Genomic DNA, 121,896 nt, shown 5'->3' with positions numbered 1-121,896 from the left:
GTTACAAGGATGTATAATAAAGTAATAAGGTGGATAATAAATAAAATTGATTGGTCCATGTTTAAGTTGCATAAGTAATCAGACTATGATTTACAAAATAAAGCAATGTCATGATTTGGATATGTGCCCAATGAGTGTTGCCAGCACTATTATCTATTGATATCAATTGAGTTGAGTCACATAAAAGGGATTAGTTGCCCTCCCCCTTCAAATACGAGTTTAGCTAAATATTTTCCTCACTACTGTTCTGGATGCATGCAGTGTATCTTGTTTGAATGCAAGAAAATGAAGAAAGAAATAGAATGAAGCATTTCAAATATTGGGTGGTATTGAACTTGAAGGGCCCATCAGAGACCCTCTACAGACGTCTGATGACGTGTCTGACAGCATTTTGCCCCACGAGCGCAGTCAGTAGAGCGTGCACTGATACACAATCATCAGATAGATGCAGAATGAGACGCAATATTTGTAGAAAATACTATATCCAGTGCACGGCACGCTTTCCAGAAGGTTTCTCTCCGACAAGTAGCTATTTTTTATGAATTCATGACGGTTTGAAAGAGATGCTTTACTTGGAGGCGGTTAGAGGAAAAAGGTCGACATGACAAGCTATTAGCTAGACATAATTTGAAGAAAGACAGCATTCATGCTGTGTTGCTGTGGATCACCCTGACATAGAATTCTATCGTTTTCCGACGATCTACAGACAAAACACGGATAATTGCAACTGCATCAACAAAAATGGAGAGGAAAACATCCCTTGTTTTGGGGAGAGAACGAAGGACCAACACCGTTAACTGAGTAGCTTGCTAGCTGATACCGAGGCTTGGATGTTGTTGTTTTGTCAGGGTAGTTATCTAAAATATGAATACAGCATTGAAGCCATGGTTTGTTTTGAACTAGTTAACGTTAGCTAATTACGTTGTAAGTAGCTAGCTAGCTGGGACATTAGCCAGCCACCTTACTAGCTAGCTAGCTAAGTCATAACAAGCCAATTGCAAATTGTTATTTCAGCTGGCTAGCGAACTTGTTAGCCTGCTAGCTAGCTAGCTAGGTCGTTTATTATTGGACAGGAGCCTTTTCTTAGTACAGTAGTTAGGAGTTGACTGCTGAAGAGTGGCAGTCAATTAATCTGTCTGTTCATTGTGTCCAGTTATTCTCTAGTAATGAACCTTGTATTTACCTTAGGACCGTATCTTTAAATGGCACTGATACGGATGTAGTGAGCCATCCACTCCATGGTGCAATACAGGAGTTTATCAGACTTGACTGAATCTAGCTTGAAAGTGGTTGGCACTTAACCAGAAGGGTCATTACATGGTTTTAGAACAGAATTCTACAAATGTTTGTAGAGAACATTACATAAAACTTGATTGACAGCACTGAAGTCCACTGCTTCGTTATGCGTCTCTCCTCCTTCCTGGCCGTGTTCAGGCCTGCTCTTCCCCTTATCCTGGGGCTCTTTTTGGGATGCAGCCTGAGCCTGCTGATGGTCTCCTGGACCCAGGGAGACACAGATGACTCGTGTGGAGATGAACTGGGCGATAGGGGTCTCTTCCTGGGCAGCAATAGGGGAGACCTCCCAGGGGACCAGAGAGGTGGTCCTGGGAATGAGGACTTCCAGCCACGCGTAGTACCATACCACAAGGACCCCAACAAACCACACAAGAAGGTCCTCAGGTGAGCATTTTGGAATGGATGCACAAAGGAATACCACATCCTAGCCTAACACTAGGTTTCAGAGACAAGAGTTTGCAAATGGGCAATTCCATCGTAACGGAATTGCGCTGAGACTAAGATTTATCACTTAAAATATATACCAAACAAAAACCATTGATTTCATAGTTTAACAAACCATACAACTCTATGCACAAGGACTACTTTGAACAATTTACACTGAAAATTCAACAAAAACACATTTACTGGAAGAACTGTGCAGATGCTAAGTTGTGTAATATAATTTCGGTAAAATCTTCCTCAGTTTCTTATGTGACCATGTTTTCCAAAAACTCTTAAATATCTTCTCCAAATTAAGGTGCAAATATGTCTGCAGAAAGAATGGGGTGTCAGCTATGACATGACACCTTGAGTTTGAAACAATCTATTTTGGTTATTGAACTACAGTAAGTGAAGTGGATTTACACCCAGTAACAGAATTGTGGTAACGGAATTTCATCATAGGTCCCTGATCTGTACTACAGAGAAATGCATAATTATGGATATGAACGTCATTGTCTTCATGGTGATGTATCCTGAATAGGTACACAAAGGTAGAAATATGGAATATCCTCCTTTTGTATATTTGGGTATTATTCTACACACTGGCTATTATTCTAATGAGCTCTGCCCCCCCAAACAAGACCAAATTTGGTTGGTCCTGACTGGACCAAATCTGAACCAATCATAGACGTCTATGTTTCACAAGTTTGGACAGCAAAGTACAGCACAGTAGAGTTCAGTACAGTAGAGTCAAGTAGAGTATAGTTCAGGACAGTGTACTCAACTCTAGTGTGCTCTACTGTGTACTGTACTACACTCTACTCTACTGTACAGTACAATACTGTACTGAACTGTACAGAACTACAAAAAACAATGTCTGTGGACGTTGAAATCCAGGCCATGTCAGGCTGACCAAATTTCAACTACCTTTCAAAGTCCATGAGCTTACGTTGTCTGTCGGTGCTCAGTGGGTGAGGATGCTGGTTACGTTAAATGGAAAGAAAGGGGTCTCATAGGTAGGTTGTCAGTAAGATCCGGGAGAGGTGACATACATTGGAGAGAGAGAGAGAGAGAAAGAGAGAGAGAGGGAGGGAGGGGTTGTCCAGACTTTTCATACTCTTGCTTTGACCACAAGATGACAGAAAGAAAACAGTTATCAGCTGAACATAACAGTATGCCAGTGGAAGGGAGGACAGTAGCAGATAACCCAACTGTGGTTTGTGGCTACTGTGATTTCACATTGTAGCCAACTCAATTCCGTTACTGATTTTTCTGAAATTCTGTTACTGATTTGATAACAGAATTTCGAGTTTTAATCACTTAATAATTAATAAACAAAATTGATATCAGTTAAAACACTATAACTAATTGATAGGTCTACCTTGACTTGTTACTTCTGTGAACTTTCATTAACCTCCCTCCACATGAGGGAAAGAAATTAGACAATATCTTAAAGAACTGTGGGTTTTTGGTAACGGAATTTCAAGGCACAAGGGAATATTTCTTAAACTTACAGATGGCAGAAGAATATATCCTAAACTAAATATAAGTGTTGATATTAGTTGGGTGTTTACTTCAATATTATTGTTATTTAAATCACTTTTAAGACTTTTTCTGGCAGATGTTTCCTAAGACCCCTTTTATCTGTTTGACAAGAAATCAAAGCATTTGCTTATTGCAAATGTTTAGGATGGATAAAGAAAGAAGTATATATGCCTTAATAAAAATACAATAAAAAAAATAGATTCTTAGCTTTCATTAAACGCCCAATTTGACATGCTCCTATGAACTTGACATGTTAGTGCTCATAGATCCAAATGGAAATGACCAAATGGAAGACACTGCTTAAAATATGCAGAGCTATTGGATCTCTTTTATGAAATACTATTTTATAACTGTGTTAAAAAAATATGCACCCCAGTGCGAGGCATATGGGTGGTGTTTTCTGGGAACTAACGCTTATGCAACCCACTAACATTGCCAAATTCTTCATCGATATGTGAATGACGCAAATCATGACGTTCGCTGCAGATGCATCACACTTTGTTCGAAAATGAAGGCCTTTATAGGCCACTGTCTGTTTGATCCTCACAGATTTTCGTTGTTTGTTCACCCATTTTAAAAGGCTTAAGCTTTTCTCTTTATACTGGGTCTAAACAACCATATGGTTGATGTGACAGAATATGTACAGTTCAAGTCGGAAGTTTACATGCACTTAGGTTGTCGACATTAAAAATCGTTTTTCAACCACTCCACAAATTTCTTGTTAACAAACTATAGTTTTGGCAAGTCGGTTAGGACATCTACTTTGTGCATGACACAAGAAATTGTTCCAACAATTGTTTACAGTCAGATTATTTCACTTACAATTCACTGTATCACAATTCCAGTGGGTCAGAAGTTTAAATACACTAAGTTGACTGTGCCTTTAAACAGCTTGGAAAATTCCAGAAAATGAGTCAATTGGAGGTGTACCTGTGGATGTATTTCAAGGCCTACCTTCACACTCAGTGCCTCTTTGCTTGACATCATGGGAAAATCAAAAGAAATCAGCCAAGACCTCAGACATTTTTTTGTAGACCTCCACAAGTCTGGTTCATCCTTGGGAGCAATTTCCAAACGCCTGAAGGTACCACGTTCATCTGTACAAACAATAGTACGCAAGTATAAACACCATGGGACCACGCAGCCGTCATAACGCTCAGGAAGGAGACGCGTTCTGTCTCCTAGAGATGAACGTACTTTTGTGCAAAAAGTGCAAATCAATCCCAGAACAACAGCAAAGGACCTTGTGAAGATGCTGGAGGAAACGGGTACAGAGGTATCTATATCCACAGTAAAACGAGTCCTATATCGACATAACCTGAAAGGCCGCTCAGCAAGGAAGAAGCCACTGCTCCAAAACCACCATAAAAAAGCCAGACTACGGTTTGCAACTGCACATGGGGACAAAGATCGTACTTTTTGGAGAAATGTCCTCTGGTTTGATGAAACAAAAATAGAACTGTTTGGCCATAATGACCATCGTTATGTTTGGAGGAAAAAGGGGGTACCTTGCAAGCCGAAGAACACCTACCCAACCATGAAGCACGTGGGTGGCAGCATCATGCTGTGGGGGTGCTTTGATGCAGGAGGGACTGGTGCACTTCATAAAATAGATGGCATCATGAGGAAGGAAAATTATGTGGATATATTGAAGCAACATCTCAAGACATCAGTCAGGAAGTTAAAGCTTGGTCGCAAATGGGTCTTCCAAATGGACAATGACACAAAGCATACTTTCAAAGTTGTGGCAAAATGGCTTAAGGACAACAAAGTCAAGGTATTGGAGTGGCCATCACAAATCCCTGACCTCAATCCTATAGAAAATTTGTGGGCAGAACTGTGCCTCAACACAATCCTGTCTTGACGCTCTACGGACAATTCCTTCGACCTCATGGCTTGGTTTTTGCTCTGGCATGCACTGTCAACTGTGGGACGTTATATAGACAGGTGTGTGCCTTTCCAAATCATGTCCAATCAATTGAATGTACCACAGGTGGACTCCAATCAAGTTGTAGATCAATTGAAACAGGATGCACCTGAGCTCAATTTCGAGTCTCATAGTTAAGGGTCTGAATACTTATAAGGTATCTCAGTTTTATATTTTTTATACATTTGCAAACATTTCAAAAATCCTGTTTTCGCTTTGTCATTATGGGGTATTGTATGTAGATTGATGAGGAAAAATGTTTATTTAATGCATTCTAGAATAAGGCTGTAACATAACAAAATGTGGAAAAAGGGAGGGGGTCTGAATACTTTCCGAATGCGCTGTAACTAAAGCCTGCCTCTCCATGCCTCTTGGTCCTAGGCTTTGGGATAGTTAAATGGCCAGTGCCAGAGTACCTGAGGGACGTACTGGGTACATAACTCAAAAGCATGTCTGACATGTATTGGGGTGCACAATCGTGGATTGATTTAAAAACCAATAGAAGAATCTTAAAATGAATTCTAAATCTCACAGGCAGCCAGTGCAGAGACGTTAAAACCGGTGTAATGTGTGCTCTCCGTCTGGTCTTGGTCAGTACCCGTGCTGCAGCATTCAGTATGTTTTGCAGTTGGCCAGTGGCTTTCTTGGGTAGACCAGAAAGGAGAGCATTACAGTAGTCAAGCCTGCTTGTAATAAAAGCATGGATGAGTCTCTCTGTATCAGCCGGAGATAGAAACGGCCGCACCTTGGCAAAGTTCCTCAGGTGATTAAAAAGCTATTATGGTCACATTCCTAATGTGTGATTAGAAATTGAGTTCAGAATCAAAAATGACACCTAGGGTTTTTTACCTGGTGTTTTATCTTTATTGCCCGTGAATTAAAATGGGCAGCTAGATTCTCTCGCTGTGCTTTGGCTCCAATAATAATAATAAGTACATTGGTCTTGTCTTGATTTAGCTGGAGGAAGTTTTAAGCCATTTAAGTATTTAAATCACTAATACAGTCTAATTTATCTGAGGAGATAATATCCTCTGGTGACACAGAAATGTAAAGTTGTTTATCGTCTGTGTAGCAGTGAAAATCAATGCCGTGCTTTCTGATAACGCTGCCAAGGGGTAACATACAGTACCAATCATAAGTTTGAAAACACCTACTCATTCCAGGGTTTTTCTTTATTTTTCCTATTTTCTAGAATAATAGTGAAGACATTAAAACAATGAAATAACACACATGGAATCATGTAGTAACCAAAAATTGTTAAACAAATCAAAATATATTTTATATTCCATCACTCTCCTTCTTGGTCAAATAGCCCTTACACAGCCTGGAGGTGTGTTTTGGGTCATTGTGCTGTTGAAAAACAAATGATAGTCCCACTAAGCCCAAACCAGATGGGATGGCGTATCGCTGCAGAATGCTGTGGTAGCCATGCTGGTTAAGTGTGCCTTGAATTCTAAATAAATCACAGACAGTGTCACCAGCAAAGCACCCCCACACCATAACACCTCCTCCTCCATGCTTTACGGTGGGAAATACACATGCGGAGATCATCCGTTCACCCACACCGCATCTCACAAAGACACAGCGGTTGGAACCAAAAACCTCAAATTTGGACTCCAGACCAAAGGACAAATTTCCAAAGCTGTCATCAAGGCAAAGGGTGGCTACTTAATGTAAAATATATTTTGATTTGTTTAACACTTTTTTGGTTACTACATGATTCCATATGTGTTATTTCATAGTTTTGATGTCTTCACTATTATTCTATAATGTAGAAAATAGTAAAAATAAAGAAAAAACCATTAAGGTATGTCCAAACTTTTGACTGGGACTGTATATTTTATATTTGAGATTCTTCAAAGTAGCCACCCTAATCTAGATTACCTACATTCGTTAGGCCCTAATCTATGGATTTCACATGACTGGGCAGGGGCGCAGCGATGGGTGGGCCTGGGAGGGCATAGGCCCACCCACTGGGGAGCCAGGCCCAGCCAATCAGAATCTGTTTTTCCCCACAAAAGGGCTTTATTACAGACAGAAATACTCCTCAGTTTCATCAGCTGTCCGGGTGGCTGGTTCTGCGGGTGAAGAAGCCGGATGTGGAGGTCCTGGGCTGGCGTGGTTACACGTGGTCTGCGGTTGTGAGGCTGGTTGGACGTACTGCCAAATTCTCTAAAACAATGTTGGAGGTGGCTTATAGTAGAGAAATGAACATTCAATTATCTGGCAACAGCTCTGGTGGACATTCCTGCAGTCAGCATGTCAATTGCACGCTCCCTCAACTTGAGACATCTGTGGCATTGTGTTGTGTAACAAAACTGCACGTTTTAGTGTGGCCTTTTATTGTCCCCAGCACAAGGTGCACCTGTGTAATGATCATGCTGTTTAATCAGCTTCTTGATATGTCACACCTGTCAAGTGGATGGATTATCTTGTCAAAGGAGAAATACTCACTAACAGGGATGTAAACAAATTTGTGCACATCATTTGAGAGAAATAAGCTTTTTGTGTGTGTGGACAATTTCTGGGGTCTTTTATTTCAGCTCATGAAACATGGGACCAACACTTGTTGCGTTTTATATTTTTGTTCAGTATATATAAAGTGTAGTATTGGGATGCAAACTCAAAATTGTATACATTTCAACTCTATATCTGACATGGTACAGGTGTCTTCTTTTTTTAAAGTCCATAACCATGTGTGTGAGGTGGATTCTTTTGTTTCAAAGTAGATTTGTTTAAGACTACCAAGAATCACTTTCTGTGACCCTGATTTAGCCCACTGCAGTAAAAGGTTAATAATGTGTTCAGTTTTACCCTGCGCTATGGGCAACAAGGTAGTAAAAACTGCACAACGGCTACTCTTAAAAAAACAGAGGGAGTTTTTACCGTCATTCTGTTACCAAATTTTACATCTGCATTGTTTTTTGAGTAATGTATTTTTGTAAAATGTTCAGTGGAAATTGTTAAAAGTAGTCATTGTGCATAGAGTTGTATGGTTTGATTAACTTTGCAATCAATGGTTTTTGTTTGCCATACTTTTAAAGTGAAAAATCAGAGTCTCAGCGTCATTCTGTTACTGTGGCATTGCCCCCATACAGTTTGATAATCCTACTGTCTCGTCTCGCTTCTCTCCAAATCACCTCTTAAAGCTGATTATTGGCCTGGATAGTTATAATTAGTCAATTAACCTAGAGGGTCTGAAGAGACCACCATTTTAATGGTCTTAGAATGTTTTCATGGGACAGAATGAATCCATTTCATTGAAGTGTGTTCTTTTATGAAAGGCTAACCTTACAGAATAATTTTGATATGACTATGATCTCCTTTGGTCATAGCCTAAATCCTTACATTTAGCATATGGTGAGAGTTAAGTCTAGACTGTAGAGTTCAACAATGAACCCAATGACATCCTATCCCAGTACCTAGGCATCTAGACAAGAATGGACACTAGGCGCATTCAAGACTTACATTCACCATGACATAGTCATTTACCAGACGTTTTTAACCACCTTAACTTATAACAAGTGCATTTTAAGTAGAAATAACATTGTAGTTACAACATCGTATTAGCATATTGTTAAATAGTAGATTAGTAATTGCATAGTAAATCACTCCGTAAGATAGGGCCTGTTCCTTATTCCATCTATGTAATAAAATAAATTGTTCCGCTCTGCTCAGTAATGAGTGAGTTTGAATGTCCCTCTGAACGCCTCTCTCTGATCAGAACGCGCTACATCCACACAGAGCTGGGCATCCGAGAGCGCCTCCTGGTGGGCGTGTTGACCTCGCGGGCCAACCTCAACACGCTGGCCGTGGCGGTGAACCGCACCGTGGCCCACCACTTCCACCGCACCTTCTTCTTCACCGGCCTGCGCAGCCCCAAGGTCCCCCACGGCATGGCGGTGGTGGCCCACGGCGATGACCGGCCCGTGTGGCTGATGTACGAGACTGTGCGCCACCTGCACCAGCACTACGGCTTGGACTACGACTGGTTCTTCCTGGCCCAGGACGACACCTACATGCAGGCCGAGAGGCTGGCCGAGCTGGTGGGCCACCTCAGCGCGGGACAGGACCTCTACATGGGCCGGGCCGAGGAGTTCATTGGTGGGGAGGAGAGGGCCAGGTACTGCCACGGGGGTTACGGCTACCTGCTCTCCCGCAGCCTGCTGGCCCGCCTGCAGCCCCACCTGGACACCTGCCGCAACGACATCCTCAGCGTCAGGCCTGACGAGTGGCTGGGCCGCTGCATCATCGACTACCTGGGTCTCAGCTGTGTGGAGGTGCACCAGGTAAACTCACAGCTGAGACATCGTTATTATAAAACATGTTTATAGAGTTGTTCAATAGAGGTTGCAATGACGATTACCTGTCTATTTTATCAATGCTAATATGTCATCATGATTTACAGTACTTTGACTACACCCATCAGCGATTTGGCTAACATTTCCCTCTCCACTGTTTGCATGTTACCTACAGGAGATGACATATCGCTACTTTGAGCTGGGGAAGAATGCAGACCCAGAGCGAGAGGACAGAGCCCAGTTTAAGAATGCCTTCACAGTCCACCCTGTGTCAGAACCCAGCCTCATGTACCGCCTGCACAAACGCTTCAGCCAGATCGAACTGGACTGGACCTACCTACAGATACAGCAGCTGCAGGTTGGTTTTGTTTAATGGAATCAGATGGGCTTTCTCTATGGTTCTCGCTATTTGAGGAGTTGTCACTGGTGTTGGTTTGACTGGTTACGGGTCCAGTGTGCAAATGTTCAGTTTTCCTACATACCGCACCAATTTCTACATAATCTACGTCTGGGCAGAAATTCCTGTCTGACCCAATATTTAGACATGTAACAGTGAACTATTTTGTGAGGATGTGATGTGTGAAATTACAACATCACCTCATTCCAAATTTACCTGCCAATGTCATTTTGTGAACAATCCGTCAGTTTAAAAGTGTGAATTTTGTAATTCAATTCAATACAACTTTATTTATCCACTCAGGGGCAATTAAGAAAACCAAGTCAGTTTTGTTAGTATCAAATCACGCAAAGTCCTCCACAAAGAAAATAGCCTACAGTATACAACAGACATCACATGATTCCCTAATACAATACACCCCCCATACAATACATAAATACACAATATAATACGCTTATAATATTGCTTATAATAAGCTTTGAGAGACGCTGACCAAGGAGAAAATCAAACCATTACAGTTAAGTCTTGAATCGACTACCCTCAACGTTGTTGATAAACATCCTAGTATTGAATAAATAATTATTTTAATAGATGCTTTTGATACATGTAAACACTGAACAGTTGTCTCATGTTTGTCTTCTTGTCTTTTGTCCAGGTCCAGATCAACAACCTGAGTGAGTTGACCCCAGAGGGTAAGGTGGGGGCCATCTGGCCAATCGGGGTCAATCCTCCCTTCAGGCCCAAGACTCGTTTCGAGGTCATCAACTGGGAGTACTTCACCGACGAGCACATCTACTCATGCTCCGACAGCTCCCCCAAGTGTGAGCTGCGGGGCGCCGACCGGGCCGACGTGAGTGCCGTGCTGGAGACGGCCGTGGAGCGCCTCAACGAGCGCTACCAGCCCCAGCTGCGCTTCAGGAAACGCCACCTGCTCAACGGCTACCGGCGCTTTGACCCCACCCGGGGCATGGAGTACGTGCTGGACCTGGCCCTAGAAGCCTTCACCCAGAAAGGTCACAGCCAGATCATCACCAAGCGGGTCAGCCTGCTCCGCCCCCTCAGCGCTATCGAGATCATCCCCATGCCCTATGTGACGGAGGCCACCCGGGTGCAGGTCATCCTGCCCGTCACGGCCCGCGAGCAGGACTTTGTGAGCAACTTCCTGGATATGTATGTGATGAATACACTGGACATGCACGACAACGTCCTGCTCACCTTCCTGTTCATCTACGACCCCTTCGACGCCCAGCGGGTCAGCCAGTTGGACGTGTTCGCTAGGATCAAGGCCATGATCGGCGAGGTGGAGAAGCGCTACGGCGATGTGAAGATCCCCTGGATCAGCGTGAAGACGGAGGTGCCCTCGCAGGTCAAGCTGATGGACATCATCTCCAAGAAGCACCCGGTGGACACGCTCTTCTTCCTGGCCTCGGTGTGGACCGAGGTCAACGCCGACTTCCTTAACCGCTGCCGCATGAACGCCATCAGCAACTGGCAGGTGTTCTTCCCCGCCCACTTCCAGGAGTTCAGCCCAGCCATCGTGTACCGCGACCAGCATTCCTCGGTCTCATTCGCTGCAGAAGCGCCGCGCGACGGACACTTCGACCGCCACGTCTTCGAGGAAGCTTGCTTCTACAATGCCGACTACATGGCGTCACGCACCAAGATGGCCGCCGACATCCTGGACAATGACGAGCTGCTGGAGAGCATGGACGTGTACGAGATCTTTGTGCGCTACTCGGGCTTACATGTGTTCCGGGCGGTGGAGCCGGCGCTGGTGCAGAAGTATCTGCGGCGGGCGTGCAACCCGCGCTTCAGCGAGGACATCTACCACCGCTGTATGCTCAGTAACCTGGAGGGTCTGGCCTCGCGGTCCCACCTAGCCTTGGCCCTGTTTGAGCAGGAGCAGGCCAACAGCACCTAGGGGGTCTAGTGGTGCATTTCCACTGCAGGCTTTTTTTGGGGCCAGGCCTCAGAAGGCAACATCTTTGGGCCAAACACTGGTGCAAAGCCTGACAGTGGAAATGCACCATAGGTTTACCATCTACAATGACTTGATACCTTTGGCCTTCTTTATGAACCTCAACCACACTGCCTAGACTTTTGGACGAGGCATATTATGGGATGTTGAATCTCCAAACGGATCCCTAAGAACTAAGAACCCATGTGCAATCTTAGGCCTGCAAAGACTGAGGAGTGATGTTACAACGTGTATTCCTGTGTGCAGGCTGGCAGAACTCTGTGCTTTCACTCCAATGGTAGCCCAAGGGGAGGCTCTATCGGTAGGTGATGAATGAACAATGAGCAGCATTGATGTCTGATGTTTCCGTATGTGTTTTACCTTGAGAAAACCACCATGAGCCATATGTCTTTCTTCATGACTGTGCTGAATTATGATTCTAATACTGGATTTAAAGAGAAGCCATTGAGTGTATGTGTGTATTTTCTTTAAATTGACGCTTAGTTTTCTTAGTATGTCTAACCCTTAGAGAGTGTGATTTGTTTCATGTGGTCATGTGGTTTGTTTCATTCCCTAGACCGATACGGTCTGTTTTTTTATTTTTCTACGGATATTAAAGGCTGATGTCGCATTCTGACTCTTTTCTGATGTTATTGTGGAATCCCAGACCTAGCTATTTCCTTTGCTAGCTACAGTATCTTGTGTGCAGTTCAATGTTTGTTTGAAACACAGTCTCCTTACCGTGGGGTCTCAATTAGGGAAGACAAAACAGAACAACTTATCTTTGAGACCTACGGCCACATAACAACGGCAGCCATTTTTCACTAAGTGAGGAGTGATGCATTCTTTGCAAGTCAAGATGGAGGTTTGCGAGCCAAGGACAAGCTAATAGGGTAGGAGATTCTAGTGGTTGATATTCCTCCAATCATATTCAGAGCTCTGAACTGTATTCTTCCTGGCTTGCCTCAGAGCTCTATAGCTGCACCCTGAGGCAATGTACAGTTTGTACCAAAGCCTGAAGTCTGCCTCCTCACATTAAAGCAGTAATCCTCCACCCCTACCCGGGCCTCCCTGGATTTTAGCTGGAATTCTCCTACTCGTGTCCTAGGGGAGGGGAGGAGTGAGTGAGCTCAGTGCACATTCAGAATGCCTTAGCAGGGTGGGTCCTGTCCACTTGGCAGCGGTCTGAGAGGGAAGGGGGGAAGCTGTTTCTCCATAGTGGGGGGGGGGTTCAGAGAAATAAATGGGCCACTTCACATCCTCTGTCTTCTCCCTTCCTCTCTGGGCAGGAGCGAGGGGATTATACTGAAGGGCGAAAGGGACCCCTGGGTGAGGGATGTCAGGCCAGGGTTTGGTGGAGGGGAGGGGGGAGTGAAAGAGGTTCTTTCTGAGGTAGCTAGCAAGTGCTGAGGTTCTAGCCTAGCATTACAGCGTGCATTCCTCTGGAGATGCCTCCACCTGTTTCCCTGTGGTAGACTCAGTCAACAATAACTTGCCTGTGTGCCATCTGTCTCAAAGGAATGTCATGCTCATGCTAGAGGAGGATTGCTATAGTATTACTTACTACTGACTTTTATCAGTCAGTTTATTGCTTAAAAGTGAAGTGATTTACATTTCGTCATAGCCAAGGCCTATATGTGAATACAAATGTGACCCCGACTGTATAAGGGTGTTTCTGATCTGAGCTACACTACGCTTTGATAGATACAGCAGTCTTGCAACAAATAACCTTTCCAATTTGATGTTTCTAGAATAGATTATTTTCAGAGCATTGACCTACATGGAAAAACTTTTATGACTGACCTATTTAGGCCCATCCCCCTGCCATAGCAATAAACAACACATTGCAGACCTGATGGCATTTACAAACTTTGGCAAGCGCTTCTTTATTTACATCCAGGCGGTCTCTGTCACAACTGTAGTTTCATTATTATTTTAATTGTTTTGTTCTTTTTTTATTTTGAATGGGGGTAACCCAACACATTTGCACAAGTGAGACCTACACTCACCGGACAGTTTATTAGGTACACCCATCTAGTACCGGGACGGACCCCCTTTGCCTCCAGAACAGTCTGAATTCTTCGGGGCATTCTACAAGGTGTCAGAAACGCTCCACAGGGATGTTGGCATCACGCAGATTGGACGGTGGTACATTCATGCTGCGAACAGCCTGTTCCATCTCATCCCAAAGATGCTCTATTGGGTTGAGATCTGGGGACTGCACAGGCCACTCAAGTAAACTGAACTCGCTGTCATGTTCCAGGCAGTGTTTTTCCACTCCTCTTTTGTCTAGTGTTGGTGATGGCGTGCCCACTAGAGCCGCTTCTTCTTGTTTGTAGCTGATAGGAGTGGAACCCGGTGTGGTCGTCTGCTGCAATAGCCCATCCATGACTACAGATTGACAGGTTGTGCGTTCCAAGATGCCGTTCTGCACACCACTGTTGTACTGCTCAATTATTTGTCTGTTTGTGGCCCACCTGTTAGCTTGCATGATTCTTGTCATTCTCCTTCGACCTCTCTCATCAACAAGCTGTTTTCATTTACATTTTACATTTTAGTCATTTAGCAGACGCTCTTATCCAGAGCGACTTACAGTTTTCACCCACTGGACTGCCGCCGACTAGATGTTTTTTTGTTTGTCGCACCATTCTCTCTAAACTTTAGACACTTGTGTGTGTGAAAAGCCCAGGAGTTTGGTCGTTTCTGAGATACTGGATCCGGCATGCCTGGCTACGAAGATCAAAGTCGCTTAGGTCACTCACTCCTTTTGCCCATTCTAACGTACAATCAAACAGTAACTGAATGCCTCGATGCCTGTCTGCCTGCTTTATATAGCAAGCCATGGCCACGTGACTCACTGTCAGTAGGAGCGATCCATTTTTGTGAACGGGGTGGTGTACCTAATAAAGTGTGTCTATCGCCATTGTGGTTACCAACAGACAAAATGGTGCAGTAGAGAAAGAGAGCTGTGAGGAACATGAACTCTCCTCACAAAGTCATGCACAGAGACTGCGGTTACCACCTATCCATTTAGGTAGACCAATAGGAATGCTGTTTGTCAGAGAGCGAGGAGCACACAGTTTAAGTACAGTCTTTTTTATATTAGTCAGATGACAGGTTTCCATTGTCAGACAGACGGTGTCAGTGAGTTGTAGTTTCTAGAATGCCCAGCAAGGGGCGCCCTACAGTCAAAGATGCTCCATGACTGCCAAACATTCAAGAACCATCTGGGTCAAACACAAATATCGATTGACACAATTGAACACAACAACTAGTATGCTCCCTTGATTGGTGAAGTTGACATACATGGAACCTGTAGTAACAAAAACTCTTATATGCAGATAACATCTATGCTGGCTGGGTAGCGCACAGGTTTTTAGCAAATGTTCGAAAAAGGCCCCTTCACAACGGACATTGTGTCAAATCCAGTGCTCTTCAGATCCACTTCCATGCATTCGTGAGGGTATTTACATGTCCTGTTTGAAATGTGTAAAACCTGTCCATGCAGCATGCATAGGTCTTTGTTTATGCTGAGTATAGGAGCGCTCAGCCATGTTGGAAGAGAATCTTGACACAAAAGAAATGTAACAATGACACAAGTTTGAATGTTACAGAAGACAGAAGTGTCGACTTCAAATCAGAAACTGAGAAGGCTTCTCCCATGACACACACACAAAACTAGAAGGGCACAGAACTGAGTTGCTGTGGTAGTTAAAGAGATGGGCAAGCCTTGTAGGTGGCGAGACGGAGGCATCATCACACCCAGCATTCAATTCTATGGTTCAACAAGAAGGCCCTAAAATAACCCCCCACACACACCCCTCCCCCAAGTGTACATATAGGGACACTAGCGTCCCTGTCCTACAGCTTTAAACCTATGAAACCCAATCCTTCCCACCCCATATGTCCCGCCGTTCCCTAAATGAAACACACAGACACAAACAGACAGTCATAAGGGGAAAAAAAAGATATTTACGTTCACATATCCCTTTAAAATGTATTCATATTCACCCTTCAGTTTCAACTGGTAACGTAGCTTTATCGAGCTGAGACAAAATCACAGTAATCATTGCTCATTGTCTATTTTAACTAATATAATTATTTTTTTTTTTTACTCTTTATCGAGACCTTTGGTGACTCCGTCAAAATGTTCAAGGCCAAAATACTGTCAGGCAGATCCACTTGGGACAGGTAGTTCACAAAAGATAACAAAAAATACAATGAACAAAGACCCATTTCTTCATTAATTTCAAATAATTCGTTACTGGACAATATTTTTCATAGCAGGCAATGTACAGATGTTGTGGCTGAAGCTTCACTGCCCGCCCCATGATTCTTCAACATAGGAAATGGTGTTGGTTACATCATATTCCAAAATGTTTCTATCGTTAATATTAAAAACACTGGTTTGAGTATTGGGAGAGATCTGTAGCTAATACTGTTCCCAGACATTACTTTTGTAGAGTTATCATGGCAGGACAATGAAGCAGCACAAACAATTAACCACTAAAGCTATTCCATTTGCATGACAATTTGCTGCGGCAAGTCTGTCTGGGTGCTTTGTGTTACAGAGAGTTAGTCTGTGTAAAAACATACAGGGTGTACCGACTCCAAGGCTCCACGCTATGGCCTCCAAGTGTTACTACATGACTTCACCTTGTGCTTACTCATCATGTCACCATCTATCCTTTCTATAGCCAACAGATATTGATCTGAATCGTTGTAGTCCCTTTTAACATAATCTGCTGAAATACATATTCACTTATACAGAGATCTATTTATACTGTTAAATTGTTTAAGTAAATTACAGAGGAAAGGTGAAAGAAATTAAGCTAATCTTAGATTGCATCTTAGATTAGTTTATAATAAGGGAACATCTCATTCATGAAAGCTGCCTACCTTGAACAAATTCATGTTTTAAATGACAGACCTCAACATTTGGGCTTCAGAAGACAAATTAGCCCAGTCCCCTGACCCATTACTTCATACTGTAATCTTCATTCTGCTGGTGTTCATTTGGTTCCACACATACTCGGAGCATATTGCTCACATGAACTATACAGCTAATCATACACTAAAATCAATGGGCACAATCCAAACTGTGTGTGAGTTAAGACACTTGCAACATCAGGTTACAAACAACCACTTTGCGCTCATACGAATGAGATGCAGTGGACCATTATTACCTTTCTATTATTTACATTTGAGTCATTTAGCAGACGCTCTTATCCAGAGCGACTTACAGGAGCAATTAGGGTTAAGTGCCTTGCTCAAGGGCACATCGGCAGATTTTTCACCTAGTCAGCTCGGGGATTAGAACCAGCGACCTTTCGGTTACTGGCACAACGCTCTTACCCACTAAGCCACCTGCCGCCCAGGTATGTATAGTACTGATGGATTCAGTCCATCTGGTTGAGATGAGAAGGCTCCAAAACACAGTGATCATTCTGCAGGCAGCTGTTTACAATGACTTGTAGTCTCTATGGAAAGACAGTGACATGCTAGCGTGTTCTAAGTGGATGACATTAAAAGCAACCAACTGTGGACCTGGGGTCCCAGGAGTGTGGAGAGATGTCCGTTTATGTCCATCAGAGATGAAGAGATTAAGGTTTTTTAGATACATGCGATTGGGGATGGGTCAGAGGCCAAAGGTCACAGTACTACAGCGATTTTAAGAAAGAAAATAAAAAACACACACACACACGCACAGGTCTGGGGTCAGATGAAGAGTGCAGCGTGACGTCCGAGACAGGGCGTTTAGGTGTTCCTCACGGCCAAGGCCTGCTCCAGCTCCTGTCTCCTCTGCTGGATCTGTGAGAGGGAAGGGGGAATTGGCATCAGCATCACAAAGACAACCTGACCTCAATATACCTTAGTGGATACACAGTGTCAATCAATCAATTTGTAAAAAGTGATAAATCAAACAATTGATTGCTTGTGATTTGAAGACTTGTAAAACAGAGCAGCTTCAAAGCAGAATATGACTATTCCACGGGAATCCATGCTGATCACAACTCCTAGTTTGTGTTGCTACTTGGATGCTGTTGTGCGAGTTATTAAAAGGTTTTAGGGTGCAATGTTTGACGTGTCTCCTCACTTTGCAGTAGAAGTAGCGACTGACGGCCTCCTGGGACCAGGGCTCGTGGTAAAACTCTGCCCTCCTCTCCTCCTCTGGGTTTCCCACCACGTCTGTCATCAGCTGCAGCCAATCAGAGAGAACTGTTAGTCAGGTAGGTGTGTGTGTGTGTGTGTGTGTGTGTGTGCGTGTGTGTGTGTGTGTGTGTGTCCCTCACCTTCAGGTCTCTGCTCTGGGACTTGAGCCAGTCCTGGATATAGCCCTTAGGATCCCTGGAGAAGCTGAGCATAAAGTCCCTCTGGATCTTCAACTGGTTGATGGACTCAATGGTCTCATGGATCTAAAGGGGTCCATAATGATCACTGATGTCAGAGGACAGCTTACACAGATCTACTCTAAGCGTATGAAAATAACTTTCCAATTTCAATACACCAATTGATTTGAGTCACTGCGTTTCCTCAGAATTTGCATTCAAATAGTTATGTAAGAAATGGTGGTGACAGCGTAAAGAACAAGGTTTTTCCCACAAGAACATGAAGCCACAACACCTATGTAAAGGTAGATATCCCCATTGAAAAGCATTTCATTGTACTTCCAGAATTGTCTGTAATTTAAATTGAATTGTCTCCAACCCTGGCGACAAGATTCTCCGGGAGAATCAGATAGAAAACTATCGAACACGGTCAGACAGCTCTGAACTCTAATTCACATATAACTGACGGTACTTAGTCGTCACACATCTCTGCAATGTAAATCTACCTTTAAGGTCATCTTGGGTAATTGTGATTGGCTATCCTTCCTGTGTGGTTGTCCCACCTTGTTGTCCAGTGAGGCGATCTCCTGCTGGTTGGCGGTGGAGAGCAGGAAGCTGCTCATCTGGCTCTTCAGGGGGTCCTCCACCTCCACGTCAATGTCATAGCATGCCGTCTTCTTCTGGTCGTTAGGGTCCACACTGCAGGGAGAGGCAGGGAAGGATGGTGAGACTTTGAGGTTGTTGGCAGCATTTCAAATGTATTAAAAATGAAAAGCCTGGAAGGCAAGAATGCTGGTGGTCTGTCTGTATCTTACCAGCATTCTTGCCTCCCAGTCTTTACATTTGTATTGGATTATCTGCCCTTTGAGACAGTATTAACTGTGAAGCGCTGTGCCCACATTGTTATCTTATAGCTTTTCTAATGTATTCATCTGCTAGATTTTTATATTTTATAACATAACAAAACCAAAAAAAACGTTTTCGTGTTGCCTTTTATGACCAGACATTCACCCTTCAATTCAAACCAGGAAGTTGCCAGGTAGGTGTTAAGTGTGAGCTGCTCACCTGATGACGTGGTTGATGACGATGGGGTCAGGGGGCAGGAGGAGGTTGGTGAGACGCTGGGGGATCTCAGAGAACTTGAGCCGCGGGCAGTCAAAGATCTGAGAGGACGACAGTAACATCTCAGAATACAGACCTAGCAGCAGGGAAGCGCAAATGTGTCCCAAATGGCACCATATTCCCTATATCGTGCTATACTTTAGACCAGGGCCCATAGGGCTCTTGTCAAAATGAGTGAATTATATAGGGAATAGAGTGCAATTTAGGACGCACCCAATAACAAAGGGATACTCTCCCTACTGAAGGTAATATGGCAACAGCTAACAGGTAATACAGTACCAGAGGAGAACTAGAAGAGTGTAGTCTACCTGCTGAAAGTACTTGTCACAGTTGATGTACTCCTTGTCATGGGAGTCCTGCAGCTTGTTGGTCTTGACATACTGCCACAGGGCCTGGATGATACAGGAGCGGGTCTGGGTGTGGATACCCAGCAACCGAGCCAGACGAGGGTCCAGCTTAAACTGGGGGGGCTGGGGAGAGGTCAAAGTCAATACTAGCCGACTGACCTCAGGAACTATTACAACTGCCAGATGACAGCTGCTTTGGGGACACTTTTGTTCGAGTTTTGTAAGTCCTCTAAATAGATTTTAGCCTCATGCACTACTGATAATTAAAAGGACTGAAAACTTTATCTAGGAAAGCACATCAGCGGACAGTAATGTGAATAGTGTCTATGGCGCCATCACCTGGTAGTCCAGCATTAGCAGCAGTGTGCAGCGCACGCTCACGTCCCCTGGCCGCTTCACCTGGAAGCCGTCGGTCTCCTGGGTGGTGGGAGTGCGGTGCCACTAGCAGGAAACACAGAGACAGAAACCCCACCTTGAATACTACCTACAGGCACCGGCCACGGAATTCCAGAATATGTACATCCAAACGTGCACACAAAGACGATGAACGAATACATAACCAAATGTGTACACTTTCAACGAGCAGCCTTGCTCTCGACCCTTTGAGTATGTTGTCTTTTGGAAGGCTGAGTAGCTGTAAAAGAATAGATCATGCATAGTGTGGTAAGGAACTGAGTGAACTACCAAGACAGCAAAGGGTTGATCATTTGTTTTTCCAGAGGCGCTAACTCATATGTTGGCATTCAAAATAATAAAATAATCAGATTGAGAATCATTATATCAGAAGAGCATGGCTTATCAAGTTGAGACTGTACCCTACCCAAATAAAACCTCTATTTGGCATTATACTATCAATTTTCTCCTCTGATATCCAGATATGAAACCCTCCCTGGTATTTTATCTATGTGGAAATGTTATTTGAGTCTGCGTCTTACCTTCGCTTTACTGGTCAGCTGCTGAAAAGAAAAACACTTAAAGTTCCCTGCGTTCCAGTGAATTGTAGCCACGTAGCATGCAACACTGGGAGGGAACTGATGGAATGCTTTTCTACAGCTTCACCACTAACTCAATGTTGGGTTTACAACAATATGTTTTCATTGCTGGGTTGTGGTACATTCTGTTTGATGGACAGATTCATTCCAAGCAAATCTATATATGCCATCTATCCTTGCTAAAAGATTATAAGGTGGAAAACCTTGAGAAGTACTCTAACCTCAAAACAGTCAAGGAAGCATTTTGTCAAGTTAGAACACCTTGTGTTCATTCTCCGGTACAGTGGATTCCTCGATCTAAAACCCCATTTAATACTAAAATCAGTAACACGCTGTATAGGACTGGCTGGGTTTTACTGCCTCTTCAGTAACATATCTGTTCTCGGATGATGACATCAGCCAGATAAGTCAATAAGAGTGATGTCAGGTCTTCCAGTAGCCAACAACACCAAAATAGGCTAAATACAGTACATGAGAATACCCACTGGGCACACACTGGTTGAATCAATGTTGTTTCAATGTAATTTGTCAACGTATTGTGACGTGGAATCAATGTCGAAAATACATTGGATTTGAAAAAAGTCATCAACTTCAACCATGAAAACATACATGAAATGAGTTTGAATAGGAAATATAGCAAAATGAATAGGAAATGTAGTCATTGACAAGGTTAGAAATAATGATTTTTAATTGAAATAATAATTGTGTCCTTCAAACTTAGCTTTCGACAAAGAATCCTCCATTTGCAGCAATTACAGCCTTGCAGACCTTTGGCATTCTAGTTGTCAATTTGTTGAGGTAATCTGAAGAGATTTCACCCCATGCTTCCTGAAGCACCTCCCACAAGTTGGATTGGCTTGATGGGCACTTCTTAAGTACCATACGGTCAAGCTGCTCCCACAACAGCTCAATAGGGTTGAGATCCGGTGACTGTGCTGGCCACTCCATTATAGACAGAATACCAGCTGACTGCTTCTTCCCTAAATAGTTATTGCATAGTTTGGAGCTGTGCTTTGGGTCATTGTCCTGTTGTAGGAGGAAATTGGCTCCAATCAAGCGCCGTCCACAGGGTATGGCATGGCGTTGCAAAATGGAGTGATAGCCTTCCTTCGTCAAGATCCCTTTTACCTTGTACAAATCTCCCACTTTACCACCACCAAAGCACCCCCAGACCATAACATTGCATCCACCATGCTTGACAGATGGCATCAAGCACTCCTCCAGCATCTTTTCATTTGGTCTGCATCTCACAAATGTTCTTCTTTGTGATCCGAACACCTCAAACTTCGATTCGTCTGTCCATAACCCTTTTTTCCAATCTTCCTCTGTCCAGTGTCTGTGTTCTTTTGCCCATCTTAATATTTTATTTTTATTGGCCAGTCTGAGATATGGCTTTTTCTTTGCAACTCTGCCTAGAAGGTCAGCAACCCGGAGTCGCCTCTTCACTGTTGACGTTGAGACTGGTGTTTTGCGGGTACTATTTAATGAAGCTGCCAGTTGAGGACCTGTGAGGCGTCTGTTTCTCAAACTAGACACTCTAATGTATTTGTCCTCTTGCTCAGTTGTGCACCGGGGCCTCCCACTCCTCTTTCTATTCTGGTTAGAGCCAGTTTGTGCTGTTCTGTGAAGGGAGTAGTACACAGCGTTGTACGAGATCTTCAGTTTCTTGGCAATTTCTCGCATGGAATAGCCTTCATTTCTCCGAACAAGAATAGACTGACGAGTTGCTGATGCTTCAGATACTCAACTAGTCTCAAGAAGGCCAGTTTTATTGCTTCTTTAATCAGCACAACAGTTTTCAGCTGTGCTAATATAATTGCAAAAGGGTTTTCTAATGATCAATTATCCATTTAAAATGATAAACTTGGATTAGCAAACACAACGTGCCATTGGAACACAGGACTGATGGTTGCTGATAATGGGCCTCTGTACGCCTATGTAGATATTCCATAAAAAAATCAGCCGTTTCCAGCTACAATAGCCATTTACAATATTAACAATGTCTACACTGTATTTCTAATAAATGTGATGTTATTTTAATGGACAAAAAAATTGATTTTCTTTCGAAAACAAGGACATTTCTAAGTGACCCCAAACTTTTGAACGGTAGTGTACAGTCGTGGTCAAAAGTTGAGAATGACACAAGTATTGGTCTTCACAAAGTTTGCTGCTTCAGTGTTTTTAGATATTTTTGTCAGATGTTACTATGGTATACTGAAGTATAATTACAAGCATTCCATAAGTGTCAAAGGCTTGTATTGACAATTACATTAAGTTTATGCAAAGAGTCAATATTTGCAGTGTTGACCCTTCTTTCTCAAGACCTCTGCAATCCGCCCTGGCATGCTGTCAATTAACTTCTGGGCCACATCCTGACTGATGGCAGCCCATTCTTTCATAATCAATGCTTGGAGTTTGTCAGAATTTGTGGGGTTTTGTTTGTCCACCCGCCTCTTGAGGATTGATCACAAGTTCTCAATGGGATTAAGATCTGGGGAGTTTCCTGGCCATGGACCCAAAATGTCGATGTTTTGTTCCCCGAGCCACTTAGTTATCACTTTTGCCTTATGGCAAGGTGCTCCATCATGCTGTAAAAGGCATTGTTCGTCACCAAACTGTTCTTGGATTGTTGGGAGAAGTTGCTCTCGGAGGATGTGTTGGTACCATTCTTTATTCATGGCTGTGTTCTTAGGCAAAATTGTGAGTGAGCCCACTCCCTTGGCTGAGAAGCAACCCCACACATGAATGGTCTCAGGATGCTTTACTGTTGGCATGACACAGGACTGATGGTAGCACTCACCTTGTCTTCTCCGGACAAGCTTTTTTCCGGATGCCCCAAACAATCGGAATGGGGATTCATCAGAGAAAATGACTTTACCCCAGTCCTCAGCAGTCCAATCCCTGTACCTTTTGCAGAATATCAGTCTGTCACTGATGTTTTTCCTGGAGAGAAGTGGCTTCCTCGCTGCCCTTCTTGACACCAGGCCATCCTCCAAAAGTCTTCACCTCTCTGTGCGTGCAGATGCACTCACACCTGCCTGCTGCCATTCCTGAGCAAGCTCTGCACTGGTGGTGCCCCAATCCCGCAGCTGAATCAACTTTAGGAGACGGTCCTGGCGCTTGCTTGACTTTCTTGGGCGCCCTGAAGCCTTCTTTACAACAATTGAACCTCTCTCCTTGAAATTCTTGATGATCCGATAAATGGTTGATTTAGGTGCAATCTTCCTAGCAGCAATATCCTTGCCTGTGAAGGCCTTTTTGTGCAAAGCAATGATGACGGCACGTGTTTCCTTGCAGGTAACCATGGTTAACAGAGAAATAACAATGATTTCAAGCACCACCCTCCTTTTAAAGCTTCCAGTCTGTTATTCTAACTCAATCAGCATGACAGAGTGATCTCCAGCCTTGTCCTCGTCAACACTCTCACCTGTGTTAACGAGAGAATCACTGACATGTCAGCCGATCCTTTTGTGGCAGGGCTGAAATGCAGTGGAAATGTTTTTGGGGGATTAAGTTCATTTTCATGGCAAAGAGGGACTTTGCAATTCATCTGATCACTCTTCATAACATTCTGGAGTATATGCAAATTGCCATCATAAAAACTGAGGCAGCAGACTTTGTGAAAATTAATATTTGTGTCATTCTCAAAACTTTTGACCACGACTTTATATTGGGTGGTTGAAATTATATTGAATTTCACATTTGATTAGACATACACTACATGACCAAAAGTATGTGGACACCTGCTCGTCAAACATCTCATTCCAAAATCAAGGGCATTATTATGGGGTTGGTCCCCCCCTTTGCTGCTATAACAGCCGCTACTCTTCTGGGAAGGCTTTCCACTAGATGTTGGAACATTGCTGCGGGGCCTTGCTTCCATTCAGCCACGAGCATTAGTGAGGTTGGGCACTGATGTTGGCCGATTAGGCCTGGCTCTCAGTCGGGGTTCCAATTAATCCCATAAGTGTTCGATGGGGTTGAGGTCAGGGCTCTGTGCAGGCCAGTCAAGTTCTTCCACACCGATATCGTCAAACCATTTCTGTATGGACCCCGCTTTTGGCCTTCCCCAAACTGTTGCCACAAAGTTGGAAGCACAGAATCGTCTAGAATGTCATTGTATGCTGTAATGTCAAGATTTCCCTTCACTGGAACTAAGGGGCTTAGCCCGAACCATGAAAAACAGCCCTCCTCCACCAAACTTTACAGTTGGCACTATGCATTGGGGCAGGTAGCGTTCTCCTGGCATCCGCCAAACCCAGAGTCGTCCGACGGACTGCCAGATGGTGAAGCGTGATTAATCACTCCAGAGAACGCGTTTCCACTGCTGCAGAGTCCAATAGCGGCGAGCTTTACACCACTCCAGCTGACACTTGGCATCCCGAATGGTGATCTTAGGCTTGTGTGCGGCTGCTCGGCCATGGAAACCCATTTCATGAAGCTCCCGACGAACAGTTCTTGTGCTGACGTTGCTTCCGGAGTCAGTTTGGACCTCGGTAGAGAGTGTTGCAGACGATTTTTACGCACTACGAGCTTCCGCACTCGGCGGTCCCGTTCTGTGAGCTTGTGTGGTCTACCACTTCACGGCTGAGCCGTTGTTGCTCCTAGACGTTTCCACTTCACAATAACAGCACTTACAGTTGACCGGGGCTGCTCTACAGGGCAGAAATCTTACGAACTGACTTGTTGGAAAGGGGCATTCCTATGACGGTGCCATGTTGAAATTCAATGAGCTCTTCATTAAGGCCACACATGGCTATGTGCTCGATTTTATATACCTGTCAGCAACGGGTGTGGCTGAAATAGCCGAATCCACTAATTTGAATGGGTTTCCACATACTTTGTATATATAGTGTATGTTATTTGACCTTGTTTCAGATAATAGTAAAATGGTATGTTTGAATCAATATCATGCCATCAACCTAAATAAAGGAGGTACAGTATATATACCGTACCAGTCAAAGGTTTGGACACACCTACTCGTTCAAGGGTTTTTCTATATTTTTACTATTTTCTACATTGTAGAATAATAGTGAAGACATCAAAACTATGAAATAACACATATGGAATCATGTAGTAACCAAAAAAGTGTTAAACAAATCAAAACATATTTTAAATTTGAGATTCTTCAAAGTAGCCACCCTTTGCCTTGATGACAGCTTTGCACACTCTTGGCATTCTCTCAACCAGCTTCATGAGGTAGTCACCTGGAATGCATTTCAATTAACAGGTGTGCCTTGTTAAAAGTTAATTTGTGGAATTTCTTTCCTTCTTAATTCGTTTGAGCCAATCAGTTGTGTTGTGACAAGGTAGGGGTGGTATACAGAAGATAGCCCTATTTGGTAAAAGACCAAGTCCATATTATGGCAAAAACAGCTCAAATAAGCTAAGAGAAACGACAGTCCATCATTACTTTAAGACATGAATGTCAGTCAATACGGAACATTTTGAAAGTTTCTTCAAGTGCAGTCGCAAAAACCATCAAGCACTATGATGAAACTGGCTCTCATGAGAGCCGCCACAGGAAAGGAAGACCCAGAGTTACCTCTGCTGCAGAGGATAAGTTCATTAGAATTAACTGCACCTCGGATTGCAGCCCAAATAATTGCTTCACAGAGTTCAAGTTTGCTTTATCTTGGCCAGGTCGCAGTTGTAAATGAGAACTTGTTCTCAACTGGCTTACCTGGTTAAATAAAAGGTGCAAAAAAAACAGACATCTCAACATCAACTGTTCAGAGAAGACTTGAATCAGGCCTTCATGGTCGAATTGCTGCAAAGAAACCACTACTAAAGGACACCAATAAGAAGAAGAGACCTGCTTGGGCCAAGAAACACGAGCAATGGACATTAGACCGGTGGAAATCTGTCCTTTGGTCTGATGAGTCCAAATTGGAGATTTTTGGTTCCAACCGCCGTGTCTTTGTGAGACACAGAGTAGGTGAACAGATGATCTCTGCATGTGTGGTTCCCACCGTGACACATGGAGGAGGAGGTGTGATGGTGTGGGGGTGCTTTCCTGGTGACACTGTTAGTGATCTATTTAGAATTCAAGACACACTTAACCAGCATGGCTACCACAGCATTCTGCAACTATATGCCATCCCATCTGGTTTGCGCTTAGTGGGATTTGTTTTTCAACAGGACAATGACCCAAAACACACCTCTAGGCTGTGTAAGGGCTATTTGACCAAGAAGGAGAGTGATGGAGTGCTGCATCCGATGACCTGGCCTCAACAATCACCTGACCTCAACCCAATTGAGATGGTTTGGGATGAGTTGGACCGCAGAGTGAAGGAAAAGCAGCCAACAAGTGCTCAGCATATGTGGGAACTCCTTCAAAACTGTTGGAAAAGCATTCCTCATGAAGCTTTGAGAGAATGCCAAGAGTTTGCAAAGCTGTCATCAAGGCAAAGGGTGGCTATTTGAAGATTACTACATGATTCCATATGTGTTATTTCATAGTTTTGATGTCTTCACTATTATTCTACAATGTAGAAAATAGTAAAAATAAAGAAAAACCCTTGAATGAGTACGTGTGTCCACATTTTCGACTGGTACTGTATATAAAAAAACTGTATACACAGTGCCGTGAAAAAGTATTTGCCCCCTTTCTGATTTTCTCTATTTTTGCATATTTTTTATACTGAATTATCAGATCTTCAATGAAAACACAACAATAAACAATTACACTATGCATATCTATATACACATAAATTACACAATACATGAAAAGCAAACACAAAACATGAAAAGCAAAACACAATCCTTTGAAACAACCACATTCTTCAGTATAAGGCTAACATCCGCCTTCCCTAAAGGCACAAAATCCACCAACTTTAAGGACTTTTGGATAACATTGCACGAGAGGCGGCAAAAAACTAAAAGCAGATTTACTTAACTCGTGGCGATTTAAGGGATCTCCAGTGTTAGCCATCCCTGAGTACGGGTCTGGTAACTTATACGTCTGAAGGTTAACAATGAGGTAAGGTATGACGGAAGTTTATGCAAGAGGGCTTTATAGACAAAAAGAGCGCAATGCATGGATCTACGAGACTTCAAGGAGGGCCAGCCTACTTTCTGATACAAAATTAAATGATGTGTACTGAACCCATCACCGTTATAAAGCGCAATGCGCTATGATAAACTGTGTCCAATGGCTTCAATACAGTGGCAGCTGCATTCATATAGAAGATATCACCATAGTCAATAAACGGAATGAATGTTGACTGAATTTTCTGTTATTTAACAAAAGACAGGACCTGTTCCTATAGAAGAAGCCTATTTTAATTCTTAATTTCTTGAAAGATAGCTTATCGTCAAATCCAGACGCCCAGATTGTGGGGACACAATCAATGAGGGCACCATCCAAAATATGTATGCATAAATCATCAGATACATTTTTATGTAATTTGGAAAAGAACATACTTGGTTTTACCTGCATTAAGTACCAATTTCAGTTCAACAAAGGCTTTCTGCAGGGCAATAAAGGCAGATTGAAGCTCTGACAGAGTCTGGTCAGCTGTGGGGGCAATAGCATACACCACAGTGTCATCTACATACAGGTGAAAGTTATTTTGTTTTACAGATAAAACAATATTGTTCATGTAAATAGTGGAAAGAAACGGAACAAGAATCGATTCCTGTGGGAAACTCTTTGTTGTGTCCAGAAAACATGATTTAACACCATTAGTAAATACACACTGCGTTCTGTCCTTTAAATCATTTTCAAACCAGCTATACGCAGCCAGGTCGAGGCCAATTGATGAAAGCCTCAATAAGGAATGAGTGATCCACAGTGTCGAAGGCTTTAGACAGGTCAATAATAAGGGCCGCAGTGTTTCTTCTCATCCAAACAATTAAGAACATAATTTAAAACCAAAGCAGTAGCAGAGATGGTGCTAAGACCTGGTCTGAAACCTGACTGGTATACATTTAGAATACATTTTGTAGTTAAAAAGGACCTAAGTTGAGTATTTACCATGGATTCCAGAATTTTTGCTAGACATGAAAGTTTGGAAATGGGCGATAATTACATAGGTCACACGATTCACTACCTTTGTCAAGGGGGAGTATATGGGCCGCCTTCCAGACCCTGGGGAAGGTACCAGAAATAATTGTAAGGTAAAAAAAGATGTGTTCACGATTCTGGAAATCAGGAGCAGAAAGCTGCAGCAAGAAAGGATCAAGCGAATTAGCCCCAGTGGATTTATTTTACATCTATCTTGCGCAAGGGTTCTAGCACATCACAAGTAGAAAGTTCTTGAAACGAAAACAAAGATTCACTAGAAGCTGAGGGAACTTCCATCGAGTGGCTGGAGAGGGGCATGCAGTCGACTGGCTGACCAAGGTCAATTAAACCACCATTTATTTCAAATAAAAAGCCTGCTGAGATAAAATGCTGATTAAAAGTATCACTTCTCAATTTTCTCAATAATGATGCCAGAGACTGACAACTTGCTTAGGCAGGGAAGGAGAGGAATTTCTACGCTTCAGTGCATTAACTGTTTTCCAAAATGTAGACGGATCACCAGCAGAGTCTGAGATAGAACTTAGAAAGTAGCTAGATTTGTCACGGATCACCCCGGTACTGCTGCTCATTCCGTTCACCAGCTTCAGAGGTCTACGTCAACGGCCTTCTAGGCATCACTGACCTGGTTCATTACCACCAACCCCGGACTGTATTGTCTCATTACGCACACCTGGTTCCCATTCCCCATAATCAGTATGTGTATATATGTCCTTGTCGATTATTGTCCCATGTCCATTGGTCTCGTGAGTACATTGTATTACAGTTTACATGCCGAGTAATTGTGCTCTTGTTATTACGGGTCTCGTCCCGTGTATTATTTAGAGGTTTACACCTCGCTCTTTTGTTTGGGTTACATCCCTGTGTTATATATATACACACGTGTTTGTTTTGCAATAAGTTGGGTGAATTTTGGCCCATTCCTCCTGACAGAGCTGGTGTAACTGAGTCAGGTTTGTAGGCCTCCTTGCTCGCACACGCTTTTTCAGTTCTGCCCACACATTTTCTATAGGATTGAGGTCAGGGCTTTGTGATGGCCACTCCAATACCTTGACTTTGTTGTCCTTAAGCCATTTTGCCACAACTTTGGAAGTATGCTTGGGGTCATTGTCCATTTGGAAGACCCATTTGTGACCAAGCTTTAACTTCTTGACTGATGTCTTGAGATGTTGCTTCAATATATCAACGTAATTTCCTTCCTAATGATGCCATCTATTTTGTGAAGTGCACCAGTCCCTCCTGCAGCAAAGCACCCCCACAGCATGACGCTGCCACCCCCGTGCTTCACGATTGGGATGGTGTTCTTCGGCTTGTAAGCTTAACAGATCTATTTTTGTTTCATCAGACCATATGATCTTTGTCCCCATGTGCAGTTGCAAACCATAGTCTGGCTTTTTTATGGCGGTTTTGGAGCAGTGGCTTCTTCCTTGCTGAGTGGCCTTTCAGGTTATGTCGATATAGGACTTGTTTTACTGTGGATATAGATACTTTTGTACCTGTTTCCTCCAGCATCTTCACAGGGTCCTTTGCTGTTGTTCTGGGATTGATTTGCACTTTTCGCACCAAAGTACGTTCATCTCTAGGAGACAGAACGCATCTCCTTCCTAAGCGGTATGACGGCTGCGTGGTCCCATGGTGTTTATACTTGCGTACTATTGTTTGTACAGATGAACGTGGTACCTTCAGACATTTGGAAATTGCTCCCAAGGATGAACCAGACTTGTGGAGGTCTACAATTATTTTTCTGAGGTCTTGGTTGATTTCTTTTGATTTTCCCATGATGTCAAGCAAAGAGGCACTGAGTTTGAAGGTAGGCCTTGAAATACATCCACAGGTACACCTCCAATTGACTCAAATTATGTCAATTAGCCTATCAGAAGCTTCTAAAGCCATTACATCATTTTCTGGAATTTTCCAAGCTGTTTAAAGGCACAGTCAACTTAGTGTATGTAAACTTCTGACCACTGGAATTGTGATACAGTGAATTATAAGTGAAATAATCTGTAAACAATTGTTGGAAAAATTACTTGTGCCATGCACAAAGTAGATGTCCTAACCAACTTGCCAAAACTATAGTTTGTTATAAAGAAATTTGTGGAGTGGTTGAAAAATGAGTTTTAATGACTCCAACCTAAGTGTATGTAAACTTCCGACTTCAACTGTACCCTCTGTTCCCCATTGTCCTTGTCGATTATTGTCCCATGTCCATTGGTCTCGTGAGTACATTGTATTACAGTTTACATGCCGAGTAATTGTGCTCTTGTTATTACGGGTCTCGTCCCGTGTATTATTTAGAGGTTTACACCTCGCTCTTTTGTTTGGGTTACATCCCTGTGTTATATATATCCGTGTTTGTTTTAGGCTTCGTCCCCTTCGTTTTCCATGACATACCTTGTGTTGGGTGGAGTAATAAATTACATATTCCTGCGTCTGTCTTCTATCAGTATACAACGTGACAAGATTTCGCTTTCTTGATTGAGGAATTGCATCTATTTCTCAATTAGCTGAAATGCTTCCAAACAGCTACAGTCAGTTTTTCTAACCTTGGCCCAGGCCTGATTTTTCATTATAACAAGATCTGAAAGTTCTATAGTGAACCAAGGATTTGTTCAAAGGGAGCGTGTTTGTCTGCCAGAGTAAGAAAAATAGATGAGAACAATTGTAGAGCTAATTCAGGGTCAGGCATGCAGCTGATAGAGGAAAGGTCAGGGTAATACAAATCATGAAGAAAAGCTTGTGGGGAAAAATGTATCTTCATAATTATACGAGGAACAGTGCTAATCCGTTTGGTATCTCTAATACAGTGATAGGACAGTGATCACTGAGATCATTAGCAAAGACACCCCTAGACAAGTACTTGTGGGGGTTATTTGTTAGAATTAGGTCAGTCAGTGAGAAGTTTGCTGGATTTTTTATTACTCCGTGTGGGTTTTGCAATCAGTTGAGTCAGGTTAAAGTCAAGAAAAATATTCTTTAAATGGTCTGAGGCCGGGGTAAGTCAATCTAAGTTAAAATTCCCTAAAATGACTAATTCAGATGACAAAGGTTTTAAATACTCAGAAATAGTACCAACATGATGGTGTCCTTTGTTGGGCAAATCAGATGTCAATGTAACCTACATAAACCCAACCTCACTCCGAATTGACATTCACATACAGCCTGTGTATGAAAAGTTAGGAGTTACTTTCAACTATTCAATGTTATTTAGGTAGTCTACGCAAATGACTATGGATGCTGATCAATGTCTAAATGTGATAGCTCAGCTGTAACGTACACAGCTTGTTTCCAAAGCTAAGCAGAGTACCTAGAGCAGGGGTGTCAAACGTCCGGCCCGCGGGCCGGATCAGGCCCGCAAACGGGTTTAATCCGGCCCGCGAGATGATAAAAAAAATAAAATAAAATAAAATAAAATTAATAAATTAAGTATAAAAATGCGCTGCAATTTTTCTATTAAATAAACTGCTGTTCCAATTGCGTCCACTGGATGGCGCAATAGCAATTGTGTTAAGCAAGCAAACTGTTTATACCGGGGCAGAGCAAGTAGGTCAAGCACGTGCAGCCAATGAGCTACTTTGTTTTGCCCGCGATATTTATAACAGCTTCTACTTTTAACATTATGTGCTTTGGCACCCTCATTGCCCCAATATGTCTCTGTCAAAAAAGAGAAAAGTGGACGCAGAGTGCAGAGTGTTCCAAGAAAAATTGTCATCCTATTTATTCACGGAATTGAATGGGAAAGCTGTATGTTTGGTGTGTTCAGAGCATGTTGCAGTGCTGAAAGAATATAACCTTCGTCGCCACTATGTGAGTCTTCATGCCGACAAATATGACAACTTTCAATGACAGCGGAGATGAGAGAAGGTGAATGAACTGTTGGCGGGCCTGAAGAAACAGCAGTCTGTGTTTACTCACAGCCGAGACATCAGTGACGCTGCAGTGAAAGCTAGCTACCTCATTGCTAATGAAATCGCAGTGGCTTCAAAACCTTTAGTGAGGGTGAATTTGTAAAAACATGCATGATGAAGGCAGCGGAGATTGTGTGCCCTGAAAAGCGGCAGGCTTTTGCAAATATCAGCCTGACAAGAAACACAGTTGCAGACAGGATTTCCGATCTTTCAGTGGATTTGGACAGCCAGTTGAAGCAAAAAGTAAAGTCATTTATTGCGTTTTGGTTGCAATTGATGAAAGCACGGACATTACAGATGTTGCACAACTGGCCATTTTCATCCGCGGAGTTGATGACACATTGACCGTCACTGAGGAGTTCGTGGAGTTGGTGCCGATGACAGATACAACGACAGCAGCTGATATTTTTACCGCACTCGTCGGCGCGCTGGACAGGGTCGGAGTGGACTGGTCCCGCGCTGTCAACCTGGCTACAGATGGTGCGCCCTCAATGATCGGGAAAAAAGCAGGCGTTGTGACAAAGTTCAGAGAGAAAGTGCAATCTGCAAATGGAGGATGTGATTTTTTGACTTTTCACTGTATTTTGCACCAGGAGGCTTTGTGTTGCAAGTCATTAAAGATGGATAACGTCATGAAGGTGGTCATCCAAACTGTTAATTTCATCCGATCCAGAAGCCTGAATCACCGTCAGTTTGACAGCCTTCTCAGAGAGAAAGACCACATCTATGGCCTGCCATACCACACTGAGGTAAGATGGTTAAGCCGAGGTGCTGTGCTGAGGCGTTTCTTTGATTTACAAGAAGAAATTGAACAGTTCATGGAAGAAAAGGGCAAACCAGTGTTAGAATTTCATTCCGCAGAATGGATGCAGGACCTTGCATTTATGGTGGATGTTACAGAGCACCTGAATAACTTGAACAAACAGCTGCAAGGGCGCAACAAAGTTGTCACGCAGTATTATGACAGCATACGTTCTTTCAAGTTGAAGCTGTCATTGTGGGAGACGCAACTTGCCGGTGGTGATGCAGCTCACTTCCCCTGTCTGAAAAATGTGCGCGACCCAACATGTGGCAGACATGAAGCGGTTCAAAGATAAAATAACGGGACTGTTACGAGAGTTTGAGCAACGCTTTCAGATTTATGTTTATATGTTTTTATGTTGATGTGCTATTGTTTTTAATTGATTTTATTTTATTTGTATATTTAACCTATTCTTGACTCTGTGGTTCTTGCACTTGTTTGGGGAACAGGATTTCATTATTTTTATCTACATTTCTGCCTGAGAAATGACACCCTGATATAGTTCTGTGATATACTTCTGTGAATCACTGAGGCATTGTGTGTTTGTGTGTTCTTTGTCCTCAGAACTTTCAAATAACTTGAGGTGTTTTATGATTAATAGTGATGTTGTGCTTTTGGACACTGTCCTCAGGCTCCAGCTTTATGTTTATATGTTTTTATGTTGATGTGCTATTGTTTTTAATTGATTTTATTTTATTTGTATATTTAACCTATTCTTGACTCTGTGGTTCTTGCACTTGTTTGGGGAACAGGATTTCATTATTTTTATCTACATTTCTGCCTGAGAAATGACACCCTGATATAGTTCTGTGATCTGTGATATACTTCTGTGAATCACTGAGGCATTGTGTGTTTGTGTGTTCTTTGTCCTCAGAACTTTCAAATAACTTGAGGTGTTTTATGATTAATAGTGATGTTGTGCTTTTGGACACTGTCCTCAGGCTCCAGCTTTATGTTTATATGTTTTTATGTTGATGTGCTATTGTTTTTAATTGATTTTATTTTATTTGTATATTTAACCTATTCTTGACTCTGTGGTTCTTGCACTTGTTTGGGGAACAGGATTTCATTATTTTTATCTACATTTCTGCCTGAGAAATGACACCCTGATATAGTTCTGTGATCTGTGATATACTTCTGTGAATCACTGAGGCATTGTGTGTTTGTGTGTTCTTTGTCCTCAGAACTTTCAAATAACTTGAGGTGTTTTATGATTAATAGTGATGTTGTGCTTTTGGACACTGTCCTCAGGCTCCAGCTTTATGTTTATATGTTTTTATGTTGATGTGCTATTGTTTTTAATTGATTTTATTTTATTTGTATATTTAACCTATTCTTGACTCTGTGGTTCTTGCACTTGTTTGGGGAACAGGATTTCATTATTTGTATCTACATTTCTGCCTGAGAAATGACACCCTGATATAGTTCTGTGATCTGTGAAACAGTTCTGTTAATCACTGAGGCATTGTGTGTTCTTTTTCTTTAGAATTTTCAAATAAACTTGACGTGTTTTATGATTAATAGTGATGTTGTGCTTGTACTATTTTGGACACACTGTCCTCAGGCTCCAGCTTTATGTTGTATGTTGATCGTATTAAAACAAAGAAAACAATCTGAAGTTGTTGTTTTTAAGTTATATATACCATGATTTTTCCGGTCCGGCCCACTTGGGAATAGATTTTCCTCCATGTGGCCCCTGAGCTAAAATGAGTTTGACACCCCTGACCTAGAGGTAGGCATCTGGATGGTAGACTTGCTCTCACTAAAGTGCATGCATTACCCCTCATATACCAGTAGGTGTCACCGTTCAACATGAAATCGTTGGACTGTGGCTTCACATTTTATTTCAATATGCCACTTCATTTAGGTTGATGGCATGACCTTGAAACAATGACTTTGATTCAAACACACCATTTTACTATCAACATTGAAACAAGGTCAAATCAAATCTGTCAAATCAAATATACAATTCAACATAATTTCAACCACCCGAATATATATTGAATTTAGGATGAAAACGTTTTTAAACGTTTCTATGTGGAATTTTCAACGCAATTTCAACATATACATAGTTCTGATTATTATATTGAAACTAGATTGATGTAACAACCTGTAAGTCAGGTTAAGTCAATGTATTTAAGTTGAAGTTTACCCTAATTTCAAAGTTTACAACGCTGGTTGAAATGAGACGAAAACAGTACTGGTTGATGACTTTTTTCATATCGAATGTATTTTCCACGTTGATTCCACGTCACAATACGTTACATTGTCAATTACATTGAAAAAAATGTGATTCAACCCGTGTGTGCCCAGTGGGTAGTGTATTTATTTTCTCAGAATCATAACTAGCCAATGGCCTAATCTTGTACAGGGGAGTGTACATTGTGAGCTGCATTGTAACTAAAGATAAGATCCCAAGAGTCTTTAGTGGTTAAAGACTATGGTTAACCCCTTGTTTGCCCAAAATCTGCTGAATAGATCTGGATGAGGCTGAAGACCATAGAATTAGATTGAATAGAACGGACGTCCTCATTCAGGTTAATTATGCCATATTGAGTGGACTGGGGGACATTTTGAGGGTCCCCAAAGCAGTAAAGCACAAAGTGTCCTCAACTGACATTACAAAAAATACATTCCATTCTCATTCTATTTCTATGGACGGAACACAGACAGGGTAGAGGAGACGAGAGTGAGACAGAGAGGACAGAGGGTGCAGGTATACGGTCAGCGGTCATCAGGGAACATGAACTCACCTCTACCAGGTGGTTGTCAGGACCGTATAGGTCTTTGTCCAGCTCAATCACCAGGCTCTTGAAGAAGGAGGAGAATTTCCTCTTCAGCTTCCCAGGCTACGAAATAAAGAGAGGTGGTGAAATAGTTTAACATGGATGGAACATTTGGGCTGATATGAACATTTGAAGTGTATAACATCGACAAACTCACACGCAAACATGTTTACATTGTAGATAGGGTTTCCCCACTTTGTAAAGCAGTTTTTTGTAGTCTGACATTGGCCACGATTCAATCAGATTTGAGCTAGCCAATGGTGTTTTGCGCTAGCTAGTGTTTTGACGGAGTCAGAGGTGGAACCTTGTTAGAGCTGTCAAATCCACTAGCAGCTCCCGGCATTATAGCTATCGTGGACATTGCCATTGCCTGCAGGGAGTCGCATTAGTAGGAATCCCATGCAGCCGTGTTTACAAGTTTGAATACTGGAATGTGTGATGTAATCTACACCTTGATTAGGCTGATAGAAATCCTCATTATTTTGTTGAATGACTTTCAATTTGAGCGTCATTATTTCTATATAGCCTACACTTTCTCATTCTAAACTTCTAACACGAGTGGGAAAGGTGTGGCTTCGTGACATTGATCACAAGAGTGCCGGTTAACGGTTGATCTGAATGAATCTAGACTAAACACTCGTATCCCTGTGGACCGGTTCGTACATAAAATATTTTCCATTCAGCTGCAAAGGCGTCGATTTCCTCCTTAACTCTATTTAATGTCGAGAAGGTGGAAAAAAATGGGGAAATATGCGTACTTTCTTTATGAAACAGCATTTTTCACCACCATGCTTGAGTGGCTAATGCCTAGGAATGCTAGTTCCGGATGTTGCTTATCGCATTCAGCCAATCAGGTTGCAGCAGTCTGTTGTTTAACCCTGGTTGAACGCGGGGCGCAACATCAGGAAGTAGCATTAGCCACTCTAGCATGATGTTTCATAAAGAAAGTATGCATATTTTCTCCATTTTTTCCGCTTTCTCAACATTAAATCGTGTTAAGAAAGAAATGGATTCCTTTGCAGCCTGAATAGAGAATGTTTTATGTACGAACCGGTCCACGGGGGAAACGAGTGTAGCCGGCTGCATGCATTCCCTTTGGACGGTAAGATGAAACGACTCAATAACGCCATCTGCTGGCCTTTGGGCTAGGTCCTTGTTTGTTTCCTGGTTACTGAAAATCAGTCTCCAGGAGTGATTCCAACTAGACCCCTATGCACTACTGTTTAACACCTGCCTTAGATAACTTGATATACTGTTGTCATTGACTATAGCAACATTTCTAGGACACCAAAGCAGTGATATCATCGTATTTACTGTAGGCCCTAGGCCACAATGTGAAAACAGGATATTCTCAGGGTCCACTTCCTTAAAAGTGGACCAAAAATATTTGTGGGCTCAGAAACCTCAAAATGGTCCCAACCACTGTGAAATGACAGCCCTGCCTCGAAACAGATGAGAGAATTAGAGTTGAGCCACCATTTGAAGTCGATCTTACTCTGCGAAAGCAATCTATGGTCATCTTGCTGTTCCTGTTTCAGGCATAATCTGTGCAAACATTTAGCGAAACATTGATCATTCCTCCGAAGGCCTAACAAAACAAACACATCTTGTTGCTGACTGAAGTCGGCCGACGGTGGAGTTGTGGAGATAAGTTAGAACTATACCCGACTGCCGTCCATGACTGTGGGGCAAACACTCCACAAAGCAGCTCCTGGATCAAAGAGCTAGAAATATTCATACTTGGTTGAAGGATTAAGACATGGCCGCAGATTTTTCTGAAGGTATTTCACTGTGGTGAAAAGTCAATTCAACCCACCATGCTGCCACATTCAAATAAATATCATCCCCCAGAAAATAGAAGGTTAGCATTTTTTGTCATGAATCCTGTTCTGGAGGCAGCTCTCCAGAGTGGTCACATTTACATTTACATTTTAGTCATTTAGCAGACGCTCTTATCCAGAGCGACTTACAGTTAGCACATACATTATTTTGGTCACAAGCTGGCAAAGTCACAAAGTCATAAAATCTGATTTTAAATCTAACCCTAACCACACTGTTAACCCTAATGCCTAACCCTAACCTTAAATTAAGACCAAAAGGCTAGTTTTCATGAATTTCTACAAAATCGCTCAGTTCTGCCTCCAGGACAAGACTCATCACAATAAACGTCAACCTGCCAGAAAATACACTGCTCAAAAATATAAAGGGAACACTAAAATAACACATCCTAGATCTGAATGAATGAAATAATCTTATTAAATACTTTTTTCTTTACATAGTTGAATGTGCTGACAACAAAATCACACAAAAATTGTCAATGGAAATCAAATGTATCAACCCATGGAGGTCTGGATTTATAATAATAATAATAATAATATGCCATTTAGCAGACACTTTTATCCAAAGCGACTTACAGTCGTGCGTGCATACATTTTTGGAGTTACACTCTTTGGAGTCACCCTCAAAATTAAAGTGGAAAACCACACTACAGGCTGATCCAACTTTGATGTAATGTCCTTAAAACAAGTCAAAATGAGGCTCAGTAGTGTGTGTGGCCTCCACGTGCCTGTATGACCTCCCTACAACGCCTGGGCATGCTCCTGATGAGGTGGCGGATGGTCTCCTGAGGGATCTCCTCCCAGACCTGGACTAAAGCATACGCCAACTCCTGGACAGTCTGTGGTGCAACGTGGCGTTGGTGGATGGAGCGAGACATGATGTCCCAGATGTGCTCAATTGGATTCAGGTCTGGGGAACGGGTGGGCCAGTCCATAGCATCAATGCCTTCCTCTTGCAGGAACTGCTGACACACTCCAGCCACATGAGGTCTAGCATTGTCTTGCATTAGGAGGAACCCAGGGCCAACCGCACCAGCATATGGTCTCACAAGGGGTCTGAGGATCTCATCTCGGTACCTAATGGCAGTCAGGCTACCTCTGGCGAGCACATGGAGGGCTGTGCGACCCCCCAAAGAAATGCCACCCCACACCATGACTGACCCACCGCCAAACCGGTCATGCTGGAGGATGTTGCAGGCAGCAGAACATTCTCCACGGCGTCTCCAGACTCTGTCACGTCTGTCACGTGCTCAGTGTGAACCTGCTTTCATCTGTGAAGAGCACAGGGCGCCAGTGGCGAATTTGCCAATCTTGGTGTTCTCTGGCAAATGCCAAACATCCTGCACGGTGTTGGGCTGTAAGCACAACCCCCACCTGTGGACGTCGGGCCCTCATACCCCCCTCATGGAGTCTGTTTCTGACCGTTTGAGCAGACACATGCACATTTGTGGCCTGCTGGAGGTAATTTTGCAGGGCTCTGGCAGTTTTCCTCCTGCTCCTCCTTGCACAAAGGCGGAGGTAGCAGTCCTGCTGCTGGGTTGTTGCCCTCCTACGGCCTCCTCCACGTCTCCTGATGTACTGGCCTGTCTCCTGGTAGCGCCTCCATGCTCTGGACACTACGCAGACACAGCATTGATGTGCCATCCTGGATGAGCTGCACTACCTGAGCCACTTGTGTGGGTTGTAGACTCCGTCTCATGCTACCACTAGAGTGAAAGCACCGCCAGCATTCAAAAGTGACCAAAACATCAGCCAGGAAGCATAGGAACTGAGAAGTGGTCTGTGGTCACCACCTGCAAAACCAGTCCTTTATTGGGGGTGTCTTGCTAATTGCCTATAATTTCCACCTGTTGTCTATTCCATTTGCACAACAGCATGTGACATTTATTGTCAATCAGTGTTGCTTCCTAAGTGGACAGTTTGATTTCACAGAAGTGTGATTGACTTGGAGTTACATTGTGTTGTTAAAGTGTTCCCTTAATTTTTTTGAGCAGTGTATGTCCTGAGGAGATAACTGACTTAGTGGTAGAGATACAGTTCAAAAGAAACCGTTCATAATATCCATAGAGGAGACTTCACAATGAGAGGAAAATAGGAACTTTTCTAAACAAAATCAAACAAACCAATCACTATGAATTGATCCAGTGATATTCCATCGTCCTACAGGAAGTAGAATACTCACATCATCCAGCAGCTTCCCCTCAACCCGCAGCTCCCATGATGCAATACTGCCATCCGAGTCGTCAGCGTCGGGCTTGGCAGGGTTGAAGGTGTTGGAGATGTACAGCCTCAGTTTACGCTTTTGCTGTCGACACAAACACAAAGACACTGTTGGAACCAGTGGTCATTTCTATACACATCAGTCTTGGGCACCTTGGTACTAGAGGAAAATACAGAGATGTTTCATGTTACATTGTTCAAAGGTCATAGTATGGAAAATGGCGCCGACAGAGAGGGCTGCCTTGCTTCTAGCTCTTAGGAAACTTTGCAGTATTTTGTTTTTTTATTTATTTTGTATTATGTTATACAAAAAACTGTTTGTGTTATTACATACAGCCGGGAAGAACTATTGGATATCAGAGCGGCGGTAACTCACCAGCACTACCATCATTCTTAGTCTATGCCACTCTGACATTGCTCGTCCATATATTTATTTATATATTCTTAATTCAGTTGCTTTACTTAGATTTGTGTGTATTGGGTATAGGTTGTGAAATTGTTAGATATTACTTGTTAGATATTACTGCACTGTCGGAGCTAGAAACACAAGCATTTCGCTACACACGTGTATGTGACCAATAACATTTTATTTTATTTTATTTGATAGTATTATAGTATAGGGAAAAATAATACCTAGTCCGTTGCACAACTGAATGCATTCAACCGAAATGTGTGTTTCAGAATTTAACCCAACCCCTCTGAATCAGAGAGGTGCGGGGGTCTGCCTTAATCGAAGTCATCAGCGCCCAGGGAGCAGTTGTTGTTGGGGGTTAACTGCCTTGCTCAAGGGCAGAACGGCAGATTCTTCCACCTTGTCAGCTCGGGGATTCAAACCTTTCGGTTACTGGCCCAATGCTCTTAACCGCTAGGCTACCTGCCGCCCCTCCTACAGTAAAGTATATTATAGTAGTGAGATACTTCAGGCCTATGATATGTGTTACCTTCATGGGTCTCTTCAGGGCTTCCTGGATGTCCACCCGTTTACGCATGATGGTCTGATCCAGTTTACGTTCGAAGGCCAGCAGGTCCATGTAAGCCTGGGACTCAGGGACCAGCTCACGGATCTGATCAGAGGGGGAATCAACAAATAACTCTCTTAGTGTCTCTGACCGGCCACACAATATACAGTGGGGAAAAAAAGTATTTAGTCAGCCACCAATTGTGCAAGTTCTCCCACTTAAAAAGATGAGAGAGGCCTGTAATTTTCATCATAGGTACACGTCAACTATGACAGACAAATTGAGAAAAAAAAATCCAGAAAATCCCATTGTAGGATTTTTTATGAATTTATTTGCAAATTATGGTGGAAAATAAGTATTTGGTCACCTACAAACAAGCAAGATTTCTGGCTCTCACAGACCTGTAACAACTTCTTTAAGAAGCTCCTCTGTCCTCCACTCGTTACCTGTATTAATGGCACCTGTTTGAACTTGTTATCAGTATAAAAGACACCTGTCCACAACCTCAAACAGTCACACTCCAAACTCCACAATGGCCAAGACCAAAGAGCTGTCAAAGGACACCAGAAACAAAATTGTAGACCTGCACCAGGCTGGGAAGACTGAATCTGCAATAGGTAAGCAGCTTGGTTTGAAGAAATCAACTGTGGGAGCAATTATTAGGAAATGGAAGACATACAAGACCACTGATAATCTCCCTCAATCTGGGGCTCCACGCAAGATCTCACCCTGTGGGGTCAAAATGATCACAAGAACGGTGAGCAAAAATCCCAGAACCACACGGGGGGACCTAGTGAATAACCTGCAGAGAGCTGGGACCAAAGTAACAAAGCCTACCATCAGTAACACACTACGCCGCCAGGGACTCAAATCCTGCAGTGCATGACGTGTCCCCCTGCTTAAGCCAGTACATGTCCAGGCCCGTCTGAAGTGCATTTGGATGATCCAGAAGAGGATTGGGAGAATGTCATATGGTCAGATGAAACCAAAATATAACTTTTTGGTAAAAACTCAACTCGTCGTGTTTGGAGGACAAAGAATGCTGAGTTGCATTCAAAGAACACCATACCTACTGTGAAGCATGGGGGTGGAAACATCATGCTTTGGGGCTGTTTTTCTTCAAAGGGACCAGGACGACTGATCCGTGTAAAGGAAAGAATGAATGGGGCCATATATCGTGAGATTTTGAGTGAAAACCTCCTTCCATCAGCAAGAGCATTGAAGATGAAACGTTCAGCATGACAATGATCCCAAACACACCGCCTGGGCAACGAAGGAGTGGCTTCGTAAGAAGCATTTCAAGGTCCTGGAGTGGTCTAGCCAGTCTCCAGATCTCAACCCCATAGAAAATCTTTGGAGGGAGTTGAAAGTCCATGTTGCCCAGCGACAGCCCCAAAACATCACTGCTCTAGATGAGATCTGCATGGAGGAATGGGCCAAAATACCAGCAACAGTGTGTGAAAACCTTGTGAAGACTTACAGAAAACGTTTGACCTGTGTCATTGCCAACAAAGGGTATATAACAAAGTATTGAGAAACTTTTGTTATTGATCAAATACTTATTTTCCACCATAATTTGCAAATAAATTCATAAAAAATCCTACAATGTGATTTTCTGGATTTTTTTTTCTCATTTTGTCTGTCATAGTTGACGTGTACCTATGATGAAAATTACAGGCCTCTCTCATCTTTTTAAGTGGGAGAACTTGCACAATTGGTGGCTGACTAAATACTTTTTTTCCCCCACTGTACTTTATCATATTTAATGCCCTTTATTGCTTTAGAAGAACAAAAATCCTATTATCCAGTAAAATTGCACAGAAAAAAATATGAATGTGACAATAAGTTGTGGTATTGACTGAGTTATGCGTTTAAGCTTTGGTTTTATTAAGATAAGGCATTCTGCGATCATAGCATGTCTGGTGACTGCACTGCAGCGGTGACTGTAGTCTCTCAAGCCGCCATTTTCCCTCAAAATCTTTTTGTCCTTCTATTACAGGAGTGACACACCTAATGAAGGCGACAGAGCAGGAAGTAGTGCCCATAGGAGCTGTGACTGCCCAGCACCACTCACTAATTGGTGCACCAGTCTGGCCTTTGGTGCTGCTAAGACCGCATTTGAAATGCAGCGGGTGCATCAGCGCAAACCCCACCCCTACCCAACCTGCCCCTACCCTCCCTGACACATTACCATACTCATTCCCAGATGGAGGGACTCCGCACGGTGGCAAGGCTGCTTACCAAACTGGGCACAGACTCCCAGATTCTCCCACTGCATTATCTGTTTCTCCGTTCATTGTTCCCTCAACCATCTCATCTCATTCCTTCTCTACCTGCGTCTGTCTGTCTGTCTGTCTGTCTGTCACCAGGTTGAGGTGCAGTGCAGACAGAATGCAGTGCGGACATTCCCTGTCCCTGAGTCATCGGTGTGGTGGCTGAGCCATGCCACTATCTCCATTCTCTGTGTCTGGCTTGTGTTACAGAGACACCCACAGGAGCGACTGGGAGCAGCTTGGGGCTCCAGTCCAGTGACACCAGCAGCAGTCTTTACAAAATCAATGGCCAACCAATGTAAACAGGCTGGGCAGGGCTGAGACGGGGCAGGGGGGCATGGAGGGGAGAGCGGAGGTTGTGGCGCAGGCAGGCAGAGGATATCGGCTAGATGTGGGTTTGTTTAGCCCTGACGCGGACCACACACTAGACACACCCTCACCTGTGGAGAAGATGTGCCTACTCTATCGCCTCTTCTAAACCATAGGGTTGATTTATACGGGCTCTGTTTCATAGCAGTCTATTGATTATTCCATTTGAAAATAAGAGGAACCATTCAAAAACGGCACCCACCGCCAAGCCTGCGCCAAGCCTCTGATCACCCAAGCATCTCTTTTCGCTCCATTTGTAATAACACATAATCATCTGCCCCTCCAAGCCCTTAGATCAAAACACACGCACACACACACGTTCTATTCAACAGAGAATGGATAATAACACGCAAACACTCGAGTAATGGGAAAAAAAGACAAATATATGCAATCTCACCCTCTGTGGAAGAATCTTGTCTGCCATTTTCCTTCTCTTGGCGCTACAGAGGGAGAGAAAGACAGAGAGAAAATGGAAAAAGAGAGCATGTTACTATGGTGACTGATAGCGTAGCACCCAGGCCATCTGCTAAAATGCTGGGCCACATCCAGCACCCCAGTGTCCCAGCTGTGTGTGTGTGTGTGGGCTGAGTGGTGTGTGTATTTGTGTGTGTGTGTATGTGGTGCGCATGTGTGTGTATGTGTGTGTGTACGCAATGCGGATGTGTGTGTTTTGGGGGATCCAGCAGAGGTAGGAGTAAGGTATGCCACCTGGAGAGCAGGAACTAGTGACATTCAAAGTGACACATGAAATACCTCATGACTCATGCTATACCATCCAATGTACCGCATAGCCTTCTCTTTATTGATATTGTAGATCGTGTGTATGTTAGTGAGTGTTGGCTGCTATGCCAACTGTGGCCATCTCGGGAGCCCAATTTGCTATGTGACCACCAATAACAGCTTCTGAATCCAACTTTCTTCTTTCCGATGAGGAGAAAAATATAGTCGCCTATAACCCTTTTGATCTTATGTAAAGTTAATGTGATAACATGTAAAAGCAACATGTGATAACATGTGACATGTAAAAGCAACATGTGATAACATGTAACTACACATGTGAAAACATGACCTCATGTGGGGGAAAGATTACAACATGGTGATTCAAAATGTCAACATGTAATACTGTGAAACCACACGTGACAACATTTGAACTAGACAAAAACCTCCAGGGGACCATGACAACATTCCAAGAATGTCATTGCCCTTATGGAAAAACCACAGGATTTCACATGTGGAAAATCACCGTTGTCCAATGTTGGTGGGGCATATTCTGTTTTAATGTTACTCTTGAATCGCTATGATAAATATAATAGTTTTTCTTGAGTGTATTTTTAACAAAACTGAGATTTACTTTGAAGTCCAAAGTGTAGAAATACAGGTGAAATCAACTATTGACACGGACATGGTGGAGTAACAGAAAGATCGGAATGCTGTGAACCAAGAGTTCAAATCCCAAGTGAGGATTACTGTATAAATTAACATACACAATGTAGTCTCATGTAAGTCAAAGTGTGTAAAATATGTACGTTGAAAACACTATGTTAAAAGCACTGTGTGTGTACCATAATGACTCAGTTGTGTTTGCAGGGCATTACCTGTGAAATCTCATGTGAAAGGTTATATGATCACGTGAAATATCATCACATGTGAAGTGTTCCAAAATCACATGGTTTCACATGATTTCACAAAACATGCGATTTTCCATTTGAAATCATGTGGGTTTTTTTCCGTAAGGGAACCTTTCAGTAGCATACTTGTCAAATTCTTTGGGTATGAAAGAATATTGAAAAGATATGGATAAATATTTTCATTTCTTGTCTTGGACATAATTTGTGTTACGACACCTGATGGATTACTTACCAAGGGTCCCAGCTAAGGCAAATGAGGTGTGCTGGTATGATTATGATGCCTTCGGACTCTACTTTCCTATCTAGTTAGGTTCTGCAGCTGCAGTCTGTCACTCCTCAGTGACACTTGGCTTGCATTATGCTTTTGTTACGAATCGGTTATTCCCGGAACAGTGGTGCATTGTTAATATTGGGCCCAGACACTGATTTGAGAGAACAAGTTTGAAATAGTGTCATAGGTTTGTGCTCTCTCAAGCTTCCTCAGTATGTCTGGTTGAGGGAAGCCATTTTGGAAGCCCTGTATTAAGTGCACCATAGGACGGAGACAGACGTATAATCTAATGGTTGGGACAGATATAGTGTGAGGATATGGGAGTACTGTCAAACTGTATTAGACATTGCCACACAAAGCAGGGACCTCAGTCTCACTCTGAAATATTTTAACAGGCCAGGGCAAAATAATTAGGGTATGTTAACAGGCCAAATGCTGAAACACATTAGAGCAACATCGGGGGCTGGCTTGGTTACATTTCAAAGGGATCTGAGGGTCATATACTGGGAATCACAACCCTAAAGAGACTATGAAAACATCACATCGAGCCAAAACAGAAAAAACAAAGTTGATAAAAGAGGTGTTGGGGCATCCTTTGGTGTTGCTGACATTCCTAAAAGAGACACTTACAGCATCATTTGTTCCCATCATGCCATGCTTCAGTCTAAGGCATGCATCTGCACATTTGGAGGTACCCTAATGAACACCTGGTAAAGCTTTCCTCATGGGGAGACAAACATAGAGGTTTGTTTGGGGTAACATTTGGGGGTGGGGTGACCAAGCCTACACTAGGAAGTGCTGGGGTTGGGGGTCAGGGGAGAGGGCAGGGCAGGGTGGCGAGTAAAAACGTGTGAAAAAAACGGACATGCAGCAGAATAAACTCCTACTTTGATCCGAGCGTTGGATCTGATTGGGCATCTCTCATGTCCATCTGCCTCACTGGCATCTCATTGGCTCCAGGGAATCCCACTGGCTTCCTAAGGGTTGATGTGATTTGAAGGTTGTCCGATTAAAGAGGTTGGTTGGTGTGACAACACACTGGTGGCAGCAAGCAGGATGTCTGTACTGAAGGACAAACTCGGTGGTCGTGTGTGTGTCTGTGTAAGTGAGGGTGCGTTAGTATCGGTGCAAGTGTGGCGGTAGTATGTACAGGCATCAGTGTGGGGGTGCATCTGTGTGCATGCACACGCAAAGTGAGAGAGGAGGACATAGTGGATCCTGGTGATCAGTGGATCCGGGGGTCTCATTGGACGCTTGTCCAGCAGGGAAAGGTTCTCATTGGACAGTGGGGAATCATGCTTCACTCACTTCAGTGTTTCAGTGTTTAGATGGCACACTAATAACAAGCAGACACACTGGTAATGAACACACTGGTACTAAGGCACAGACTAGCACACCGTGGAAAAAGGAGTGACAGAGAAGCAAAAACACCACCTCTAGTCCTACTAGGATCCAGGTAGTATTGATAAAAGTAGTGTGTGGGCAAACTGGGCATATCTGAATGCTTCTATGTAGGTCTATAGTCTTTATGGGTTTTCTATGTGCAAGGTATAGTTGAATCTCGATGGTGCTTCAGCTGCACCTGAAGCTTTTTCACGAATTATAGGATTGTCCTATAATTCTCTGCGAAAAACATCCTATTGACTACACTGCAAAAAGTACCTAATTAAAACTGATCTTTGACTCGACTGCATTAACACAAAACTATTTCTAGCATCTCTGTAAATTGACATTTGAATATGCCTTATTTTTAGTAGCAGTGGCAGATTTGTATGGGTCGAAAAGCACTGGCTCGACAGGGTGAGCTCAGGTGGATCTACCCAATAGCCATACGGTCTCAATGACACTGCAAACACAGGTGGCTGTGCTCTGCTGGGCTGTTGGCTGTGGAGGGGGCTGTCGGCTGCCAGAGGACAAGCATACGCTTTGCCAGAGAGAGTGTCACCAACTGGGTCACCCTGGGCCATCGATCAGGCAGGCTCACCACAGGGAGGGAGCCATGGGGGTAGGGGTGGAGGGCCGACACAGGACAACAATTTTCCTGGCCCTTGTTTGACAAGGCTGCTTAATTGTGAGTGGATCAATTGCGAGAGAGAGAGAGAGAGAGAGAGAGGGAGAGGGAGAGAGAGAGAGAGAGAGAGAGAGAGAGAGAGAGAGAGAGAGAGAGAGAGAGAGAGAGAGAGAGAGAGAGAGAGAGAGAGAGAGAGAGAGAGAGAGAGAGAGAGAGAGAGAGAGAGAGAGAGAGAGAGAGAGAGAGAGAGAGAGAGAGAGAGAGAGAGAGAGAGAGAGAGAGAGAGAGAGAGAGAGAGAGAGAGAGAGAGAGAGAGAGAGAGAGAGAGAGAGAGAGAGAGAGAGAGAGAGAGAGAGAGAGAGAGAGAGAGAGAGAGAGAGAGAGAGAGAGAGAGAGAGAGAGAGAGAGAGAGAGAGAATTGATCTACTCTCTAATAACTTCACCTGGCTCAATCGCCTCCCTGAGGAATTACTCAGGACCGGTGGTGTACATGTGAAGCACAACACAGTGTGTGTGTTTGTGTGGTTCTGAGGAACTGTTTTTGTCACTGTCAAGTCTTTTTAGAAGCCAGTTCATGGGATAGACTGATTTGTTTTGGTGGAGACAATGCATTATATCTCATAACCCAGGTTAGCTCTTATTCTGGGGAGTGTAGATGGTTTTCCACAATATACTGATCCAGATAGCTAACAGACCACAAAACAGAGATCATACTGTGGCTAAACCTAACGGCCAAATGTAGATAAGGGGTGAGCAGTGTCAGACAGTAGTGGCGAGGTTGCAATACTAAAGCAAGCAGTAGGGGGAGCACAGAAAGAGAGAGCACTCACAGTACAACACAGGAGTGAGAAACACTCGGTCTGATAGATGCAGATGGTAAGTTGCAGATATTACACACAGAAACATGACCAGAGGCAGGCATGGCGTAGAGAGGGCTAGGTTGCAGGGTGAGAGGGGATGGGGGTTGGATGAATCCTGGCCGTGTGACTCACTTTCTGGCCCGGTTCTGTATGTTTTGCTGCTGCTGGTTCTGCTGGGAGGGGGCAGGTCTCTTGCGGCTGGGCTCCATGACCGGGGTGGGCAGGCCGGGCCGCACCGTAGGGCTCCCACTGTACGGGGGGCCGGGGGGGCCCATTGGGGCACCCTGGTGGGGCATCCTAGCTCCAGAGGGCATTCCAGGACGCTAGAGATGACAGGAGACACAGTGTTAGTTACTGCACATATCAAATACACAGACGTAGGGCTGGGCAGTATACCGTATTTTACTATATACCGGTATTGATGCACGGACCGGTTTGGGTTTTTACTTTACCTTCTATAACGGTATTACTTGACTCATCTTTCTCCCTCTCCTCTTGCTGTATGCCGCTAACTACACCAAGCCCCGCCCCGTCACTCAAGGAGAGAGCAGCTGCTCGACCACAGAGTCAAGAGCACTTTCTTGTCGTTCACTCTGCAGTCTGCATGTTCAGATAAATGCAGAAAGACGTTGGTGACAACGATGCTGCTTTCTATATGCGTTCTATAAATACACTATTAGTTTGTGTAGCTTACTGTGTGAAAACTACTGTCTGCTAGTTTGTCATTAGCAATATCTGGCTAAAACAAATCATATTAGCCACTTATGCTAATCGCTAGTTAGCTGGCTAGCTAGCTTACTAAATGTACTAAGAGTCAGTGCAAACATAGCTAGATAATACAGCCTGGTCACATATAGAACAATGAGCCAGATGTTTCACAGGATGTATAAATCTGAAGCATCCGGTTGGCGTTTCCACTAACCACCAAATATGGTGATGAGAGGAAGCCCAGTTGTCGGCAGTGGGAGAAGATGGAGCAAATTGGATTTTGGCCGACATTTTGCAAATTTTCTCATCGATTAAACATTTGATCGCAATACAGTTCTGTTCCCAAAACTATAATTTGTTACGAACAGAGTGGACTAAGTTTAGCAGACTTTACCCTTTGCCAAAGTTTCAAAAAATGGCATTGTTTAGAAGGAGTGCAAGGACGAATTGAATTATTGGACACGCACACTTCACAGAGTAGGCATTCTCTAACGGAAAAATGCAAATACATTCTAGAACGCGTCAACAGGATCTTGTTAGCTCGTGCTTGGCTCTGCCCACCTCCTTGCTTGTTTTGCCCATTATGATTAATTTGCTCCCATTGGAAACAGGCTGTGGTCTATCTTGGGTTAGTTATACAAATATTTTGCCTGGTACCAGTGCTGGTGTAGGCCTAGATAATCATGTTGTTTGTGCAATGGTATCTTCTAAATCAGAGAAGAATAGGCGAAGCATGGATATGTTAGCTAGCTAGCTACATGAGATGAAGTAAGAAAACATGTAATGTAACATATAATTAGGGTCCCCTGGAAACACTGACCAACACTTTGGTTCCTGCCCTGTCAATTCCTCCCTGGCTTATTCATTAATTGTCATGTAAACAACCATGTATTCAATGTGCTCTCCACTATATTCCAACGATAGAATTAGATTAATAATTATATTTCCATGATTCCAACAGTTCACCAATTCACTATTAACTATGCCCATATTTTTGCCGATATCATGCAGCTCTGCTTGGAACAGTGTGGAAATTATAACAAAAGTGCAGGAAATGCTGAAATGTGTTTTTGTTTCAAGTTGGATTGAACAGTATAAAACAATCAGAATGGAGAAAGACCCATTGAAATCACTTTTAATGTATGTATTGCCACCCTAGGGTCATGAACTACTCAAAGCATATTTAGAATGTGAAAAATATTGTCCAACCCTACACAGACGTCATGGTTCGATATGTAGTGTTCACTCATATGACTGGTCTGTATCAGGTGTGTTAAGCCAGGGCTGGAACAAAAGCGTTCACATACTGATGCCTTCCTGGACCGGGATTGGGAACCCCTGGTTTATGTCCTAGCCCAGGTACAATTTACTCCAGTGATGCCATTAATAATACATTGAATGAATAAAATCAAGTCTCATAGTATTCATGTGTGATGATTCCTTTCTCACTCACTCATGTATCTCTTATTCTTGGTGATAGCAAGATCACTCAAAACACACCCTGAAGAAAGGGCCAACAGTGATGATTCCACACACACACACCTGCTGGGGCTTTACACTGAAGCCAAATGTCCAAGTGGCCAACTATCTAGCAGCGGCCAGCTTGCCTGGCAACCCTGTGATGCCTGGGGAAAAAATGGGGGGGCCAACACCTGTGGCTGTCTGTCAGTCACTCTATGTGTCTGTCCCATGACAACAGCTGTTGTCCCAGGCTCTGCTTGATGCCGCAGCTAACTGTCTGACTGGAGATGGAATCAAAATGGGCTCAAAAAACTGAATCCAAAGAGCCACCCAATAAGAGGAGAGAACCCTAAGAGCTACCCAATGAGAGGAGAGAACCCAGAGCTACCCAATGAGAGGAGAGAACCCAGAGCTACCCAATGAGGAGGGAACCCAAAGAGCTACCCAATGAGAGGACAGAACCCAGAGCTACCCAATGAGGAGAGAACCAAAAGAGCTACCCAATGAGAGGAGAGAACCCAGAGCTACCCAATGAGGAGAGAACCCAAAGAGCTACCCAATGAGAGGAGAGAACCCAGAGCTACCCAATGAGGAGAGAACCAAAAGAGCTACCCAATGAGAGGAGAGAACCCAGAGCTACCCAATGAGGAGAGAACCCAAAGAGCTACCCAATGAGAGGAGAAAAATCAAAGCGCTACCTAATAGAGCCCCACAGTGGAGTTGTCATAATAGCCATAAAACCTAGCGGTCAAACAGGGAAATGGTTCCAATAGTTTTTCCACCATTCATTTTTCCCAGGCTTACCCTGGCGTGACGTTTTGATAACCATGTACATCTCTCTCGGACAAGGTGACTTTTATAAATACATTCGGCTCTATTTACTCTCAGATTTGAACATTCTAATTAGCATCAAAGTAGGCATCATGCAAGACTACAAATTCCTGCAAGCTCCTGCACATGCCGGGACAACAACCTGTCCCTCAACGTGATCAAGACAAAGGAGATGATTGTGGACTACAGGAAAAAAAAGAGGACTAAGCACGCCCCCATTCTCATTGATGGGGCTGTAGTGGAACAGGTTGAGAGCTTCAAGTTCCTTGGTGTCCACATCACCAAAGAACTATCATGGTCCAAACACACCAAGACAGTCGTGAAGAGGGAACGACAAAGCCTATAGATTTGGCATGGGTCCTCAGATCCTCAAAAAGTTCTACAGCTGCACCATCGAGAGCATCCTGACTGGTTGCATCACCGCCTGGTATGGCAACTGCTCGGCCTCCGACCGCAAGGCACTACAGAGGGTAGTGCGTACGGCCCAGTACATCCAGGCGGTGTCAGAGGAAGGCCCTAAAAATTGTCAAATACTCCAGCCACCCTAGTCATAGACTGTTCTCTCTGCTACCGCACAGCAAGCGGTACCGGAGCGCCAAGTCTAGGTCCAAAAGGCTTCTTAACAGCTTCTACCCCCAAGCCATAAGACTCCTGAACAGCTAATCATGAACAGCCCTCTGTTTATTATTTATGCATAGTCACTTTAACTCTACCCACATGTACATATTACCTCAATTACCTCGACTAGCCGGTGCCCCCGCACATTGACTCTGTACCGGTACCCCCTGTATATAGCCTCCCTGCTGTTATTTTATTTTACTGCTGCTCTTTAGTTATTTGCTTTTATCTTTTACTTATCTATTTTCTACTTAACACTTTTTTTTTTTTTTTATTTAAAAACAAAACTGAAATTGTTGGTTAAGGGCTTGTAAGTAAGCATTTCACTGTAATGTCTACACCTGTTGTATTCGGCGCATGTGGCAAATAAAATTTGATTTGATTTGATTTCTAGCTGACACCTTTGCTATCAGGTATTGTTAACTTGCACAAGACAGTTCACAGAATTGTTAATTTAAAGAAATGTAGCCAATGTATTCATTACTAAATGTAGCCAACATTAGATAGTTAATCCAGAGATTCTTACTTATGCCTCGATTTGACCCATGGGGCGGCGCACAATTTGCCCAGCGTCGTCCAGGGTAGGGGAGGGAATGGCCGGCAGGGATGTAGCTCAGTTGGGAGAGCATGGCGTTTGCAACGCCAGGGTTGTGGGTTCGATTCCCACGGGGGGCCAGTATAAAAAAACAAAAACAATTTTTTTTTAAATGTAAGTCGCTCTGGATAAGAGCGTCTGCTAAATGACTAAAATGTAAATGTGAATGTAATTTTGGCAGTCTCGTCCAGATCATCAAGCCATTTGTAGTTCTTTATGATAGCCATATTAGCAGCTAATTAGCATTTCATTTTTGTGGGGTAAATACAGGCAAATATATTGATAAAAGTCACCTTGTCCTAGAGAGATTTACACGGTTATCAAAACGTCACGCCAGGGTAAGTCTACACGAAACACAGCCCTTATTTTAAGTGTTTCTAAAATTCCCTATGGGAAAAATGAATGGTGGAAAAACGATTGGAACCATTTCCTTGTTTGACCGCTAGGTTTTATGGGTATTATGACTCATACTATGGTACTCTATGAGAGGAGAGTTCCGGAGTCCTAGGACTATGTGCAACAAGCACAAGAGTAAATACAAAGAACATTTGTTCTATCTCGATTTTGTTATGACATCAATGCTCCATGAGATTATAAAGTCAATCATTACTTTTTTGTGAGGGAAACATTTCTTAATACGGCACTTTCCCTAAAAGCGTTGACATGCCATTTGAGAGTGGTAAATCCAACAAAACCACAAAGGGGAAACACTAAGTACTTAGTTTTAAGAGGACATTGTATGCCAATTATAATGACCGATTTTGCTTTAAAGTGTGGATATAATGGTATTATAATCATTCCACAAGGAGGATCTGTGTCACATTGGTTATTTCATGCCATTCTTTGAGCGAGGCTAAAAACCTATTTTTACATACACCTCCTGTCTTGACTCCTGCAATAACTACTTATTCATTACAAATAGCTGAGATAGGAACCCTTGTGATCTGGCAAACAATCACCTTTACAACTTTGTATCAAAGTTGCCTTGGTAGGAGAGTTTAAAAGCCTCCCAGGCTACATCCCAAATAGCATCCTATTCCCTATAAATGCACTACTTTTAACCTTATGGGCCCTGGTCAAAAGTTGTGCTTTATATAGGGAATATGGTGCTATTTGGGACGCAACCCAACTCTTTTCATCAGTCAGGAAGTGGTTCTGCAGTATGGTTCCCTGGTGGCTGTGAAATGTGGCACCTCACAGTGTGGAAAATGGAGTGACAATAGCCCCACATTACTGACCACCTCCTCAGCTCTCCCGTGAATTCGGGGAGATTGTCATTTGGTCAAAAGACCGTCCTCAGGAGAAAAGCATGCACACGTTTAAAAACGATATACTACTTATCGTTTTATCTATAAAATGTCTGCCACATCTAGCAACATTTATTTTTACCACTTTACACATACATTTTGGGATTCCTCCTCTGTAAAAGTAATTTGCCTGATGACGTGTTAGTGGACAAGGAGAGTCTAATTTCATAACAGACCAAACACAGTAACTGTTCTGTAGGTCAAACTGTTCTGCCAAATAAGATCTCTGGGATGATGTTGCAACACCCATGTTTTAAGCTAGCGCTTTAACATTTTCCATTGGGGAGAAATTGTGTGGGTTTTCAATCGACTCTAAACTGTTGTGAAATCAAGATAAACCGAGTTGGGGAGTATTGGGAACTAACATACTGTATGCACATCTCCAATCGCTTAAAGGCACAAAAAGACACACAAACCCAAACACTATTAATCATCAACAGCACTCAAAGTAATCCGTTTATTAACTCCATCTTATCTGCAGTTATTCGGTTGAGTGACTGTGTGAAATAGAGTTGTGGGAGACGTTGGGAGCAGACAGAGCAGTTTGTCACTACTGTAACCTAGGGGTCACCACTGTTTCCACTCTGGGACTGCAGATGTTCCTCCCTGTCAGAGAGCTCACAGGACGGTCAAACATATAGTGCTCTGGTAAAAAGTAGTGCACTATATAGGGAATATGGTATGGGATGCAACCATACTTAACAGCAGGCCCACATGGGAAAACAGCCACAGAATCAGCCATTTTACGACCAGCATAACATGAGGAACAAATGGCAATAGGAAATAGGCCTTTAGGATCTGTAAAACATATTATATGTTTGAAGTACTCAAATCACACCGATAGCCACAACAATGCCACAGTCTCTGGCTTTAAATTTCATGGGTCAATTGCAACCAACATTGAGCACCGTCTTAACACAAGGTGATCTCTCGTTAAACCATTAATATGCGCTAAGATCACCGGCACAGCTGATCTTAATTTCTAACCACTATTGGCAACCATTTTACCGCTCCCTAAAGCTTATGTCGGTGTTAAAGGCACAATGCAGCAGTTTTTATATCAATATCAAATCATTTCTAGGTAACAATTAAGTACCTTACTGTAATAGATTAATCAGCTGTTGTACAATATTTTTTTTATTTTATTTCACATTTATTTAACCAGGTAAGCCAGTTGAGAACAAGTTCTCATTTACAACTGCGACCTGGCCAAGATAAAGCAAAGCAGTGTGATAAAAACAACAACACAGAGTTACATATGGAATAAACAAAAACATACAGTCAATAACACAATAGAAAATATATATACAGTGTGTGCAAATGTAGTAAGTTATGGACGTAAGGCAATAAATAGGCCATAGTGCAAAATAATTAGAATTTAGTATAAACACTGGAGTGATAGATGTGCAGAAGATAATAATAATATGCCATTTAGCAGACCAAAGCGACTTACAGTCATGTGTGCATACATTTTTACATTTGGGTGGTCCCGGGGATTGAACCCACTACCCTGGCGTTACAAGCTCCATGCTCTACCAATTGAGCTACAGAGGACCAAGATGATGTGCAAATAGAGATACTGGGGTGCAAATGAGCAAAATAAATAACAATATGGGATTGAGGTAGTTGAGTGGGCTAATTACAGATGGGCTGTGTACAGGTGCAGTGATCGGTAAGCTGCTCTGACAACTGATGCTTAAAGTTAGTCAGGGAGATAAGAGTCTCCAGCTTCAGAGATTTTTTCAGTTCGTTCCAGTCATTGGCAGCAGAGAACTGGAAGGAATGGCGGCCAAAGGAGGTGTTGGCTTTGGGGATGACCAGTGAGATATACAGTTGAAGTCGGAAGTTTACATACACTTAGGTTGGAGTCATTAAAACTCGTTTTTCAACCACTCCATAAATGTCTTGTTAACAAACTATAGTTTTGGCAAGTCGGTTAGGACATCTTCTTTGTGTATGACACAAGTCATTTTTCCAACAACTGTTTACAGATTATTTCACTTATAATTCACTGTATCACAATTCCAGTGGTCAGAAGTTTACATACACTAAGTTGACTGTCCCTTTAAACAAATTCCAGAAAATGATGTCATGGCTTTAGAAGCTTCTGATAGGCTAATTGACATAATTTGAGTCAATTGGAGGTGTACCTGTGGATGTATTTCAAGGCCTACCTTCAAACTCAGTGCCTCTTTGCTTGACATCATGGGAAAATCAAAAGAAATCAGCCAAGACCTCAGAAAAGAAATTGTAGACCTCCACAAGTCTGGTTCATCCTTGGGAGCAATTTGCAAATGCCTGAAGGTACCACGTTCACCTGTACATACAATAGTACACAAGTATAAACACCATTGGACCACGCAGCCGTCATACCGCTCAGGAAGGAGTCTCCTAGAGATTAACGTACTTTGATGCGAAAAGTGCAAATCAATCCAAGAACAACAGCAAAGGACCTTGTGAAGATGCTGGAGGAAACAGGTACAAAAGTATCTATATCCACCGTAAAACGAGTCCTATATCGACATAACCTGAAAGGCCGCTCAGCAAGGAAGAAGCCACTGCTCCAAAACCGCCATAAAAAGCCAGACTACGGTTTGCAACTGCACATGGGGACAAAGATCATACTTTTTGGAGAAATGTCCTTTGGTCTGATGAAACAAAAATAGAACTGTTTGGCCATAATGACTATCATTAGGTTTGGAGGAAAAGGGGGAAAGCTTGCAAGCCGAAGAACACCATCCCAACCGTGAAGCACGGGGGTGGCAGCATCATGCTGTGGGGGTGCTTTGCTGCAGGAGGGACTGGTGCACTTCACAAAATAGATGGCATCATTAGGAAGGAAAATTATGTGGATATATTGAAGCAACATCTCAAGACATCAGTCAGGAAGTTAAAGCTTGGTCACAAATGGGTCTTCCAAATGGACAATGACCCCAAGCATACTTCCAAAGTTGTGGCAAAATGGCTTAAGGACAACAATGTCAAGGTATTGGAGTGGCCATCACAAAGCCCTGACCTCAATCCTATAGAAAATGTGTGGGGAGAACTGAAAAAGCGTGTGCGAGCAAGGAGGCCTACAAAACCTGACTCAGTTACACCAGCTCTGTCAGGAGGAATGGGCCAAAATTCACCCAACTTATTGTGGGAAGCTTGTGGAAGGCTACCCGAAACGTTTGACCCAAGTTAAACAATTTATAGGCAATGCTACCAAATACTAATTGAGTGTATGTAAACTTCTGACCCACTGGGAATGTGATTAAATAAATAAAAGCTGAAATAAATCATTCTCTCTACTATTATTCTGACATTTCACATTCTTAAAATAAAGTGGTGATCCTAACTGACCTAAGACAGGGAATTTATACTAGGATTAAATGTCAGGAATTGTGAAAAACTGAGTTTAAATGTATTTGGCTAAGGTGTATGTAAACTTCCGACTTCAACTGTACCTGCTGGAGCGCATACTACGGGTGGGTGTTGCTATGGTGACCAATGAGCTAAGATAAGGCGGGGATTTGCCTAGCAGTGATTCATAGATGACCTGGAGCTAGTGGGTTTGGTGACAAATATGTAGTGAGGGCCAGCCAACGAGAGCGTACAGGTCACAATGGTGGGTAGTATATGGGGCTTTGGTGACAAAATGGATGGCACTGTGATAGACTACATCCAATTTGCTGAGTAGAGTGTTGGAGGCTATTTTGTAAATTACATCGCCGAAGTCAAGGATCGGTAGGATAGTCAGTTTTACGAGGGCATGTTTGGCAGCATGAGTGAAGGAGGCTTTGTTGCGAAATAGGAAGCCGATTCTAGATTTAACTTTGGATTGGAGATGCTTAATGTGAGTCTGGAAGGAGAGTTTACGCTCTTACCAGACACCTAGGTATTTGTAGTTGTCCACATATTCTAAGTCAGACCCGCCGAGAGTAGTGATTCTAGTCGGGCGGACGGGTGCAAGCCGCGTTCAATTGAAGAGCATGCATTTAGTTTTACTAGTGTTTAAGAGCAGTTGGAGGCTACGGAAGGAGTGTTGTATGGCATTGAAGCTTGTTTGGAGGTTTGTTAACACAGTGTCCAATGAAGGGCCAGATGTATAAAAAATGGTGTCGTCTGCGTAGAGGTGGATCTGAGAGTCACCAGCAGTAAGAGCGACATCATTGATATACACAGAGAATAGAGTCGGCCCGAGAATTGAACCCTGTGGCACCCCCATAGAGACTGCCAGAGGTCCAGACAACAGGCCCTCCGATTTGACACATTGAACTCTATCTGAGAAGTAGTTGGTGAACCAGGCAAGGCAGTCATTTAAAAAAACCAAGGCTATTTAGTCTGCCAATAACAATGCAGTGATTTACAGAGTCGAAAGCCTTTGCCAGGTCGATGAAGACGGCTGCACAGTTCTGTCTTTTATCGATAGTGGTTATAATATCATTTAGGACCTTGAGCGTGGCTGAGGTGCACCGATGACCAGCTCGGAATCCAGATTGCATAGCGGAGAAGGTACGGTGGGATTCGAAATGGTCGGTGATCTGTTTGTTAACTTGGCTTTCAAATACTTTCGAAAGGCAGGGCAGGATGGATATAGGTCTGTAACAGTTTGAATCTAGAGTGTCACCCCCTTTGAAGAGGGGGATGACCGCGGCAGCTTTCCAATCTCTGGGGATCTCAGACGATACGAAGGAGAGGTTGAACAGGCTAGTAATAGGGGTTGTGACAATTTTGGCGTCTAATTGTTTTAGAAAGAAAGGGTCCAGATTGTCTAGCACAGCTGATTTGTAGGGGTCCAGATTTTGCAGCTCTTTCAGAACATCAGCTGTCTGAATTTGGGTGAATGAGAAGCGGGGGGGGGGCATGGGCAAGTTGCAGCGAAGGGTGCAGTGGTGGCCGGGGTAGGGGTAGCCAGGTGGAAAGCATGGCCAGCCGTAGCAAAATGCTTGTTGAATTTCTCGATTATCGTAGATTTATCGGTGGTGACAGTGTTTCCTAGCCTCAGTGCAGTGGGCAGCTGGGAGGAGGTGCTCTTATTCTCCATGGACTTAAAAGTATATCACATTAAACACAGGAAAAACAGAATTTCGACTGCACTGGGCCTTTAACTTTAAGTCCTGGTTGCTGCCAACATTTTGTAAAAACTATTTAGCCCTCTGGTGGGTATTATCTTCGGTAAACCTAATATTTGAGCAGGCTAAGCACAGATTTAACTATTTGACAATCATTCTGTACAACTGAAATTAGATATTTCCTCGTTTACCATACATTTTATTAATGTAAAGCTTGTGTTGGTATACTTACTTTTCATTTCCAATGTATGTTTATATTTAATAAAAACTCGTCTTAATACATACAGTATGGTCATTTCTTATCAAAAGGGGAAAATAAAGTATTCCTGAACTGTCTACATCTAAAATCGATAACTTAACCAAGCCAATCATGATTGAGTTAATATAATCTATATTTTCATTAAGTTATAGTCTAATCAAGGTATGTCAAATTACAAATTATATTCTAATGTGGCCCAAACATAGAGGTCTATAATGTACTGTATTGTACTTTACTGTATTCTACTATACAGTAAACTTGAGTATAGTTCAGTACAGTACAGTTCAGGAAAGTAGAGCTGTAGGGCAGCCCCCGAAGTGACTCTTCTTATCAACAGTATGCAAGAATTTCCTCTGTGCTGTTTTAGGAATTCAACATTCTCTGTGTTGATCTTGCCAACCCCCAATGTCACACCTCTGAGAAGCAGAGGTTCTGTTGTGATTACATCATGTAGGTCTGATATCCAAACAACTCGGATGCTTATAAAAAGGGTCTTACATTCATTGTTCTTACTCTTATGTTCCTGACCTGCTGTGGTGAGATACTCTCTCTCTTTCTTTCTTTCTTTCTTTCTTTCTAACTCTCCCATGAGCTACAGTGAGGGAAAAAAGTATTTGATCCCCTGCTGATTTTGTAAGTTTGCCCACTGACAAAGAAATGATCAGTCTATAATATTAATGGTAGGTTTATTTGAACAGTGAGAGACAGAATAACAACAACAAAATCCAGAAAAACGCATGTCAAAAATGTTATAAATTGATTTTCATTTTAATGAGGGAAATAAGTATTTGACCCCCTCTCAATAAGATTTCTGGCTCCCAGGTGTCTTTTATACAGGTAACGAGCTGAGATTAGGAGCACACTCTTAAAGGGAGTGCTCCTAATCTCAGCTTGTCACCTGAATAAAAGACACATGTCCACAGAAGCAATCAATCAATCAGATTCCAAACTCTCCACCATGGCCAAGACCAAAGAGCTCTCCAAGGATGTCAGGGACAAGATTGTAGACCTACACAAGGCTGGAATGGGCTACAAGACCATCGCCAAGCAGCTTGGTGAGAAGGTGACAACAGTTGGTGCTTTAATTCGCAAATGGAAGAAACACAAAATAACTGTCAATCTCCCTCGGCCTGGGGCTCCATGCAAGATCTCACCTCGTGGAGTTGCAATGATCATGAGAACGGTGAGGAATCAGCCCAGAACTGCACGGGAGGATCTTGTCAATGATCTCATGGCAGCTGGGACCATAGTCACCAAGAAAATAATTGGTAACACACTACGCCGTGAAGTCCTGCAGCGCCCGCAAGGTCCCCCTTCTCAAGAAAGCACATATACAGGCCCATCTGAAGTTTGCCAATGAACATCTGAATGATTCAGAGGAGAACTGGGTGAAAGTGTTGTGGTCAGATGAGACCAAAATCGAGCTCTTTGGCATCAACTCAACTTGCCGTGTTTGGAGGAGGAGGAATGCTGCCTATGACCTCAAGAACACCATCCCCACCGTCAAACATGGAGGTGGAAACATTATACTTTGGGGGTGTTTTTCTGCTAAGGGGACAGGACAACTTCACCGCATCAAAGGGACGATGGACGGGGCCATGTACCGTCAAATCTTGGGTGAGAACCTCCTTCCCTCAGCCAGGGCATGGAAAATGGGTCGCGGATGGGTATTCCAGCATGACAATGACCCAAAACACACGGCCAAGGCAACAAAGGAGTGGCTCGAGAAGAAGCACATTAAGGTCCTGGAGTGGCCTAGCCAGTCTCCAGACCTTTATCCCATAGAAAATCTGTGGAGGGAGCTGAAGGTTCGAGTTGCCAAACGTCAGGCTCGAAACCTTAATGACTTGGAGAAGATCTGCAAAGAGGAGTGGGACAAAATCCCTCCTGAGATGTGTGCAAACCTGGTGGCCAACTACAAGAAACATCTGACCTCTGTGTCCCACCAAGTACTAAGTCATGTTTTGCAGAGGGGTCAAATACTTATTTCCCTCATTAAAATGCAAATAAATGTATAACATTGTTGACATGCGTTTTTTCTGGATTTTTTTGTTGTTATTCTGTCTCTCACTGTTCAAATAAACCTACCATTAAAATTATAGACTGATCATGTCTTTGTCAGTGGGCAAACGTACAAAATCAGCAGGGGATCAAATACTTTTTTCCCTCACTGTATGGGCCATGGCACAAGCCATGGTTTCTTTGTCTCTCTCTCTCTGACCATGCTTGGAATAATGCCTGGTAATGCTTGTTAATGCTTTGCAATTTAAGCTTTATGCCTTGTTTGTGAATCCATTCATTTGACAAAGTAATTGTATATTGCTAATTATCTTTATGGAGTCAGATAAATATTTTAATTGCTTAGTCTTATTACGAGTCGCATGTGAGGTATATATAATATACTGTATATTCACATATCAAATATTACTGCCCACTACAGAGTAGAGTTCAGTACAGTAGATTATAGTTCAGTACTGTACTATACTCTACTTTTACATTTTAGTCATTTAGCAGACGCTCTTATCCAGAGCGACTTACAGTTAGTGAGTGCATACATTTTTCATACTGGCCCCCCGTGGGAATCGAAACCACAACCCTGCAAACGCCATGCTCTACCAACTGAGCTACACGGGGCATCTACTGAACTATACTCTACTCACGTTTCTTACAACTCACTGGGTCTATATTCTTACAATAAATATTTTTGATTTATACCAGCCTTGGTATTTTCAATGTTCCTGATAGGTCGATATTTCATTGGGGTCAGGAGTAGAGAACCTAGACGCAGCTGTCTGGTATCTAAATCATTTGACACAGTAACAACGGGAGATCAACTGATCTGCTGGTTTATTCTCGTGGGTTTTTGGTTGCAAGCAATTGTGTTTTAACACCCAGGTGCATGTAATCTCCCGTTAGTAGCGATTTAAGAAATCCAGCAGTAACATGCAGCTGCGCGTTAAGTTCTGCCTGTTGGTTGCAATTGACCCCATTAAATTGGAGGCCAGCCAGTCAGTCAGTGAGTCGGAGAGAGGCTGTGGTGCAATGGAGTCCATGTCCTCTCCCAGTCACAGTCACACAGGTGCTGCTGTCACTCTGCTGGCTGGGGGCGGGCAGGGAGGGAGAAGCAGCTGTGTGGTTTCTCTGGGGCCTGGGCAGAGAGAAAGTAGCTCTAACTTTTAACAGCTGTGTTGGGATCTGGGTGCTGCTGGCTGGTCTCTTTCTTTGGTTACCTTGACAAGAAGACCCTGGCTCTTCTTCCCCCCCACTGTCCACTTCCTATCTGGGCAGAAGGGTGGAGCGTTTCCCCTAGACTGGGCGTTTGGCCAGACCCCACCGTGCTGTGTGGCCACCCAAGGAAGAGGGAAAGGGGATACCTAGTCAGTTGCACAACTGAATGCAGGGGACTGGGAGAGGATAGGGAGAGACATGATTGAAGGAGTGGTAATACTGTAAAGTGGGATCCTGTAAAGTATAGAAAAGGAATGATTGGCCGATTGAGGGTGCCCGATTGGCTGATTGGATGTGCCCGATTGGCTGACTGGATGTGCCCTATTGGCTTATTGGATGTGCCCTATTGGCTTATAGGATGTGGCTTATTGGATGTGCCCTATTGGCTTATAGGATGTGACCTATTGGATGTGCCCTATTGGCTGATTGGATGTGCCCTATTGGCTGACTGGATGTGCTCTATTGGGTGGCCCTCTTCTGTATTGTCTTCCCAGATCCTTACAGATCCATGCCAACAGCAGCCCATATCTGATTTCTGTCCTCCACTCTTCCCCGTCTCTCACAACTCTGCCAGCCAGCCAGGCAGCAATTTAATCTGCCATGTGGTTGGATATCTGAGACGACCTGTGATGGCATCAGTAGGAGGCTTGAAGGGATTTGGAGAGGCCACAGTGTATTTAACCCACACAGGGCTAAAAATGTGATTCTATGGACTGCACTACGAATGATTCCTAGGAGTCAAATCTTGGGGTGAGGAAAAGCCACCGAGACATTTTATCTGACCCACAGCCCACCCGGGTTGGTGGAGAAGCTCGGTAATAGAATCTTCTATGGAGGCAGGGCAAAGTTCATGATAGCAGTCACACAACATATACACACACGCTCTGTACATAGTCATAATACAGTGAGGGAAAAAAGTATTTCATCCCCTGCTGATTTTGTACGTTTGCCCACTGACAAAGAAATGATCAGTCTATAATTTTAATGGTAGGTTTATTTGAACAGTGAAAGACAGATTTTATTTTTGTTATTCTGTCTCTCACTGTTCAAATAAACCTACCATTAAAATTATAGACTGATCATGTCTTTTGTCAGTGGGCAAACGTACAAAATCAAATACTTTTTTCCCTCTCTGTATGACATTTGAAATGTCTCTATTCCTTTTAAACAATTGTGAGTGTAATGTTTACTGTTCATTTTTGTTTATTATCTATTTCACTTGCTTTGGCAATGTAAACAATGTTTCCCATGCCAATAAAGCCCTTTGAATTGAATTGACAATTAAGAGAAAGAGAGAGGGAGAGCGAGAGACTCAGGGCCGCCCAGTGGCACCCACCCAACAGGCCTCCAAGACCAGGCCATCTCCAAGAGACCTCTCCCCCACTGCCTGAAACACCACACACGGAAAGAGTCCTGCAGGAGGCTGAAACACCACGACCTTCACAGCTCCACATTAGTGCAACAGTATGTGTGTGTGTGTGGTTCTGAAGGCCTTTCAGATGTTCTATCTCCAGAGGGGGAGTTGTGTTGTCTTTGCCTACTGAAGTAAATATTCATCGGTATAAGTCTCAAATGGCACCCTATTCCCTTTATAGTGCACTACTTTTGACCAAAGCCCTATTGGACTGTATAGAGAAAAGGGTGCCATTTGGGACGCATCCTGGGTTTTAACTCAACTGGGAGTGAAACAGAGAGTAAAACGTCACTGCTAACCACAAACTAAGAAACTCTAAAGATTCCTGCCCCATTAGTCTAGATATTTCCCTATATAGAGAGAAAACGGTTAGAATGAGACAGAAAGAGAGAGAGAGAGAGATCAAGGTTAATTGGTCTGTTGAGAAGACACTCATCTGGCTCATCCATCACCTCTGCTCATTGTTTCACTTCAGTCTCAATATCTATTCGACATTGGTTCAACGTAATTTATTGAAATGACAAGGAAACAATGTTGATTCAACCAGAGTGTGCCCAGTGGGTGTGCTGTGCTTCATCTTGCACAGCCCCTACACAGCGCTGATAAGGTACACTTATGCGTAATGCACTTAATCTTGTAGTACATGAATTGGCCAATACAATTAATATGATCTAGATGTGTATAGTCATATTCCTTATGACTTTTAATAGATGGGTAAGGATTTGCGAAGACTTCGTGGACTAGACAATTAAATAAATTGACAGTGATCTCTATTAAAGCCTCATGTCTTTGGATTTTAACTCTGCCAGTCTAAACAGAAACACACACACACACACACACACACACACACACATCCATAACAACTCCACAATCACAGCATTGTGCTTATCATAACTTCTCCATCTCATGGCATTACCAAAACAAGGCACTATTGTATTCCCAGGACAGTTAATGCTCCATATGTTATGACAGCAATGACAAACCTTACCCTTTCCCCCAACCATGTGAAATTCGCTCATTAATATTCATTTTAAATAAACTCAATTTCCTGCATTTCAAACATTGAAGCATGCTCCAATGACATTCATTAAAACATTATCCACATGACCATACATGTATATGTTCAAATGATCATAGCAGCGTGCTTATCATACGACTGCTCTGAGACCGTGCTTTGAGTGAGCTGGTTGCTTCCCCCACTCACTCGCTGCCTTTGACTACAAGCATGCTCAGTGTGCTCTGATAGCCAGGGGGTTGGCTGCTGCTAGCATCTCTCTGTGTCTCTCTCTCCTTCCTTCTCTCTCTTCTTTAAAAAGAAAACATTGTGGGATCCAGGGGGCTGGAAATAACCTTCACATGGACGGCTTTCCCAGCTATCCCTCTCTCACACACAGATTGCCTATGCACCGATGCTCTCTCACACACATACACGCACACATACACTTGAGTAGTCACATATAATACACACACACGCCAGGGTCCGGCTCTCTCTGTCTCAATGACAGACAGTGCTACTAGGCAACTCACCACTCCATGGACCAGGAACTCAAACAGTTTGCTCTTGGTGGCTTTGCGCGCTCCCCCCGCCGTCTCCTCCGTAGCCATTTGCGCCGTCCCCTCGCTTCCCCCTGCTCCTACTACGTCTCCCTCTCTTTCTTTTGTCTTTCCCTCTCCCTCTCTTCCCCTTCACCCGAGCTTTCAAATCCCCTCCCTTGCTTCACTTTCCTCCTCTTTGTGCTCTCCTTTTCTAGCGCCGTCCCTGACTCTCTCTCTCTCTCTCTCCCCCTCTCTGTTTTTGTCGTGCAGCCCTGCCGAGGCGCTCACTCTGTCTCAGAGCACACTTTTTTGTTGAGCTGCCTTTCAGGAGCAGGAGCCCTGCGGAGAGGGGGAGTGGGGGCCCCGGCAGGGGGGTTTGAGCCGGCCCACCCCGTCGGCCCCCCGCCACAGCTGTTGCATTCCATTGGTAGATAAGGGCATGTGGTGTGACTGGCTGTCTGTGCCTGGTTGTTTGAGCAAGGGGACTGGGGAGGTTAGCCTCAGTTAGCCATTCCCACCTCCTAGTGAAGAACCCAGAGGCCATGGTCAGCCCCCTCAGCACAGCACACAACTCATTCTCAAAAAAGGATAAGCGGCGCTTAAAGGGGCCACACTGTATATTACTACTCAAACATAGAGTGCAGTATCAAACCTAAATCACCACAACCTGTGTCTGTACCCTGTTGCCTCTCAAGTAACAGGATCAAATGTAGCTGAAAAGCCATTTGCCATCTATATACACTTCTATCACGCTATACAGCCTATCAGATTTATATGGCACAGTACGGTCATTGGTCAGTGAGGCAAAGATTCAGACTCTGTATCCAAAAACACAGAACAGTTCCTGGTTGGACACAACAGTGTGCACCGCTGTGTCTAATGAGCCAACTAATCTCCACTCTGCCTCTAAAGCCCACTTCACTATTGAAGAGGGCCTCCTTCAGAACACGTTAACTTCCTGTCTTTCAAAGGCCATGTCCCAAATGGCACACTATTCCCATAGTGCCCTATGGGTCCTGGCCAAAAGTAATGCACTACATAGGGAATAGGGTGCCATTTGGGACGTATCCCATATCTGGCTTAGCCTGGCATTGTCAGAGAGGCATTCAGAATGGTCCGTGGGTTCTTCTCCCTCCTCGCTTTGTTAGCTGTAGGGTGAAGTTGCCCTTAGACCAGTGTTTCAAAGTCGGGGAGAACTGCAGTGGGGTCGCCAAATGTTTTAAAAATAAATTAATAATAATTTAGGGACAAGAATTAAGATAGAGATTATTTTATGCGACAATATAGACACGTTTTTGAGAAAGGTCATTTGAAAAACAAAACTTTATTGAGTAATTGTATATTCATTTTGATGAGAGGAAAATGTAATGAATTGAAGGTTATTTGTTTAAAATCTAAATTTACAGATTTTGAGGTTGTGATTAGATTTGGGGTGAGAAATTATTGCGAATAAATGGGGTCCCAAGAAATTCTGGTGGAAAAAACAGGATCCACACTGAAAAAGTTTTAATACCACTGCCCTAGACGATTAGGTGGCCATGATGATATGAGGGCCAGATTGGGAATTTAGCCAGGACACCGGGGTTAACACCCCTACTCTTACAATAAGTGCCATTGGATCTTTAGTGACCACAGAGAGTCAGGACATCTGTTTAACGTCCCATCCGAAAGACAGCACCTTACACAGGGCAATGGGATATTTTTTGGGGACAAGAGGAAAGAGTGCCTCCTACTGGCCCTCCAACACCACTTCCAGCAGCATCTGTTCTCCCATCCAGGGACTGACCAGGACCAACCCTGCTTAGCTTTAAAGACAGCAGTGGGATAATAATAATAATATGCCATTTAGCAGACGCTTTTATCCAAAGCGACTTACAGTCATGTTTGCATACATTTTTACGTATGGGTGGTCCCGGGGATCGAACCCACTACCCTGGCGTTACAAGCGCCATGCTCTACCAATTGAGCTACAGAGGACCACGTCTTCACTATTATTCTACAATGTGGAAAATAGTAAAAATAAAGAAAAACCCTGGAATGAGTAGGTGTTCTAAAGCGTTTGACTGGTACTGTATATTACACACACACACTGGCCAGTTCATTAGGTACACCACCCCGTTCACGAAAATGGATTGCTCATACAGACAGTTAGTCACATGGCTGTGGCTTGATAAATGCAGGGTGGTACGTTGTTTTCTTGTTATTTCAATGAAATTACACTGAACCAACGTGGAATTGACGTTGAATTGACGTCTGTGCCCAGTGGGATGGGCTAATTGAGTGACTGTCAGTGACTGACATACAGTGGGGGAAAAAAGTATTTAGTCAGCCACCAATTGTGCAAGTTCTCCCACTTAAAAAGATGAGAGAGGCCTGTAATTTTCATCATAGGTACACGTCAACTATGACAGACAAAATGAGCAAAAAAAATCCAGAAAATCACATTGTAGGATTTTTAATGAATTTATTTGCAAATTATGGTGGAAAATAAGTATTTGGTCAATAACAAAAGTTTCTCAATACTTTGTTATATACCCTTTGTTGGCAATGACACAGGTCAAACGTTTTCTGTAAGTCTTCACAAGGTTTTCACACACTGTTGCTGGTATTTTGGCCCATTCCTCCATGCAGATCTCCTCTAGAGCAGTGATGTTTTGGGGCTGTCGCTGGGCAACACAGACTTTCAACTCCCTCCAAAGATTTTCTATGGGGTTGAGATCTGGAGACTGGCTAGGCCACTCCAGGACCTTGAAATGCTTCTTACGAAGCCACTCCTTCGTTGCCCGGGCGGTGTGTTTGGGATCATTGTCATGCTGAAAGACCCAGCCACGTTTCATCTTCAATGCCCTTGCTGATGGAAGGAGGTTTTCACTCAAAATCTCACGATACATGGCCCCATTCATTCTTTCCTTTACACGGATCAGTCGTCCTGGTCCCTTTGCAGAAAAACAGCCCCAAAGCATGATGTTTCCACCCCCATGCTTCACAGTAGGTATGGTGTTCTTTGGATGCAACTCAGCATTCTTTGTCCTCCAAACACGACGAGTTGAGTTTTTACCAAAAAGTTCTATTTTGGTTTCATCTGACCATATGACATTCTCCCAATCCTCTTCTGGATCATCCAAATGCACTCTAGCAAACTTCAGACGGGCCTGGACATGTACTGGCTTAAGCAGGGGGGACACGTCTGGCACTGCAGGATTTGAGTCCCTGGCGGCGTAGTGTGTTACTGATGGAAGGCTTTGTTACTTTGGTCCCAGCTCTCTGCAGGTCATTCACTAGGTCCCCCCGTGTGGTTCTGGGATTTTTGCTCACCGTTCTTGTGATCATTTTGACCCCACGGGGTGAGATCTTGTGTGGAGCCCCAGATTGAGGGAGATTATCAGTGGTCTTGTATGTCTTCCATTTCCTAATAATTGCTCCCACAGTTGATTTCTTCAAACCAAGCTGCTTACCTATTGCAGATGCAGTCTTCCCAGCCTGGTGCAGGTCTACAATTTTGTTTCTGGTGTCCTTTGACAGCTCTTTGGTCTTGGCCATAGTGGAGTTTGGAGTGTGACTGTTTGAGGTTGTGGACAGGTGTCTTTTATACTGATAACAAGTTCAAACAGGTGCCATTAATACAGGTAACGAGTGGAGGACAGAGGAGCCTCTTAAAGAAGAAGTTACAGGTCTGTGAGAGCCAGAAATCTCGCTTGTTTGTAGGTGACCAAATACTTATTTTCCACCATAATTTGCAAATAAATTCATTAAAAATCCTACAATGTGATTTTCTGGATTTTCTTTTCTCAATTTGTCTGTCATAGTTGACGTGTACCTATGATGAAAATACAGGCCTCTCTCATCTTTTTAAGGGGGAGAACTTGCACAATAGGTGGCTGACTAAATACTTTTTTCCCCACTGTAACAAGAGGAAAACTGCTGATGCACTACCAAATTTCAAAATTGCAACCTTGAGTATTCTACTATTCTCAACAGTAACTCCCAACAGCAAGTTATTTTTTTCACTCCATGAGGACCCCTGATGACGTGAGGCCCCAGGCAATTGCGTTATGGTGCATTTCCATACAGGATTTACCCCAGTGTTTTACCTAAAAGGCTCAGACGTTCCATCTACGCGGGTCGGCACCCATGTCTCACTGGGCCATGGCTCCGGCGGACATGCTCTCACTTGGGGCCAATGTCAAGCCACTGGTACTTTTCAGTGCCTATTTACATAACAATGGCTAACTTTGAACTTCAACACCTTCTCATAAAGCAACTGTCTTGATTATGCAGAGGTTGTTGATTCAGTTCGTTGCCTAATGGTAAGTCCGCCACTGTGAGTGTGCGCATGCGCGTGTGTGCGCAGGTTGGCATTTATTGTCCTGAATCTTGCCCTGGAGGCAGCTCTGCAGAGTGGTCACTAGCTGGCACAGCCACAAAGTCATAAAATCTGATTTGAAACCTAACCCTAACATTAACCACACTGCTAACCCTAATGCTGACCTTAAATTAAGACCAAAAATATATCATTTTTGTTTTCATAAATGTTTAAGCTGGCCCATCTAGTGGAAATCGCTCAATTCTGCCTCCAGGGCAAGATTCATGACAAACATAAACCTGCTGTTTCTGTATGCACGTGGGTGTGACTGTGTGTGTGTTTTGGGACCTCAGAGAGAAAGAGAGAGCGAGGCAGTCTGTCTAATGGTCAGGTTACTAAAGCGTGAAGAAAGAGACCTGTCTGAGTTGCAGACATGGCCGCAGGTCATTACACTGACTCACTCAATTCAATTTCAATTTAAGGGCTTTATTGGCATGGGAAACATATGTTAACATTGCCAAAGCAAGTGAAGTAGATAGTAAACAAAAGTGAAATAAACAATAAATATTAACAGTAAACATTCTCTCTCTCTCTCCTCCTTCTGACTGACCAACCAAGGGAGTGAAATATTAATGAGTTGATTTAAATGACAAAGGGTTGTGAAGTGGGGCAGGATCAAAGGCTTATGACACATGCCAGTTGTTAGGATTGTCACCAGCAGCTTTGTGATATGTGGCCAGGGTGAGAAATGGTAGTGGCGGTGGTGGGTTAGAGATAAGAGGGAACAATATCAACCACCTCAATGAATAAAGGTCTAAAACCAAATGGTTATTCTACATTTTTACCTAGAGCGACTTACAGTAGTGAATGCATACATTTTCTTACTTTTTCCCCCCATACTGGTCACCCATGGAAATCAAACCCACAACCCTGGCGTTGCAAACGCCATGCTCTATCAACTGAGCCACACGAGACTAGATGCCCCAGAGTGAAGGATTGGAACAATTCCAACAAATCCCTAATTCAAACAGATCAAAAACCTGACAGCAGACAAATAGACATACGTCTACCCCAATGCTCTCTGTGGTCTATCTCCTCCAAAATGGATTTGATACAAGGTTTTTCTATTGAAATGGCAGAGGGGGGTACTGGGGGAGTACTGTCTGTATTAAGGGGATTCTACTTCCTACTTCCCTACATTCTCTACTCTGAGCTTGGACTTGAGTGCTCTGGTAAGCGAGGGAGAATTTCTTGAACAAGTGACAGCAGTGCTGTTCAGTTTTTGTAGCCAAGGGCCAGCTGGTATTTGGGCCTGTAAACATCTAGGTCAGAGGTCACGATTCCTCAACTTTCCCTGGAGTAACTCTGACCCCTAATGAGGGAGTAGTGGCACCCAGCACCATTCATCATTTAACTAGCTGGAGGAAACTGAGAGATGTCTGCATGGTCATTATATATGTGTCAGAAACACTGTCAGAAACCGACAACCATGTTCAAAATGATAGCAAACAGAATCATAAGATAGGTCAAAGAAAAGGGTGTGTGGAGCTAATGGTTTCAAATAATTAAAAACGATCCTTTATCTTTCCCAGTTATTGATTGGTCTTTGAGTCATTCAATAAATGTAATCCATCTATTGAGCAGTGTGCTCTGTCCTCATCCCTGTTTTAAAACGTGTTTTTTTTTTTTCCTTCTTGGTGGCGACACCTACTGTTGAGATGAGTGAAGTGCCTCTTCATTGTGATCTACAGAATACAGCACGTGCTGCAAAGCCCCCTAGATCGTGTGGTTTTATGGTTGACTCCATCCTTCAGCCTCTGTGTTGTAGTGATGATTACGTTAGTTAAATTATGCATTTATTTTATGCATGCACTCTTTATTCTTCATTTCTAACTAGATAGAATAATCTCAAATAATATAATTCAAACATAAATCTGTTCTAGTGTAAGGTCAAGCAAGCACCAAATAAATAGACCTTAAAATAAGCAGAGTCAGAGATAAACGTTGTCCTTGTTTCTCAAGCAACAGCATGTGGGTGTCAAAAGATAACAAAGGGATCAAACAGTTCAGAAAGGGGCATCGACGGCTTGTGCGCAGGAGTACCCCTTACTGGACCCCCGCTGTCTTCCTCACCAATAGGCCTACCACTTTCACCAAATGGTAATGTCCCATTCTATAGCAGACAGGGGGGAGAGAGGGGGCTAACAGGGGGTAAGTGCTTGCAGGGAGCAAAAGTACTATAAATTGCCAGCAGAGGAGGCACATACTGGTGAGCAGACACCCTTGTCTAGGAGGGGAATAGATGCAGTCTGCTTAAACGAAAAAGGACCCCTCCCTCACTGACTGTAATGCAGTGTGATGTAGAAATGTGTGGAAATATACTAGACCCAGTCATGAATAATCTATTTCCACACTCTTTCTCCTTTTTGACATTTAAAAAAAGGGAACATCCATTTCTGGACTTTTAAATGAATTGAAATTGAATCCCAGGTTGCCCCTTTAGTGCAATGATAAAGGGGCACAAGGAATTATCATTCCTGAACCGAACCACCATTCCTACAGTATCTGTCTGACTGAATGGGCATACAGACACTATAGAGTGGTGAGGAGGAGGAGGAGGAGGAGGAGCTCCGCGGACCCTTAGTGTCCGGAAGTAATTTAGCCATTCATTGTAGTATTTGCGATCTGTAGAGTTGATATTTTCTCAAGTTTTCTCATATCAATTAACTTGTGACATTCCTGGATTAGTCATTATATTAAGAAATTTAATTAACAAATACAGTGCATTCGGAAAGTATTCAGACCCCTTGACTTTTTCCACATTTTGTAAAAAAATAATAATAATTCAATCTACACACAATACCCCATCATGACAAAGTTTTAAAAAATGAAATATGACATTTACGTAAGTATTCAGACCCTTTATTCAGTACTTTGTTGAAGCACCTTTGGCAGCGATTACAGCCTCGAGTCTTCTTGGGTATGACGCTACAAGCTTGGCACACCTGTATTTGGGGAGTTTATCCCATTCTTCTCTGCGGATCCTCTCAAGCTCTGTCAGGTTGGATGCGGAGCGTCGCTGCACAGCTATTTTCAGGTCTCTCCAGAGATGTTCGATCGGGTTCAAGTCCGGGCTCTGGCTGGGCCACTCAAGGACATTCAGAGACTTGTCCTGAAGCCACTCCTGCGTTGTCTTGGCTGAGTGCTTAGGGTCATTGTCCTGTTGGAAGGTGAACCTTCGCCCCCAGTCTGAGGTCCTGTGCGTGGCCTAGCCAGTCTCCAGACCTGAACCCAATAGAAAATCTTTGGAGGGAGCTGAAGGTCCGTATTGCCCAGCGACAGCCCCGAAACCTGAAGGATCTGGAGAAGGTCTGTATGGAGGAGTGGGCCAAAATCCCTGCTGCAGTGTGTGCAAACCTGGTCAAGACCTACAGGAAACGTATGATCTCTGTAATTGCAAACAAAGGTTCCTGTACCAAATATTAAGTTCTGCTTTTCTGATGTATCAAATACTTATGTCATGCAATAAAATGCAAATGAATTACTTAAAAATCACACAATGTGATTTTCTGGATTTTTGTTTTAGATTCCGTCTCTCACAGTTGAAGTGTACCTATGATAGAAATTACAGACCTCTACATGCTTTGTAAGTAGGAAAACCTGCAAAATTGGCAGTGTATCAAATACTTGTTCTCCCCACTGTATATATGGGTGACTCTTAAAAGGGCCTGTTTTGTTTTTGTACAGACATCACCCTTACCTAAACAGCACCCTCACCTGAGAAGTAGAAATCAAAGGGAGAGAAACTGGGAATTGAATAACTGCAGTTGACGTGGTCCTCTGTAGCTCAATTGGTAGAGCACGGCACTTGTAACGCCAGGGTAGTGGGTTCGATCCCCGGGACCACCCATACGTAAAGATGTATGCACACATGACTGTAAGTCGCTTTGGATAAAAGCGTCTGCTAAATGGCATATTATTATTATTATTATTACATGGCTAAGTAAATGGAAGAATATTCTTATTGCAATGTGGATGGCTCTTAAAATAGCCTTTGGTTGTGCATAGTGTAGTCTATGGTGTTGCCAGGGAACAGCACCCTCTTCGAAGAACTAGGAGGTGAAGATCTCCCGCACACAAATTTCCGCCCGGCCTGCGTTGTTGGCCCCCATCCTTGAAACATCCTGCAGAGCAGCAGACCTCTCCTCTGGCACACGGCGGCGAGCTGCAGATCCCCTCCTGGTCCATCCTCATGAAGTTATGCAGGATACAGGTAGCCTTCACACACCTGCATTCCCCCAGGAGGCAGTCTCAGATGGCCCTGGTCACCCAACCTTGCAGGGCCCTATACGGTCACTGTAGGCAATCGGTTTGAAGGAATCTCCAGTTGCAAGGTATCTGTAGGAAGATAATGTCATACGACTTTTACATCACCAGGTCAATGTGGATTACTAAAGTATAATATATCTTATAACAAATCATGATAACATTGGCTAGATAGATGCATGTGCACACACATGTGCATGTGTAGCATGTGACAACAGCAGGATCATATCAAGGATAGCATCACAAATTAATACATAAAAACCGCTTGATATTTAGTTGATCATTTGAATCAGCTGTGTAGTGCTAAGGCAAAAACAAAAATGTGCACCCCTTTGAGTCCCCAGGACCAGGACTGAGAACCACTGCTCTTCATTGGGACCTCTTCAACGGCAGACAGGCTTTCACAGCTCTCTGTATCTGAGGACAGAAAACATCACGAAACAGATTTCATTATACTCAAATTAGACAGCACTGAATATTATGTTACTATTATCACCATCCTCACTTCTAGGGACTGGAACTACACAAAAGTACCTGCCATTTCCAGAATAGCCTACTCTCTCACTTTGACAGTTGGGGCTGCTCTCCTTTAACCCTCCTCCATGGCTGTTAGCTAGCTACCTACAAATGCATTTGGAGATTGTGTTTTACAATGATAAATACATAAAGATAGCTAGCTAATATGAAGTTCGGTTGCTGGTGATATTTAATTTAGCTAGCTAGCTATACAGTATGTAAAGTTGGGTAGATAGCTAGCTAGCTACGTTAGCAGGTAATTTGAGTTAGCCTGCACTGTAGCTAGTTAGCTAATAATACATCGTTTTTTATTTTTATTTTCGAAATGTATTTACTTACTTGAATAGGTTCTCCCAGCCATGTGGACGATTGGAAACAGGGCAGCAAAGTTTGTTTGTCACCAGATCGGTTTAGAGCATATTATTATCTACCTGTGAATAAATTCATGAAATGGAGAATGGATTAAACTATTTACCCATTTAATAACTAGACCTTCACACAAACTTGCTATGCTGAATTCTTGACGCACAATCAAATATGCTGCCAGCACACCCACAAGCGACCCACTCTGAGCGGTGGGATTTCCGCGTATTAATGTACACGTACGGTAAGTGCTGTGTTTTTATTTATTTTATTTCACCTTTATTTAACCAGGTAAGCCAGTTGAGAACAAGTTCTCATTTACAACTGCGACCTGGCCAAGATAAAGCAAAGCAGTGCGATAAAAACAACAACACATAGTTACATATGGGGTAAACAAAACATAAAGTCAAAATTACAACAGAAAATATATATACAGTGTGTGCGAATGTAGTAAATTATGGAGGTAAGGCAATAAATAGGCCATAGAGCAAAATAGTTACAATTTCGTATTAACACTGGAATGATAGATGTGCAAAAGATGATGTGCAAATAGAGATTCTGGGGTGCAAATGAGCAAAATAAATAACAATATGGGGATGAGGTAGTTGGGTGGGCTAATTACAGATGGGGTGTGTACAGGTGCAGTGATCGGTAAGGTGCTCTGACAACTGACACCTAAAGTTAGTGAGGGAGATAAGAGTCTCCAGCTTCAGAGATTTTTGCAGTTCGTTCCAGTCATTGGCAGAAGAGAACTGGAAGGAATGGCAGCCAAAGGAGGTGTTGGCTTTGGGGATGACCAGTGAGATATACCTGCTGGAATGCAGACTACGGGTGGGTGTTGCTATGGTGACCAGTGAGCTAAGATAAGACAGGGATTTGCCTAGCAGTGATTTATAGATTACCTGGAGCCAGTGGGTTTGGCGACGAATATGTAGTGAGGGCCAGCCAACAAGAGCGTACAGGTCACAATGGTGGGTAGTATATGGGGCTTTGGTGACAAAACGGATGGCACTGTGATAGACTACATCCAATTTGCTGAGTAGAGTGTTGGAGGCTATTTTGTAAATGATATCGCCGAAGTCGAGGATTGGTAGGATAGTCCGTTTTACGAGGGCATGTTTGGCAGCATGAGTGAAGGAGGCTTTGTTTGCGAAATAGGAAGCCGATTCTAGATCTAACTTTTGATTGGAGATGCTTAATGTGAGTCTGGAAGGAGAGTTTACAGTCTAACCAGACACCTAGGTATTTGTAGTTGTCCACATACTCTAGGTCAGACCCGCCGAGAGTAGTGATTCTAGTCGGGTGGGCGGGTGCAAGCAGCGTTCGGTTGAAGAACATGCATTTAGTTTTACTAGTGTTTAAGAGCAGTTGGAGGCGACGGAAGGAGTGTTGTATGGCATTGAAGCTTGTTTGGAGGTTTGTTAACACAGTGTCCAATGAAGGGCCAGATGTATACAAAATGGTGTCGTCCGCATAGAGGTGGATCCGAGCGTCACCAGCAGCAAGAGCAACATCATTGATATACACAGAGAATAGAGTCGGGCCGAGAATTGAACCCTGTGGCACCCCCATAGAGACAGCCAGAGGTCCAGACAACAGGCCCTCCGATTTGACACATTGAACTCTATCTGAGAAGTAGTTGGTGAACCAGGCGAGGCAGTCATTTGAGAAACCAAGGCTATTTAGTCTGCCAATAAGAATGCGGTGGTTGACAGAGTCGAAAGCCTTGGCCAGGTTGATGAAGACGGCTGCGCAGTACTGTCTTTTATCGATCGCGGTTATAATATCGTTTAGGATATTGACCAGCTCGGAAACCGGATTGCATAGCGGAGAAGGTACGGTGGGATTCGAAATGGTCGGTGATCTGTTTGTTAACTTGGCTTTCAAAAACTTTCGAAAGGCAGGGCAGGATGGATATAGGTCTGTAACAGTTTGGATCTAGAGTGTCACCCCCTTTGAAGAGGGGGATGACCGCGGCAGCTTTCCAATCTCTGGGGATCTCAGACGTTACGAAAGAGAGGTTGAACAGGCTAGTAATAGGGGTTGCCACAATTTCGGCGGCTAATTTTAGAAAGAAAGGGTCCAGATTGTCTAGCCCAGCTGATTTGTAGGGGTCCAGATTTAGCAGCTCTTTCAGAACATCAGCTGTCTGAATTTGTGTAAAGGAGAAGCGAGGGGGGGCATGGGCAAGTTGCAGCGGAGGGTGCAGAGCTGGTGGCCGGGGTAGCAAAATGCTTGTTGAAATTCTCAATTATTGTAGATTTATCGGTGGTGACAGTGTTTCCTAGCCTCAGTGTTTCCTAGCCTTATTCTCCATGGACTTTACAGTGTCCCAAAACTTTTTGGAGTTAGTGCTACAGGATGCACATTTCTGTTTGAAAAAGCTAGCCTTTGTTTTCCTAACTGATTGTGTATATTGGTTCCTGACTTCCCTGAAAAGTTGCATATCGCGGGGGCTGTTCGATGCTAATGCAGTACGCCACAGGATGTTTTTGTGCTTGTCAAGGGCAGTCAAGTCTGAGGAGAACCAGGGGCTATATCTGTTCTTAGTTCTGAATTTTTTGAATGGGGCATGCTTATTTAAGATTTGAGAGGAAAGCACTTTTAAAGAACAACCAGGCATCATCTACTGATGGAATGAGGTCAATATCCATCCAGGATACCCGGGCCAGGTCAATTAGAAAGGCCTGCTCGCTAAAGTGTTTTAGGGAGTGTTTGACAGTGATGAGGGGTGGTCGTTTGACCGCGGACCCATTACGGACGCAGGCAATAAGGCAGTGATCGCTGAGATCCTGGTTGAAGACAGCGGAGGTGTATTTAGAGGGTAAATTTGTCAGGATGATATCTATGAGGGTGCCCATGTTTACAGATTTTGGGTTGTACCTGGTAGGTTCGTTGTTAATTTGTGTGAGATTGAGGGCATCTAGTTTAGATTGTAGGTTGGCCGGGGTGTTAAGCATATCCTAGTTTAGGTCACCAAGCAGTACGAACTCTGAGGATAGATGGGGGGCAATCAGTTCACATATGGTGTCCAGGGCACAGCTCGGGGCTGAGGTGGGTCTGTAGCAAGCGGCAACAGTGAGAGACTTATTTCTGGAAAGGTGGATTTTTAGAAGTAGAAGCTCAAACTGTTTGGGCACAGACCTGGAGAGTATAATAGAGCTCTGCAGGCTATCTCTACAGTAGATTGCAACCCCACCCCCCTTGGCAGTTCTATCGAGACGGAAAATGTTGTAGTTGGGGATGGACCTTTCTGAATTTTTGGTGGCCTTCCTAAGCCAGGATTCAGACACTGCTAGAACATCAGGGTTGGCGGAGTGTGCTAACGCAGTGAATAACTCAAACTTAGGGAGGAGGCTTCGGATATTAACGTGCAAAAAACCAAGGCTTTTACGGTTACAGAAGTAAACAAATGATAACGCCTGGGGAGTAGGAGTGATACTGGGGGCTACAGGGCCTGAGTTAACCTCTACATCACGGATACGGCTAAAGGCTTTAAGAACTGGTCTTCTAGTGCGTTGGGTACAGAGAAAAAAATAGAATAGATTCAGGGCATTATGTACAGACAAGAATATGGAAGGATATGAGTACAGTGGAGGTAAACCTAAGCGTTGGGTAACGATGAAAGAGATAGCATCACTGGAGGCACCGATTGAGTCGGTCTCCGCGTGTATGGGGGGGTGGGACAAAGGAGCTGTCTAAGGCAGGTTGAGCTGGGCTGGGGGCTCTACAGTGAAATAGTACAATAAGAAATAACCGAAACAGCAATAAGCATGGCATATTGACATGGGAGAGAGGCATAAAGCAATCACAGGTGTTATTCGAGAGAGCTAAGACAACAGCTGGTAATGGCGACAAAGTTTGGGCTGAGGCTAAACATAAACAGGATGCGGTACCGTATAAAGCAGGGGTGTCAAACGTCCGGCCCATGGGCCGGATCAGGCCCGCAAACGGGTTTAATCCGGCCCGCGAGATGATTTTGTAAAGTATAAAAATGAGCTGCAATTTTTCAATAAAAGAAACTGCTGTTCCAATTGTGTCCACTGGATGGCGCAATAGCAATTGTGTTAAGCAAGCAAACTGTTTATACCGGGGCAGAGCAAATAGGTCAAGCAAGTGCAGCCAGTCCGGATGAGCTACTTTGTTTTGCCCGCGATATTTATTACGGCTTCTACTTTTAACATTATGTGCTTTGGCACCCTCATTGCCCCAATATGTCTCTGTCAAAAAAGAGAAAAGTGGACGCAGAGTGCAGAGTGTTCCAAGAAAAATCTATTTATTCACGGAATTGAATGGGAAAGCTGTATGTTTGGTGTGTTCACAGCATGTTGCAGTGCTGAAAGAATATAACCTTCGTCGCCACTATGTGAGTCTTCATGCCGACAAATATGACAACTTTCAATGACAGCGGAGAAGAGAGAAGGTGAATGAACTGTTGGCGGGCCTGAAGAAACAGCAGTCTGTGTTTACTCACAGCCGAGACATCAGTGACGCTGCAGTGAAAGCTAGCTACCTCATTGCTAATGAAATCGCAGTGGCTTCAAAACCATTTAGTGAGGGTGAATTTGTAAAAACATGCATGATGAAGGCAGCAGAGATTGTGTGCCCTGAAAAGCACCAGGCTTTTGCAAATATCAGCCTGACAAGAAACACAGTTGCAGACAGGATTTCCGATCTTTCAGTGGATTTGGACAGCCAGTTGAAGCAAAAAGTAAAGTCATTTATTGCGTTTTCGGTTGCAATTGATGAAAGCACGGACATTACAGATGTTGCACAACTGGCCATTTTCATCCGCGGAGTTGATGACACATTGACCGTCACCGAGGAGTTCGTGGAGTTGGTGCCGATGATAGATACAACGACAGCAGCTGATATTTTCACTGCACTCGTCGGCGCGCTGGACAGGGTCGGAGTGGACTGGTCCCGCGCTGTCAGCCTGACTACAGATGGTGCGCCCTCAATTATCGGGAAAAAAGCAGGCGTTGTGACAAAGTTCAGAGAGAAAGTGCAATCTGCAAATGGAGGACGTGATTTTTGGACTTGTCACTGTATTTTGCACCAGGAGGCTTTGTGTTGCAAGTCATTAAAGATGGATAACGTCATGAAGGTGGTCATCCAAACTGTTAATTTCATCCGATCCAGAAGCCTGAATCACCGTCAGTTTGACAGCCTTCTCAGAGAGAAAGACCACATCTATGGCCTGCCATACCACACTGAGGTAAGATGGTTAAGCCGAGGTGCTGTGCTGAGGCGTTTCTTTGATTTACGAGAAGAAATTGAACAGTTCATGGAAGAAAAGGGCAAACCAGTGTTAGAATTTAATTCCGCAGAATGGATGCAGGACCTTGCATTTATGGTGGATGTTACAGAACACCTGAATAACTTGAACAAACAGCTGCAAGGGCGCAACAAAGTTGCCACGCAGTATTATGACAGCATACGTTCTTTCAAGTTGAAGCTGTCATTGTGGGAGACGCAACTCGCCGGTGGTGATGCAGCTCATTTCCCCTGTCTGAAAAATGTGTGCGCGACCCAACATGTGGCAGACATGAAGCGGTTCAAAGATAAAATAACGAGACTGTTAAGGGAGTTTGAGCAACGCTTTCAGATTTTTGGTGAACTGGAGAAAGACTTCAACGTTTTTTGTTCGCCATTCACCGTGAATCCCTCTGATCTGCCCGTCAGCATCCAACTTGAAATAATAGACTTGCAGTGTGACTCGGATTTGAAGGGCAAATTTGCCGCAGCTGGCTTGGACACATTTTATCAGAATCTCTTGCCAGGTTACCCCAACTTGACAGCCCTCACTGCAAAACTGTTGTGTATGTTTGGAACCACATATCTTTGTGAGCAAGTTCTCTGTAATGAGCATAAATAAAACAAAGCTGTGCTCAAGGCTCACGCACAAGCACTTGAATCACATCCTGAAGTTGGCTGCCACTCAGGATGTGACGCCTGATATTGATGCGCTGGTGAAAGCTAAAAGATGCCAGGTATCAGGAGTCAAATAAACTATGCAACCCCACTTAAAGTGCTGCATGAGACACCCTGATATAGTTCTGTGATCTGTGATATACTTCTGTGAATCACTGAGGCATTGTGTGTTTGTGTGTTGTTTGTCCTCAGAATTTCAAATAACTTGAGGTGTTTTATGATTAATAGTGATGTTGTGCTTTTGGACACACTGTCCTCAGGCTCCAGCTTGATGTTTTATGTTGATAGTATTAAAACAAAGAAAACAATCTGAAGTTGTTGTTTTTAAGTTATATATACACCATGATTTTACCGGTCCGGCCCACTTGGGAATAGATTTTCCTCCATGTGGCCCCTGAGCTAAAATGAGTTTGACACCCCTGGTATAAAGGAACAGTCCAGCAGGCATCAGCTGTATAGCTGAGTTATCATAAGGTCCGGTGAACAGCAATAGGAGAGTTCGGAGGTAGTCCGGGGCTGCTACAGCACTGGTGAGCAAGAGGCCCGGCTTGCGTGTGCTAGCAGATGGATCTTCGTGGTCGACGTCGTAACGGGAAGCCTGTTGAAACCACATCAGACGATTTTGTCGGCAAACCAGTCGTGTTGGATCGGCGGGGCTCCGTGTCAACACTAGGAGGTCCCGTCCGGTTGACAGAGAGGTAGATAGCCGGGAGATGGGCCTGGCTCGAGGCTAGCTCAAGGCTAACTGGTGCTTGCTAAGGGGCAATGGTAATTAGCCAACGACAACAGCCATTTGGTTGCAGCTAGCTGGTTGCGATGATCCGGCGCTAGGGTCCAGTGATTCTGGCAGAAAATCCGATATGCTCTGGGTCGATAGCACGCTGTGCAGACTGGCCGACAAATTGTCCAGGCTAGAGCTGGCTGGTGGGTAGTGCAGGCCACGGACAATGGTGAAGACGCTAACGGTGGCTAATAGCAAGTAGCCATTCGGTTGCAGCTAGACTAGTTTCAGCTTAAGGTTCTTGATAAAAGTTATAAAGAAATAATAGAATCCTTTCCACATTGGGTGAGGCGGGTTGCAGGAAAGTATATTTAGTTAAAGAATGAAAAGTAAAATTGAGAAATATATACAAAATAAGACAAAAAACAAAAAAACGGGCTATTTACACAAGGACACAGAAAAAAAATACAACTGGAATAGGCTACTGAGGATGGGGTCATAATTTCAATCACTGAATTGAATATGAATAATATGTATATGAAGTGAATATTCTTGTCAACAACAAGTCAAATCTAATGCGTTCTATCAACTGATCAACAATTGCGATAGAGCTTTGATAACTTCCAATTTAATTAACTAAACATGTCCATTAATAATTGCATAATAACATAAGGCTACAACAACAATAAATGAAAGTTATAGGCTAGTAACTAAACTGGTTTGCCAGCTCCAGGTAGGCTACACAAGTGGCACATATTGATTTGCAATGACTCCAGTGATATCGTAATTTCAACATATTGTAACGACCCAGCTGGGTCATAAAGGAAAAAGAAGACGGGCACCAGGTGTACAGGGCAGAACACAGGTTTATTCCTAAATGGGCTATTGTTCAGGCCACAGCCCACGCCGCTAAATTCTGAACGTACACAAATATAACATGTCAAGTTAAGGGTCCCGAACAGAAGAGAGCGAGATGAGACAGTAACCCCTTTTTATGCATTTCAAAACCCCGCGGGATTACCCATCATACCCCCCCAACCTTTCCGTATGTCCTGGCATATTTAACCCCTGCTAGCACCCATCAGAACAATAGCACACCCACGAACACAGAACACAATACCGGGTCGATACAATATTTATTGTATCAAATGGTAGCCTACAATGGCATTTACATTAATAGGCTACTTGATTGCCAACAGAGGCAAATGTATCATTCTCCACATTTAATGTCAGTTTGATTGAGGACTTTTCCCCCATAAAAAGAACCACGCGAGGGAGTTCCATAACTTCCATTTCAAATTTCCACTCGGGCAGCCCCCGAGACCCAAGAACTGAGCTTGCATAAAACACTTCGCATGATACCGTTTTCTTTAAGCAAAGTAAACATTAGAATGCAGTTTACACCACCTCCGAAGTCGTTTCCAGTGCTTTGTCTCCATTATTTCTTTATGTGCATCAGTTCTAGCGTATTAATGTTTTACGGGAAAAAGGGTTGGAAATAGCCATCTCCATAATGACAATCTAAATAGCCTACCTACAACTGGTAAAAAGTTGTCAAGACGTGCGCGCATTCTGCTCCTCTCGCTCACGTGACTCAGCCAATAGCTGCCAATAGCTGCCAATAGCTTTAGTGCTCTCTCAACACACACACACACACACACACAAACACCCTTCCAGCCACCCCCCACTACTCACTCACTCAGCAACAGCCTGCTTCACTGCCTGACAATTAGCAGCAGATCGCAGTAAAATATATATATATATATATTTTTTTTTTAAAGAGAAATGCCATGGTGGCCGCGGTACAACTTAGAAATAGCCCCAAAAACCCGCGAACATGTCAACACTGAAAACCTGAGAAAACAAGCTCGGAACAGGATATTGCTGGGTGCACATGCGCACTAGTCTAATTCAGGACACTAGTTTTTATGCCCTGATATCAGGAGCTGGCAGAAAAAGTTTGATTAAACAATCCAGAGACTGAAACGACTACATAATATGACAAATATTTAAGGAGAGTGAATCAATATACAATCCCGAAATCATCTGTAACTGTCAATATTAAAACAAAGCTTAAAACGATGTTTGAGATAACCGAATCCAGAAAATTAATGGTGAAGTCGCTTCCGGACACAGTAGACTCCTCCTGTAAACACTAGCGAGAGACACTGAGCACACAGAAGAGCATGTTGAGCATACTGCAGCACAGTTTAATCAATTCATCATCATTAGTTATACTGCTAAATGTCCACTCAAGGTAATTGATGAGAGGAGTCATCAACGACATTGTCAAAATCCCAGTCTAAACATAGAACATATCCAACAGGCAATGTCTGGTGGATAAATATTCCAAATTGAACAGGCTAGAATGACATTGTTCTAAATCTATCGTAATCTATTCACAACTATAAAAGTCCTGGCTTCCAGTATGCAGCCATAAACTAAATGTGATTCCGAGACGCCAATGCCAACACGCTGAATAATGACTGATTTTATTTGACAGCGCTGCTCAAAGTTGAGTTGTAGCACTGTAACAATCAAAGAAACTGGAAAATCCATACACAGTCTGGCCAAAGCCAGTCTCTCAATACACCCGCTTTGTCTACCTTCTCCAAGCATTCCCGAGTTCCTGCCCTATGGGCTCCCGAGTGGCGCAGCGGTCTAAGGCACTGCATCTCAGTGCTTGAGGCGTCACTACAGACCCCCTGGTTCGATTCCAGGCTGTATCACAACCCGCCGTGATTGGGAGTCCCATAGGGCGGCGCACAATTGGCCCAGCGTCGTCCGGGTTTGGCCGGTGTAGGCCGTCATTGTAAATAAGAATTTGTTCTTAACTGACTTGCCTAGTTAAATAAAGGTAAAATAAAAATTCACTAGAGAAAGGCAAGAAAGAGAGAAAGGTGTCAGAGAGGGGGAACATAAAAGATGCCTTCCAGAAAGTGCTGACACTTTCGTTTTACAGTAAGGCGCTCCCTTCACATGCTTATACCACATATACAGAACGTTAGAGAACATACAAACTCCTTCATGTTATTGTCACAGTTGGGGTGCGAGAGGGGGAACCCACCGAGCGGACAGGAAGAAGTGTATGGAATAAAGTCTGGATTCTCTCCTATCAATGCTGGGGCCCCTTGTCTTTCTTTCTTCAGTGTGAGAGCTGCAAACAAAACCCTGCTCAAGCTGCTTGAAGGGCTCAAGCTGCTTGAAGGGCTGAGCTCCAGGACAGCAGCATCTCTATAGGCATTTGGGCCCCACCATCAAAGGGAAGTACAAAAGCACAAGAAGCTGCACCTTTACTAAGGATTAAGGAGGGGAAAACTCTCAGAAAGATTTCTCTGAGCCGCACATTTGTAATAGTCAGTCAGACTGGTAGAAACTGGAATTCAAGCGGCACAGAAAATACTCGCATAGTAATAGGATATTATATATTAGCATGAAGTAGTCATAGGTCGTAGGATAGTCATAGAATATATATTATCGAACTCCATTAGGAATAAAGCTTGCTGACATGCAGGATAAGTATAATTCTATGCAGAGTAAGCATAGGCCTAATACTATTAACAGGTGGATGACTGCATGCATTGATACCCAGTATAAAAGTCCAGCAAATCATCATTCCAGGGGTGGTTTCAGGACCTGACCTATTACAGATTTGGGACTAGTTTAGAATAAGACCTTGGGTTGCCGCAGGAGTTGTTTGGGACAAAGCGTCTTTATCCAGAGAGCATTTACGGTTGAGCTCCTTGGCAGTAGCCCCCCTTGCACTGAAAGGGAACATTGTGAGAGTGGATGGAGACTCTGTCCGCAGCCTCACAATGAGCGGAGTTTCCTTGCAGCCTTAGGCGGGCAGCAACACAACACACTGCAGGAACGCTTCTGGACAATACCTGAGGGCATTTCCTGTTTGCTGTCACCATAGCAACCACTTGTCCTACCTTTCTGTTACAGAGGGAACATTGTGGTCCTCTGTAGCTCAGCTGGTAGAGCACGGCGCTTGTAACGCCAGGGTAATGGGTTCGATCCCCGGGACCACCCATACACAAAAATGTCTGCATGCATGACTGTAAGTCGCTTTGGATAAAAGCTTCTGCTAAATGGCATTATTATTAAACTGGAGCCAATGAGAAACTGGGACAATGTGGAAATATTGCAGTCGCTTTATTTCAACTGTTACAGTAGCTGTTGGTTTAGTGCCAATGTAGACTACTACAAGCCCTAACATACAGTATGCCAAAACTTAAGATGGGTGTTGAGCGAAACCACATATCTGGCGGTGTATAGGCCAAAGTAAAGCCCATAGTGGAGAGATACAGTAGCTATAGAAGGAGACGCGGCTAAAGTTCAGAGGTCGGGTGCGTCCCAAATGGCATCCTATTCCTATATTGTGCCATACTTTTGACCAGGTCCCATGGGACGCAACCGTACAGTCCAGTCCCACCCCTCCCGTACAGGACCTCGGAGCAGCACTGTGTTGCTGGGTCAGCCCAGTACAGTACACTGATCCACAGTGAAACGCAGAATCATAGACAGTCAGCCATCATGAATGTACCAGACCCAGCCAGGCGTCTCATCTAAGAAAAATAGTACTAGGAATATTCTGAATATGCACTGGCAACCCTCTCCTCTCGCTACCCTCCCCCTCTGTACTGTAGCCTAGTCTGCATAAAGCTATCCAGCCCATTAGCCCTGATCCTTCAGCACCATTCTGCCCAGGCAGGATGGAAGAGAGAGCAGACAGAACAAGGCCAGAGTTGCGTCCCAAATGGAACCCTATTCCCATAGGGCTCTGGTCAAAAGTAGTGCACTATGTAGGGAATAGGGTGCTGTTTGGGACTCAGGCCAGGTTCAGGAGGAGGACATTTATCAGACTGTTCTCAGTCCAGGATACACTCCCAAAAAATGCGGGGTTGTTTGGATGACCCAACTGCTGGGTTGCAGGCATTGAGTCACTTAGTTGGGTTGTTTTCTTTAAAAAGAGCAAGGTTGGGTTGTTGATGCACGACACAGTGGGTCCGATCAGAAGACTGGAGGCATGCCTTAGTTGGGGCGTGGCTTTCAGGACGTAAATATTGGACAGAACACACGCTGGGTTATTTTGACCCAGCCATTTGGGTTTCGTGAATGACCCAACATGTTGGGTTGTTGGGATTACCCAAACATAGGTTAATTTAACCATCAGTTGGGTTTTTGTTCACTTTCAGGCTGGGTTGACCCAGCTGCTGGGTCTTTTTTGTATGTAATCCATAGGTTATTTTCAGGAGGTGTGGCTCATTAGGGGTGTGGCTTTCAGATGGTTATTTTTGGCCACCTGTGAGAGTAAATGTCATTCAAGCTCATCTGTTCTGTTGTATTGTTATCACATGTTAAGGTTGAACACTGTCACTTTTGTAGCTTTAATGAGGCTTACACAAGTGTATGAGTTATTTAAGAGCCTATGCATATCCCAATGTTGGGATAGTTACCACTTTGTAATTTTTTTTACAAAGTTTTATTTATTTATTTATATATTGTATTAGAATATGTAATGTGATAAAATATTCAAGGAAAGTTGAAATTTGCAGTATACAAACTTAACATGGTCAACAGGAATGACATTTACTCTCACGGGTGGCCAAAAATAACCATCTGAAAGCCACACCCCTAATAAGCCACGCCTCCTGAAAATAACCTATGGATTACATAAAAAAAGACCCAGCAGCTGTCTCAACCCAGCCTGAAAGTGAACAAAAACCCAACTGATGGTTAAATTAACCTGTTGTTTCGGTAATCCAAACAACCCAACATGTTGGGTTATTCACGGACCCCAAATGGCTGGGTCAAAATAACCCAGCGGGTGTGCTGTCCAATATTTACCCAGCACTGGGTTACCAAATAACGCAAATCTAGAAAAACTGAAGAGAGACAACATCAGTGGAAGATATACAAAATCAACTGATTGATTCTATGACTAAAGTATCTGGGTTAATTCACCATGCCAAAATGGGACATTGGGGAGGAAGTGGGGTGAAATGAACTGGAAACAAACGGGTCAGACAGGACTGACGTTGGTTTCCCAATCCAGATCTGATGCTGCATGCGCTTGAGACCCAATGACGCTCATTAAACGTTGCAAAACCTATTGTTGCTCAACATGCATGTCTAAGTCTGACAGTATGGAAAATTACATCAAAAGGTACACTCTCAAAAAAAGGTTATTCATGGGTTCTATGTCATTCATACCAGGAATGGTTCTTTATTGCCTTTATTGTTGTGAAGAACCATCCTGGTCTCTCCCTCTCCACCATGTTTTCCTTTATGCCATGAAATGCTCCATTGTTACAAAGGTCCTGTAATTTGATGGTACTCTACATCCCTTATGGAAAAATCACAGGAAGCCTGGAAGTTGTTGTGAATTTTGCATTACCAAACTGGCAACCAGTCAGTGAGTTATTGTAAAATTCCCAGTAACTTAATAGCCAGTAACTGCTAGTAACTTACTGTACTTTCACTGAACTTTTCTGATTGTAAGATACAGTGCATTCGGAAAAGTATTCAGAGCCCATCACTTTTTCCACATTTTGTTACGTTACAGCCTTATTCTAAAATTAATAAAATATTTCCTACCCCTTAATCAACACACAATACCCCATAATGACAAAGCGAAAACAGGTTTTTAGAAATTTTTGGAGAAAAAAAAAGAAAACATAAGTATTCAGACCCTTTACTCAGTACTTTGTTGAAGCACCTTTGGCAGCGATTACAGCCTCGAGTCTTCTGGGGTATGATGCTGCAAGATTGGCACACCTGTATTTGGGGAGTTTCTCCCATTCTTCTCTGGGGATCCTCTCAAGCTCTGTCAGGTTGGATGGGGAGCGTCGCTGCACAGCTATTTTCAGGTCTCTCCAGAGATATTCAAATCGGGTTCAAGTCCAGGTTCTGGCTGGGCCACATTCAGAGACTTGTCCCGAAGCCACTCCTGCGTTGTCTTGGCTGAGTGCTTAGGGTCGTTGTCCTGTTGGAAGGTGAACCTTCGCCCCCAGTCTGAGGTCCTGTGCGCTCTGGAGCAGGTTTTCATCAAGGATCTCTCTGTACTTCTCTCCGTTCATCTTTCCCTCGGTCCTGACAATTCTCCCAGTACCTGCCGCTGAAAAACATCCCCACAGCATGATGCTGCCTGACCAAGGCCCTTCTCCCCCAATTGCTCAGTTTTGCCGGGCAGCCAGCTCTAGAAAGAATCTTGGTAGTTCCAAACTTCTTCCATTTAAGAATGATGGAGGCCACTGTGTTCTTGGGGACCTTCAATGCTACAGAAATGTTTTGGTACCCTTCCTCAGATCTGTGCCTCGATACAATCCTGTCTCTGAGCTCTACGGACAATTCCTTCCACCTCATGGCTTGGTTTTTGCTCTGACATGCACGGTCAACTGTGGGACCTTATATAGACAGGTGTGTGCCTTTCCAAATCATGTCCAATCAATTGAATTTACCACAGGTGGACTCCAATCAAGTTGTAGAAACATCTCAAAGATGATCAATGGAAACAGGATGTACCGGAGCTAAATTTCGAGTCTCATAGTAAAGGGTCTGAATACTTATGTAAATAAGGTATCTGTTTTTATTTGTAATACATTTGTAAAAATGTCTAAAAACTTGTTTTCGCTTTGTCATTATGGGGTATTGTGTGTAGATTAATGAGGAAATGTTTTTATTTAATCAATTTTAGAATATGGCTGTAACGTAACAAAATGTGGAAAAAGTCAAGGGGTCTGAATACTTTCCGAATGCACTGTATATATATATATATATATATATATATATATATATATATATATATATTTTTTTTTTAATGGTCCGGAAAACAATGCATTGGCAGGGCAATTCAAGCAAAGCCAATATGCAGTGATAATGTATTGGGCCTATAGCTTACTGCACAAACCTCATTGCTACAGTACTGTTTTTAATAGGTTAATGTTGCATAGGCTTACGTTTTTTAAGTCATATTCAAAACAATTCTGAGCGGTAGATCTCGGCTTGCATTTTGACTCAGAAAAGGTTGGTGACCACTGCCCTAGGGCCTACACGGACAAAATGAAGAACCCTTTTCTGGTACTAACTAGCACTTATTATGAGAGTGTACTGTACAGAAACTGCATTCCGTCGGTGCTGGTTGGCCATAGAAAAGATGTGACAAATACCACACCCACCATCAACAAGTCAAACCAAATTACAAATCACCCTTAATCGCCAGCATAAATCCATGCAGCTGCTGCTGGCCATATCTGGATTCTTTTAATTTGCAACTCGGCTGCACTGCACACTGTCTGGCTGCACACTCTTTCTGGATGCATGGCTCTGGGGGACATGGCGGTGGTGCAGTATTGAGCGTTTGCATTTAAATGGGTCAGCCTTGGTGAACCCAGACAGGCTGTCTCAGACAGATATCCCTTTCAAACCAAGACGAAAATCCGGCAACTTTGCAAAACGTTGGCAGCATGCTAGACTTACCTAGTCATCATTGCAGTAATGCGTTTAAAAGTCCCGTCAACCCCTCAGTATAAACGTCCCTTTTCATCTTACCGGCTTTGGCACCCATTAAATCATGAACATTCTATTGTTGTCTGATAAACTCGTTCTTGTCATTATGAAAAAGTATAGCCTAAAACACAAAAACGTCAGTCTCCATAGCCGTAATGCTGAAGAGGCATTGGGACGCACTACACTCTGACAGGCATGTATCAAATTGTGCTGAAATTCCCAAAGTTATCCAATCGTTATTTCTGAACTAAGTTGAGTGCTGCTCATGTTCTATTAGCACTAATCAGAAAATGTTGCATGTTGTGTAGCTTAACAAGAGGATTATTTTGCTCTTCACTCGCTTAGTAGCTTACTCCCGACCACATGCCTGTGACTTGTCCGATAATCAATTAATGTGATTTTGTTTCACTGAATCTGTCTGTAAAGGTTAATTGGTCTCTGGCTGGGCAAATAAGTATGTGGAGGTAGTAGCTCATCTATCACTGATCAGAAACATGCAATAAATCAAGTGTAGGCCTATTATTTTGCTCTGTCGTGTATAGGCAACTCCAAAAGCCGGCGGAGGTTGTGAAATATGAACAAGAGACTGCTTTTGAAAATATAGATTGCTACTATTGTCTATCGGTATCATGATGAAGAAACACTATATAGACACAATGGTATGTGGACACCCCTTCAAGTTTGCTGAAAATAAACGCAGTTGACAGTGAGAGGACATTTTCTTTTTTTGCTGAGTTTATATTCAATGGATTTATTAAAATAGACGCCCACTCACATCTGCACACCCCTCCACTCATCACCGGCATGTCGGCATGTGCACGGGAGGTATAAAAGGCTTTTATAGAATGTGGTAAAAATTGGCCTGTTTGAGACAGTCACCCGACCCTTCCCTGCATCATACCACTGCTCCATGGGCCTTCACTACAATGCCTGCCTGCTAGTTTTTAAAGAGAACTGTAAAATAGCCAGTTGCAAATCACGAAATAAACACTTATGGTAGGATAGTAGTGATTAACAACACATGTATGTCATCTTCTGGCTAAACTGGGTCTTCGCCATCTGTAATTAGGTTAGACAAATATAGTACTTTTAAACTAAAATAAATTACATTTCTTGTCCTGAAGTCTAAATTGCATCTATTTTTTGTGACTGGTGGTGGTCTATATCAGTCTACTGAAACTAAATACATACATTTAACTGTCTCCAGCCCTGTCATCATTGGCCACAGTTCTGTACCACAGTCACAACCTCTCAAGCCACAGCCTCCCTAGCCATACTGTATCTGCTGTAGCCAATTATATTGTTTGTTATCATGCCAGGTATCCTAGCAGTTAAAGGGACACTTAGGGATTTTGGCAGATTAACTCGTGGATACCATTTTTATGTCTCTGCGTGCAGTTTGAAGGAAGTTGCAAACTAGCACTGGCGCAATTGCTAACTAGCGTCAGCACAATGACTGGATGTCCATAGACTTCGTCACTGCGCTAACGCTAGTTGGCATTGGCTCACGAAACAACATCTAACTTCCTTCATACTTGACACAGAGACATAAAAATAGTATCCACAAGTTCATCTGACTCTGGGGAAGTAGATAATCCCGAAGTTTCAAGTTTTAATGTCACATGTACAAGTACAGTGAAATGCCTTTCTTGCTAACTCAAAACCCAACAATGCAATAATCAATAACAATGTATTACTATAAAAAAAACACACAAGAAATAAGAATAAGAAATATGAAATGCAGAATAAAGTAAGTAAGTAAGCATACTATATACAGGAAATATTTAAAAAGTCAGTTCCAATAACATATTGTGCAGGGATACTGGAGTGATGGAGGTAGATATGCATTTTTATTTAACCTTTATTTAACTAGGCAAGTCAGTTAAGAACAAATTCTTATTTACAATGACGGCCTACACCGGCCAAACCCGGACGACGCTGGGCCAATTGTGCGCCGCCCTATGGGACTCCCAATCACGGCCGGATTGTGATTCAGCCTGGAATCGAACCAGGGTCTGTAGTGACACCTCCAGCACTGAGATGCAGTGCCTTAGACAGCTGCACCACTCAGGAGCCATATGTGCAGGGGTAAGGTGACTAGGCAACAGGATATAAGGTAAACAGAGTAGCAGCAGCTTGCATGTGAGTGGGTGTGCGGGTGTGTAGAGTCAGTATAAATGTCTGTGCATATTATGTGTGAGTGAACAAATGATGGAGTGAGTGTTTGTGTGTGTTGGAGTGTGTATAAAGATACAAGGTAAACTCAGATAGTCCATGTAGATATTTTGTTAGCTATTTATCAGTTGTATTGCTTGGGGATAGAAGCTGTTCAAGAGCCTGTTGGTGTCAGACTTGATCCACCGGTACCTCTTTCCGTGCGGCAGCAGAGAAAATAGTATATGGCTTGGGTTGTTTGGTGTCTTTGACGATTTTCCGGCCCTTCTTTTCACACCACCTGATATAGAGGTCCTGGATGGCAGGGTGCTCGGCCCCAGTGATGTACTGGGCTGTCCATACAACCCTCTGTAGCGCCATGCGATCCAGGGCGGTGCTATTGCCATACCAAGCAGTGATACAGCCAATCAATATGCTCTCAATGGTACAGCTATAGAACCTTTTCAGGATTTGAGGGCCCATGCCGAACTTTTTCAACCTCCTGAGGGGGAAGAGGCACTGTCGCGCCTTCTTCACAACAGGGAGTGTGTGTTTGGACCATTTTAAGTCTTTAGTGATTTGGACACAGAGGAACTTGAAGCTGTCTACCTGCTCCACTGCCGCCCCGTCGATGTGGATGGGGCGTGCTCATCCCCCCCGTTTCCTGTAGTCCACGATCAGCTCCTTGGTCTTGCTGACGTTGAGGGAGAGGTTGTTGTTCCGGCACCACACTGCCAGGTCACTGACCTCCTCCCTGTAGGCTGACTCATCGTCGCCGGTGATCAGGCCTACCACCGTTGTGCCGTCAGCGAACTTGATAATGGTGTTGGAGTCGTGCGTGGCCACACAGTCGTGGGTGAACAGGGAGTACAGGAGGTGACCAAGCACACACCCTGTGGGGCCCCTGTGTTAAGGGTCAGAGTGGTGGAGGTGATGTTGCCTACCCTCACCACCTGGGGCCGGCCCGTCAGGAAGTCCAGGATCCAGTTGCAGAGGGAGGTGTTCAGACCCAGAGTCCTAAGCTTGGTGACTAGCTTGGAAGGGATAATGGTGTTGAACGCTTAGCTGTAGTCAATGAACAGCATTCTCACCTCTTATCTAGATGGGTGAGGGCAGTGTGGAGAGCAATTGAGATTGCGTCATCTATGGATCTGTTGGGGCGGTATGCAAATTGGAGTGGGTCTAGGGGGGCTGGGATGGTGGAGTTAATGTGTGCCATAACCAGCCTCTCAAAGCACTTCATGATTACAGAAGTGAGTGCTACAGGGCGGTAGTCATTGTGACATGAAGCCTTTCAGTTCTTAGGAACAGGGATGATTGTGGTCATCTTAAAACATGTGGGCATTACAGACTGGGACAAGGGTAGGTTGAACATTACCCGTGAATATGCCTTCCAGCTGTTCTGCGCATGCTCTGATAACGCACCCTGGAATACCGTCGGGGCCCGCGGCCTTGCGGGTGTTGTCCTGATTAAAGACCCTTCTCACGTCGGCCTCGGAGAGCGAGATCACCCAGTCCTCTGGGTCGGTGACGGCCCTCACACCCGGGTCGATGTTGTTGTCAAAACGTGCATAAAATGCATTGAGTTCGTCTGGTAGAGAGGCATCGTTGGGCAGATCACAGAGGCATCATTGGGCAGATCACGGCTGGGTCTTCCTTTGTAATCCGTAATGGACTGTAGCCCCTGGCACATGCGGCGGGCGGCGGAGCATGTGTAATATGATTCCACCTTATTCCTATATAGTCCTTTTGCTCATTTGATGACTCTGCGGATGTCATAGCGGGCATTCTTGTACATATTCCTGTCTTCGGCCGTAGCATCAGGGTTGTCTACGATAGGTCTGTATGTGGTAGCCCTGCTCTTTAGAGCGTTGGGCCAGTAACCGAAAGGTCGCTGGTTCAAATCCCTGAGCCGACTAGGTGAAAAGATCTGTCGATGTGCCCTTGAGCAAGGCACTTAACCCTAATTGCTCTGGATAAGCGCGTCTGCTAAATGACTAAAAGTAAAATTAATGCCACATACAGTATGAGAGCCGGGTCGTTCCATGAAAAAAGTGCCGTTTGCGTAGAAATTGTGCACCAATATTGTATTTGAAAAGCATGTTATATTAAATTTAGTGCCCTTTAATATAGACCACATGGATAATTCAATAAATCCGATTTGTTATATTAATAAAGGCTTGCTAAAGTGCCAACATTCAGCATTTTTACATGTCCCTCCGTCAACCCTGTGTCGCTTCTAGGAAGATTTCAACCCACTTCATCCTGTGTGGTAAGACTTCCTTTAAAAATATTTTTGTTAAAAGAAACATTGAACATCTAATAGTCAAATCATAGAGTAAACACTTGCTGGTGTTTTGTGGTGGAAAACTGAGCAGGTCGAGCATAACACGTCACCCCTGTTAACCATAAATAGACTGGATAGAAATGCTTTAACGATTGCATTTTTTGCAATCAATTGCCACTCCCTGTTGCACACAACAAGCTTCCATTCCCCCTGTCACAAGGGGATTTATGGCTGATTAAAAAATTAATTATCAACCCTGTTACGGTCAACCCTGTTACTTTATTTTTCACTTAATAGGCACTTACTATAGTCGTTTTTTTATTTAACCTCTTGAGGATGGGAAAACATGTTTTTTATGAAGTTGAACATGTGCTCTTTATGACAGAATGTGTTCAATTTAGGTTACTTCTCAAAAGGCACCGAATTGGTGGAACGACCCAGCAAGCTACAGTCTCCCTACTGTATTGTATAATGTCGACTTGCACACTATGCTAGCATGTCATGTTTTCTGTACATTCAAACTTTTAGCGAGTTTAGCATTTCTTATCAAGCCCAAGTCTACCAAGCCAATACTGTAGCTCGTTTCCTGGGTAACAAAAGCTTGGCCCTTCTTTCATACGTCCATGGCTTTCCTTGCCAGCCAAATAAGGAAGTGCTCATTGTCCAGTTCTCCCAAGTAATCCTAAACACAAAAGCCATGGACCATTCAATAGGGTGACCTAATATTTGGGGAGAGGGGTCCAAATGTGTCCAAGTTTTAACTGAAGGCCTATGGCAAAACTTCAAACTTGCCAAGGCACCTAGACCCATGTTATCCAAGGTCATTGGAGAATCTGAAATGCCTTGAACCGAATGACAGAAAGTGGGTCAAGAGAATACCAATACTGTATGTATATTCAAGTACAGTATAAGCCATGTTCTCAAGAAGTTCTGCTGGGAAGCAATATCATTAGTCATGAGCTAAAATAAAACTATGGGCCCTCGACCAAAACTTTCATCCTACATCTCTCTCATTGGGATGATGGGTCATCTGTCTACCGGTATTCTAGATTCAACAGAACAGAGAGGGAGGGATGGATGGAGAGAGAGGGAAGGAGGGAGATGTAGAGGGATTATATTAATGTTCATCCTTCCTTTAAGTGTATCTTAAGCATCCAGCACAGTGACAAAAGAGAAGCTACTCCATCAGTCTCATGTATACAAATGGGACTTTATCTCTCTCTGCAGACTTTTAGCAGGGTACAGCAGGGTGGACCATCTGACTCCCTCTCTCAGGGCTCGAGGTTGCCCCTAACTACAGATCTAGGATCAGTTTACCCTACTCACAGCCCTTAGCTTAACCATTAGGTGGATGAAAAAAGATCTGACCACAAACTGGTCTGTACCAGTGACTCATGCTGACTCTCAGGGGTCATATCTAGCCTATACAGTGACATCACACGCCACAATTTCCGCCTGCAAAGTGCCATGCCTCTTCTGTACATAGACAACAACATGTAAACCAAACTTAAATAATCTTTCAAAAGTTAGTGCTTTATGTTGCTGCCTTGGTTTGAGGTTTTCTCCCTCCCACTCTTAGACCACATTAGCCGTTGCAACTAATTTTCCAATAAAAACTTTTCAGCAGCTCCACAGTAAGTCCACACATTGCAAGGTGAAATGCTGACTCTGCACAAGGGACAGTACAGAAGCCACACATTCCAACAGGGTTAAAGCATGGAAATCCACCGTTTTTTTGTCTGGATGGAATCTAAGCACAAGGGGAGAATGCCGAGCATATATATTACCAAAATGCGTTGGATGGAAAACTTCAGCACGACCACAGCAGTTGTTTGTAATAACACATAATACGTTTGGATACTGAATTATAAAGCTTTAAAACGAATAGCACTCGAACTGACATGCTTTGTAGCAAAATAGGCCAAATGATCATCAATACAAATGCCACCACTACATTCAGAGCCACAAATCTAGTTGACAGTGTTTTGCTAAAAGACCAAGTGAAAGTGACATAAATCTCACACAGCTACTCCTAGCACTAGTCTCACAGTGAGTATTAACATTACAACTAATCAAGACCCCAAAATACAGTAGATATAGAGAGGAGCTTGATTCTGTGCTCCTTCCCTTTTCATGAGAGCCTGCTATGCATCGATGCAGAAGGCTTCTGAGGCCAGAAAGCTACAGTGCATTCCACACGTCCCTGTCTCTGCAAACACCACTGAGCCACAGACAAAGGAAAGGCCCACTTCACAGGCAGCTGGTAGCACCTTAATTGGGGAGGTCGGGCTCATAGTAATGGCGGGAATGGAATGAATTGTATCAAATACATCAACCATGTGGTTTCCATGTGTTACCATTCCATTCACTCCATTCCAGCCATTATTATGAGCCTTCTTCCCCTACCAGCCTCCTGTGGCCTACATTGAGGCCTACCGAACTACCACCCCCTTACATCACTAAACCAACACAATCCTAACAGGATAAAGAGACCCACTTGCAAATATAAAATATAGGTTGAATACATCTTCTAGTATATCGTCTAATATTGTCTCCCCAAAAAAAATTGGCCTACCACTACAGCTGAGAAATATATCCACCAACCATACAGAACTGGATCATAAGCTTGGGATAATTCTCTGAGCAGTGGGTTCAATAAGGCTACTTACTGACCCATATTGGTCCCACTTAACATTATGTTCCCAAAAACCACAAAGGCAGTTTAGGTACAGTGAAATTACAATTGTTAAACAGTACTCAATACTTACAACTGTTGCCTGTTTGTGGTATACACACTTTCAAGCATTTGCAAATGGAGATAACTAAATATTCTAATCTAAAACATTAATTACATAGTGAAGCCACAATTGGGGTTTGTTTACAAATCTTATGTTAAAGGCCCAGAGTAGTCTGTTTTTCCTGTGTTTTGTATCATACTGTACAACAGCTGATGAAACTAACACTGGAAAAGTGTGACATTTTTTATCAGTGTTATTTCCTGATATTTGCTGGTTGAAAATACAATATACACAGGACCTTTTAATGAGCAGGTTTGCATGGGCAGGAGTTTCGGCTTGCCTGGTGACATCACCATGGGGTAAATTGGTTAATAATTCAATAAGAGAGAGTTCCAAACCTCTCTGCCAATAACAAATAGTTTTCAGTTTTCCCTTCCCCACTCAGACAGTCCTAGCTAAATTCTTGCTTTGAGAAATAGTTTTTAGCTAAATAAATTTTAATGTAAAACCATTACAGTAAGGCACTTAATTGTTAGCCAGAACTGATTTGATATTGGTATAAAAACGGCTGGATTCGGCCTCTAAAAATTATGTTATTATTTGTGTATTGTATAATTACACAACCTACAAACATGACAGTAAGTAGCCTACTATCCCAATGTTACACTGTAAATACAACATAGGCTAACTATTCATGTAGCTACCATGTAAATAGGTTTTAGGACACTTGATGTAAAGTGGGAATTGTAGTCATACAACACAACAAATAGGCTACAGACCATGTCAATTTCATCTAACCTAATTCATAGCCATAGGGCATAGGCAGAAGAGAGCAGTGAGTGAGAGTCATTTCACACGTTTGTTATTCTACATGCGTCAAACAGAGAAGGGGAGTGTTGTCTCGTCTGTCGGTCTACTTCCGATACAGTGTGCATCCACCTTATTGCTCCTGAAGTGTTTGTTTCTCACACCAGTCAAGGTTAACAAGCCGGCCGTGTCAGCAGCGGGTGAAAACGGCGAGGGGTGGAGGTTCAAGGGAGGGGTGTATAGTCTCGAAAACCCGAACCTAGTCACTGTGTTACCTATAGTCGGGTTTTCGAGACTAAGGCGGGGTGAGGTGCAATTATTGTATAGCCTGCCCTGCTGTATAATGATCATGCATACACAAATATTTTCAACTGGGTTACATGCGGTAGGATTGTCAATCTATACGCATCAGTAACATACAAACACAGGCTTTTCGTGGAATAAACATCTAAATGAAAGGGTAGATTAAACAATTAATCAAAAGAAAAGATATTCAGGTACACAATAAACTAGACCCAGTCGAAAACTACCGTGCGCACTAATCCGGCTGGCAATACGCCTTCTGATGCCGTGGGCTTGGCAGCGCAGAATGGAGTTCTATAATGGTGGAAAATAAATTATTCTCATTATGCAGGGTGAGCACGAGCACATAGTATTTAACAGAAAACAGATGTCAAACCAATACAAAAAAATTGGGCTGCGGGCACAACTCTTACCTTTCTCTCCATTGCTGAGATCCAGTCTGTGCACTCCAGGCAAACTGAAATAATGTTCCTGAAGATCTGTGCTGTGTTCACTCCTCAACTTCCTCACTCCCCCTTAGGTAGACTGGTACATTGGCAACTGTAGACACAGCACGGGAGGGGACGCAGTCTCGGGGATGGAGCCGGGTCTGGTGAAGCTTAGTTCGTTTCAAGAAGCGCAGGCGCGGAGTCTGCTGGAGATTAGATAAAATAAAAAATTGCGACTAGCAGGGAGTGTCGTGAAATTACCGTTTCTACCGTTGTCACAGCCCACTAAAATATTTCACAAGGGATGTAAACCGTTAGGGAATATTAGTCTCCTAATGCAAATGGTTTAATGAAAAAGGCACAAAGGATGACGAGCTGTCTGCAGCGCGTTTTTTGAAAGATGCAGTGGAAATTATACTGAACAAAAATAAACAATTTCAACGATTTTACAGTTCATATAAGGAAATCAGTCAATTTAAATAAATTCATTAGGCCCTAATCTATGGATTTCACATGAATGTGCAGGGGCGCAGCCATGGATTGGCCTGGGAGGGCATAGGCCCACCCACTTGGGAGCCAGGCCCAGCCAATCAGAAGGAGTTTTCCCCCACAAAAGGGCTTTATTACAGACAGAAATACTCCTCAATTTCATCAGCTGTCTGGATGGCTGGTCTCAGACAATGCCGCAGGTGAAGAAGCCAGATGTGGAGGTCCTGGGCTGGCATGGTTACTTGGTCTGTGGTTGTGAGGCCGGTTGGACATACTGCCAAATTCTCTTAAACGATGACGTTGGAGGCGGCTTAAGGTAGAGAAATTAACATTTCATTTTCTGGCAACAACTCTAGTGGATAATCCTGCAGTCAGCATGCCAATTGCACGTTCCTTCAAAACTTGAGACATCTGTGGCATTGTGTTGTATGATAAAACTGCACATTTTAGTGGCCTTTTATTGTCCCATGCACAAGGTAATTTTATTTTCATTACAAGGTGCACCTGTGTAATGATCATGCTGTTTAATCAGCTTCTTGATATGCCATACCTGTCAGGTGGATGGGATTATCTTGGCAAAGGAGAAATTCTCACTAACAGGGATGTAAACAAATTTGTGCACAACATACACTTTTTGTGCGTATGGAACATTTCTGGAATATTTTATTTCAGCACATGAAACATGGGACCAACACTTTACATGTTGCGTTTATAAGGGGCTGTTTGATCCGGCCCCTTTCATCACCTGAGCATCATAATGTTGATACAGTTAAATGCAACCCAATTGATCATGCCCAAAATAACCCAAACACTTTAAAGATAATATAATCAAGTAATTTTTTTGATGTTACTATCATTATGTAGTAGTATCTTGTGTAGTTCTATTTTATAGCATGTGTAACAATGTCAATAAAGGTTCTCTGCATTATATTGGTAAGTAAAGTATCAAAAACACCATTGAAAATTAGCTTTATTGAAATAAGGTATGGCATGTCCCCTCGTAGAATACAACGTAGTCGCGCTTCGAGAATTACTGAAAATTGCTACCTATTCAAATGCAATTCATTATTATTTTCAAAGTCTGGAGATTTGCTCATGGTATTTGCATATGGCAGTTAAACATGACTTATTATTTGGTTACAAACCGAAAAATAGTATTGTAGTGATGTTTGCCTTCAAGAGAAAATAACAAATGAGGGAGGAGAGATGGCATTACAGATTTCAGACCATCTTCGAACAGCAGACACATTCTTTATTTTGTATTATTACTTCACGAGGTTTGCTCGTTTTGGGCCTTTATTAATCCTGTACATCGAAGTAGTCGATCACCGGCTCTTCTTTGACTGCCTTGGACCAGCTGCTCACACAGTCAGTCCTGATGACAAAAACAAGAACCACAATTAACTAGCTGTAGCTGGCTAGTTACAAGTCATTGGGACATTGAAAGCCTACAAACTAAGGTCCAATTTAGGCCTGTGTGTGGAGTGAGGAGTCTTTCAATGTGAGTGCAAAACGCAAGCCTACTTGCTGCTATGTTGTTTGATATGGGCAATGGGTGGAGGAGCCCTCGAGACCCCTGTATCTCTCTCTATCAGGGACGTCAGGGTTGAGTTAGGACAGGCAGACTTCCCCCTGCACACAGCAAAAAGTACAGTTACAGCATATCCTCAGAATGGCAGAGGCACAGCACTTTGTCTGAATTGTTCACAATACACATCCCTTCATACAAAATATGCCCTGCTGACACGGTTGCACAGACAGTAATTACGTAGTCTTTTCAAAGCTACAACATCGACGTCTACAACATCATAGATTGTAACGCGCACGTGGAGGCGTTACCTGATGGCGGTGATGACCACGTTGCGTTTGGGCTCGCTGTCGTAGCTCACGCTCTCTACGTTGTAGACCTCAGCCAGCTCGTGGACTATCTTCCTGTGCTCTCTGTTCATGGGGGGGAAGCAGTGGCTCCTCTTGGACTGTTTACCCTGCAAACGGGTTCCACACACACACCAGTCACTCAAAAGACTTCGTTTCCACTATGAAAGATTGTTCAGAGTTACCGTTTGATTTAAGGTTTAAATAAATACATTTTGACCTAATAAATACTGCAAGCTACCGGAGCCGATTCACTTGACGTTATGCTGACTAAAGTAGTATTTTCCAATGTTCAGAACCAAAGGGATAACCAACGACAAATATAACTTTTCATGAACATGATCAATACCCAAGGGCATTCAAATGTTTCAAGCCTTTCCTGCACTCCTTCAACTAAGGGGACCAGAAGCTTTAAGCTCAATTCAGACTATGCAAACTGAAGGTCCTCTGGTAAGCTGGTAGTGTTTTAGGGAAACCCAGTCACGTATAGGGAAATGCTGGCCCTGTATAAAGTATTTAAATCTAACACCATTACATCTAACTGCTCTTAAATAATACACACTGTGCTCAGTTTAAGTGGTGGGTGACATTTCATGCCAAAGAGGCGTGTGTTTATTCTTGTCCCTGTGCTTTAATTCAGTGTGAAAATCACCCCATCTCTGTGCAAAATGGCACCCTATTCCCCATTTAGTGCACTACTTTTGACCAGGGACCATAGGGCTCTGTTCAAAAGTAGTGCAGTATTATAGGGAATAGGGTGCCATTTTGCACACAAACCATGTATATTTGTCCCTTACCTTGCTGGCCAGCTCAACCAGATTCTTGATCTCCTCTTCAATCTCGCTGACAAACTTCAGATCTTTTCTAAATTTGGAAAAATAATAAAGAACGTTATGTTGTGGTAAAGATGATCCGTCAATGAAAATGTGAAAACATGTCTCAAAGGGCACCGGTAGTGGCTGGAAGTACATCGGTGCCATCGATTAGCCTTCAAATTAGGAAATATAAGCCCCATATCAACATGCACACTAAGACTAGAATATCTGAGAACTTTGTCAGAACTCCTTGTGGTGTACTCAGAGCTTGGCATGCAGTGAAAATACATTTCTATGTATTGGTAAACCACCTGGCATCTACTCTGAGGCTGTCACTATATGTGGAGGAGGAGGAGCGGATGTTGAAGGGGTCCACTGATGGGTCAATCTGCAGGGCCTCAGCCAATTGCCTGTGGGGACACATATACACAACTTAGGTCAGAAAACATGGGCAGACACAAAGGTCCACTAGAACAAGAAGACTAGAACAGGAAAAGGCTCTGAAGTTGACTGCACATTTAAGAAAACAAATCAATTTGACAGCCTAAAGCAATGTGCTATCAAGTGGGCTATTCAAGAAATAAGTGATTGTCATGAATTGTGGGTTGACAATAGGATATTGTTATATTTTACTCTTAAAATAGGACTCCAGAATTTTCAGAATTTTGTTGTTCAATAGATTAATTTGCCTACATCTTTATGTGAACTAATACCATAGGCTAATTTATTTGGGGCTAATTCACCACAAGGAAGTGAAAACTCATAAGACATTAGATCACCAACACTAAATATAATACCCAGTGCTAGTAGTCATGTATTAATCTATCAGTAAATGTAATGTCCACATTTTTTTTTGTAATTGTAGCCTACTACCCTATGTACTCAAGGGCCGATACGCATTTTGCACGCTCCTTATATCAAACATCTTGTGATTGGTTGTAAAATAGTCGCTATTGAGCTCAATTTTAAAAAGTTGAACAAAATAATTTATACCCACAGGAAGCTGAGGTCATCCTCTATTTGACAGTTTCAACAGTAGTTGCTTCCAAAGCTGTGTTTTTCCTGCAATTGGATTATTTTTAAAAAATCCTGGAGCGCACAACAGGGAAGAGGGAGAGTGGCTAACTCATCACAGCAGCAGGCCCTAGCGAAACAGGCACAGGGGCTGGGCAGACACTTGCATTACAGGAATCATAAGGATAAAGCACTTTACTGTTTGACCAAATCACAATTACAGCCAAGTCAAAGGGTCGCAAAATACGACTAAATGGTCGCAGTCTGGAGCCCTGCTGTGTGCACAATAGCTGGGCGACAACTGACCTGTTCCTTTCCAGTGCAGCACACCCCTCGTCACACTCCAACCTGAGACGGAACACACAGAGACATTCAAATGAGCTGGAAATGGAACACATATTTTGTACAAGGTAAATAACTACGTATTGTATGTCATATCAGCTTTGAGTCAGGTTTGGTCCCATCTTACTTTGTCTGTTTCATCTCCTTCTTAGTGATGAGACCGATGTCTACAGAGTCACCCAGCTGCATGTCAGACAGCTTACTGGCCATGGCAATGGCTGCATACCTATAGCACAGGGGACACACATACTGTTATACCAAGGAACCACTGCCTGGCACCGCATGCACAGTCAAGTTTGGAAAAGTGCACATGGAATAAGTGAAAACTCTGGTTTAGAGCACGCATTCAAGGTAGTTCTAAACCATCGTTTGATTCTACTGTACAGGCACATAAGGACGCACGCACACCTCTGATGGGCGCTGGCTGCCTCCGTGCACACTACCGTTTCCTTTCTCCGGCCGCAGTCGCACTGTAGCGCCACCTGTGGGACAGACGTGGAAACGGAAATAAAACCCTGGCCACAAGAAGACTTCTATTGCAGTCCAACACTGCTGCCTGTATCTCCACGTCTGACCCATGTGCCGAGTATTTGAAGAGTTACGGTCATTTCTTGGGAAGTTATCCATATGTTTACTGTCAGAATGTCACCCTAAATGTAGTGCAGTCTCTCTAACACAGGGGCCACATATTTTTGATTTATTTAACCAGGATAAAATCCCTTTAGTCAGCTGGTTGAACATTTAGCTTTCTGTACCTTGGCAGTGCAGGTGTTGCGCGGGCAGCTGGTGCCCTTGTGGCAATGGGCGTTACAGGGGTGGCCACAGTCGGCGCGGGGCAGCACACAGGGCTGGCGGCAGGCGCCCTCGGCCAGACATTCTCCACGGTGGCAGATGCGGCGGCAGCGGTGGAGGTCACACACCAGCACCTTGTTGCAGGTCAGGCCACAGGAGATGTCCTGCAGGTGGCACGGGATGTTGCTCCTTCGCTGCGGGGGGCGGGTGAAGAGGAGAAGGCTTTAGTGAAATGTCGTGTCATGACTATGGCTATGTCCCAAATGGCACCCTATTCCCTATTTAGTGCACTACTTTTGACTACAGCCCATAGGGCTCTGGTCAAAAGGAGTGCACTATAAAGGGCATAGGGTGCCATTTAGGAGACATCCTATAATTTCAAAGGGAAACAGGTTTGAAGGTTAGGTCGATGCAGCCAATAGGCTAATATCGGCAAAGTTACCTCATGCTTTCCCATGCACCACTTCTGAGTGAGGTAAGTACAGGGTGGGCACTTCTCCTCACTGTGGCAATTATGGAACACTGAGGACATAGACAGACAGTATGAGACAGAGGATGAGGAATAAACATTCTCAGGCACTATAATGAGACACCAAGGTTTCATCCCAAATGGCACCCTATTCCCTATATATAGTGCCCTATGGGCCCTGGTCAAAAGTAGTGCACTATATAGGGAATAGGGTGCCATTTCGTATGCAGTTCATAATAGATGTCATGACTTGCAGTCTAGAGGTATTTGGTTCTAGAGGTAGCTCCAGTCTTTACCTTGGTGGTCACACGTGTGCCTCCTGGTACACAGGTTCTTACACTCTAGGGGCTTGGTGCCACAGGCGATTGGGGGGAACAGGACAGTCCCCCCACAGTGGCACGCCAGCTCATCAAAACCTACACACAGGAAACAGGCAGGCATTCAGAGGGACGTGGCCTATGACAACCTGTCTGGCGTGTTACTTAGCTAACGGGGCCATGTGATCTCAATTATCAAGACACAGCGTACTGTATCACACTAACTAACACATGTTGATATAAATAGGAGACTAAGTGAAAATTAAGTCCACTGGTATAGTAAATGGCCTTCCTACCTTGTGAAATAGGAAGTGCTCTAAACTATTAGCAAGGAAAGATACGGTGAGGAACATTGTCATTTGAACCACAGAGAATCACAAAGCCTGGGTAAAATGACTCAATTGACTTTGGCATCTGTGCATCTGCTGGCATGTGAACATCTGTGTTGGCAGTGCCACTGGGAGCAGCACTGGGAACTCTGACTAGGACTCACTGGTTTGCCAGCAGGGTTGGCAGTTCCCACGGTGACAGAGCTCTTGGCAGCGGTGGAGGCCACAGTTGAGCTTGTAGCCACAGACCAGAGAGCACGTGTGTTCCGCGCCCTAGGGGGAGGGGGGGACATATGTCAGTGTGACACCAGTTAGTAGGCAGGCACATCTGGATGCCCTCTGCAGTGCCATCAATTAATTCCTAATAACTACTTCCAAATTAATTCAGCTAACTAGTGTATGACTTGTAGCTTTTACTTCCTGACTGTGTTCTTTACAAACTGGGTGCCACACACTTTTCTGTCACTCACCACACAGCACAGCTCGCCACATTTGTGTCGGCCACAGGAGCGCTTCTTGAGGCAGCGCTTCTCACAGGTAAAAATCAGTCCATCTAGAATTTGGAGGAAGGAAAGAGATGACATAAGAGGACATTATGACAATGGATGAGGCACTTGAGTACAAGACATATCTACTTTTATCAAGTACAGTGGCTACACCCCCTCAAAGAATGATCAAAATCTCACCTTCATTCTGGTTGGTTGCACAGGGAACATCCTGAAAACAAAGAGAGTTACTCTTCAGGGGTGCTCTTTGGTAGAACAGAATTACACCTCCATTTGCAACAGTGTGCAGTCTATACAGAACATTACATTTGAAGATACAAACGCCATAGACATACAGTAGTTCTTATTGGGGACTAACATTGATCTTAGAACCACATCTGCATTTGATGGTGGAGGTGAGTGAGCAGGGGCCACAGCTGCCCTCATGGCACAGCTTCTCACAGATGTGGATGGTCTCTGGAATGACATGAGGGAACAAGTCAACACATTTAAATCCCATAGAGAGACTATACATGTGGACACACTGTCGGTCTTACCATTGGATCCACAGGGCAGGGGCTTGCTGCAGGTCTTGCCACAGGAGGGGATGGGGTCAGAGCAGCTGCGGCGCTCGGGGTAGCCCAGCTCTAGGAGCTTGGCCAGGGCCGTCTGCCCACAGGGGCAGCTCCTCACCAGCCTGGGGGAGCGCGGGCACGGCTGGCACGGCCCACGGTGGCACACCTGCTGGCATCGGTGGGCCTCACAGTCCAACATCCTGGGAGCAAGAAAATATTTTCAAAACAGAAAACCAACAAGAAAACCTAGCAATAATATACAAGGCATGATTGGAGCAAGGAAAAGGATGCGCCGCAAATCTGGCTAACACATTACTGACTGATCTTCAGGTGGGAATAGATCATGTTCTCACAGTAGCAAACGACTAAGTTGTTTTCTATCTGCTGGTTAGAACTTACTTGCCACATGCTTTCTGACAGGAGAAGTGTCCTGAGCCGTCAAAGCAGTCTTTATCCGTCCCACACAGCACCTCCCGAGAGACAACCCCACAGTAGCACACTGCAACAGCACGTCAGCAAGTCAAAGGTTAAGAAAAACAGGAGACCGCATCAGTGTAAGTGAAATGCATTACCATAGCTAAGACATGGAGATGGGGACAAAGTCATCGCTATTTACTATATGATGTGGAACTTCCTGTAGTATCTCACCCTGCTGGACCTGTAGCGGGCACGGCTGGCAGAGTCCGCTGTGGCACACCTGGGTACAGGTGTGTTCGGTACAGTTGCGGATCAAGCCACACTGCTTGTCACAGTGGATGGCAGTGGCCTGGCCACACCGCATCGGCTGACTGCAGAGAGAAGTATGGATGTATTTTACTGTGAGTGGGGGAAAGGGGGGGGGGCTGAGGCTCAAAGTAGTGACACAGAAATTACGAACATTTGGCAGCCTAAGGTATGTAAATAAACAGTGGGTAAGGCAGTACAATGCAGACATTGTTTGAGTCCCAAACGGCACCCTATTCCCTATATAGTGCACTACTTTTAACCAGATCCTTATGGGCCCTGGTCAAAAGTAGTGCATCATATAGGGAATAGGGTGCCGTTTGGGACGCAACCATTAGGTCAAGAGGATATACAGTACCTGGTTCTTCCACAGATGCAGGCTTTGGTAACAAAGGCAGGACACTGTGGACAAGGCCCGGGGTGACACAAGCTGCAGAGACAATCACACAACCACTTCATGTTGTAGCTGTAACTACAGATTGTTATGTGGTGGTGGGTTGAGGTTTGTTACGTATGTGTTGGGTTGTGGCTCACATGTTACAGGGGTGCTTGCAGTCCGCTCCGCTCCTCTTCTTCCCACACATGTCTCCACAGCTGTGTGGGATCTCGCTACGCTGGAACTCTGGGTTGGTCACTTTGCCTGTCAATCACACCAGAATAATGAAACACAGTGTAGGGAAAGAATTCGGGACAAGGAAATGTATTTCTACTACTTGTTTATTTTACCAGGTCAGTGTCATTGAGATCAATAATCTATTTGTTATTAAACTTTATTCGTTTTATACCATGGCATTGTTGAATACTAATTTCTGATTGGCTTTAAGGGCATTCTAGAGCAGTGGTTCTCAACTGGTTTTGCCTTGGGACCCAAATTAGTAGCTGCATTTGCGTTTGTTCGTAAAAGTCTTGCAGTCTTTCCAGCTTCAGTTTGAAGTGATAGTGTTAGCTGTGTTGTTGGCTAGCTCGTTTGGGCACATTCTCTATGCCTGACAAAATCGAGCCTCATTAGCTCATTGTTATGGATGTATCCAAATAAATATCACTAGAAAACAGCTTAAACAAATGCAGCTACTGTTGTTATTCTGGCTGTACTGTTTGACGTGACTGTAAATTAGCTGTAGTTGGCTAGCTAGCAAGCAAGGGATTAGAACGTTGTCAGCCAGTATCGCAACAGAACATTTAGAACGAATGACTAGGTTGCGTCCATTGATACAGAACAAAAAGACTGAACGACTGGGTCTTTTGAAGACTAGGGATGCACTACTGTCTGGGAATAATGGCTATTAGCTAATCACTTACCACAGAAGCACTTGTAGGTGTTTGGGGGTTGGAAGACAACATTCTGACAGGCTGGACACCTCCACCCATCATTTGTTTCTGCAAATCAGAGCAAAGCTTGCATATCGCATCCTTCACAGGTCTCTTTTAGAATGATGGTTAGCCACAATATGTGCACTACATCTTAAAGAAAGTTGTAATCTATAATACATTGTTAGTACAGAATTAACATCAGCGCACATTAGCTACAATTAAGATTATATACAGTGAGGGAAAAAAGTATTTGATCCCCTGCTGATTTTGTACGTTTGCCCACTGACAAAGAGATGATCAGTCTATAATTTTAATGGTAGGTTTATTTGAACAGTGAGAGACAGAATAACAACAAAAAAATCCAGAAAAACGCATGTAAAAATTGTTATAAATTGATTTGCATTTTAATGAGGGAAATAAGTATTTGACCCCTCTGCAAAACATGACTCAGTACTTGGTGGCAAAACCCTTGTTGGCAATCACAGAGGTCAGACGTTTCTTGTAGTTGGCCACCAGGTTTGCACACATCTCAGGAGGGATTTTGTCCCACTCCTCTTTGCAGATCTTCTCCAAGTCATTAAGGTTTCGAGGCTGACGTTTGGCAACTCTAACCTTCAGCTCCCTCCACAGATTTTCTAAGGGATTAAGGTCTGGAGACTGGCTAGGCCACTCCAGGACCTTAATGTGCTTCTTCTTGAGCCACTCCTTTGTTGCCTTGGCCGTGTGTTTTGGGTCATTGTCATGCTGGAATACCCATCCACGACCCATTTTCAATGCCCTGGCTGAGGGAAGGAGGTTCTCACCAAGATTTGACGGTACATGGCCCCGTCCATCGTCCCCTTTGATGCGGTGAAGTTGTCCTGTCCCCTTAGCAGAAACCCCCCAAAGCATAATGTTTCCACCTCCATGTTTGACGGTGGGGATGGTGTTCTTGGGGTCATAGGCAGCATTCCTCCTCCTCCAAACACGGCGAGTTGAGTTGATGCAAAAAAGCTCCATTTTGGTCTCATCTGACCACAACACTTTCACCCAGTTCTCCTCTGAATCATTCAGATGTTCATTGGCAAACTTCAGACGGGCATGTATATGTGCTTTCTTGAGCAGGGGGACCGCAGACGCTGCAGGATTTCAGTCCTTCACGGCGTAGTGTGTTAGCAATTGTTTTCTTGGTGACTATGGTCCCAGCTGCCTTGAGATCATTGACAAGATCCTCCTGTGTAGTTCTGGGCTGATTCCTCGAATAATCGCACCAACTGTTGTCACCTTCTCACCAAGCTGCTTGGCGATGGTCTTGTAGCCCATTCCAGCCTTGTGTAGGTCTACAATCTTGTCCCTGACATCCTTGGAGAGCTCTTTGGGTCTTGGCCATGGTGGAGAGTTTGGAATCTGATTGATTGATTGCTTCTGTGGACAGGTGTCTTTTATACAGGTAACAAGCTGAGATTAGGAGCACTCCCTTTAAGAGTGTGCTCCTAATCTCAGCTCGTTACCTGTATAAAAGACACCTGGGAGCCAGAAATATTTCTGATTGAGAGGGGGTCAAATACTTATTTCCCTCATTAAAATGCAAATCAATTTATAACATTTTTGACATGCGTTTTTCTGGATTTTTTTGTTGTTATTCTGTCTCTCACTTAAAATAAACCTACCATTAAAATTATAGACTGATAATTTATTTGTCAGTGGGCAAACCGTACAAAATCAGCAGGGGATCAAATACTTTTTTTCCCTCACTGTAAGGTCACTGGGGCCACACGTATGCTACAGTGGATATTGTAGCCTCATCTGTCGTGCAGAATTTGCACTCTTGTTTTCTCTGGGTGGAGCAGCAATGTGCTATCTATGGAGGACTATTGTGTTAAAACTCATGAATAGATGCACAGCTGAATGAGTGACTGTTGGGCAGTGCTTAATTGCACGCACACATGTCTGCCTGTTTGTCTGTGTTAGGCCTACCGTCTGCCTGTGAGGCTGGGGAGCGGGCCCACTTCTTGATGCAGTTGAGATGGAAGACATGGAAGCAGCTGAGGCAGCTCCAGACAGGGGCCATCACCCTGATCACCTCACAGCACACCATGCACTCATACTTCTCCTCGGACAGCTGCTCGATCAGGCAACCTGGACAGAGATAAAGGAGAGAGTCACTAGACTCCAGAAACGTAACCAGCACCAGTCCAGGAGGGGCCGAGCCAGAGTGGACCACAACCATAACTGGAGTGGTCTTAATAATTATGATTCAACCCCAAATGGCATCCTATTCCCTATATAGTGCACTACTTTTGACCATGGCCCATAGGGCTTAGGTTAATAGTAGTGCACTATGTAGGGAAAAGGGTGCCATTTGGAACATACAATGAACATGATAACTACTCTCAGAACAAAGTCATTCACAAATTACCGATCTAATCAAAAATGTTTAGGGTTTTCATTTGGTTATTGTTTTTCTGCTAAATGTTTTTGCCCTCTCACCTGTCTGTGTCTCCTTGCTTTTGTTGGGCACGTTTTCCCCCCTCTTCTGCCCAGGCATGTAGTTGTACTTGGGTGTTCTCCTCTGGCCTCTGTCCTGCAGGGGGGTGCATCTCCCCTGGCCTCTCCCCTGACCCCTCCAGCTGGGCTCTTCAGTGCTGGGGCCCAGTTTGTCATGATGGGCAGGGGGGGTGTCTCTGCCGTTGGCTCCCCTTTCAGGCTCCTTCCTCTCCTGGGGATATTCTTTGATCGGCCCCTGGCATCGTTTGGGCTCTGGGAATTTCTTTCGAGGGTCAACGTGGGGGTTCCTGTCCTCGGTCCTACTGCCTTTACGGTTTCTTGTCCCCATTTCTAATGGTCGGGTTTCTTCTCTGGGCTCAACCGGATCCCAGCCTCCTCCTCCCCCTCCCCCTCCCGTAGCGTGGTTTTCCTGGTTCTCCTGCTTGTCCAGAGAGTGAGGAGGTCCTTTAGAGCTCCTCTCTCCTCTCCGTGGCTCCTGGCTGAACCTCCGGGGCTTTTTAGGCCGGGTGTCCTGGTGGTCTTCGTGGGCAGGCCCCAACTCTCCCCCCCGGCCCCCAGGGTCTCGACGCCAGCTAGGCCCGTCTATGGGGGGTCCCCTCTCCATGGGGATTGTTCCAGGCCTGTAGCCTCCACCACCACCAACCAGTCCATGGTGGCCCCCAGGTAAGCCAGGTGACCCAGTGCCAATTTCAACCCCAGGCCTATTCCACCTCGGATTCCAGCCCCTTGAGCCCCGGCCACCTCCCCCACTACTTCCGTTACCCCCTCTTCCTCCTCCCCCTCTTCCTCGACCCCTCTGTTCATCCTCTTGGTGGTGGGGAGGATGGAAATTTACTAGGGCAGTTGAAATGTCATGGACATGAGATGATTTGACCCCATGGTGAAAATGGCCTTGATGCGGGCCATAATTATTAGGACCACTCCAATTACGGTTGTGGTCCACTCTGGCTCGGCCCCTCCTGGACTGGTGTTGGTTATGTTGCTGTCGTGATGAAGGCCCATCTGGATTTAAATCCAGAGAGTCTATATATGAAAAGACATAACCTACTTGTTACCGAGTGGTTTAACATGAGTAGCAACCAGTGTTGACGAACTTGACAGGCTGCAAGTATGATATCCTTGATGACTAGCTAGATGACGTGCTCTAGTATCAAAGTCCAGGCAGTCCAGAAGAGGTGATCTGTCATACTCAGAGCGGTCATACTCAGAGCCTTGACACTACTCCAAAGACAAGGCGTTTATGTTGACATCTTTGATCGCCTTGTCTTTGGAGTAGTGTCAAGGCTCTGAGTATGACAGCTCTGAGTATGACAGATCACCTCTTCTGGACTGCCTGGACTTTGATACTAGAGCACGTCATCTAGTTAGGTATGTCTAGTCAACTATCATCACAGAAGTAGGCAACAACATTTACTATTTGTTAGAGGTTCTCACTAGCTTTCCTTAGACAAGCAAGGCCATAGCCATCGCTCAAATGTGTTAGCTAACGTTAGCTAGCCAGCGCATGAGTCCACCAGTACCTAGCCTATGTAGTTAACTACCTAGCCAGCCAGTTTCTCAGGCTAAAGTTAAATGAACACGGGTCTAACGTAGTGTGGCCACACTGACAGCCAATGTCAATGACTAGTTATGCGTGTCACTGACTGAGTGAGATATTTGTCTCTGTCCGCTAGTTTGCTAACTAGCTAACGTAACTAAGCTAATGCTGGAGTGCAATTTCACAGCTGCGCTCAAAACAAACCCTGTAATTTGACTTTGCATTTCCATTTGCTATGATTTAGCTAAATAGCATGCGAGCTAACTAAAGTGTTAGCTATTCTCGTTCAAACTAAAGGGAGCAAGCTAACTAGCCAAAAAGCCAAGTTAGCTGCTAGCTAGGCTAACGTTACTTCTTTACCTGTGACTGAGCCCTCAGCCATTCAACCACAGCTGATGTGGTTGGCGGTCGCTCACGTTCTTCTCCCACGCGAAGGTTTTTACGGTTGTTGGGAGATTAACAACCAGAGATTAAATGCCATTGTTTGTATTTATTCTTCTTTTTACATAATTGCTATCTCTTGTCTTGTTGTGGTAGGCACGAGCTCTGACGATTCTTCCAGTTCCTGCAAAGGGGTTTGAAGTTATGTCACCCAACTTTATTGAGACTCACGGGCAAGCCTGCCCAGCCTTCTGCTCGAATTAACCAGCAGGGGGACCCATGGTCCACAGTGTCACCAGTTACCATTAAAAAAAAAAATGTTTTAGTAATTAAGCAGACGCTCTTATCCAGAGCAATTTACAGGAGCAATGAGGGTTAACTGCCTTGCTCACCTAGTCGGCTCGGGGATTAGAACCAGCGACCTTTCGGTTACTGGCACAACGCTCTTAACCACTAAGCTACCTGCCGCCCCAGGTGAAACTTTTTCCTGGAGATAATAGAATGGAATGGAATTAAACAGAACTGATCTGAATAGATTAGAAGTGAATGGAATAAAATGGAATAGAACTGAATAGAATATAATAATCTATTGTCCTCCATGAAGGAAATTCTTCCAACAGTCTTGTACAGACAAATGATCACACCCCTAGGCCTACACATCCATCACATTCATAGTGTCTCAGTGAGAAGGCCAGCCAGCCAGACAGACAGGCGCAATAGACCTGTACCCAGTGGCGGCTCCTGAAAAAATTCTCAGGAGGGGCAATTTTTCTCTGATGATTTAGGTGACCTACACACATTTAAAAAAAGATATGTCCAGCAACAACATGAAGACAGGGGCAGCACTATAAGTCAATACCAGAAGCATTTATTGACTGATCTCAAAAAGTGTTGGCTTACCAGGGTTGGTGGAGCCCTCAGTTTCATCTTTGCCTCGCAAAGCTAACTCAAACACTCCGCAAAACTTCACACACTGGATTAGCCGGCTGAGGATGTGGCGGTTCTTGCTAATGTCGTAGTAAATATATTTGTTATAGTGAATATGGAATATGATATGTTGAGTAAAATGTTGTGCTAAGATCTATTTAGGTCAGGAGCTGGTTATAAGTTCTGTTCCTATCCAATAACAATGGACAAAAGGGTCCTATCTTGTCAGCCTTGTCAGCAGGTGGCCAAGGACAACACCCACGCCATAGGCCTCTCAGTTCTTCCAACTCACAAGTTCTTGCTCTGAGGACACACACACACACACACACAAACACACACACACACACATCATCACTGTTAAACACACACACACACACACTCATCATCACTGTTAAACACACACACACACAAAAATCCCCTCTCTTAGGCTGAACATTTGAAGACAGAGAACCCGACTCAGAGCCAATGCAACAGTGACAGTAGCCTGGAGGTGACCTCGCCCAACTCATCAGGACCAATCAGAAGATCAGAACTACTAGATTGAACCTACTTCATTTATTGCATAAAATGTCTGCACACAATGTTTCGGGGCTCTCTTCAGATAATAATAATAATATGCCATTTAGCAGACGCTTTTATCCAAAGCGACTTACAGTCATGCGCGCATACATTTTTGTGTATGGGTGGTCCCGGGGATCGAACCCACTACCTTGGCGTTACAAGCACCATGCTCTACCAGCTGAGCTACAGAAAGTGGATACTCATGGATGCGCATTGCAATTGTAAAATGTCAACACAATTGGAGACACCACGTCATTTTTGGGAGACATGTTATTGACAGTAAACTATTGTAGATGCGACTGCTAACTAAATAAAACATTTTAGCTGGCTAGCTAATCATCTTAGCTAAATGTGGGGCAAACAATTCAGTTATTTACCGTTAATTTGAGGGATTGGGGTGAAATAAATCGAGTTACATAGTGATACTTTACGATATACTGTATTGACAATATCGCAATATTTTAGCGCTAGTTGGCTGTACCTGCACCAAAACACCATTATTGTTCCTTCATAGCTTGTTCTCAATCTTTTCACATTGGGAGCCAATTAGTTTTCAGCACTTTTATTTCCATGACTGATCAAAACTCTCGTTCTCATGGCTTTCTGATCCCTCTGCAACAGACATATGGTGCGCAATAAAATCACAGTATCGAATCGCAAACGTATAGAATCATGAGACTCGCAATGCTGATGCATATATCTTATCGTGAGGTTCCTGGCAATTCCCAGCCCAAGTTCATTTGCCACAACAAATCTCTTCGCTAGCAAACGCTAATATTTTGGTAAGTGATGCAAATAGTGAACTATGTAGGGCCAGGATGTAAAATATATGTAGCTGCAGCAATTTCTCTTATCTGATATGGTAAGTAATGGGGCTTAATTTATAGCTTATAGTTTGACGAACCGGTCCGTGAACGCGATTCCAGATATATTTACCTCTGAATAAACTGCCTTTATTACACCATATCCACATCCAGTAAACTTGTGATTATCAACACTAACCTCATCGTTGTGGCGGCGGACAGCTAGCCTGTATCCTCGCCATCCAGTTGAGTGAGTGGCAATGTCTTTTCTTCGTACCAATTTTTGGAAAATCCTTTCCGCCTTTAGTAGAAACCTGTTGAATTATTAAATTTGGTCTGGGAGGTCCTAATTGTTTCGTTGCTAATTTATCTTAATTTGTTCGCGACAAAAGGAACTTCTTTCAAAGACACAATCGAGTTGGACTGAAGCCTAGCCATTTTGATAGTAGTAGTGAATTGATTGAGGCTGCTACCTGGTCTTTTCTTAGTTACGTTCATTCGTGGTTACGTTATGTATGACGAGCGGTAAGTGCAAGCCCACAGACACCCATGAGAATGTATTGAAAGCTTTGAAATGTGAAACAAATAGATTTTACATGACAGGCTATGAGAGACTTCTGGCGCGATTTTCGACCTGACTGAAATCGCCCAAAAACGCGCGGGCCATTTGAAGCACGACTTTAGCCTGATTTGACATTTAGTGGCTGGCAGATCAGACGTGAACACTGATAACTGCTGTTGCCGTGATATAATTTTTATAAATTTATAAATTTTTTAAATTATTTTTTATTTTTTATTTTTTTATAATTGATTAGAAAAAAATCCCTTCCTTTTCCCGTTTGGCAGTGCGTCGCCCATATCGCCCTATTGAACAAGCCGTCCCTGCCTGTACCTATGGCCTGAGGGCAGTCTCTCTTAGCAGTAGTGTAATGGGATCAGGGTCGTCAAAGGCTTTGATTAATGATTTGTGGACTTGGGTCACTAGGCTGTTGATTTAAAAAGATTTCAGAGATAATGCAACTCTGCAAAAGGTTAACTCTCTCTGAGATGATACACCAGGCTATAACAGTTCTGCATAATGAGCTAGGTCAAACGCAGAGTCTATGCTTTTATTTCAGACGATACTTTTTCAGATAATGAGATGTTATCATGTTAACCTCTCATCATTGTCTTTATATAGATGAGGTGTCTTAGGGTTGAGTCACTCAGTTGGTTGTGTGAAGATGTCTGTTCAGACAGTCACCACAGTGAAAAACAGGAAAATTACTGGACACATAACAACCACGTGTATAGGCTTCTCTGACAGGGGAAAAATAGAGAGTTTTGTAATGGAGAGGTGCCAACTGGGAGCCCCAGTCTGAGGGTAACTGGAGGGCAGAAGAGGGAAGATTCCAAATGTTTTTGTTGAACAATATGAAGAATATAATGTCCTCAACCTTTTGTAAAACCTTTTTCAACAATAAACTTTAAGGTATTGTAAAATTAAACATTGATTTCAACAAGGAAATGTATGTGGTTATCTATGACAAATAGGATAACTTTCACCCTGTTCAGTGATAGGCTACAACAGCTGTAGTTAAAATCAGCTCCAGGGGGCAAGGAAACTTCTTGGCTTTTTCTGTTCACCAGATCCCAACATTTCCTGTTTGACTGCCTTCTGTATTTCCTCAGTTCCTTTACCATGAGCTCTTAGATCCTGCTCATTGTAAGTGGCTATTTTCCTGCTCACATGGTGGGTTTGGTTTCTCCCTTCCTGCCCCGCGCTGTGACTGATCTTCACGGGATCCTTTGCGGGAGGACATTACTCTCTCCTTCTCTCAACTCTTTATTCTGTTGAATGACTATTCAAAATGAGCCTGATATGATGCGCGCATCAAGTAGGCCTTTTCTCTTTTGCATCAATCAAGTGGACATTCAATCTCTGTTCAGATTCCAAATTGGATGTGCATCGATTTCGGTAAGTTTAGGCGTGGCACAGTGTATGTTCTTTTTCTTTCGAATATGAGCGCTCTTGAAAGTGTTAGAGATTACATTTTTGTAAGAATATATTTTGTAATAACTTGTATGTTGGCTACCCAATGAACCTATTAAAATCTATTTATGAATGTATGCAAGACAATGCTTTCTCATCAGAGTACATTCCAGGGTGGTAAAATGATTTATGAATAGACTAGTTGCCTATAGGCATATTAATATAAAAAGTTGTGTTGTCTTCATTCATTTTCCTCAGGCTATACCTGATGTCTAGAGAGCAACAGAACTCTGCTCATGTGATTCTTATTTATTTGATTTAGGTCATAAGGTGACAGTCGTCATGAGATCTTCCTCTTCCCGTCTGTCAAGTTTATCTTCTAAAGATTCTTTATGGAATCCGAGTAGGTAAGACCCTTTCAATTCTGTTGGTACTAGCCTTCATGTGAAACAGTGGATCACGTCATAATATTCAGAGACTATTCTCTTGATACTTTGTATCTAAAAGCATTCAGTCAGATGATTTGTGTGTGGTATTGCTCTAGTCTATTAGCCTGTGTAAATTGACGAGGAGCCTATCTGATTAAACACTTCTATTCACTGACAATGTTTTTTCTCAATGTTGGAGCGCCAAAATGAGGACATTCCAATGATTCCGAGACTACAGCAGGGTTGCATGCACTTAATTCTATCACCTGCAGGACACGCACTTGTAGCACCAGAGAATAATCCCTATTATGGGCAATGGAAGTTACCATCAATGTGGATGGATATTTTTTCAGATCTAGTACAGTAACACATTTAATAGATCTGATGAATATTATAATAATTGTCCAATAAGTAGGCTACAAGATCCACCATTGAGGTTTTTCAATCAGCTAAATTATGTTTTAATGCATTTCTTTAGGCTTCAATTAATATAATGTTAATAAATAAGCACATTTTATTTAAATAAAGAACAGTCAATTGGTATTTGTAAATATATATATATATATATAATTGGTAAATATCAGTTGCTATAGGCTATTATGATCATAAACATCAATGTCTTGGCTAATGCTCCAGATGCTTTGAATTTTATATGTTGCCTACATTTTCCTTTTCACCGCATATTATTCGATGACTTCAGTACACCCCCAATAAAAGATTACATAGGTCGGATATGAAATAGTAGTAGAGTTTTTACTGTCTCTGGGTATTATGTCCGAGATCATAGACATGCGCAGAGTTCTTCCTTGTTTGTCCCCATCATCCGAGGTGGGTGGATGAGCGAGAGGGTGAGCGAGAGCCGGGGAGAGGAGAGTGGTTGTGAACGTCAAAATTGCGTTCTGCATTAAAAATAGAAACTGAAAGAAAAGAAAATAGACGAAATCCTGCAATTCGAGAGAGCACGGATTATGATAGATTACATGCAAGTATTTCTGATTGTAGAAAGTATTATCGGCAAAAGCCTATTTTATTGAACATCCGCAAAAACATTAAGATGGAATCCGCTATTCTATTTTACAGCAACTAAGCATAGGACAGTAATTAAGCGTTTATGTTTTGGTAATTTAAGCAGGGGATACGGGCGAGAGGAGAAGAGAGGAGGGGGGCGAAATTGTGTCCATTCCCTTTTCCCTTGGGGACAGTGAAGTCAGAGGAGAGAACCAAGCAAGTAATTCGAGAAGAGACGCGTCTTTGTCATTTCGATTCTATCACTAGTTTGTAAACTATCAGTTTTCGACCCAGTCACAGCGTTAGACATCTCGTACTTTTCCTCGCCAGTTGTTTTTTCATGATTTAGGATTTTTTCAACAATTCTTGCAATCCTCTTCTGGGTGATTCCCTGCTGAAGGATGCCGGATCAAATATCGGTGTCCGAGTTTCTCTCGGAGACAACAGAGGATTACAAATCTCCTACCACGTCCAGCTTCACGACCCGCCTGCAGAGCTGTAGGAACACAGTCAACGTTCTGGAAGAGGTAAGGCCACATCATGTTAACATTGAGTCAGCCATGGCTGCAGATGGAATTGCGTGCAAGAGCGACCATTGCGCATTGATGAATCATGACACCACAGAGATGACATAGCTACAATAGGCATAGGCTACCCAAATTATACAATTTATGGTAATAGCCTATCCTATACTCCATTTAGTAGTAGCAGGGTCCTGAGTCAGTCATTAAAATAGACTCTGCATCTACGTTGGCGTGTCAAAATGCCGATGCCCAAAGTTGTACTGTATTCTGCATAATAACCTCAGAAAGTGCCCTTCACAGACAGCACTGTTCTGATGTGCAAACAATACAAAAACAACATTTCTGTGATAAGTATTCCACCATGGCAAGGTTAGATTGTGATGGCTTGATTGAATCTGTTTACATGCTGATTATTATCATTATAAGCTGCCTGTTATCGATTGGAATTATTGGCAACTTTGTAACACTTTGTTTCCATTTGCACAAGTTGACATCAAAGCCAAGGGTCATGTGATAATACACATCTGTTTACTAGGGTTGGGGATATCCAGATGTTCATACCATTATAACGTTCCTGTACCATACAGGGGTATACAATATTACCGGCAGTGAACACAAGGGGCGCAATTATTATTATTATAATATATATTTTTTAAGTACAAAACAAATTTAGTCAGCAGGGATCTTGATCCAGGATGGGATTGATTGTCTCTGCTGTAACCAAGAAGATTGATCTCGCAAGCTAGCCTCTTAGCTAGCAAGTTAGCAAACCAAATGCATAGCTGGAGCCCTGAGCTGGAGATAATTTATTTGGTAAATCTTAGATTGTTAACTTATAGTTAGTTATAAGCAGTGGCACACCCAATAAAAAAATATATACAGTACCAGTGAAAAGTTTGGAAACACCTACTCATTCAAGGGTTTTTCATTATTTTTACTATTTTCTACATTGTCGAATAATAGTGAAGATGTCAAAACTATGAAATAACACATATGGAATCACGTAGTAACCAAAAAAGTGTTAAACAAATCAAAATATATTTTATATTTGAGATTCTTCAAAGTAGCCACCCTTTGCATTGATGACAGCTTTGCACACTCTTGGCATTCTCTCAATCAGCTTCACCTGGAATGCTTTTCCAACAGTCTTGAAGAGTTCCCACATGTGCTGAGCACTTGTTGGCTGCTTTTCCTTCACTCTGCGTTCCAACTCATCCCAAACCATCTCAATTGGGTTGAGGTCGGGTGATTGTGGAGGCCAGGTCATTTGACGCAGCACTCCATCACTCTCCTTCTTGGTCAAATAGCCCTTACACAGCCTGGAGGTGTGTTATTGGTCATTGTCCTGTTGAAAAACAAATGATAGTCCCACTAAGCGCAAACCAGATGGGATGGCGTATCGTTGCAGAATGCTGGTTAAGTGTGCCATGAATTCTAAATAAATCACAGACAGTGTCACCAGCAAAGCACCCCCACAACATCACACCTCCTCCTCTATGCTTCACGGTGGGAACTACACATGCGGAGATCATCCGTTCACCTACTCTGTGTCTCACAAAGACACTGCGGTTGGAACCAAAAATCTCAAATTTGGACTCATCAGACCAAAGGATAGATTTCCACCGGTCTAATGTCCATTGCGCGTGTTTCTTGGCCCAAGCAAGTCTCCTCTGAACAGTTGATGTTGAGTTGTGTCTGTTACTTGAATTCTGTGAAGCATTTATTTGGGCTGCAATTTCTGAGGCTGGTAACTCTAATGAACTTATCCTCTGCATCAGAGGTAACTCTGGGTCTTCCTTTCCTATGGCGGTCCTCATGAGAGACAGTTTCATCACAGCGCTTGATCGTTTTTGCGACTGCACTTGAAGAAACGTTCAAAGTTCTTGAAATGTTCCGTATTGACTGACCTTCATGTCTTAAAGTAATGATGGACTGTCTTTTCTCTTTGCTTATTTGAGCTGTTCTTGCCATAATATGGACTTGGTGTTTTACCAAATAGGGCTATCTTCTGTATGCCACCCCTACCTTGTCACAACACGACTGATTGGCTCAAACGCATTAAGAAGGAAAGAAATTCCAAAAATTTACTTTTAACAAGGCACACCTGTTAATTGAAATGCATTCCAGGTGACTACCTCATGAAGCTGGTTGAGAGAATGCCAAGAGTGTGCAAGCTGTCATCAAGGTAAAGGGTGGCTACTTTGAAGAATCTCAAATATAAAATATATATTGATTTGTTTAACACTTTTTTGTTTACTACATGATTCCATATGTGTTATTTCATAGTTTTGATGTCGTCACTATTATTCTACAATGTAGAAAATAGTAAAAATAAAGAAAAACCCTTGAATGAGTAGGTGTGTCCAAACCTTTGACTGGTACTGTATATGTTGAATATATATATATATATATTTTTTTGTTTGTTTTTGTTTTGTTACGGTATTGAAAATCATAGTCTGTATTTCAAAATACCCCGATATACGGTAAATACTGTATACGGCTGAAGCCTAGTTTACTGTCCTTGACAAGCTTGTAGAATCAGTTATTTCTGTCTCTGGCCTACCCCGGCCTATTAGAAGCAAAACAGCCTATATCCAGTTAATATGTATCCTATTCTTTCAAAGCCTAATCTTGTGACATGAACATGCTCTGTATAACACATACTGTCATAAAACTGTGCTTAGTTACAATGTTACAACATACAATGATGGTATCCAAAGGATCAGCATAAATGTTTTTG

The 121,896-nt window shown here is 43.4% G+C and overlaps 4 protein-coding genes across 16 annotated transcripts in view; 2 read left to right on the top strand and 2 right to left on the bottom strand.

Annotated features, from left to right (window-relative positions):
• The first annotated feature begins 321 nt into the window (after positions 1-321).
• On the top strand, positions 322-12,477 carry LOC121550042 (chondroitin sulfate glucuronyltransferase). Its single transcript, XM_041862119.2, has 4 exons — positions 322-1,680; positions 8,916-9,480; positions 9,668-9,850; positions 10,545-12,477. Exons 1-4 carry the CDS (start codon positions 1,403-1,405, stop codon positions 11,808-11,810), a joined length of 2,292 nt encoding a protein of 763 aa, XP_041718053.2. The 5' UTR covers positions 322-1,402; the 3' UTR covers positions 11,811-12,477.
• A 4,669-nt stretch (positions 12,478-17,146) lies between these two features.
• Positions 17,147-99,170, bottom strand: LOC121550040 (SWI/SNF-related matrix-associated actin-dependent regulator of chromatin subfamily D member 3). 8 transcript variants are annotated; one of them, XM_041862114.1, is made up of 16 exons: positions 98,978-99,170; positions 48,717-48,907; positions 46,601-46,690; positions 44,212-44,254; positions 41,155-41,277; positions 40,176-40,298; positions 36,123-36,218; positions 20,580-20,600; positions 20,216-20,278; positions 19,984-20,085; positions 19,606-19,767; positions 19,241-19,338; positions 18,682-18,874; positions 18,140-18,262; positions 17,944-18,045; positions 17,147-17,657 (listed from the first exon to the last, which is right to left on the bottom strand). In XM_041862114.1, exons 1-16 carry the CDS (start codon positions 98,987-98,989, stop codon positions 17,604-17,606), a joined length of 1,596 nt encoding a protein of 531 aa, XP_041718048.1. In that variant the 5' UTR covers positions 98,990-99,170; the 3' UTR covers positions 17,147-17,603. The 8 variants fall into 8 exon arrangements, with proteins under 8 accessions (XP_041718048.1, XP_041718045.1, XP_041718047.1 ...); XM_041862111.2 differs by lacking the exon at positions 98,978-99,170 and adding an exon at positions 65,590-65,943; XM_041862113.2 differs by lacking the exon at positions 98,978-99,170 and adding an exon at positions 65,590-65,941 and having other exon boundaries at positions 18,739-18,874.
• Positions 99,171-100,433: 1,263 nt separating this feature from the next.
• On the bottom strand, positions 100,434-113,137 carry LOC121550038 (transcriptional repressor NF-X1). Of its 2 annotated transcripts, XM_041862108.2 has the most exons (24): positions 112,913-113,137; positions 110,998-112,038; positions 110,485-110,646; positions 108,517-108,594; positions 107,752-107,857; positions 107,576-107,647; positions 107,143-107,282; positions 106,894-106,993; positions 106,477-106,694; positions 106,299-106,396; positions 106,121-106,151; positions 105,905-105,987; positions 105,599-105,707; positions 105,085-105,204; positions 104,762-104,841; positions 104,283-104,513; positions 103,936-104,009; positions 103,655-103,753; positions 103,492-103,533; positions 102,483-102,581; positions 102,154-102,220; positions 101,321-101,466; positions 101,006-101,113; positions 100,434-100,856 (listed from the first exon to the last, which is right to left on the bottom strand). In XM_041862108.2, the coding sequence occupies exons 1-24, from the start codon at positions 112,932-112,934 to the stop codon at positions 100,781-100,783; spliced, it is 3,402 nt and encodes a 1,133-aa protein (XP_041718042.2). In that variant the 5' UTR covers positions 112,935-113,137; the 3' UTR covers positions 100,434-100,780. The 2 variants fall into 2 exon arrangements, with proteins under 2 accessions (XP_041718042.2, XP_041718043.2); XM_041862109.2 differs by lacking the exon at positions 100,434-100,856 and having other exon boundaries at positions 101,002-101,113.
• Positions 113,138-116,939: 3,802 nt separating this feature from the next.
• LOC121550036 (arf-GAP with SH3 domain, ANK repeat and PH domain-containing protein 1-like) overlaps positions 116,940-121,896 on the top strand; it is a 75,395-nt gene continuing 70,438 nt past the window's right edge. For 3 of the 5 annotated variants that reach the window (XM_045210562.1, XM_045210564.1, XM_045210561.1), the window contains exons 1-3: positions 116,940-117,181; positions 117,519-117,603; positions 119,033-119,159. In XM_045210562.1, coding sequence (XP_045066497.1) covers positions 117,166-117,181; positions 117,519-117,603; positions 119,033-119,159 — 228 coding nt within the window. In that variant the 5' untranslated portion in view covers positions 116,940-117,165. Of the gene's footprint in view, positions 117,182-117,518; positions 117,604-119,032; positions 119,160-121,896 lie in introns of those variants that run through there. The other 2 variants (XM_045210566.1, XM_045210565.1) reach the window with 2 other exon arrangements.

Source organism: Coregonus clupeaformis, chromosome 34, assembly GCF_020615455.1.
Source record: "Coregonus clupeaformis isolate EN_2021a chromosome 34, ASM2061545v1, whole genome shotgun sequence".
NCBI classification, from domain to species: Eukaryota; Metazoa; Chordata; class Actinopteri; order Salmoniformes; family Salmonidae; genus Coregonus; species Coregonus clupeaformis.
The sequence above is the reverse complement of the archived record's forward strand: the minus strand, read 5'-3'. Positions and strand labels throughout refer to the sequence as shown.

What these genes read in the sequence shown, in the direction of transcription:
- LOC121550042 (XM_041862119.2), top strand. Translation starts at nt 1,403, where the DNA reads ATGCGTCTCTCCTCCTTCCTGGCCGTGTTCAGGCCTGCTCTTCCCCTT. An exon ending in CCACACAAGAAGGTCCTCAG is followed by an intron (nt 1,681 to 8,915) that starts GTGAGCATTTTG and finishes CTCTCTGATCAG; the next exon opens with AACGCGCTACATCCACACAG. An exon ending in GCTGTGTGGAGGTGCACCAG is followed by an intron (nt 9,481 to 9,667) that starts GTAAACTCACAG and finishes TGTTACCTACAG; the next exon opens with GAGATGACATATCGCTACTT.
- LOC121550040 (XM_041862111.2), bottom strand. Translation starts at nt 65,667, where the DNA reads ATGGCTACGGAGGAGACGGCGGGGGGAGCGCGCAAAGCCACCAAGAGC. An exon ending in TACCCAAGATGACCTTAAAG is followed by an intron (nt 18,263 to 18,681) that starts GTAGATTTACAT and finishes GGACCCCTTTAG; the next exon opens with ATCCATGAGACCATTGAGTC. An exon ending in GTCGCTACTTCTACTGCAAA is followed by an intron (nt 17,658 to 17,943) that starts GTGAGGAGACAC and finishes TCCCTCTCACAG; the next exon opens with ATCCAGCAGAGGAGACAGGA.
- LOC121550038 (XM_041862108.2), bottom strand. Translation starts at nt 112,934, where the DNA reads ATGGCTGAGGGCTCAGTCACAG. An exon ending in GCACACGTGTGACCACCAAG is followed by an intron (nt 104,842 to 105,084) that starts GTAAAGACTGGA and finishes CTATGTCCTCAG; the next exon opens with TGTTCCATAATTGCCACAGT. An exon ending in AGCCTCAGAGTAGATGCCAG is followed by an intron (nt 102,221 to 102,482) that starts GTGGTTTACCAA and finishes TTCCAAATTTAG; the next exon opens with AAAAGATCTGAAGTTTGTCA.